This window comes from Oncorhynchus masou, unplaced genomic scaffold (genome assembly GCF_036934945.1).
Source record: "Oncorhynchus masou masou isolate Uvic2021 unplaced genomic scaffold, UVic_Omas_1.1 unplaced_scaffold_6___fragment_2___debris, whole genome shotgun sequence".
Classification (NCBI taxonomy): domain Eukaryota; kingdom Metazoa; phylum Chordata; class Actinopteri; order Salmoniformes; family Salmonidae; genus Oncorhynchus; species Oncorhynchus masou.
In genome coordinates, this window is record NW_027016658.1 from 1 (window position 1) to 125,000 (window position 125,000).

The following is a 125,000-nucleotide window of genomic DNA, read 5'->3' on the forward strand; positions in this document are numbered from 1 at the left end:
CCCGTCTTGTGAGGTCGGAGACTTGGACGGCCAGGGTCTCAACGGCATGTCGAGCAGCAGACAATTCCTCCTCGTGTCTGCCTAGCATCGCTCCCTGGATCTCGACGGCGGAGTGAAAAGGGTCCGGAGCCGCTGGGTCCATTCTTGGTCTGATTCTTCTGTTATGTACTTGAGTGAAGACCCAAAAGCGGTTTTAACAGAAAACAGAGTTCTTTAATGAAAAACAGGAATGGCATAAATCCTCTTCCAACGTTGTCAACGGAACAAAAAGAACGTTAGTATAATGCAGGATGCACCTGCCAGGCAGACTCCGACAGGATAGGACAAGGTGGAAGCAAACGAGACGACAGCTTGCTTCTGGCATGAAAAACACAAACAAGAATCAGACACTGAAAGTAGCAGGAACAGAGAGAGAAATAGAGACCTAATCAGAGGGGAAGAGAAACAGGTGAGAAAGAGTGAATGAGCTAGTTAGGGAGATGTAGAACAGCTGAAGAATGAGAGACAGAGAAGGTAACCTAAAAAGACCAGCAGAGAGAGACAGAGTGAAGAGAAAGGACAGGAACAGACATAACAAGACATGACAGACACACTCAGTCACTCACGTCTATATATGCACTGTTGCTGTTCCGTCTCCTCTGGTCTGACGCCACACCTCCCTCTTCTCCCCCTCCGTCTCAACCTTGGGTGCAAACAAACAGCATCATAACACAGTAAATGGCTGGGAATGTATGAATTCTGCTACCAAGTAAGTGACCTTTACTTGAGCTTGGGGTAAAACATTTTGACTTCAGCGGGTGCGGGTCACTGGCCTGTAGGGCTCCTTGCCTTTGTTGAAGTCTGGTTTGATGGTAACCACTCCATTTCCATCTGCTCTTATCGTGCAGACAAGCATTCCTTCTCCTTTTGGCCAAGTCTGAGAAATACAATAATAAAATGCCACTTTTCAATGCCTGAATTGGAATCTACTTCAAAGTTATTACATACAAAGCAGTGTAATAAGTGTATAGGCTACATAGTGGTTTTTCCCCTTGTGCTACTCACTTGCACACTCGTCCCAGGTTCCCCATGATGTGCAGGCTGGTCTTCACAAAGTCCTCTGAGGGGTCCCTGGTAATCAGCCTGGACTTGGGGATGGTGCGGTCACTGCAGACCAACAGAATACCACAAACACATTTTGCATACAAGGGTATGGTGTAATGTGAACATACCGGCACTCTGTTTGTCTTCAAAGCAGTACGATGCATCAATGCTGCTTCAATTACATTCACTTTAATAATAATTCACTTGTGAGTAACAGGGACCTACACTGGGCGTCTGTCCTGTCGTCTGTGTCTGACATTGGCCATCCTATGTGCCAGTAAGGTAGGATTGGACTTGACCTGCGTCACCATACTCTGGGAATGCTGTCGTGAGTATATCAAAAACAGCTTTAAAACACTAACATTTCTTTTGGACAGAAAATAGGTAAATGCTTTGTTTTGAATAATGAAATTGTCATGTCTGCTCCAGCTCCCTCTCTCTGGCGCTCGAGGTCGCCAGGCTGCTCATCATTACGCACACCCGTCACCATTTTTACGTGCACCAGCGCTTCATCGGACTCACCAGGACTCCATCACGTCATTGATTACCTCCCCTATATCTGTCACTTCCTCAGTTTCATTCCCGTGTCTGCATCATGGTGCTTGCCTACGGAGCTGTGAGGGGAACGGCACCGCAGTACCTCCAGGCTCTGATCAGGCCCTACACCCAAGCAAGGGCACTGCGTTCATCCACCTCTGGCCTGCTCGCCTCCCTACCATTGAGGAAGTACAGTTCCCGCTCAGCCCAGTCAAAACTGTTCGCTGCTCTGGCCCCCAATGGTGGAACAAACTCCCTCACGACGCCAGGACAGCGGAGTCAATCACCACCTTCCGGAGACACCTGAAACCCCACCTCTTCAAGGAATACCTAGGATAGGATAAGTAATCCTTCTCACCACCCCCCCTTAATGATTTAGATGCACTATTGTAAAGTGGCTGTTCCACTGGATGTCAGAAGGTGAATTCACCAATTTGTAAGTCGCTCTGGATAAGAGCGTCTGCTAAATGACTTAAATGTAAATGTAAATGCATCGATGTTGTTTTGTTTCTCTTGTCCAGACACTGTTCGTCTTTAGTTTCATGTCTATTTATTAATAAATCCTCCCCCTATACTTGCTTCCCGTCTCCCAGCGTCTTTGGTTACAGAACCGTTACAGAAATGGAGATTCTGTTGAAAACCACCCCTTCCAAATTGGTGTCGCAGTCAGAATCGGTGTAGGTGAAAATCCTGCAGTTCCATCTGCCCCTGGTCCACTCCTGAGCCATGATCTATGTGTGGTATTGTCTCTCCAGCGGAGTCTGGCATACTGACTCACTCTGGAACAAAACCACTTCATATTGTGCACACACACACACCTTACTATGCAACAAACTATCCTGAACAGTAAATTCTTATTTGTTATAAGGGCACTGACTGAACAGCTTCTCCTGACCGCCTACCACTAACTCTCCGGATGAAAACAAAACCAAGATGTTGTGGTCCATATCTAGCCGCCACGAAAATAACATCTACTCAACTAAGAAGCATCTAACATCTTTTTGTTTCAAAACAGTGTTAACACCTGATTGAGACGGAGTTGAGGGTGTCCAGCTCAATGCCTCCCCTCTCCTGTTGAGTCAAAACCTGCAGCTGAAGGTGTTGGGAGAGGGCTGCTGTAGAGGTGACTCTCTGAATACGAATCCTGTAAACACCATTGTAAATATAATCAAAGTAAACAGGATTCTAGCGAGCTAAATGCCATGTTTTCATGGCAAACTCAGGGATCAGGTCAAGAAATATACTGGGTGTTTATCATCGTCTGCTTTGAGAGCTAACGTTAGCTAACGACAGTGTATTGCTTGAAATGGCAATGCAAGGACTAAAAGCCACACAAACGCCAACTGCAACTTACTTAATTGTAAGGTTTATGACAGCATCCCGGGAACGATAGACAGCTTCTCCCGTGTCGGTGCTCCAGCTGTCTGCCATGTTGTAACATTGGGAACTTTATTGATGGCGAGCTAACTAGCTAGGTTAGCAACATACACACACACGCGAGCTATGTATACAGCAGCAGGCAATTTTGCCAATTTTGCAGCTAGTATTTTCGCAAGCGTCTGCTCGTTGCATGGTAACAACTGTCTGCCAGCCTGGTTGGGTTTCTGGCGAGCAATACAACTATTTATTGGTTCACTACCGCCACCTACCGTGGGATACAGTCCAGAGCAACAGAACAAACCCCCCCCCACTGATAACAGGTAAAATAATATCAGTATAATAATATTCCCTGACAGTATAATAATCTGTCTGACACAAATAACTGCAATTTAGAAATCTTTATTGGAAACGCACGTTTCAAACAGCACAATTCAAGTACAGATGAGTGGAGCTAAATCAGATACAAGCTAATTTAGTTTAAATGTGATGTATTCCTCCAGTCCCAGTTCATTTCTACTCTTTTGACATGCTTCAGACCAGATGCATGCTTCACTTCAGTGTACAATGGTCCTACATTTGCATATCACAGTGTTTGAAGCTTTTACGTTCTGCATCTCTCTGCTGTCTTTCATCTGAAGCCATATCCTCCAAGGTCTTAACAGGTGTAGATTTCCATCTCTGTGTGGGAGACCAGATATTGCAAGGAGACCAGTAAGGGGCCCTCAACTCTTCACTTTGGCCAAAGGAGACCGAAGACCCCAATACCAGTGACACTGCCCTAAGGTTGGTGCTGTCCTTTGCATGAGACTGTGGAGACAGAGGTCTTATCTCTCTGTGGTTACTAAAGATGTCAAGGCACTTATGGCATGAGTAGAGGTGTTGACCCTGCTTCTCCTGGCTATATTTCCAAGCCTAAGCATGTAAATCCAACTCATTATCATAGGCTGTATAGGGATCAATATCATAAAAAAATAAAAAAAATAATGCTGCATGTCTCAAAATATAAGAATGAGACCAAAATATGTATTTAGCTAATCATAGTTCCTGTCTCTGAAATTACGTTTGTGTGTGTTGTAGGAATAACCAATACTCAAAATCTATGTGTGTGTGTGTGTGTGTGTGTGTGTGTGTGTGTGTGTGTGTGTGTGTGTGTGTGTGTGTGTGTGTGTGTGTGTGTGTGTGTGTGTGTGTGTGTGTGTGTGTGTGTGTGTGTGTGTGTGTGTGTGTGTGCGTGTGTGTGTGTGGTAGAAGTAATAGTTGGCCATTATGTCTTTGAACATCTCAGTTTGGGCAGCAGCCACTGAAGAAACCTGTCAATCAAAAACCACAGGAGAATAAATAGTATTATAAACTGGGTGGTTCGATCCCTGAATGCTGATTGGCTGAAAGCCGTGGTATGTTTAAGCAATAAGGCACGAGAGGGTGTGGTATATGGCCAATATACCACAGCTAAGGACTGTTCTTACGCACAACACAACACGGAGTGCCTGGATACAGCCCTTAGCCGTGGTATATTGACCATATACCACACACCCCCAAGGTTTCTTATTGCTATTATGAATTGGTTAACAATGTAATGAGAGCAGTAAAATTAAATAATTTGTCATACCTGTGGTATACGGTCTGATATACCACGGCTGTCAGCCAATCAGCATTCAGGGCTCGAACCACCCAGTTTATAACAGACCGTATACCACGGGTTTGACAAAATATTTATTTTTACTGCTCTAATTAAGTTGGTAACCAGTCAATAATAGCAATAAGGCACCTCGGGGGTTTGTGGTATATGGCCAATATACCACGGCTAAGGGCTGTATCCAGGCACTCCGTGTTGCGTCGTGCTTAAGAACAGCCCTTTGCCGTGATATATTGTCCATATATTACACCTCCTCGTGCCTTATTGCTTAAGTTTGCACTTACACATCAGATAGCTGCTCTTTCTCTGCTACCTCATTCTATTTCTCTAATTCTCTAGTCTAGTATTCCCTGGTTATGTTCCACTTCTCCCTCCTCTATTTCCTCACCTCTTCCTCAGACTCTTCTTTTCCTCTTTCTTGTCCTCCTTACTTTCTCCAACATTTCTCATCTGTTGCGTCTTACTGGCCTTCTCTTGCTTCAATTCCTTTTTGGCCTTGCACTTCTTTTCTTATTGACCTTCCCTTCCTGAATATTTTGGACAAGCAGATAAAGTAATGTACGTTTATGGGTTCTCTCTTCTCTTGACCTACTATACCTAGAGCTATACTATACCATAGAAGGACTTATGCTATACTATAGAAGCACTTACGGCCAATATTCCCTTCTTGTATTTCCTCTCACCTGTGGGGCCACTCCAGCCATTTCCTGGAGCAGCTTCCTGCCGGTCTCGCTCACATTGGTGATGGGAGCCAGGCGAGGGCTGTGGCGGTATGGGAAGTTCTCTGTTTGGAGCGGAGCGATAATGACAGGGTTGAGAGGCCGAGGCCTTGGAACATTTACTGGGTAGGGAGAGCCTACAGCAGAGGGCAGGGCCTGTAGGGCTTCAGCCAGTGTCCGGTGTGCTGAGGTTACAAGAGGAGAGAGGCCATTCTTGACAGAAACAGGACCTGAGACCTCCCCTGGGCTCTGTAGGACCAGAAAGTAAAGTAACATATCAGGGAAGTGCTATGTTCAACACAATCTGTAGAAATACTTTATAACTACTCTATACACATTGCAGATACATGACTACACTCAATAAGTCATTGTCTGCATAATTTCCAATCCCCCATGTATATATATATAAAATATTTAATATGCAGAACTTACCAGGAAGTCTGACTCATCGAAGGAGTGGAGAGACAGATCATCATCCTCGTCCATATCCCTCACATCAAGCTTTGTCATCTTTCCATTCTCAACTTTCAGCTTTGGTGTCCTCCTTTCATGATCCTCATCATCACACTGTGTATCAGAGTCAACTAGTCAGAGACCATCCTCCTCCCAGTGATGGCACTCAACAAAGACATGGACGGTAGGGTACAACTCTTTTACCTCAGATTCACAGTCAGTGAAGGAGTAGATTGAAAAGTCATCAGAACTGGAGGATGAGATCACGTCATGATATTCTCTCTCTATCAGCCGAGTCACCCTTCCAGACTGAGGAGACAGAGAAAGGCATGTACTCATGGCAGCCATAGAATACATAGAATATGTAGGCAATCCAACATGGTTGTACAAGTAGTGAGTAATACATGGGTAACTGAAAATGCAATTAAATGCAACTCCCATAACATTAGGGGTGGGGCAAAAGATCTTCCATAGTACAGGATTCTTTAGCATCTCAAGTGAATAATTGTCAATTCAACCAAGCCAACCAAAATGGCCATATGAATCAACAGATTGGTCTATCTGGTGTATGGGAACAGCAGAGATGACCTGGCTGAGAGGCTCTGGATAGATGCTCCATCCATCCCCAGATGTCTGGTCCTGCCCATAGCTCACAATGATTGGCTGTTAACAGTAAAGAATGAATTCAACACTGCTTTGCTCATATTGGCCTTGAATTGTGTATCAATAAATAATATAAGGACTGTTATGTGGTTGAATTTGAATGTGACTTACAGGCCTTGTGTGGATCTGAGGGTCTGCACTGAATTAGACTGTCAAGACAGCATTCAATGAAGTTAGATAGGGATATCTGCATTTGCTTTAATTCTGAGAACTGCAGTTTGTACATGCAGAATGCATAACTAATGTGTATGTGTTTTTGTTTCAGGTCAGATATGACTTACAGGCTTTGGCCTTCTGTGCACCTTGCCGGTTGGCCACAACACGGAATCAGGGGTGTTCACCCTAACTGGTTTCAACTGTCAACACAACACTCAATTTAAAATGTGATAATATAACAAAAACAGGACAAAACAAAGAAATATTTGATATTTACCACATAAGGGCGGCGTCTTAAAGCTCTTTTGATTCTCTCATCATTACGATCCATCTTTCTTTCTGAGGGAAACATTTCCATCAATTAATAGACACAAAACACATCCTGACTCACACACAGACACACACACACAAAGATGGCATCCCAAATGGAACCTTATTCCTATATATGTATATATATGTTAGGAAGGAGGTGCCCCAAACGGCCAAAGATTACCTGCAACAACCTGAGTGAAGAAAACTATTGAACAGATTAAATCAAATCTGAACACCGTTTATGTAGTGAATTAATGCATGGTTACGTCATTTTGGGTCACAGCTTTATGACTGCGCTTAATACGTCACAAGAAAAACGCTTGTTTGGAGCCGGACTGGTGGTATCATCTTTTCACTGGTTGTAGCTCAATAACGAACGTGATGTGCTTTTTATATCTTACTGACTGAGTAATGGTTGTATCGCTGGTTGGTTGGACGTTTTACATAGATAGACCGACATGATATCAATAGGAAGAAACCATTCCTTGACAAATAGTTTGTTGTATTATTGTTTTACTTTGAGTAACATTAAGGGACCACAATAGAAACCGTTTACTTTATTGTGTTGTCCCTGGCATGACACGTTTTATTTAATTAAACGGGTTTTATTATTTTATTAAACTGTCCAATCAAATATATCTAACTTTCTATCTAACTCACATGAGCTGTTGAGGACTCCTTGGTCATCACATTTCAGGCACAAGCCAGCAGGTGGAAGGAAGTGTCTTTAAATGCAGCACTGCCTTTAACGCACTTCATGGTCTGCGCAACAGTATCTTTGTGGTTGTGAAAGTGATTAATCCAAATGCAGAAGTTCAGTACATTTGTTTTGGTTTAGCAAGCTAGCTTCTCAAGTCTTGGCAAAAGTGTTGTGCAATATTGGAGGGAAAGTGTCGTTACTGACATTTTGTATTGTGCTTGATTATCCTCTAGTAGTTTGACAAGTTTGTACTGAGCATCAACATGATCACCCGAATAGTTTAGAAAGATGTGGTTCAGAGGTTCAAGAGTTTGACTCCCGAGTTCAGGCTAACAAGTGGCATTGTTGCTGTCATTATAGTATTGTAATGAAACAGACAGGGAGCAGGTCTCGAACCGTGGAACCTTCTAGCCCGAGGTCCGGCGCGCTATCGACTGTGCCGCAAAAGCATGCTCGTGCGACAGAGTCCATTTCCGCGCTTATAAACCCAGGTTCGTTACAGTATCATCAGTTTTGTTCAGTCACTACATATTTCGGTTTATCAGAAGATGTCTAAAGTCTTGGAACTACAGTTTTTGCCAATGGGCATGGTACCTTAGCAAGGATGGGTTGAGTGACTCAAGAATCATGCTCAGTAGCTTGCTAGCCACTTTGGGTCTGTTGTAACGTTATCTAGCGTGCTACAACGTGTAGCTAACGTTAAATGACGTAACAGATTGTGCCAGTAGGCTACAGCAGCAAGCTAGAGCACAACACATCAATGCCGCTGATGTCTGTCAACCCGATAATATCCGTTTAATCCTCTCCTCTTCCAAGCTCATCACATACTCCTTCCACCACCACTGATGGCTGAGCATCTGAATAGGCAGCCATGTTGAATTTTGTAAATACATTTACAGACAGCAAAAATAGAATGCTTTCAATACCTTACATTTGAAATGAGTTCATATACAAGAAGGATCTTCACAGCATGATAGATGTCCTGACGCAATATTTTATATCATAATCACCTCTGTTTTTGCCTAGTTTCACTTTCAAATAATATCAAAGTGTATTTGTCACGTATGCGGACTACAACAGGTGTAGACCCAGTGAAATGCGTACTTACAGGCTCTAACCAACAATGCAATTTTTAAGTTAAAAAAGGTAGATTAGTAAAGAAATAAAAACAACAGTAAAAAGACAGTGAAAAATAACAGCAGCAAGGCTATATACAGGCACTGGTTAGTCGGGCTGATTGAGGTAGTATGTACATGAAGGTATGGTTAAAGTGACTATGCATATATGATAAACAGAGAGTAGCAGCAGCATAAAAGAGGGGTTGGGGGGGGGCACACAATGCAAATAGTCAGGGTAGCCATTTGATTAGCTGTTCAGGAGTCTTATGGTTTGGGGGAAAAACTGTTGAGAAGCCTTTTGGTCCAAGACTTGGCGCTCAGGTACCGCTTGCCATGTGGTAGTAGAGCGAACAGTCTATGACTGGGGTGGCTGGGGTCTCTGACAATTTTTATGGCCTTCCTCTGACACCGCCTGGTGTAGTGGTCCTGGATGGCTGGCAGCTTAACCCCAGTGATGTACTGGGCCGTGTGCACTACCCTCTGTAGTGCCTTGCGGTTTGAGGCCGAGCAGTTGCCGTACCAGGCAGTGATGCAACGCTCTCGATGTTGCAACTGTAGAACCTTTTGAGGATCTGAGGACCCATGCCAAATCTTTTAGTTTCCTGAGGGGGAATAGGCTTTGTCATGCCCTCTTCACAACTGTCTTGGTGTGTTTGGACCATTCTAGTTTGTTGGTGATGTGGATACCAAGGAAGTTGATGCTCTCAACCTGCTCCACTACACTGCAAATTGGAGTGGGTCTACAAAAACAATGTGTAACATTTAATGTATATTATCTCCAACTTTTCTAATCTGATGGGAAACAACAAAGGTCTGGCTGCACTCTTAATATTTTTTTTTTTTTAAAGCTATCGGTTTATTCCAAAATAGAGAATCATTTTTTTCCCATAATAACCCCTCACCCAAATGAAATAGGTTAACATCTAGGGCAGTGGTTCCCAAACTTTTTATAGTCCCGTACCCCTTCAAATATTCAACCTCCAGCTACGTACCCCCTCTAGCATCAGGGTCAGCGCACTCTCAAATGTTGTTTTTTGCCATCACTTTTTGCCATCACTTTTTGCATATCAATGTGTTTGAAGCTGTGAGCCTGCCACACACACACTATACAATGCATGCTCCACTTCAGAGTACAATGGTCCTGAATTTGCATATCAATGTGTTTGAAGCTGTGAGCCTGCCACACACACACTATACAATACATTTCTAAACATAAGAACGAGTGTGAGTTTGTCACAACTCGGCTCGTGGAAAGTGACAATGAGCTCTTATAGGACCAGGGCACAAATAAGAATATATTAATTATCAATAATTTTGCTCTTTATTTAGCTATCTTACATATAAAACTTTATTTGTTCATCGAAAATTGTGAATAACTCACCACAGGTTAATGAGAAGGGTGTGCTTGAAAGGATGCACATATCTCTGCAATGTTGGGTTGTATTGGAGAGAAAAAACATCACCCAGATAGGCCAGTCGTGTGAGAAACTCATCATCATGCAAGCGGTCAGACAAGTGAAAATGGTCAGTAAAGAAAACTTTAAGCTCGTCTCTCAATTCTAAAAAATGTGTCAATACTTTGCCCCTTGATAACCAGCGCACTTCTGTTTGTTGTATAAACGTTACATGGTCGCTGCCCATGTCATTGCACAGTGCAGAAAATACACAAGTGCTTTAACAAAGTAAACCATTTGCCCTGTAGTGTCCAAAATGTCTTTCAAGCTGTCAGGCATTCCTTTGGCAGCAAGAGCCTCTCGGTGGATGCTGCAGAATACCGAAGTGGCATCGGGAGCAACTGCTTGCATGCGCATTACCACTGCACTAGGTCTCCATGTCATGGCTTTTGCACCATCAGTACAGTAGATACCAACACAGTACAGATACCAGCAACATACACACACGCACACTATGTATACAGCAGCCAATTCTGGAACTAGTACTTTTCACAATATCACTTATCTCCTCGTTGCATGGTAACAAAAGTCTCCACCTGCCTTCTTGGGTTTCTGGTGAAAAATCCAACTATTTTCTTGGTGCTCTACCGCCACCTACTTTGGGATATAGTCCTAGAACAGCAGATTAAACCCCCCCACCCCTCTAACATTTAGGTAATGTCAGTATGTAATTAATTAAGACAAATCTGTCTGACACAAATAATTGGAATTTAAAAATCTTTATTGGAAATGCACGTTTCAAACAAAAAAGTACAGATGAGTGTAGCTAAATTAGATACATGCTAATGTAGTTTAAATGTGATGTATTCCTCCAGTCCCAGTTCATTTCTACTATTTTGACATGCTTCAGACCAGATGCATGCTCCACTTCAGAGTACAATGGTCCTGAATTTGCATATCAATGTGTTTGAAGCTTTTCCGTTCTGCATCTCTCTGCTCTTTCATCTGAAGCCATATCCTCCAAGGTCTAAACAGGTGTAGGTTTCCATCTCTGTGTGGGAGACCAGATATTGCAAGGAGACCAGTAAAGGGCCTCTTCTCTTCCCTTTGTCCAAATGAGACCTAAGACCCCAATACCAGTGACACTGCCCTAAGGTTGGTGCTGCCCTTTGGATGAGACTGTGGAGACAGAGGTCTTATCACTCTGTGGTTACTAAAGATGTCATGGCACTTATGGCATGAGTAGAGGTGTTGACCCTGCTTATCCTGGCTATATTTCCAAGCCTAAGAATGTGAAAGCGCTTCTAAGCACTATGTAAATCCAACTCATCATAAGCCACCTGGGTAGGCAGTATGGGGACCAATATCTTTTTTTTTTAAAGAATGATGCATGTCTCAAAATATAAGAACGAGACCAATATAAGTATTTGCTAATCATAGTTCCTGTCTCTGAAATTACATTTGTGTGTGTTGTAGGAGTAACCAATACTCAAAATCTGTGTGTGTGTTTACAACAGACCATTTTCCACGGGTATGACAAAACATTATTTTTACTGCTCTAATTGCGTTGGTAACCAGTTAATAATAGTATTAAGGCACCTCAGATAGCTGCTCTTTCTCTGCTAACTCATTCTATTTCTATAATTTTCTCGTCTCATATTCTCCTGGTTATGTTCCACTTCTCCCTGTATTTCCTCAGACTCTTCTTTTCCTCTTTCTTGTCCTCCTCCTTACTTCCTCCAACATTTTCCATCTGTTGCATCTTACCGGCCTTCTTTTGCTTCACTACTTTTTTGGCCTTGCACTTCTTTTTCTTATTGACCTTCCCTTCCTGAATATTTTTGACAAGGAGATAAAGTAATGTAGGCTTATGGGTTCTCTTCTCTTGAGCTACTATACCTAGAGCTATACTATACTAGAGAAGGACTTACGGGACTTTTACCACTTGATTACCACAGTGGTAATGACTTTCACCACTTGATCAAGTTGTTTATGCAAAATAGCTATTTGTAAATAAACAGTATAACTTGAAGACATGTAATTGTAAATAAATAATAATTGTTGATTTGCTATACTTAGACTAGGGAGTAATAATTTATGGCTTCTCTTTACTGTGCACAACGACCAATTAATTATAAAAATGTTTTGGTGCTTTTAAATATTTTTTGTGACATCCAATTGGTAGTTACAGTTTCTCCCATCGCTGCAACTCCTCTACAGACTTGGGAAAGGCAAAGGTCGAGAGCAATGCGTCCTCCGAAACACAACCCTGCCAAGCCACACTGCTTCTATACACAGAAGCCAGCCGCAGCAATGTGTTGGGAGGAAACTGGCGCTGCAGAGTGCATCAGTTATTTGGAGTAAGGATACAGATCCTGCCCTGTGATGATGACGTTGCAGAGTAAGACAGTGTGTGGGACCAAAAATGTTATGAGCAGAAACAGCCAGGGCAGGGCAAACATGGGTACGCTGACCCCAAAAAGAAAGCCCTTAACCATAAGTGAGTACACTGTGGCCATACCCATAAGGGAGGGGGATACAGGGACTAACCCCTCCACTTGATTCTGGGCAGATGCACCAAACACTACCAGCCCCAGAATTGTGTACAACACCCCTGTGTTGATAGAGAGCAGCTGAAACATGAGGAGGAACCAAACAGTGCCCACACTCTTCTCAATCCCACCACAGAGGAGCACCAGAAGCCCGATGCTGAGGAGTATCTGGGTCACTGTCTTGTGGTGGAAGGGGTATGTGATGAGCTTGTGTCACTCAGCCCCTCCTTACTAACTTACCATGCCCATTGTCAGAAACTGTAGTTCCAATACTGAAGGCATCCTTTGATAACCTGAGACATGTATTGACAATAAACAAAACAAATGACATGATAATAACAGGATCAATGCCACTCGTTAGCCTCAACTCAGGAGTAAAAGTCTTGAACCTCTGAACTACAGTTGTGGAAAATTCTATTCAAAGACTAAGGCAGGGTTTACTTACTGACTTTACTGTCCCCATGGGGAAATTTTGTTGCAGTGTCATGTACACGTTTAAAGTGGCGTTTAAATACAAAACAAAATTTACAATACAACTTTCATAACAGTTACATACCAATAAAACATTTAAAAAATGTCTAGCCTGCTGGCCTTACTGATTCGATAGGAACATCAGCCCGAGCTATTTAGGAGGGATATCACACCTGGCACAAATTATTGTCTAGTTCTGTTTTTCTGGCTGAGGGTGCCCTATACCTGTGCCCAGTGGGGAGTAGTTCAAAGCCCGGGTAAAAGGGGTGGCTTGGGTCTAAAATGATTTTGTGAGACTTGCGGAGGGCCCTGAGCTTAAAGATCTCATCCAGGCCTCTCTGTTTGACTCCAAGTACTTTGTTTGCTGTGGTGATAATTCTATATTTAACAATGTAATAAACATATTTAATACAAGCAGCTGCAGAGGAGAGCCACCTCTAATTTCACAGCAAGGATGAAATGGTTACATGTCCCTTATATAGTGGGAGGTGATAATACTATCATATTGTATTCACACAACAGTGTTTTCTATAAATCAATAGTTCCGGAACACAACGGCCTTGTGTTAGGACGCAGACATACCAGTAGTCTATGAAACGCATAACACCACAGTCCAACACAGAACATATTCCTTGAGAAGTTACAACAGCTCACCCCACATTCTTCCACCACATCTTTCAAAACTGATTTTTGATGCTCAGTACCTATGTCAAACTAATACCAGTGGATAATCAAGCACAATACAAAAATGTCAGTTACGACACCTGTCCCCCAATATTGCACAACACTTTAACTAAGACAGGGTAGATAGATTGCTAAACCAAAGCAAATGTGTTATGAACCCTGTAGACCCTGTAGATGGGTGCGCCCTCGACAAGGATGGGGGGGGGGAGGGACGAGCGGGGGCGCGAAGAACGGGCTTAACACAGGAGACATGGAAGACCGGGTGAACGCGACGAAGATAGCGCGGGAGAAGAAGTCGCACTGCGACAGGATTAATGACCTGAGAGATACGGAACGGACCAATGAACCGCGGGGCCAAGTTGCGAGAAGCTGTCTTAAGGGGAAGGTTCTGAGTGGAGAGCCATACTCTCTGACCGCAACAATATCTAGGACTCTTGGTCCTACGCTTATTAGCGGCCCTCACAGTCTGCGCCCTATTACGGCAAAGTGCCGACCTGACCCCCTTCCAGGTGCGCTCGCAACGCTGGACAAAAGCCTGAGCGGAGGGACGCAGGACTCGGCGAGCTGAGATGAGAACAGCGGAGGCTGGTACCCGAGGCTACTCTGAAAAGGGGATAGACCGGTAGCAGACGAGGAAGCGAGTTGTGGGCGTACTCTGCCCAGGGGAGCTGTTCTGACCAAGACGCAGGGTTACGAAAAGAAAGACTGCGTAAAATGCGACCAACAGTCTGATTGGCCCGTTCGGCTTGACCGTTAGACTGGGGATGAAAGCCGGACGAGAGACTGACGGAAGCCCCAATCAAACGGCAAAACTCCCTCCAAAATTGAGACGTGAACTGCGGGCCTCTGTCGGAAACGACGTCAGACGGAAGGCCATGAATTTGGAAAACATTCTCGATAATGATCTGAGCCGTCTCCTTAGCAGAATAGAGCTTATCGAGAGGAATGAAATGAGCCGCCTTAGAGAATCTATCGACAACCGTAAGAATAACTGTCTTCCCCGCTGATGAAGGCAGTCCGGTGATAAAATCTAAAGCGATGTGAGACCACGGTCGAGAGGGAATGGGAAGCGGTCTGAGACGGCCGGCAGGAGGAGAGTTCCCAGATTTAGTCTGCGCGCAGACCGAACAAGCGGCGACAAATCGACGCGCGTCACGTTCCCGAGTGGGCCACCAGAAACGCTGGCGAATGGAAGCGAGCGTACCCCGAACGCGGGGTGGCCGGCTAACTTGGCAGAGTGGGCCCACTGAAGAACGGCCGGACGAGTAGGAACGGAACGAACAGAAGGTTCCTAGGACAAGCTCGCGGCGACGGAGTGTGAGCGAGTGCTTGCTTTACCTGCCTCTCAATTCCCCAGACAGTCAACCCGACAACACGCCCCTCAGGAGAATCCCTCGGGGTCGGTGGAGACCTCAGAAGAACTGAAGAGACGAGATAAAGCATCAGGCTTGGTGTTTTTGAGCCCGGACGATAAGAAATAACAAACTCGAAACGAGCGAAAAACAGAGCCCAACGAGCCTGACGCGCATTAAGTCGTTTGGCTGAACGGATGTACTCAAGGTTCCTATGGTCAGTCCAAACGACAAAAGGAACGGTCGCCCCTCCAACCACTGTCGCCATTCGCCTAGGGCTAAGCGGATGGCGAGCAGTTCGCGATTACCAACATCATAGTTACGTTCTGGACGGCGATAAGCGATGAGAGAAAAACGCGCAAGGATGGACCTTGCTGTCAGAGAGAGCGCTGAGAAAGAATGGCTCCCACGCCCACCTCTGACGCGTCAACCTCAACAACAAACTGACTAGAGATGTCAGGTGTAACAAGAATAGGTGCGGATGTAAAACGATTCTTAAGAAGATCAAAAGCTCCCTGGGCGGAAACGGACCACTTAAAGCACGTCTTAACAGAAGTAAGGGCTGTGAGGGGAGCTGCCACCTGACCGAAATTACGGATGAAACGACGATAGAAATTAGCGAAGCCCAGAAAGCGCTGCAGCTCGACGCGTGACTTAGGAACGGGCCAATCAATGACAGCCTGGACCTTAGCGGGATCCATCTTAATGCCCTCAGCGGAAATAACGGAACCGAGAAAAGGGACAGAGGCGGCATGAAAAGTGCACTTCTCAGCCTTCACATAAAGACAGTTCTCCAAAAGGCGCTGGAGGACGCGTCGCACGTGCTGAACATGAATCGAGAGACGGTGAAAAAATCAGGATATCGTCCATGTAAACGAAAACAAAATGTTCAGCATGTCTCTCAGGACGTCGTTAACTAGTGCCTGAAAGACAGCTGGAGCGTTAACGAGGCCGAAAGGAAGAACCCGGTATTCAAAGTGCCCTAACGGAGTGTTAAATGCCGTCTTCCACTCGTCCCCCTCCCTGATGCGCACGAGATGGTAAGCGTTACGAAGGTCCAATTTGGTGAAAAACCTGGCTCCCTGCAGGATCTCGAAGGCTGAAGACATAAGAGGAAGCGGATAACGATTCTTAACTGTTATGTCATTCAGCCCTCGATAATCCACGCATGGGCGCAGGGACCCGTCCTTCTTCTGAACAAAAAAAACCCCGCTCCGGCGGGAGAGGAGGAGGAGACTATGGTACCGGCGTCGAGCGAAACCGACAAATAATCCTCGAGAGCCTTACGTTCGGGAGCCGACAGAGAGTATAATCTACCCCGGGGGGGAGTAGTTCCCGGAAGGAGATCAATACTACAGTCATACGACCGGTGTGGAGGGAGAGAAGTGGCCTTGGAACGACTGAACACCGTGCGCAGATCGTGATACTCCTCCGGCACCCCTGTCAAATCGCCAGGCTCCTCCTGTGAAGAAGAGACAGAGGAAACAGGAGGGATAGCAGACATTAAACAGGTCACATGACAAGAAACATTCCAGGATAGGATAGTATTACTAGACCAATTAATAGAAGGGTTATGGCGCACTAGCCAGGGATGACCCAAAACAACAGGTGTAAAAGGTGAACGAAAAAGCAGATGAACCGGGCCAGCGGAGATGGACCGGAAAGGTAGTGCGTGATCCAGAAGGAGAGGCCTGAGTAGTTGCGCTCACCAGTAGCCCTCCTCTTACTGATGAGCTCTGGCTTTTACTGGACATGAGGTGACAAAATGACCAGCGGAGCCGCAGTAGAGACAGAGGCGATTGGTGATTCTCCGTTCCTTCTCCTTGGCCGAGATGCGGATACCCCCCAGCTGCATAGGCTCAGCATCCGAGCCGGCGGAGGAGGGTGGCAGTGATGCGGCAGGTGGCAGTGATGTGGAGAGGGGAGCAACGGAGAACGCGAGCTCCTTTCCACGAGCTCGGCGACGAAGATCAAACCGTCGCTCTATGCGAATAGCGAGAGCTATTAAGGAGTCAGACTGGAAGGAACCTCCCGGGAGAGGATCTCATCCTTAACCTCGACGAGGAGACCCTCCAGAAAACGAGCGAGCAAAGCCGGCTCGTTCCAGTCACTAGAGGCAGCGAGAGTGCGAAACTCAATAGAATAATCCGTTATGGATCGATTCCCCTGACATAGGGAAGACAGGGCCCTGGAAGCCTCCTCCCCAAAAACAGAACGGTCAAAAACCCGTATCATCTCCTCCTTAAAGTCCTGATACTGGTTAATACACTCAGCCCTCGCCTCCCAGATTGCCGTGCCCCACTCGCGCGCCCGTCCGGTAAGGAGAGAAATGACGTAGGCGATGCGGGCTGCGCTCCTGGAGTAAGTGTTGGGCTGGAGAGAGAACACCACATCACACTGAGTGAGGAATGAGCGGCACTCAGTGGGCTCCCCAGAGTAACACGGCGGGTTGTTGATCCTGGGCTCCGGAGACTCGGAAACCCTGGAAGTGGGCGGTGGATCGAGGTGGAGTTGGTGAACCTGTCTTGTGAGGTCGGAGACTTGGACGGCCAGGGTTTCAACGGCATGTCGAGCAGCAGACAATTCCTCCTCGTGTCTGCCTAGCATCGCTCCCTGGATCTCGACGGCGGAGTGAAAAGGGTCCGGAGCCGCTGGGTCCATTCTTGGTCTGATTCTTCTGTTATGTACTTGAGTGAAGACCCAAAAGCGGTTTTAACAGAAAAACAGAGTTCTTTAATGAAAAACAGGAATGGCATAAATCCTCTTCCAACGTAGTCAATGGAACAAAAGAACGTTAGTATAATGCAGGATGCACCTGCCAGGCGGACTCCGACAGGATAGGACAAGGTGGAAGCAAACGGGACGACAGCTTGCTTCTGGCATCAAAAACACAAACAAGAATCAGACACTGAAAGTAGCAGGAACAGAGAGAGAAATAGAGACCTAATCAGAGGGGGAAGAGAGAACAGGTGGGAAGGAGTGAATGAGCTAGTTAGGGGAGATGTAGAACAGCTGAAGAATGAGAGACAGAGAAGGTAACCTAAAAAGACCAGCAGAGAGAGACAGAGTGAAGAGAAAGGACAGGAACAGACATAACAAGACATGACAAAATGTAATGGATTTCCGCATTTTTATTAAATCACGTTCACAACCAAAGTTATTTGATGCTCAGATTATGAAGTGCACTAAGGCAGTGCTGCATTTAAAGACACTGCCACCTGTTGGCTTGTGCCTGAAATGTGATGATCAGAGTTCTCAACAGCCCATTTGAGTTAGATAAGATATATTTGACAGTTTAGTAAAAAAAAGTAAAACTGTTTAATAAAATAAAACGTGTCAGGGACAATGCAATAAAATCAACGAATTCCATTGTGGTCCCTTAGTGCTTGTTACTCAAAGTGTAAAATAGTTTTTTTGGTGGCAAGGAATGGTTTCTTTCTATTTTTTCTATCTAACATCTCCAATCGAAAATCAAATCAAGAGTCGGCTTTCTATTTCGCAACAAAGCCTCCTTCACTCACGCCGCCAAACTTACCCTAGTAAAACTGACTATCCTACCGATCCTCGACTTCGGCGATGTCATCTACAAAATTGCCTCCAACACTCTACTCAGCAAACTGGATGCAGTTTATCACAGTGCCATCCGTTTTGTCACTAAAGCACCTTATACCACCCACCACTGCGACTTGTATGCTCTAGTCGGCTGGCCCTCGCTACATATTCGTCGCCAGACCCACTGGCTCCAGGTCATCTACAAGTCCATGCTAGGTAAAGCTCCGCCTTATCTCAGTTCACTGGTCACGATGGCAACACCCATCCGTAGCACGCGCTCCAGCAGGTGTATCTCACTGATCATCCCTAAAGCTAACACCTCATTTGGCCGCCTTTCGTTCCAGTACTCTGCTGCCTGTGACTGGAACGAATTGCAAAAATCCCTGAAGTTGGAGACTTTTATCTCCCTCACCAACTTCAAACATGTGCTATCTGAGCAGCTAACCTATCGCTGCAGCTGTACATAGTCTATTGGTAAATAACCCACCCATTTTCACCTACCTCATCCCCACACTGTTTTTATTTATTTACTTTTCTGCTCTTTTGCACACCAGTATCTCTACCTGTACATGACCATCTGATCATTTATCACTCCAGTGCTAATCTGCAAGTTTGTTATTATTCGCCTACCTCCTCATGCCTTTTGCACACAATGTATATAGACTCCCTTTTTTCTACTGTGTTATTGACTTGTTAATTGTTTACTCCATGTGTAACTCTGTGTTGTCTGCTCACACTGCTAAGCTTTATCTTGGCCAGGTCGCAGTTGCAAATGAGAACTTGTTCTCAACTAGCCTACCTGGTTAAATAAAGGTGAAAAAAATAAAATAATTTGATATCCTGTTAGCCTATCTATGTATAAAAAAACATCCAACCAACCATCGATACAACCATTACTCAGTCAGTAGGAAATATGCACATCACTTTCGTTATTCAGCTAGCTACAACCAGTGAGAAGACAATACCACTAGTTAGGCTCCAAACAAGCCTTTCTCTTGCGATGTATTATGTGCAGTCATAAAGCTGTGACGTATTATGACGAAACCAAGCATTAATTCCCTGCATACACTGTGTTCAGATTTGATTTCATCTGTATAATCTCTTTCTTCACTCAGGTTGTTGCAGGTAACCTTTGGCCTTTTGGTGCACAGCCTTCCCAACCTGTATACAGGGTACCACATACACTCAGAGCTCTGGAAAGAATTAACAAATGTTTTTGTAATCAGCATCTCTACATGTATGGCAGAAATTCCATTCCAGTGTATGTTGATTTCCAACACAGGCACACCTCATTCTACTGAATGGGGTACTGATTAGGTGATCACCTGAACCAAATCTTATTTAACGAGGAAAAGTATAAAAACGTATTAAAGTATAAGTATAAAAGTATAAAAACCACTGCTGTGGTCATCACTATCCTCTTGCAATAGGACCACCTCTTCAAGGAATACCTAGGATAGGATAAGTAATCCTTCTCACCCCCCCTTAATGATTTAGATGCACTATTGTAAAGTGGCTGTTCCACTGGATGTCAGAAGGTGAATTCACCAATTTGTAAGTCGCTCTGGATAAGAGCGTCTGCTAAATGACTTAAATGTAATGTAAATGTCTGGATGTTTAAATCAGTGCTAGTAGTACCTCAAAAGTAATTGGGAATCAAAAAATAACCATTAACCATGCCAGAAGACTTGAAAAGGAAAATTTTGAGTGAGGAAAAGAAGGGCTTTACTGGGAGAGGGATACAGGATGCTTCCATCCTTAAAATGTCAAAGACAGCAGTTCATTGGGGTGGCAGGTAGCCTTGTGGTTAAGAGCGTTGGACGAGTAACCAAAAGGTTTCAAGATCGAATCCCAGAGTTCATAAGGTAAAAATCTGTTATACATTAGTTATACATTCTGCAATGAGCAAAGCAGTGTATAATTAATTCTTTACTGTTTATAGCCAATCATTGTGAGCTGTGGGCAGGACCAGATATCTAGGGATGGATGGAACATCAATCCAGAGCCTCTCAGCCAGGTCATCTCTGCTGTTCCCATACAACAGTTTGATCAATCTGTTGATTCATATGGCCATTTTGGTTGGCTTGGTTGAATTGACAATCATCCATTCAAGATACTAAAGAATCCTATTCTATGGAAGGTCTTTAGACCCACCCCTAATGTTATGGGAGTTGCATTTATTGCATTTTCAGTTACCCATGTATTACTCACTACTTGTAAACCATGTTGGATTGCCTACATATTCTACATTTCCTTAAGGGTCAATGCCAGTGTATTCTATGGCTGCTATGAGTACATGCCTTTCTCTGTCTCCTCAGTCTGGAAGGGTGAATCGGCTGATAGAGAGAAAATATCATGACGTGATCTCATCCTCCATTTCTGATGACTTTTCTATCTACTCCTTCACTAACTGTGAATCTGAGGTAAAAGAGTTGTACCCTACCGTCCATGTCTTTGTTGAGTGACATCACTGTGAGGAGGATGGTCTCTGACATGTTGACTCTGATACACAGTGTGATGAGGTTCATGAAAAGAGGACACCACCGCTGAAAGTTGAGGATGGAAAAGTGACAAAGTTTGAAGTGAGGGAAATGGACGAGGATGATGACCTGTTTATCTCCTCCCCCCCACTTACACACGCACATTTTTGAGTAACTCTTTCACTGAATGTGGAGAATGGACTATGACCAGCTAGCTCTCTGACACACAGCTTGATGATGGCAATGACGCCTCTACCGAGGACAGTCCAGAGCCTCCAAAGGAACCACAAGGACTACTGAAGGACCATCGACTGGTAGGCATCTCTTAAATTTGTGTGTGTGTGTCACATCTCAGTGTTTTGACCCTATATCTGTTGAGATTATTGTGGCCAAGCCCAACATCCTCCTCTCTGCCTCTGTGAGTGACCTGAAGAAGGTGTCACGCAAGATGGAGGTGGTCCCCACTGTCCGGCCCTGCAGGCAGCAGCTGGACACAATTCCGGCGCCGACAGAGATGGCCGCCTCGCTTCGCGTTCCTAGGAAACTATGCAGTTTTTTGTTTTTTTTACGTGTTATTTCTTACATTAGTACCCCAGGTCATCTTAGGTTTCATTACATTCAGTCGAGAAGAACTACTGTATATAAGATCAGCGTCAACTCACCATCAGTACGACCAAGAATATGTTTTTCGCGACGCGGATCCTGTGTTCTGCCTTACTAACAGGACAACGGAATGGATCGCATGCAGCGACCCAAAAAAACGACTCCGAAAAAGAGGGAAACGAGGCGGTCTTCTGGTCAGACTATGGAGACGGGCACATCGTGCCCCACTTCCTAGCATTCTTCTTGCCAATGTCCAGTCTCTTGACAACAAGGTTGATGAAATCCGAGCAAGGGTAGCATTCCAAAGGGACATCAGAGACTAACGTTCTGTGCTTCACGGAAACATGGCTCACTGGAGAGACGCTATCCGAAGCGGTGCAGCCAACGGGTTTCTCCACGCATCGCGCCGACAGAAACAAACACCTTTCTGGTAAGAAGAGGGGTGGGGGCATATGCCTTATGGCTAACGAGGCATGGTGCGATGAAAGAAACATACAGGAACTCAAATCCTTCTGTTCACCTGATTTAGAATTCCTCACAATCAAATGTAGACCGCATTATCTACCAAGAGAATTCTCTTCTATTATAATCACAGCCGTATATATCCCCCCAAGCAGACACATCGATGGCTCTGAACGAACTTTATTTAACTCTTTGCAAACTGGAAACCATTTATCCGGAGGCTGCATTCATTGTTGCTGGGGATTTTAACAAGGCTAATCTGAAAACAAGACTCCCTAAATTTTATCAGCATATCGATTGCGCAACCAGGGGTGGAAAAACCTTGGATCACTGTTACTCTAACTTCCGCAACGCATATAAGGCCCTGCCCCGCCCCCCTTTCGGAAAAGCTGACCACGACTCCATTTTGCTGATACCTGCCTACAGACAAAAACTAAAACAAGAAGCTCCCACCCTGAGGTCTGTCCAACGCTGGTCCGACCAAGCTGACTCCACACTCCAAGACTGCTTCCATCACGTGGGCTGGGACATGTTTCGTATTGCGTCAGATAACAACATTGACGAATACGCTGATTCGGTGTGCGAGTTCATTAGAACGTGCGTTGAAGATGTCGTTCCCATAGCAACGATTAAAACATTCCCTAACCAGAAACCGTGGATTGATGGCAGCATTCGCGTGAAACTGAAAGCGCAAACCACTGCTTTTAATCAGGGCAAGGTGTCTGGTAACATGACTGAATACAAATAGTGCAGCTATTCCCTCCGTAAGGCTATCAAACAAGCTAAGCGTCAGTACAGAGACAAAGTAGAATCTCAATTCAACGGCTCAGACACAAGAGGCATGTGGCAGGGTCTACAGTCAATCACAGACTACAGGAAGAAATCCAGCCCAGTCACGGACCAGGATGTCTTGCTCCCAGGCAGACTAAATAACTTTTTGCCCGCTTTGAGGACAATACAGTGCCACTGACACGGCCTGCAACGGAAACATGCGGTCTCTCCTTCACTGCAGCCCAGGTGAGTAAAACATTTAAACGTGTTAACCCTCGCAAGGCTGCAGGCCCAGACGGCATCCCCAGCCGCGCCCTCAGAGCATGCGCAGACCAGCTGGCTGGTGTGTTTACGGACATATTCAATCAATCCCTATACCAGTCTGCTGTTCCCACATGCTTCAAGAGGGCCACCATTGTTCCTGTTCCCAAGAAAGCTAAGGTAACTGAGCTAAACGACTACCGCCCCGTAGCACTCACTTCCGTCATCATGAAGTGCTTTGAGAGACTAGTCAAGGACCATATCACCTTCACCCTACCTGACACCCTAGACCCACTCCAATTTGCTTACCGCCCAAATAGGTCCACAGACGATGCAATCTCAACCACACTGCACACTGCCCTAACCCATCTGGACAAGAGGAATACCTATGTGAGAATGCTGTTCATCGACTACAGCTCGGCATTCAACACCATAGTACCCTTCAAGCTCGTCATCAAGCTCGAGACCCTGGGTCTCGACCCCGCCCTGTGCAACTGGGTACTGGACTTCCTGACGGGCCGCCCCCAGGTGGTGAGGGTAGGTAACAACATCTCCTCCCCGCTGATCCTCAACACTGGGGCCCCACAAGGGTGCGTTCTGAGCCCTCTCCTGTACTCCCTGTTCACCCACGACTGCGTGGCCACGCACGCCTCCAACTCAATCATCAAGTTTGCGGACGACACAACAGTGGTAGGCTTGATTACCAACAACGACGAGACGGCCTACAGGGAGGAGGTGAGGGGCCTCGGAGTGTGGTGTCAGGAAAATAACCTCACACTCAACGTCAACAAAACTAAGGAGATGATTGTGGACTTCAGGAAACAGCAGAGGGAACACCCCCCTATCCACATCGATGGAACAGTAGTGGAGAGAGTAGCAAGTTTTAAGTTCCTCGGCATACACATCACAGACAAACTGAATTGGTCCACTCACACAGACAGCATCGTGAAGAAGGCGCAGCAGCGCCTCTTCAACCTCAGGAGGCTGAAGAAATTCGGCTTGTCACCAAAAGCACTCACAAACTTCTACAGATGCACAATCGAGAGCATCCTGGCGGGCTGTATCACCGCCTGGTACGGCAACTGCTCCGCCCTCAACCGTAAGGCTCTCCAGAGGGTAGAAAGGTCTGCACAACGCATCACCGGGGGCAAACTACCTGTCCTCCAGGACACCTACACCACCCGATGTTACAGGAAGGCCATAAAGATCATCAAGGACATCAACCACCCGAGCCACTGCCTGTTCACCACGCTATCATCCAGAAGGCGAGGTCAGTACAGGTGCATCAAAGCTCGGACCGAGAGACTGAAAAACAGCTTCTATCTCAAGGCCATCAGACTATTAAACAGCCACCACTAACATTGAGTGGCTGCTGCCAACACACTGACACTGACTCAACTCCAGCCACTTTAATAATGGGAATTGATGGGAAATGATGTAAATATATCACTAGCCACTTTAAACAATGCTACCTTATATATAATGTTACTTACCCTACATTATTCATCTCATATGCATACGTATATACTGTACTCTAGATCATCGACTGCATCCTTATGTAATACATGTATCACTAGCCACTTTAACTATGCCACTTTGTTTACATACTCATCTCATATGTATATACTGTACTCGATACCATCTACTGTATCTTGCCTATGCTGCTCTGTACCATCACTCATTCATATATCCTTATGTACATATTCTTTATCCCCTTACACTGTGTATAAGACAGTAGTTTAGGAATTGTTAGTTAGATTACTTGTTGGTTATTACTGCATTGTCGGAACTAGAAGCACAAGCATTTCGCTACACTCGCATTAACATCTGCTAACCATGTGTATGTGACAAATAAAATTTGATTTGATTTGACAAGAAGACACAGTGGACCAACACCAATGAGGAGAGTCTGAGGAAGATCAAAGAGAACCTGACCTCAATAGAACTCAACCTGGACGAAGGTCTGAAGACGCACAATGATGGTCAGGACATCAACCAAGAGACAGAAGAAGAATGAGGGATGCTGTAGAGGATGGATTGCAAAGTGGATGGGGAGGAGGAAGGAGAGACTGAGGGATGAAGACGTGGCTAGGGAGGTCAAGAGGATGGGCGAGCAGGTGAGGGCACTGATGCAAGAGATGAAGAGAAACTGCAGTGATGGTGATCTTAAGGCAGTATACCTGGACAGTTGGCTGAATGACTTGGAGGTTGAAAGTGGCATTCAAGAAATGCACAGGAGAGATGGCTGAAATTATAGACAGCATGGCAGAAATGCAGACCAGTATAGTCGAGAACTGGCTCCTCAAGTCATAAAAAAATAACAATGTCCAGAGCTTTGTAAGTTACTCCTACTTATTGAGTGTAGTCAAGGTCCGAAACGATCTTAACCGCCATTGATAAGAAACATTACTGTGCAGCCATATTCATTGATCTGGCCAAGTCTTTCGACTCTGTCAATCACCACATCCTCATCGGGAGACTCGACAGCCTTGGATTCTCAAATGATTACCTCGCCTGGATCACCAACTACTTCTCTGATAGAGTTCAATGTGTCAAATCGGAGGGTCTGCTGTCCGGACCTCTGGCAGTCTCTATGGGGGTGCCACAGGGTTCAATTCTTCGACCAACTCTCATCAATGATGTCGCTCTTGCTGCCGGTGAGTCTCTGATCCACCTCTACGCAGATGACACCATTCTGTATATTTCTGGCCCTACTGTGGACATTTAACAACCCTCCAGGCAAGCTTCAATGCCATGCAACTCTCCTTCCGTGGCCTCCAATTGCTCTTAAATACAAGTAAAACTAAATGCATGCTCTTCAACCGATTGCTGCCTGCACCTGCCCGCCTGTCCAACATCACTACTCTGGACGGCTCTGACTTAGAATACGTGGACAACTACAAATACCTAGGTGTCTGGTTAGAATGTAAACTCTCCTTCCAGACCCACATCAAACATCTCCAATCCAAATTTAAATCTAGAATTGGCTTCCTATTTCGCAACAAAGCATCCTTCACTCATGCTGCCAAACATACTCTTGTAAAACTGACCATCCTACCAATCCTCGACTTCGGCGATGTCATTTACAAAATAGCCTCCAATACCCTACTCAACAATGTGGATGCAGTCTTATCACAGTGCCATCCGTTTTGTCACCAAAGCCCCATATACTACCCAACATTGCAACCTGTACGCTCCTCTCGTTGGCTGGCCCTCGCTTCATACTCGTCACCAAACCCACTGGCTCCATGTCATCTACAAGACCCTGCTAGGTAAAGTCCCCCCTTATCTCAGCTCGCTGGTCACCATAGCATCACCCACCTGTAGCACGCGCTCCAGCAGGAAAATCTCTCTCAATTCTTTCTTTGGTCACCTCTCCTTCCAGTTCTCTGCTGCCAATGACTGGAACGAACTACAAAAATCTCTGAAACTGGAAACACACATCTCCCTCACTAGCTTTAAGCACCAACTGTCAGAGCAGCTCACAGATTACTGCACCTGTACATAGCCCACCTATAATTTAGCCCAAACAACTACCTCTTTCCCTACTGTATTTATTTGATTTATTTAGCTCCTTTGCACCCCATTATTTTTATTTCTACTTTGCACATTCTTCCACTGCAAATCTACCATTCCAGGGTTTTACTTGCTATATTGTATTTACTTCACCACCATGGCCTTTTTTGACTTTACCTCCCTTATCTCACCTCATTTGCTCACATTGTATATAGACTTGTTTATACTGTATTATTGACTATATGTTTGTTTTACTCCATGTGTAACTCTGTCGTTGTATGTGTCGAACTGCTTTGCTTTATCTTGGCCAGGTCGCAATTGTAAATGAGAACTTGTTTTCAACTTGCCTACCTGGTTAAATAAAGGTGAAATAAATAAATAAATATAAAAATATAAAACGGTTACCCATCTCAAGAGATTAAACAAAAAATTGACTACAATATGTGCCTATTAAGTAAAGACTGACCAAAACAGGGTTTCATATTATATTTTTTTGTTATTTTCTTTTCTTTTAACCCCTTTATCTCTCCAATTTTCGTGGTATCCAATTGGTAGTTACAGTCTTGTCTCATTGCTACAACTCCCTACGGACTCGGGAGAGGCGAAGGTAGAGAGCCATGCGTCCCTCTGAAACACGACCCTGCCAAGCTGCACTGCTTCCTGACAAAATGCCCGCTTAACCCGGAAGCCAGCCACACCAATGTCACCAATGTCGGAGGAAACACCGTACACCTGGCGACCGTGTCAGCATGCATGCGCCCGGCCCGCCACAGGAGTCGCTAGAGCGCAATGGGACAAGGACATCCCTGCCAGACAAACCCTCCCCTAACCAGGACAGCGCTGGGACAATTGTGCGTCAACTGATGGGTCTCCGGGTCGCAGCCAGCTGCGACAGAGCCTGGACTCGAACCAGGACCTATACCGGCACAGCTAGCAACTGCGATGCAGTGCCTAAGACCACTGCGCCACTCGGGAGGCTAAATCATGCATAAATTCCTTGTGACTCGGGGAATGGAAGCTTTTGAATTGGATGTTTCAGGCAAAAAATAAAATTGCTAAAAAATGTCTAGCCCCTTTGTCTATTGGTAACAGGGTTGACGTATTATGCTCGACACACTAAGTTTTCCACCACAAAACAAAAAATGAAAAAAGAGCAGATCTAGCTCACGAGCTCAACTTGCACCTGCATTTTGGAGCTATGTCTAAAAAGCGTTTTGTCTTTTACAACTCTCCCATTCACCTGTGTGAACTTCATCTTCGTTGCATGCTAGCCTTTTACCGGCTGCGGAGAGCCTTTTCTGTTTGCATTTTGTTGTGCACCAGGTTTTCATGTCTTTTCATGTTCTGTTTTTGAGAGCTGGCTCTGACCCATAACAGTCAATCCTCTTTGCTGGGAACCTTCTTTAGCACTTTACATTTTCCCAAATGCTTCCAAACTGATGCTTTCTCACAGCTGCTCTTAGTCTTGGGTTGAGAAGTCATTCTCCAAACCTAATCGCAAACAAAGAAAAGATTAAAACACATGACGGTCCAACACAATAGGGGAGGGGGCATAGGGAAGGTATAGGAGAGGAGATAAAAAGAAAAGACTTCCTCCGTGTCAGGTAAGCAGTCTCGAAGTGTACCCTCACCAACTTACCGGACTGAGTGAGTTCTGAACATCCCTCGCTGTCCTCTGTTCCTGCGTCCAAGTCTTCTTGGGCCTCTTTCTGGTGTCTGTCTTGACTCTTTAGTACGTTTTCTCAGTTCTTTCCCAGGCTTGCCTGAAAAACACAAAAGGATGGAACATACATAAGAGTAACAACAAATCCACATATTAGCAAGCAACGACATTACATTTTTGCTCAGCCTGATAAGTTTGACGGTAGACTGCGGATGTTCCCTTGCTTACGAAAGCAGCCGGTGTGTACCGTCACAGAATTACCAGGCTGTGTGAGTTCTGAACACCTGTCACTCAAGCTTTCGCTGTCAGGTTCATACTCACCGATGCAGCCGGTGTCACTCAGCTGGTGTTTTGTATCATATTTGTACAATAGCTGATGAAACTATGAAAAAAGGTTTATCAGTGTAACTTCCTGATAGTTGCTGATTGTATTTTCAATCTACATAAGACATTCTAAATCAGCAGGTTTTGTATTGGTGGAGTTTTGGCTTGCTTGGTGACATCACCAGGTGGTCTAAGTTAATAGACCAATTACAAAGAGTTTGAAATCTCTCTGCCAATAAGAGCTCATTTTGAGGCTACATTTCCCTTCCATTAGTGGACTGATCCATGTTTAACCATGTTTTGAGGCTTTAGAGTGTTTGTTTACAATTACTTTGTTTACCCACATTGAAGTAAAACAAGCTTATATGCTGAGTTCTGATGGGGTACAACTGTTGAACTAATAACCTCATGAGGAATTTACAAGTTATATTCTTCAAGAATCAATGGGTATATATCATTCAATTGCAGGTTCAAAAATGGATTTTGCAACTGCCGATAGCAACTTTAAAATGCAGGAAATGAGGTGGTGGTTGACGGTTGGCTACATACCTTGGCAAAAGAGATTCCTGCTTTAATCCGTGTTCTGACGAGTACAATTTTAAAATAGACATGCCATTAATACATGTATAGTATGACATATTACCTATGACAGCAACAACTGTCTCTCCAAATCAAACCTTCTCATCTCGCACCGCACTGTCTCTGCCAGTCCTGCAGCAAATAAAACATGTTTTCACAAACAAAAAATGTCATTGGACCATCCGGATATCAATATTGAATAGTGAAATATTCCAAATGTCTTTCCCTAGCTGCCATTTCAAAATACAATCACCTCGAAACAAAATGTCTCACATTGTGACTTGCGCAAATAACTCGGCATGCCACAGGAAAGCAACCGAGCTCGGACCACATTTGCATTACAATGCAGCTAGCTACCAGTAGCTAGTTTAACATTAGTCCTATAGAGTTATTTAACATTATGCACAACACAACATTCTTCCATTTGAGAACATCTAAGACATCATTGCAAAGATAAATAATGCAATAATAATCCATTCTGAAATGTATTAATGTCTACTCCAGCAACCTTTAGCAGCTAGCTGGCTAATTAACCTATCAGTATAGCCAGGAAAAATGGCTCGCTAGCTACCTGCTAGCAAGCTAACATAATGCTACAACATAGCTAATACTTTTCCACGCATCGACGAAATGTAGCCCGCTACAGCTACATTGGCCGAGTTATTGTTGAATAATAACGAAGCTAGGTAAATTCATTTAAAATAATATCGCTAGTAACTGCAAAATACTTACAGCTGAAATACACTGCTGTTTTCTTTATGAGCATGGTGAACTGAGGAAGCCGCATCCACGTGTCGTGTTGTGGGGGAGGGGACAAGTTCCCCAAATAGACCCTGGCTTTGGATCAGGTTTGAATTCCCCCCCGCTAATGGTCCTTGTTAGGTTTGGGGAGGGGAAGCTGATCCTAGATCTGTATCTCGGGGAAACTTCGCCCCAGCACATGCAAAGAAAGAGAGTTGAGGAGAAGGGGAGGAGAGAGAGCGTCGCTCTCAGGATGGACAGATCATGTTCAAAATGTACCAGTAAGAAATTGGTTTCAGAATATAATATATTGCCTTTAGCAGTTCTAATGTCTTCATTTTCCCCATTTCATTAGTCTTGTTGATTGATTGCTGATATCTAGTTTCACAGAATAGATGGTGTTGATGAAGAGCATCCATCCATGTTTTTAATACATTCATAGACATATAGTTCATACTGGTGGTCCTACCCATTACCCACTTCACTCCATTAACCTTAAACTTGCTGCTCACATGGTGGTTTGTCTAAATGTATTTGACTTTAGGTTAGTTAAGGTTAAGAAGGTAAAGATTGTGTTGGGAGCACGAGTGGCAATGCTGCCTCACCCAGATCACACATTGCCCTATATATGTATATATTGTAGTAAGCTTAACCCAACACTTACCACCTGCTGATCTTTGGTGTAATGGATAAGGTTGGCTTGCTAGTCACTGGACCGGGGTTCGAGTCCCAGTTGGAGCTACCCCCAAATTTGTTACATTGGTATCAGAAGTGGGAAAGTGCCTGTGAAGCCATCAAAGATGTATGTACACGTGAGAGACTTGCTATAAAGAAGTGTGGGGGCATGCTCTCCCAAAGGAAGGAGGTCTCAGCTGACTCACGTTCTGTAGCAACTTTAATCCAACACAGAGCGACAACATCGAGAGGTTTGGACATCTTGGCGTAGCACTTACGGTGTTGGCTTGACAGTTGATGGACCCAGGTCCAAAACCTGTTTGGGGCGACTGCCTGAATTCACTAAAATATATTTGTTTGCCTACGGGCAGGGAGACCCGGGTTTGAGACAAAAAGGGGCATTACACCATTGCTGTTTGCAAAAAAACACTACATTGGTGGAAGCAGTGGAATTGTGCTTTGGGAGAGGTGTGCACATTTCATGGTCAGGATCTGTACCTGGGCCTCCCATGGGAAAAACCAGTGTCTTGACCATTAGACCAAGAGGTAATGCCCTCTTGAGCTGAGGGTGACACTGATTTTAAAGTTGCACGCAGGACTACCTCATTAACAGGTCATAAGACAGACTCATGTTTGCTACGCACATGGGATAGTGTAAAGGGAACTTTGCCTAGGAAGCCCATGCTAGAAGTGTTAGAAGCTGGAAGATAGAGAATTCGTCCAGTAACTGAAAGGTCACTGTTTTGAGTCCTAAGTCAGGCAACAAAATGTGTGATTTGATCTGAACTGGCAGATCTGTGACCAACCCCTTCAGAAAAACAAATTCCCTTTGTTCCCCGTAACATGGACTAGTTAAGTTAAGTTGTACTGGCGCCAGAGAGGATGGCTGCCGTTTTATTGGCTCTTAACCAACCATGCTATTTTGTTTGTTTTTTCGCTTTGATTGAAACTTATTTTGTACATAATGATGCTGCTACCGTCTCTTATGACCGAAAAGAGCTTCTGGACATCAGAACAGTGATTACCCACCTTGAATTTGACAAAGAATTTTTGTTTAATGAGTCAGACGAGAGGGATTTACTCCAGACACACTGTACAGGCCCTCATCCCCGTCATTTGAAGGAAAAAAATATGTAGATTTCGCAGAAGGAGATCGGGGTGGCATGTGAGGATTTATCGACGAGTGGCTAATCTGCCTTGCCATCCGTACTGTTAGCCAACGTACAATAGCTGGAAAATAAATGGGACAAACTAAAAGCACATATATCCTACCAACGGGACATTAAGAACTGTAATATCTTATGTTTCACAGAGTCGTGGCTGAACGACATCATAACATACAGCTGGCGGGTTTTACACTATCGGCAGGATAGAAAAGCATCCTCTGGTAAGACAAGGGGTTGCGGTCTATGTATATTTGTAAACAACAGCTGGTGCCCGATATCTAAGGAAGTCTCAAGGTTTTGCTCGCCTGAGCGAGAGTATCTCATGATAAGCTGCAGACCACACTATCTACCTAGAGAGTTTTCATCTGTATTTTAGGTAGCTGTCTACACATCACTACAGACCGATGCTGGCACTAAGATCGTACTCAATGAGCTGTATACCGCCATAAGCAAACAGGAAAACGCTCATCCAGAGGCGGCACTCCTAGTGGCCGGGGACATTAATGGAGGAAACTTAAATCAGTTTGACCTCATTTCTACCAGCATGTTTAAATGTCCATCCAGAGGGGGAAAAAACTTGGTGACTCGGTCAATAAAAAGTGCTCAAATGAAGCAGATGCGAAACGACAGGATTGTTTTGCTTGCACAGACTGGAATATGTTCCTGGGATTCTTCCGATGGCACCACATCAGTCACCGGCCTCATCAATAAGTGCATCGATGACGTCGTCCCCACAATGACTGTACGTACATACCCCAACCAGAAGCCATGAATTACGGCCTTGTTTCAAGGACCAGATACTGAGCGGGCTCACTGGGGTCCAATGTTACCTCGATGATCTACTCATCACCGGCATAGACGAGGAGGCAGGAGCAACAGAGAAACCTGAACGCTACACTACAGAGATTGGAGGAGTACAGTCTGAGGGTCCGGAAGGACAAATGCAAGTTTTTCCGGCCCTCTGTTGAGTACCTGGGCCACGTCATCGACAGTTCGGGGCTCCACAAGGCGCCATCGAGGGTGAAGGCCGTTGCGGAAGCTCCATCCCCAAAGAACGTGAGTCAGCTGAGATCATTCTTAGGACTACTGACATACTACGCAAAGTTTGTGCCAAACCTAGCTAACATGTTAAAGCCACTGCATGAACTTTTGAACAAAACCAAACAGTGGAAGTGGACAGACAGATGTGAGGAGGCCTTCAAGAAAGTGAAAACAGCCTTAGCTCAGTCAGAGGCCCTAACCCACTTCAACCCCAACTTGCCATTACGGTTGGCATGTGATGCATCGCCTTATGGCGTTGGTGCGGTTGTCTCACACATCATGCCATCAGGTGAAGAAAGGCCAATTGCTTTCGCATCACGGACCTTAAGTAAAGCCGAGAGCAATTATGCACAGAGAGAGCGTGAAGCACTCGACATTGTGTTTGGAGTTAAGAAATAGATTCAGTTTCTGTTTTGCCAACGACTCACACTGCTGACAGACCATAGACCCCTCACCTCCATCTTTGGTCCCCACACCGACATTCCGTCGCTTGCAACCAGCCACATGCAGCGATGGCCGTTATTGTGATCTGCTCACCAGTACGATATCAAGTACAGAAGGTCTGAGCAGCACTGCAATGCAGACGGCCTCTCAAGGCTTCCCTTACCTGTCGCACACACTGAGCACTCCCAGGCTGAAATCTTCTACTTCAAGGAAGTGACGAGCGCCCCAGTTACATCTGTCCAAGTGAAAAAGTTCACCTACACTGATCCAGCGATGTCTGAGGTCGTGGACATTGTCACTCGTGGAAAAGAAGGAGAGATGTCAGACAGCCTACAACCTTACCTCGTGAGGAGAAACAAGTTCACAGTTCAGTGTGGATGCTTGCTATGGGGTTTTCGAGTCATCATACCGCCGCCACTGAGAAGGCAGGTGCTTGAAGAACTCCATTCAGGGCACTGTGGCATGGTGCGAATGAAGGAGATTGTATGCAGCTACTTTTGGTGGCCAGGTCTGGACGCAGCTATCGAAGACAAGGTCAAGTCATGTTCTGCATGTCAAAAGATGAGGAAAATGCCTCAGCTAGCACCACTACACCCATGGGATTTCCCAGAGGAGCCTTGGCAGCGAGTCCACAGACTATACAGGCCCACTGGAGGATCGTATGTTCTTAGTCGCAGTTGACGCACACAGCAAATGGCCTGAGGTCACAGTGATGAAGAGCACCTCAGCGGAGAGAACAATCGAAGAGCTACGGTCAATCTTCAGTCACTTCGGCTTGCCAACGCAACTCGTTAGTGTTAATGGCCCCCAACTGGTGTCTGAAGAGTTCCGGTCATTCATGGAAGCAAATGGAATTCAGCACGTCAAGTCAGCGCCGTATCACCCGCGTCAGCCATGAAGAAAAGACAGCTTCGCACGCGACTCGACCTCTTGAGACCTCCAAAGACGAGACAGGTTGTACAGACACAACAGAGAGCACAGGTGGAGAGACGGAGCAAAGCGAAAGACATAAGCTTCATAGCTGGAGAGAGAGTTCTTGCTCGGAACTACTGCAAAGGTCCAAATACCAGCCACAGTGGTTGCACAAACAGGACCTGTGTCCTACACAGTTCCCACACCGGAAAACATCATCTGGAGGATACAAGTGGATCAACTGTTGCCAGGAACCAACCTCAAGAGATGACTCCTGTCAAGTGACAAACCAAGATCAGCTACTGGAGACGTAACATGACTACGAGCTCTCACCTGAACATCCACTGCAGCAACCTACAAATGTGGAAAGTGCTCCAGACTCACCTGAACCAGCCAGAGTGCCTACTCAGGGTACTGTTGCACCCCAGTCTGGGAATACACCATCACCACTCAGACTCAGAGATAATGTGACTGTAGACTCAACTGTACATCGTCATTACCCTGCAAGAGAAAGAATACCCCCTGACAGGTTGAGTTCAGACTAACCTCCAACATCAGGGAAGAATACACCCCAGGGTTAAGTCTGGGGACTAAGGCAGTCTACCCTCTATCCCTAGTTTAGAAAAGGTTATTCTGAAAAGTTCATTTATTTACATGAAGAGAACTTATATTAAAAAGAAAACAATAGGCAAAACAGTGAATATTTACTTTTTCCTAATGGGTCACCAGAGGTAGAGGGGGAGGAATATGTTGTGTATTGATATTCTAGTTTTGTCCCTTTAGGGCACCTGTAACCCCCCCTTGCTTACCTACATTGAAATGCTTGGAATGTTCTCCCTGTGAAATGCATTAAACAATTCCCACGTTCATTTCTACTCCCGTCTCATGTCCTGTACTTATATTAGTTGTATAATAATACAGTGTGCTATACAACAGGACGCTTATAAGAAATCCCAATATGCCCTCAGACGAACCATCAAATAGGCAAAATGTCAATACAGGACTAAGATCGAACCGTACTACACCGGCTCTGACGCTCGTCAGATGTGGCAGGGCTTGCAAACAATTAGACTACAAAGGGAAGCACAGCCGAGAGCTGCCCAGTGACACGAGCCTACCAGATGAGCTAAATAATATGCTCGCTTCGAGGCAAGTAACAATGAAACATGCATGAGAGAATCAGCTGTTCCGGATGACTGTGTGATCACGCTCTCCGCAGCCGATGTAAGACCTTTAAATAGGTCAACATTCACAAGGCCGCAGGGCCAGACGGATTACCAGACCGTATACTCCGAGCATACCCTGACCAACTGGCAAGTGTCTTCAATGACATTTTCAACCTCTCCCTGTCTGAGTCTGTACTACCAACATGTTTCAAGCAGACCACCATAGTCCCTGTGCCCAAGAACACTAAGGAAACCTGCCTAAATGACAACCAACCCGTAGCACTCACGTCTGTGGCCATGAAGTGCTTTGAAAGGCTGGCCATGGCTCACATCAACAACATTATCCCAGAAACCCTAGATCCAATCCAATGTGCATACCGGCCCAACAGATCCACAGATGATGCAATCTCTATTGCACTCCACACTGCCGTTCACACATGGACAAAAGGAGCAACTATGTGAGAATGCTATTTATTGACTACATCTCAGTGTTTAACACCATAGTGCCCTCAAAGCTCATCACTAAGCTAAGGACCCTGGGACTAAACACCTCCCTCTTCAACTAGATCCTGGATTTCCTGACGGGCGCGCCACGCTGATCCTCAACCAGGGGGCACCTCGAGGGTGCATGCTCAGTCCCCTCCTGTACTCCCTGTTCACTCATGACTGCACGGCCAGGCACGACTCCAACACCATCATTAAGTTTGCCGATGACAACAGTGATTCTGATCACCGACAACGATGAGAAAGCCTATAAAGGTGGTCAGAGACCTGACAATGTGGTGCAAGGTGTTACGTTCCCCAGTTTATGTGTTGTAGTTTGTGTATTTGCATGTGTTTATTTTAGGAAATGGCTTCCTGAAATCCCTCAAGCAGCTGATTGGTCGACTCCATGGCTAATTTGAGAGCTGACCCCGCCCCCTCGTCAAGACGCAGCTGTCTCCAATTACCCATTCATTCTGAAGCTATATAAATGCCAGTGTTCTGTTCAGGAGAGAGATTTGCTGGGAGGTCATTGCAGAGATTTTGCTAGATTTTGCTGGGCTGAGAGTTGGTATGTTTTGTGAGTTTGTTGCTCAGATAGAGCCTATTTGATGTCCTTTGTTTCTTAGTTTGTTTGTGAAATTGTTTAATATTCTGTTTCATTTGTTCCCAGGGGGGAAGGGGAAGGCACCTAGGGAGTGCTTAGGCAAGAGGCCCGCGGGCATACATATAACCGTAGCATATTCGCTGTCTAGGCACACTAGGTAAGACCTGGGCGGACCACCCCCTTGTATTTTGGTTAGGGCACCAGGTGGTGCTAAATTAGGTAAGATAGGAGAGGGGGGGCTTTGAGATTTACTTTCTTTGCTTTGGTTCCGTCCAGCCCCTTTTCCCCATATTACTGTGTGAAGGAATAAAGTCCTGGTAAACGGTACCACATTCTGACTGTTGTCATTCTTTCTTGCACCTACAGTCCATACCTTTTTCACTTCACGGAGAGTTTAGTTGTAGCAGGGTGTTGCGTTCCCTCTTCATAGAGGCGTGCGTAACACAAGGACAACTATCTCTCCCTCAATGTGATCAAGACAAAGGAGATGATTGTGGACTACAGGAAAAGGAGGACAAACCACACCCCTATTCTCATTGATGGGGCTGTAGTGGAGCAGGTTGAGAGCTTCAAGTTCCTTGGTGTCCACATCACCAAACTATCATGGTCCAAACACACCAAGAGTCGTGAAGAGGGCACAACCTAAAAAAAAAGCCTATTCCCCCACAAGAGACTGAAAAGATTTGTCATGGGTCCTCAGATCCCCCAAAAATTCTACAGCTGCACCATCAAGAGCATCCTGACTGGTTGAATCACTGCCTGGTATGGAAACTGGTCGGACTTTGACCGCAAGGCACTACAGAGGGTCGTGCATACGGCCCAGTACATCACTGGAGCCAAGCTTCCTGGAATCCAGGACCTCTATACCAGGCGGTGTCAGAAGAAGGCCCTAAAAACTATCAAAGACTCCAGCCACCCTAGTCATAGATTGTTCTCTCTGCTACCAAATGGCAAGCGGTACCGGAGCGCCAAGTCTCGGTCCAAAAGACTTAAAAGCTTCTACCCCCAAGCCATAAGACTCCTGAACAGCTAATCAAATGGCTACCCAGACTTTTTGCACCCCCCCACTGTTTTAAGCTGCTGCTACTCTCTGCATAGTCAATTTACCTCTATTACCTCGACTAACTGTGCCCTCCGCACATTGACTCTGTACCGGTACACCCTGTATATAGCCTCGCAATTGTTATTTTACTGCTGCTCTCTAATTATTTGTTACTTTTATTAAAATGATCTAAATTCGGTGCATGTGACAAATAAAATTGGATTTGAGATGACCTTTGCTGATGAAACAACTTGTTAAGGATCTGTCACAAACTTACATGCATACCATTTCAGTCCTGGCCAACCAAGCTGTTGAGGTAGTCTTTATGACGTACATAACGCTGAAAGGAGGAAAAGAGAGGAGAGGTCATCGTCATAGAAAATACTCTAACCTGCCTGAAAGGCTATAATAATATTTCATCAGTGTACTGTATGTACATGCATAAGGACAAATCTGACATGAGGCCACTTTGGGATACAAAAACATCTGCCAAGTTTTGATTTTGGGATGAACTATAATACAAGTATTATTACAGTGCACCAACAGTGAATAACACTACACACTCAGTCACTCACGTCTATATATGCACTGTTGCTGTTCCGTCTCCTCTGGTCTGACGCCACACCTCCCTCTTCTCCCCCTCCGTCTCAACCTTGGGTGCAAACAAACAACATCATAACACAGTAAATGGCTGGGAATGTATGAATTCTGCTACCAAGTAAGTGACCCTTACTTGAGCTAGGGGTAAAACATTTTGACTTCAGCGGGTGCGGGTCACTGGCCTGAAGGGCTCCTTGCCTTTGTTGAAGTCTGGTTTGATGGTAACCACTCCATTTCCATCTGCTCTTATCATGCAGACAAGCATTCCTTCTCCTTTTGGCCAAGTCTGAGAAATACAATAATAAAATGCCACTTTTCAATGCCTGAATTGGAATCTACTTCAAAGTTATTACATACAAAGCAGTGTAATAAGTGTATAGGCTACATAGTGGTTTTTCCCCTTGTGCTACTCACTTGCCCGCTGGTCCCAGGTCCCCCATGATGTGCATGGTCTGTACAGGTGTGTTGACCATGTGGCTGGTCTTCACAAAGTCCTCCGAGGGCTCCCAGGTAATCAGCCTGGACTTGGGGATGGTGCGGTCACTGCAGACCAACAGAATACCACAAACACATTTTGCATACAAGGGTATGGTGTAATGTGAACATACCGGTACACTGTTTGTCTTCAAAGCAGCACGAAGCATCAATGCTGCTTCAATTACATTCACTTTAATAATAATTAACTTTGGTGAGTAACAGGGACTTACACTAGGCGTCTGTCCTGTCGTCTGTGTCTGACATTGACCATCCTATGTGCCAGTAAGGTAGGATTGGACTTGACCTGCGTCACCATACTCTGGGAATGCTGTAGTGAGTATATCAAAAACAGCTTTAAAACACTAATGTTTCTTTTGGACAGAAAATAGGTAAATGCTTTGTTTTGAATAATGAAATTGTCACGTCTGCTCCAGCTCCCTCTCTCTGGCGCTCGAGGTCGCCAGGCTGCTCACCATTACGCACACCTGTCACAATTTTTACGCGCACCAGCGCTTCATCGGACTCACCTGGACGCCATCAGGTCATTGATTACCTCCCCTATATCTGTCACTTCCTCAGTTTCATTCCCATGTCTGCATCGATGTTGTTTTGTTTCTCTTGTCCAGACACTGTCCCGTCTCCCAGCGTCTTTGGTTACAGAACCGTTACAGAAATAGAGATTCTGTTGAAAACCACCCCTTCCCAATTGGTGTAGCAGTCAGAATCGGTGTAGGTGAAAATCCTGCAGTTCCATCTGTCTCTGGTCCGCTCCTGAGCCATGATCTCTGTGTGGTATTGTCTCTCCAGAGGAGTCTGGCATACTGACTCACTCTGGAACAAAACCACTTCATATTGCGCGCACACACACACACACACACACACACACACACACACACACACACACACACACACACACACACACACACACACACACACACACACACACACACACACACACACACACACACACACTACTATGCAACTATCCTAAACAGTAAATTCTTATTTGTTATAAGGACACTGACTGAACAGCTTCTCCTGCCAGCCTACCACAAACTCCTCCTCATCATTTCTGGCTGAAAACAAAACCAAGATGTTGTGGTCCATATCTAGCTACCACGAAAATGACATCTACTCAACGAAGAGGCATCTGACATCTTTCTGTTTCAAAACATCTAACATCATCTTGCTGTTTCAAAACAGTGTTAACACCCGATTGAGCCTGAGTTGAGGGTGTCCAGCTCAATGCCTCCCATCTCCTGTTGAGTCCAAACCTGCAGCTGAAGGTGTTGGGAGAGGGCTGCTGTGGAGGTGACTCTCTGAATACGGATCCTGTAAACACCATTGTAAATGTAAATATAAACAAAGTAATCCCCGGAAACTCAGGGATCAGGTCAAGCAATCTACTGGGTGTTTATCATCATCTGCTTTGAGAGCTAACGTTAGCTAACGACAGTATCTTGCTTGTATGGCAATGCAAGGACTAAAAGCCACACAAACGCCAACTGCAACTTACTTAATTGTATGGTTTTTGACAGCATCCCGGGAACGATAGGCAGCCTCTCCGGTGTCGGTGCTCCAGCCGTCTGCCATGTTGTAACATTCTGAACTTTATTGATGGCAAGCCAACTAGCTAGGTTAGCAACATACACACACGCGCGCTATGTATACAGCAGCAGGCAATTTTGCCAATTTTGTAGTTTTCGCAAGCTTCTGCTCGTTGCATGGCAACAACAGTCTGCAAACCTGGTTGGGTTTCTGGCGAGCAATACAACTATTTATTGGTTCACTACCGCCGCCTACCGTGGGATACAGTCCAGAGCAGGAGAATAAACCCTCCCACTGATAACAGGTAAGATAATATCAGTATAATAATATTCCCTTGATGTAAAAAGTTTAAGAACCCCTGATGTAATCAATTAAGACACAAATCTGTCTGACACAAATAAATGCAATTTAAAAAGCTTTATTGGAAATGCACGTTTCAAACAGCACAATTCAAGTACAGATGAGTGTAGCTGAAATACATACATGCTAATTTAGTTTAAATGTGATGTATTCCTCCAGTCCCAGTTCATTTCTACTCTTTTGACATGCTTCAGAACAGATGCATGCTTCACTTCAGTGTACAATGGTCCTACATTTGCATATCACAGTGTTTGAAGCTTTTACGTTCTGCATCTCTCTGCTCTTTCATCTGAAGCCAAAACCTCCACGGTTTAAACAGGTGTAGATTTCCATCTCTGTGTGGGAGACCAAATATTGCAAGGAGACCAGTAAGGGGCCCTCAACTCTTCACTTTGGCCAACTGAAACCTAAGACCCCAATACCAGTGACACTGCCCTAAGGTTGGTGCTGTCCATTGGATGAGACTGTGGAGACAGAGGTCTTATCTCTCTGTGGTTACTAAAGATGTCATGGCACTTATGACATGAGTAGAGGTGTTGACCCTGCTTCTCCTGGCTATATTTCCAAGCCTAAGCATGTAAATCCAACTCATTATCATAGGCTGTATGGGGATCAATATTTTTTTTATTTATAACGCTGCATGTCTGAAAATATAAGAATGAGACCAATATATGTATTTGGTAATCATAGTTCTTGTCTATGAAATTACGTTTGTGTGTGTTGTAGGAATAACCAATACTCAAAATCTGTGTGTGTGTGTGTGTGTGTGTGTGTGTGTGTGTGTGTGTGTGGGTGGTAGAAGTAATAGTTGGCCATTATGTCTTTGAACATCTCAGTTTGGGCAGCAGCCACTGAAGAAACCTGTCAATCAAAAACCACAGGAGAATAAATAGTATTATAAACTGGGTGGTTCGATCCCTGAATGCTGATTGGCTGAAAGCCGTGGTATATTTAAGCAATAAGGCACGAGAGGGTGTGGTATATGGCCAATATACCACAGCTAAGGACTGTTCTTACGCACAACACAACACGGAGTGCCTGGATACAGCCCTTAGCCGTGGTATATTGACCATATACCACAAACCCCCAAGGTTTCTTATTGCTATTATGAATTGGTTAACAACGTAATTAGAGCAGTAAAATTAAATAATTTGTCATACCTGTGGTATACGGTCTGATATACCACGGCTGTCAGCCAATCAGCATTCAGGGCTCGAACCACCCAGTTTATAACAGATCGTATACCACGGGTTTGACAAAATATCTATTTTTACTGCTCTAATTAAGTTGGTAACCAGTTAATAATAGCAATAAGGCACCTCGGGGGTTTGTGGTATATGGCCAATATACCACGGCTAAGGGCTGTATCCAGGCACTCCGTGTTGCGTCGTGCTTAAGAACAGCCCTTTGCCGTGATATATTGGCCATATATCACACCTCCTCGTGCCTGATTGCTTAAGTTTGCACTTACACATCAGCTCTTTCTCTGCTACCTCATTCTATTTCTCTAATTCTCTAGTCTAGTAGTCCCTGGTTATGTTCCACTTCTCCCTCCTCTATTTCCTCACCTCTTCCTCAGACTCTTCTTTTCCTCTTTCTTGTCCTCCTCCTTACTTTCTCCAACATTTCCCATCTGTTGCGTCTTACTGGCCTTCTCTTGCTTCAATTCATTTTTGGCCTTGCACTTCTTTTTCTTATTGACCTTCCCTTCCTGAATATTTTGGACAAGCAGATAAAGTAATGTACGTTTATGGGTTCTCTCTTCTCTTGAGCTACTATACCTAGAGCTATACTATACTAGAGAAGGACTTATGCTATACTATAGAAGGACTTACGGCCAATATTCCCTTCTTGTATTTCCTCTCACCTGTGGGGCCACTCCAGCCATTTCCTGGAGCAGCTTCCTGCCAGTCTCGCTCAGATTGACGATGGGAGCCAGGCGAGGGCTGTGGCGGTATGGGAAGTTCTCTGTTTGGGGCGGAGCGATAATGACAGGGTTGAGAGGAGTCCGAGGCCTTGGAACATTTACTGGGTAGGGAGAGCCTACAGCAGAGGACAGGGCCTGTAGGGCTTCAGCCAGTGTCCGGTGTGCTGAGGTTACAAGAGGAGAGAGGCCATTCTTGACAGATACAGGACCTGAGACCTCCCCTGGGCTCTGTAGGACCAGAAAGTAAAGTAACATATCAGGAAAGTGCTATGTTCAACACAATCTGTAGAAATACTTTATAACTACTCTATACACATTGCAGATACATGACTACACTCAATAAGTAATTGTCTGCATAATTTCCAATCCCCCATGTATATATATAAAATATTTAATATGCAGAACTTACCAGGAAGTCTGACTCATCAAAGGAGTGGAGAGACAGATCATCATCCTCGTCCATATCCCTCACATCAAGCTTTGTCACCTTTCCATTCTCAACTTTCAGCTTTGGTGTCCTCCTTTCATGATCCTCATCATCACACTGTGTATCAGAGTCAACTAGTCAGAGACCATCCTCCTCCCAGTGATGTCACTCAACAAAGACATGGACGGTAGGGTACAACTCTTTTACCTCAGATTCACAGTCAGTGAAGGAGTAGATGGAAAAGTCATCAGAACTGGAGGATGAGATCACGTCACGATATTTTCTCTCTATCAGCTGAGTCACCCTTCCAGACTGAGGAGACAGAGAAAGGCATGTACTCATGGCAGCCATAGAATACATAGAATATGTAGGCAATCCAACATGGTTGTACAAGTAGTGAGTAATACATGGGTAACTGAAAATGCAATAAATGCAACTCCCATAACATTAGGGGTGGGGCAAAAGATCTTCCATAGTACAGGATTCTTTAGCATCTCAAATGGAAATTGTCAATTCAACCAAGCCAACCAAAATGGCCATATGAATCAACAGATTGATCTATCTGTTGTATGGGAACAGCAGAGATGACCTGGCTAAGAGGCTCTGGATTGATGCTCCATCCATCCCCAGATGTCTGGTCCTGCCCATAGCTCACAATGATTGGCTGTTAACAGTAAAGAATGAATTCAACACTGCTTTGCTCATATTGGCCTTGAATTGTGTATCAATAAATAATATAAGGACTGTTATGTGGTTGAATTTGAATGTGACTTACAGGCTTTTTGTGGATCTGAGGGGTCTGCACTGAATTAGACTGTCAAGACAGCATTCAATGAAGTTAGATAGGGATATCTGCATTTGCTTTAATTCTGAGAACTGCAGTTTGTACATGCAGAATGCATAACTAATGTGTATGTGTTTTTGTTTCAGGTCAGATATGACTTACAGGCTTTGGCCTTCTGTGCACCTTGCCGGTTGGCCACAACACGGAATCAGGGGTGTTCACCCGAACTGGTTTCAACTGTCAACACAACACTCAATTTAAAATGTGATAATATAACAAAAACAGGACAAAAACAAATAAATATTTGATATTTACCACATAAGGGCGGCGTCTTAAAGCTCTTTTGATTCTCTCATCATTACGATCCATCATTCTTTCTGAGGGAAACATTTCCATCAATTAACAGACACAAAACACATCCCGACTCACACACAGACACACACACACACACACACAAAGATGGCATCCCAAATGGCACCCTATTCCCTATATATGTATATATATGTTGGGAAGGAAGTGCCCCAAAAGGCCAAAGATTGCCTGCAACAACCTGAGTGAAGAAAACTATTGAACAGATTAAATCAAATCTGAACACCGTTTAGGTTGTGAATTAATGCATGGTTACGTCATTTTGGGTCACAGCATTATGACTGCGCTTAATACGTCCAAAGAAAAACGTTTGTTTGGAGCCGGACTGGTGGTATCATATTTTCACTGGTTGTAGCTCAATAACGAACGTGATGTGCTTTTTATATCTTACTGACTGAGTAATGGTTGTATCGCTGGTTGGTTGGACGTTATACATAGATAGACCAACATGATATCAATAGGAAGAAACCATTCCTTGACAAATATTTTGTTGTATTATTGTTTTACTTCGAGTAACATTAAGGGACCACAATAGAAACCGTTTACTTTATTGTGTTGTCCCTGCCATGACACGTTTTATTTAATTAAACGGGTTTTATTATTTTATTAAACTGTCCAATCAAATACATCTAACTTTCTATCTAACTCACATGAGCTGTTGAGGACTCCTTGGTCATCACATTTCAGGCACAAGCCAGCAGGTGGAAGGAAGTGTCTTTAAATGCAGCACTGCCTTTAACGCACTTCATGATCTGCGCAACAGTATCTTTGTGGTTGTGAAAGTGATTAATCCAAATGCGGAAGTTCAGTACATTTGTTTTGGTTTAGCAAGCTAGCTTCTCAAGTCTTGGCTAAAGTGTTGTGCAATATTGGAGGAAAAGTGTCGTTACTGACATTTTGTATTGTGCTTGATTATCCTCTAGTAGTTTGAGAAGTTTGTACTGAGCATCAACATGATCACCCGAATAGTTTAGAAAGATGTGGTTCAGAGGTTCAAGAGTTTGACTCCTGAGTTCAGGCTAACACGTGGCATTGTTGCTGTCATTATAGTATTGTAATGAAACAGACAGGGAGCAGGTCTCGAACCCTCGGACCTTCTAGCCCGAGGTCCGGCGCGCTATCGACTGTGCCGCAAAAGCATGCTCGTGCGGCACAGTCCATTTCCGCGCTTAAAAATCCAGGTTCGTTACAGTATCATCAGTTTTGTTCAGTCACTACATATTTCGGTTTATCAGAAGATGTCTAAAGTCTTGGAACTACAGTTTTTGCCAATGGGCATGGTACCTTAGCAAGGAGGGGTTGAGGTACTCAAGAATCATGCTCAGTAGCTAGCTAGCCACTTTGAATGGGTCTTTTGTAACGTTATCTCGCGTGCTACAACGTGTAGCTAACGTTAATGACGTAACAGATTGTGCCAGTAGGCTACAGCAGCAAGCTAGAGCACAACACATCAATGCCGCTGATGTCTGTCAACCCGATAATATCCGTTTAATCCTCTCCTCTTCCAAGCTCATCACATACTCCTTCCACCACCAGACAGAGACCCAGATACTCCTCAGAATTGGGGTTCTGGTGCTCCTCTGTGGTGGGATTGAGAAGAGTGTGGGCACTGTTTGGTTCCTCCTCATGTTTCAGCTGCTCTCTATCAACACAGGGGTGTTGTACACAACCGTGGAGCTGGTGCTGTTTGGTGCATCTGCACAGAATCAAGTGGAGGGGTTTGTTCCTGTATCCCCCTCCCTTATGGGTATGGCCACAGTGTACTCACTCATGGTTACGGGCTTTCTTTTTGATGAATGAAATGAAATAGCATCCACTCACCAGTAAATTAGATCCATTACATGCAGTTTGTTGGGCAATGCATCATTCAACATTGTAAATTCTGGAGCAGGGAGCAGTGGTTGAGGTTATCAAGAGTGTGGGCTACAAGGGCAGATTATGATGTCATTTTTAGAAACTACATGCATACCATTTCAGTCCTGGCCAACCAAGCTGTTGAGGTAGTCTTTATGACGTACATAACGCTGAAAGGAGGAAAAGAGAGGAGAGGTCATCGTCATAGAAAATACTTTAACCTGCCTGAAAGGCTATAATAATATTTCATCAGTGTACTGTATGTACATGCATAAGGACAAATCTGACATGAGGCCACATTGGGATACAAAAACATCTTCCAAGTTTTGATTTTGGGATGAACTATAATACAAGTATTATTACAGTGCACCAACAGTGAATAACACTACACACTCAGTCACTCACGTCTATATATGCACTGTTGCTGTTCCGTCTCCTCTGGTCTGACGCCACACCTCCCTCTTCTCCCCCCCCCGTCTCAACCTTGGGTGCAAACAAACAGCATCATAACACAGTAAATGGCTGGGAATGTATGAATTCTGCTACCAAGTAAGTGACCCTTACTTGAGCTAGGGGTAAAACATTTTGACTTCAGCGGGTGCGGGTCACTTGCCTGAAGGGTTCCTTGCCTTTGTTGAAGTCTGGTTTGATGGTAACCACTCCATTTCCATCTGCTCTTATCATGCAGACAAGCATTCCTTCTCCTTTTGGCCAAGTCTGAGAAATACAATAATAAAGTGCCACTTTTCAATGCCTGAATTGGAATCTACTTCAATGTTATTACATACAAAGCAGTGTAATAAGTACATAGCCTACATATTGGTTTTTCCCCTTGTGCTACTCACTTGCCCGGTGGTCCCAGGTCCCCATGATGTGCATGGTCTGCACAGGTGTGTTGACCATGTGGCTGGTCTTCACAAAGTCCTCCGACGGCTCCCAGGTAATCAGCCTGGACTTGGGGATGGTGCTGCCACTGCAGACCAACAGAATACCACAAACACATTCTGCATACAAGGGTATGGTGTAATGTGAACATACCGGTACACTGTTTGTCTTCAAAGCAGCAGGACGCATCAATGCTGCTTCAATTACATTCACTTTATTAATAATTCACTTTGGTGAGTATCAGGGAACTACACTGGGCGACTGTCCTCTGACATTGGCCATCCTATGTACCAGTAAGATAGGATTGGACTTGACCTGTGTTCACCATACTCTGGGAATGCTGTAGTGAGTATATCAAAAACAGCTTTAAAACACTAACGTTTCTTTTGGACAGAAATTAGGTAAATGCTTTGTTTTGAATAATGAAATTGTCACGTCTGCTCCAGCTCCCTCTCTCTGGCGCTCGAGGTCGCCAGGCTGCTCATCATTACGCACACCTGTCACCATTTTTACGTGGACCAGCGCGTCATCGGACTCACCCGGACTCCGTTTCTCTTGTCCAGACACTGTTCTTCTTTAGTTTCATGTCTATTTATTAATAAATCCTCCCCCTATACTTGCTTCCCGTCTCGAAGCGTCTTTGGTTACAGAACCGTTACAGAAATGGAGATCCTGTTGAAAACCACCCCTTCCCAATTGGTGTCGCAGTCAGAATCGGTGTAGGTGAAAATCCTGCAGTTCCATCTGCCCCTGGTCCGCTCCTGAGCCATGATCTCTGTGTGGTATTGTCTCTCCAGCGGAGTCTGGCATACTGACTCACTCTGGAACAAGACCACTTCATATTGCGCACACACACACACACACACACACACACACACACACACACACACACACACACACACACATTACTATGCAACATCAAACTATCCTAAACAGTAAATTCTTATTTGTTATAAGGACACTGACTGAACAGCTTCTCCTGCCAGCCTACCACTAACTCTCCGGATGAAAACAAAACCAAGATGTTGTGGTCCATATCTAGCCACCACTAAAATAACATCTACTCAACTAAGAAGAATCTAACACCTTTCTGTTTCAAAACAGTGTTAACAACTGATTGAGCCTGTGAGTTGAGGGTGTCCAGCTCAATGCCTCCCCTCTCCTGTTGATTCCAAACCTGCTGCTGAAGGTGTTGGGAGAGGGCTGCTGTGGAGGTGACTCTCTGAATACGAATCCTGTAAACACCATTGTAAATAGAAACAAAGTAAACAGGATTCTAGCGAGCTAAATGCCATGTTTTCATGGCAAACTCAGGGATCAGGTCAAGAAATATACTGGGTGTTTATCATCATCTGCTTTGAGAGCTAACGTTATCTAACGATAGCATCTTGCTTGTAAGGCAATGCAAGGACTAAAAGCCACACAAAGGCCAACTGCAACTTACTTTTTTGACAGAATCCCGGGAACGATAGGCAGCTTCTCCCGTGTCGGGGCTCCGGCCGTCTGCCATGTTGTAACATTGGGAACTTTATTGATGGCTGGCTAGCTAGCTAGGTTAGCAACATACACACACACGCGAGCTATGTATACATCAGCAGGCAATTTAGCCAATTTTGGAACAAATACGTTTCACAAGCGTCTGCTCGTTGCATGGTAACAAATGTCTGCCAGCATGGTTGGGTTTCTGGCGAGCAATACAACTATTTATTGGTTCACTACCGCCACCTACCGTGGGATACAGTCCAGAGCAGCAGAATAAACCCCCCCACTGATAACAGGTAGGATAATATAAGTACAACAATATTCCCTTGATGTAAAAAGTTTAAGAACCCCTGATGTAATTAATTAAGAGAAGAATCTGTCTGACACAAATAATTGATATTTAAAAAGCTTTATTGGAAATGCACGTTTCAAACAGCAGAATTCAAGTACAGATAAGTGTAGCTACATCAGATACATGCTAATTTAGTTTAAATGTGATGCAGTCCTCCAGTCCCAGTTCATTTCTACTCTTTTGACATGATTCAGACCAGATGCATGCCCCACTTCAGTGTACAATGGTCCTGAATTTGCATATCAATGTGTTTGAAGCTTTTACATTCTGCATCTCTCTGCTGTCTTTCATCTGAAGCCATATCCTCCAGGGTCTAAACAGGTGTAGATTTCCATCTCTGTTTGGGAGACCACATATTGCAAGGAGACCAGTAAGGGGCCCTCAACTCTTCACTTTGGCCAAAGGAGACCTAAGACCCCAATACCAGTGACACTGCCCTAAGGTTGGTGATGTCCTTTGCATGAGACTGTGGAGTCAGAGGTCTTATCTCTCTATGGTTACTAAAGATGTCAAGGCACTTATGGCATGAGTAGAGGTGTTGACCCTGCTTCTCCTGGCTATATTTCCAAGCCTAAGCATGTAAATCCAACTCATTATCATGGGCTGTATGGGGATCAATATCATTTAAAAAAAATAATGCTGCATGTCTCAAAATATAAGAATGACACTATATGTATTTTGCTAATCGTAGTTCCTGTCTCTAAAATTATGTTTGTGTGTGTTGTAGGAATAACCAATACTCAAAATCTCTGTGTGTGTGTGTGTGTGTGTGTGTGTGTGTGTGTGTGTGTGTGTGTGTGTGTGTGTGTGTGTGTGGGGTGGTAGAAGTAATAGTTGGCCATTATGTCTTTGAACATCTCAGTTTGGGCAGCAGCCACTGAAGAAACCTGTCAATCAAAAACCACAGGAGAATAAACAGTATTATAAACTGGGTGGTTCAATCCCTGAATGCTGATTGGCTGAAAGGCGTGGTATATTTAAGCAATAACGCACAAGGGCGTGTGGTATATGGCCAATATACCACTGCTAAGGGCTGTTCTTATGCACAACACAACACGGAGTGCCTGGATACAGCCCTTAACCGTGGTGTATTGACCATATACCACAACATTGGAAGGTTTCTTATTGCTATTATGAACTGATTAACAACGTAATTGGAGCAGTAAAATTAAATACTTTGTCATACCTGTGATATACGGTCTGATATACCACGGCTGTCAGCCAATCAGCATTCAGGGCTCGAACCACCCAGTTTATAACAGACTGTATACCACGGGTATGACAAAACATTTATTTTTACTGCTCTAATTACGTTGGTAACCAGTTAATAATAGCAATAAGGTACGGGGGTTTGTGGTATATGGCCAATATACCACGGCTAAGGGCTGTATCCAGGCACTCCGTGTTGCGTCGTGCTTAAGAACAGCCCTTAGCCGTGAAATATTGGCCATATACCACACCTCCTCGTGCCTTATTGCTTAAGTTTGCACTTACACATCAGATAGCTGCTCTTTCTCTGCTACCTCATTCTATTTCTCTAATTCTCTAGTCTAGTAGTCCCTGGTTATGTTCCACTTCTCCCTCCTCTATTTCCTCACCTCTTCCTCAGACTCTTCTTTTCCTCTTTCTTGTCCTCCTCCTTACTTTCTCCAACATTTCCCATCTGTTGCGTCTTACTGGTCTTCTCCTGCTTTACTACTTTTTTGGCCTTGCCCTTCTTTTTCTTATTGACCTTCCCTTCCTGAATATTTTGGACAAGGAGATAAAGAAACATAAGCTTATGGGTTTTCTCTTCTCTTGAGCTACTATACCTTGAGCTATACTACACTAGATAAGGACTTATGCTATACTATAGAAGGACTTACGGCCAATATTCCCTTCTTGTATTTCCTCTCACCTGTGGGGGCACTCCAGCCATTTCCTGGAGCAACGTCCTGCCTGTCTCGCTCAGGTTGGTGATGGGAGCCAGGCGAGGGCTGTGGCGGTATGGAAAGTTCTCTGTTCGGGGTGGAGCGATAATGACAGGGTTGAGAGGAGTCCGGGGCCTTGGGACATTTACTGGGTATGGAGAGCCAACAGCAGAGGGCAGGGCCCGTAGGGCTTCAGCCAGTGTCCGGTGTGCTGAGGTTACAAGAGGAGAGAGGCCATTCTTGACAGATACAGGACCTGAGACCTCCCCTGGGCTCTGTAGGACCAGAAAGTAAAGTAACATATCAGGAAAGTGCTTATGTTCAACACAATCTGTAGAAATACTTTATAACTACTCTATACACATTGCAGATACATGACTACACTCAATAAGTAATTGTCTGCATCATTTACAATCCCCCATGGATATATATATATATAAAATATTTAATATGCAGAACTTACCAGGAAGTCTGACTCATCGAAGGAGTGGAGAGACAGATCGTCATCCTCGTCCATATCCCTCACATCAAGCTTTGTCACCTTTCCATTCTCAACTTTCAGCTTTGGTGTCCTCCTTTCATGATCCTCATCATCACACTGTGTATCAGAGTCAACTAGTCAGAGACCATCCTCCTCCCAGTGATGTCACTCAACAAAGACATGGACGGTAGGGTACAACTCTTTTACCTCAGATTCACAGTCAGTGAAGGAGTAGATGGAAAAGTCATCAGAACTGGAGGATGAGATCACGTCATGATATTTTCTCTCTATCAGCCGAGTCACCCTTCCAGACTGAGGAGACAGAGAAAGGCATGCACTCATGGCAGCCATAGAATACATAGAATATGTAGGCAATCCAACATGGTTGTACAAGTAGTGAGTAATACATGGGTAACTGAAAATGCAATAAATGCAACTCCCATAACATTAGAGGTGGGGCAAAAGATCTTCCATAGTACAGGATTCTTTAGCATCTTGAATGGATAATTGTCAATTCAACCAAGCCAACCAAAATGGCCATATGAATCAACAGATTGATCTATCTGTTGTGTCTCTATGGGAACAGCAGAGATGACCTGGCTGAGAGGCTCTGGATTGATGCTCCATCCATCCCCAGATGTCTGGTCCTGCCCATAGCTCACAATGATTGGCTGTTAACAGTAAAGAATGAATTCAACACTGCTTTGCTCATTTTGGCCTTGAATTGTGTATCAATAAATAATATAAGGACTGTTATGTGGTTGAATTTGAATGTGACTTACAGGTTTTTTGTGGATCTGAGTGGTCTGCACTGTATTAGACTGTCCAGACAGCATTCAATTAAGTTAGATAGGGATATCTGCATTTGCTTTAATTCTGATAACTGCAGTTTGTACATGCAGAATGCATAACTAAGGTGTATGTGTTTTTGTTTCAGTCAGATATGACTTACAGGCTTTGGCCTTCTGTGCACCTTGCCGGTTGGCCACAACACGGATTCAGGGGTGTTCACCCTCACTGGTTTCAACTGTCAACACAAAACTCAATTTAAAATGTGATAATATAACATAAACAGGACAAAACAAACAAATATTTGATATTTACCACATAAGGGCGGCGTCTTAAAGCTCTTTTTATTCTCTCATCATTACGATCCATCTTTCTTTCTGAGGGTAACACAGACACACACACAAAGATGGCATCCCAAATGGCACCCTATTCACTATATATGTATGTTGGGGAGGAGGTGCCCCAAAAGGCCAAAGATTACCTGCAACAACCTGAGTGAAGAAAACTATTGTACAGATTAAATCAAATCTGAACACAGTTTATGTTGTGAATGAATGCATGGTTACGTCATTATGGGGCACAGCTTTATGACTGCGCTTAATGCGTCACAAGAAAAACGCTTCTTTGGAGCCGGACTGGTGGTATCATCTTTTCACTGGTTGTAGCTGAATAACGAACGTGATGTGCTTATTATATCTTACTGACTGAGTAATGGTTGTATCGATGGTTGGTTGGACGTTTTACATATATAGGCCAACACGATATCAATAGGAAGAAACCATTCCTTGACAAATATTTTGTTGTATTATTGTTTTACTTTGAGTAACATTAAGGGACCACAATAGAAGCCGTTTACTTTATTGTGTTGTCCCTGGCCTGACACGTTTTATTTAATTAAACGGGTTTTATTATTTTATTAAACTGCCAATCAAATATATATATATAGCTTTCGATCTAACTCATATGAGCTGTTGAGGACTCCTTGGTCGTCACATTTCAGGCACAAGCCAGCAGGTGGAAGGAAGTGTCTTTAAATGCAGCACTGCCTTTAACGCACTTCATGATCTGCGCAACAGTATCTTTGTGGTTGTGAAAGTGATTCATCCAAATGCGGAAGTCCAGTACATTTGTTTTGGTTTTGCAAGCTCGCAACACAAGTCTTGGCTAATGTGTTGTGCAATATTGGAGGAAAAGTGTCGTAACTGACATTTTGTATTGTGCTTGATTATCCTCTAGTAGTTTGACAAGTTTGTACTGAGCATCAACATGATCACCCGAATAGTTTAGAAAGATGTGGTTCAGAGGTTCAAGAGTTTGACTCCTGAGTTCAGGCTAACACGTGGCATTGTTGCTGTCATTATGCTGTCATCTGTTTTGTGTACTATCACTACATATTTCGGTTTATCAGAGGGATGTCTACAGTCTTGGAACTACAGTTTTGCCAATGGGCATGGTACGTTAGCAAGGATTGATTGAGTGATTTAAGAATCATATGCTCTGTAGCTACTGTAGCTAGCTACTTTGAATGGGACTGTTGTAACGTTATCTAGCTTGCTACAACGTGTAGCTAACGTTAATGACGTAACAGATGGTGCCAGCAGGCTACAGCAGCAAGCTAGAGCACAACACATCAATACCGTTGATGTCTGTCAACTCGATAATTTCCGTTTTAATCCTCTCCTCTTCCAAGCTCATCACATACTCCTTCCACCACCAGACAGAGACTCAGATACTCCTCAGCATTGGGGTTCTGGTGCTCCTCTGTGGTAGGATTGAGAAGAGTGTGGGCACTGTTTGATTCCTCCTCATGTTTCAGCTGCTCTCTATCAACACAGGGGTGTTGTACACAACCGTGGGGCTGGTACTGTTTGGTGCATCTGCCCAGAATCAAGTGGAGGGGTTAGTTCCTGTATCCCCCTCCCTTATGGGTATGGCCACAGTGTACTCACTCATGGTTACGGGCTTTCTTTTTGGGGTCAGTGTTCCCATGTTAGCCCTGGCCTGGCTGTTTCTGGTCATAGTAACACTTTTGGTCCCACACTCTCTTCCTCTGCAACCCCATTGGCAGTTTCAATAGATGATCCCCAACTGTAATTGAATACTGTACAATAGGCACCCTAGTGGTCCCCCATGATTAGATAGAGAATCACTGTTTAGTTAGAGAAGCTCTCTGTAATCTCTCCACATTCTCATTGGTTGCAGAATCATACCCAGTCCAAGCCTACGCTCCAGTTTCCTCCAACCTACAGGTTACCAAGACCACACCAAAGACATTTGAAGGCTTGGCCCAGTCCTACTATACACAGGGGAGCCCTGTTCAGTTCTCAGGTTATTATGTTCACAACCATGGATATGCCCTGAAGCATAGCTCTGCCTCTCAAACCAGCAGTCACTGGGCTCCAATGGCTCACCCACGAAGCATTGTTACCCATCGCTCCACAAAAGCCGCAGCCCTTGCAGAGCAAGGGGAACTACTACTTCAAGGTCTCAGAGCAAGTGACGTCACAGATTGAAACGCTATTTAGCACGTACCACCGCTAACTAAGCTAGCCGTTTCACATCCGTTACACTAGGGTCTATTATGGTTTACCCAGGGGCACCAGTGTCTTCATTGACATATTGCTGATATAGAAAAGTCATTCAATGACAGCTCTCTCATTTGTTATACGTTGAAATGTAATATACTTGGACATGGGGTTTGAGGTAGTACTTAAAAAGGTACATGGTCTCTTCACGGATGACTTCGGTTTGAAGAGTCAATCAAACTCTGAATGTTCAGGGTTAAATCAATGCAAGAAGGTTTTGATTGTCATTTGAATGTAAGCAATCTCTTGGCACTCTTGATTTATATTACACCGATGTATTTCGTTTGTCTTTCCTTAACTACTCACAGCAATGAAATTAATTAGCATCCACTCCCCAGTAAATTAGATCCATTACATGCAGTATGTTTGGCAATGCATCATTCAACATTGTAAATTCTGGAGCAGGGAGCAGTGGTTGAGGTTATCAAGAGTGTGGGCTTCAAGGGCAGATTATGATGTAATCTTTAGAAAAGTAGGTAGTTGGGCCTCCCAAGTGGCGCAGCGGTCGAAGGCACTCCATTGCAGTGCTTGGGGCGTCACTACAGACCCGGGTTTGATCTCAGGCTGATTCACAGCCGGCCGTGACTCCCATGAGGCGGCGCACAATTGGCCCCACTGACTTCGGTCACCAGCCAACACATTGGTGCAGCTTCCGGGTTAAGCAAGCAGTGTGTCAAGAAGCAGTGCCAATTTGTTCGGAGGACTCATGGCTCTCGACATTTGCCTCTCCCGAGTCCATAGGGGAGTTGCAGCGATGGGACAAGACTAACTACCAATTGAATAACACGAAAATTTGATTAAAGTAGAGAAAAAAGAAAAAAAAGGTCGTTGTGCACAGTAAAGAGAAGCCATAAATGACAACCAAAGACTAAGTATAGCAAATCAATGATTATTATTTCTTTACAAATGCATGTTTTCAAGTTACACTGTTTATATACAAATAGCTATTTTGCATAAACAACTGGATCAAGTGGTAAAAGTCATGTAATAGGTCATGATGGAACACGTTATTCAATATCAGTAATGCAAGAGAAAAAGTTCAAAGGCACACAAATGAAAACATGAACCCTGCCATATCACTACAATAGTTTAGGGGTTTCTCTATTAAAATAAACACCAAAAGGACTGCTGAACATCACCCTTATATCATCCACTTCATGCAGTTAATGTTCAGCAGAACCTCACGTTTAAGTAAATATTTTGTATTAGACCTCCAACCATCAGCATAGAAAGGCACGAGATAAAATACTTACTGAGTGTACAAAACATTCGGAACATGTGCTCTTTCCATGACATAGTTTTCATCTGGATTCACCAGGTCTGTCTCTGATCCCTTATTGATGCCACTTGTTAAATCCACTTCAAAATCAGTGTAGATGAAGGGGAGGAGACACGTTAAAGAAGGATTTTTTAAGTCTTGCTACAATTGAGACACGTATTGTTTGTGTGCCATTTAAAGGGTAAATGGGGAAGTTACAAGACTTGTGCCTTTACATGGGATATGGTAGTATGTGCCAAGTGTACCAGTTTGACTGTCAAGAACTGCAACGTTTCTGGGGTTTTCACACTCAGTTTCCCCATTTGTATCAAGAATTATCCACCACCCAAAAGACATCCAGACAACTTGACAACTGTGGGAAGCATTGGAGTCAACATGGGCCAGCATCCCTGTGTGGAATGCTTTTGATACCTTGTTGAGTCCATGCCCCAACAAATTGAGGCTGTTCTGAAGGCAAAAGGGCAGGGGAAACTCAATATTAGGAAGGTGTTCCTAATGTTTTGTACAATCAGTGTATACTGTACACATCCCAGAATTAGTGATATCAGAACACACATAAATGACAGTTAGTAGACGGATTCATTTTGTACTGCAAGTGCACATATAACCAACACATATTGCATTGCCTAAATGCTGTGGTAGTTTCCATCTAAACGTAACTCGTTGGCACTAAGCCTTAAAGTCAGAGAGCGTAAGAAGAAAAAAAACACCTGGACATTTTTACAGTTGACCACCACTTAATCTAAGACCTATTCTTGAATGAACCGATGAAGAACAAGGCTCAATTACTAAATAGTTACTGAAATTTAAAATGTACAAATTTAACAGTACATGGTACAACATGAATACGCTACAAGTTTACACAAATTTCCTAGAGCATCTGAATTTGTAAATACATTTACAGATGGAAAATATAGAATGCTTTACATTTGAAATTAGTTAATATACAATAAAAAAAAAATGCTTGTGGGGATCTTCACAGCATGACAAACGTCCTGACACAATATTTAATTTCATAATCACCTCTGTTTGTTTTCACCTAGTTTCACTTACCAAAAACAACGTGTACAAAAGTTGGAGATAATTTACAGTACCAGTCAAAAGTTTGAACACACCTCCTCATTCAAGGGTTTTTCTTTATTTTAAATATTTTCTACATTGTAGAAGAATAGTGAAGACATCAAAACTATGAAATAACACATACGGAAACATGTAGTAACCAAAAAAAGTGTTAAACAAATAAAAATAGTTTAGATTCTTCTTTAACACTGTTTTGGTTACTACATGATTCCATATATGTTATTTCATAGTTTTGATGTCTTCACTATTATTCAACAATGTAGAGGTGTGTTCAAACTTTTGACTGGTACTGTAAATTATCATCTCCAACTTTTCTAATCTGATGTGAAACAATGAAGGTCTGCCTGCACTCTTAATAAAAAAAATATATTGATTTATTCCACAATAGAGATGTTTTTTCCCCCATAACCTTAAAAGGAGAATGTAGACCAAATCTACATGACAGACCTGGGGGTTAGGGGTCAAGTTAGAGTATGAGCCAATTCCCAAACAATCCTAAATTAACAGCAATACTTCTCAGTACGAGTCCCCACAAAAGGCTTTCAGTAAGATTACAAACAAATCCAATAATAAGGACAACAAAAATTCAGACATACGTCTTTCCATTTAGAGATTAGGTGCTGACGTGTTACCTCCAAAAACTGTTTAAAAAGGTGTTTACCGTTAACCTATTTCATTTGGGTGAGGGGTAACATCTAGGGGGTTGTGAGGGTGTCCTGCAAGTAAGCTTCATCTTCTTTAGCTCCACACATCCAGAGAGTAGCGGCCCTTGGTCATCAGCTTCTTGATGTAGGCCACAGCCTGAGTGTGTGTGAGGCCTCCGACCTCTTCAGCGATGTCATAGAAGGTGTTCTGCACATCCCGTGCCATGTTCCGAGCATCCCTAGGCAAGGACAAGTAGCAGCCATATTTACAGAGGGCACGCGATGATGGATTTGCCTTTTCAGAAAACCCTCTAAAAGCATGTACATATGCAGGTGGTCTGAATTGGTTCTTACCCGCAAATGTAGAGGTGAGCATTGTCAGTATGGATCAGCTTCCACAGATGTTCTTTGTTCTTCTTCAGGAGATGCTGCACATACACCTGAGCATGAAAAATCTAACAATTATGAACAATTCATTTGAATAATTTAACTGATACAAAATACGTTCTCTTGAAGTCTGCAGGTTCTCAATGCAATACAAATTATAGGCACTGGCAGTATCAAATATTGGACCTTACCAAAGTCATAGATACACTTCTCTACGTATTTATTTGGACAGGGAAGCTAAAACTTTTAATTTGGCTCTATACTCAAGCATTTTGGATTTGAGATCAAATGTTTCATACGAGGTGACAGTACAGAATGTCACCTTTTATTTTAGGGTATTTTCATACATATCTGTTTTACTGTTTAGAAATGAAAGCACTTTATGCATCTCGTCCCCCCAGTTCAAGGTGTCATAAGTATTTGGGCAAATTCACTTGTGTATTAAAAGTAATTAAAAGTTTAGTATTTGGTCCCATATTCCTAGCATGCAATGACTACATCAAGCTTGTGACTACAAACTTGTTGGATGCATTTGCAGTTTGTTTTGGTTGTGTTTCAGATTATGATGTGCCCAATAGAAAATATTGGTAAATAATGTTTTGTCATTTTGGAGTCACTTTTATTGTAAATAAGAATAGAATATGTTTCTGAACACTTCGAAATGAATGTATACTGAAGAAAAATATGAAATGCAACAATTTCAAAGATTTGACTTAGTTACAGTTCATATAAGGAAATCAGTCAATTTAAATAAATTCATTAGGCCCTAACCTAAGTTGTGAGGCTTGTTTGACGTACTGCGATATTCTCTAAAATGGACGGGCAGTTTATGGTAGAGAAATTAACATTTAACTTTCTGGCAACAGCTCTGGTTGACATTCGTGCAATCAGCCAAGCAGATGCATCGCGAAAGTCAGAAATAACGATAAAATAAATCCCTTACTTTTGAAGATCTTCATCTGGTTGCAATCACAAGGGTCCCAGCTACATAACAAATGGTCCTTTTGGTCGATAAAGTAATTCTTTATATCCCAAAAAAGTATGTTTATTTGGTGCGCTTCATTCAATAATCCACCTGTTTACCTTCGTTCAAAATGCATACAAAATGAATCCCAAACGTTACCAATAAACTTGGTCCAAACATGTCAAACAACATTCCTAATCAATTCTCAGGTACCCTAATATGTAAATAAACAATACAATTTAAGACGGAAAATAGTATTTTCAATACCGGAGATAAATAACCAAGTGCGCACCCTGCCCTCACCGGAGAGCGTCAAACATTTTCCAATCAAGCAGATGCATCACGAAAGTCAGAAATAGTGATAAAATAAATTGCTTACCTTTGAAGATCATCTTTCTTGCAATCCCGAGGTTCCCAGTTACACAATGAATGGTGGTTTTGTTCGATAAAGTCCTTCTTTATATCCCAAAAATGTTGGTTTATTTGGCACATTTGATTCAGAAATACACCTGTTCCAACTCGCCCAACATGCCTTCAAAGGAATCTAAAAAGTTACCTGTAAACTTTGTCCAAACAATGTTTATAATCCAACCTCAGGTACCCTAATATGTAAATAATTGATCAAATTTAAGACGGAATAAACTGTTTTCAATATCGGAGAAAAACACCAAGGAGCGCACACTCATTCACGCGCACCAAAAGACTAGAGTCCTTCTGAGTGACACTTAGAAAGAATACGAATACTTCTTCCTTTAAAAAAATGTAAAAAACATTGAACAATTTCTAAAAAGATTGGACTGTTGATATTAGTGGAAGCCATAGGAACTGCAATATGGGTCCTAATAATTAGGCTTTCCCATAGAAAAACATTGAGAAGTCCAATGACCTAAAAAAAAAAAGATTTCCTGGATGGATTGCCAAAATCAAATCAAATTTTATTTGTCACATACACATGGTTAGCAGATGTTAATGCGAGTGTAGCGAAATGCTTGTGCTTCTAGTTCCAACAATGCAGTAATAACCAACAAGTAATCTAACTAACAATTCCTAAACTACTGTCTTATACACAGTGTAAGGGGATAAAGAATATGTACATAAGGATATATGAATGAGTGATGGTACAGAGCAGCATAGGCAAGATACAGTAGATGGTATCGAGTACAGTATATACATATGAGATGAGTATGTAAACAAAGTGGCATAGTTAAAGTGGCTAGTGATACATGTATTACATAAGGATGCAGTCGAGGATATAGAGTACAGTATATACGTATGCATATGAGATGAATAATGTAGGGTAAGTAACATTATATAAGGTAGCATTGTTTAAAGTGGCTAGTGATATATTTACATCATTTCCCATCAATTCCCATTATTAAAGTGGCTGGAGTTGAGTCAGTGTCAGTGTGTTGGCAGCAGCCACTCAATGTTAGTGGTGGCTGTTTAACAGTCTGATGGCCTTGAGATAGAAGCTGTTTTTTAGTCTCTCGGTCCCAGCTTTGATGCACCTGTACTGACCACGCCTTCTGGATGATAGCGGGGTGAACAGGCAGTGGCTCGGGTGGTTGATGTCCTTGATGATCTTTATGGCCTTCCTGTAACATCGGGTGGTGTAGGTGTCCTGGAGGGCAGGTAGTTTGCCCCCGGTGATGCGTTGTGCAGACCTCACTACCCTCTGGAGAGCCTTACGGTTGAGGGCGGAGCAGTTGCCGTACCAGGCGGTGATACAGCCCGCCAGGATGCTCTCGATTGTGCATCTGTAGAAGTTTGTGAGTGCTTTTGGTGACAAGCCGAATTTCTTCAGCCTCCTGAGGTTGAAGAGGCGCTGCTGCGCCTTCTTCACGATGCTGTCTGTGTGAGTGGACCAATTCAGTTTGTCTGTGATGTGTATGCCGAGGAACTTAAAACTTGCTACTCTCTCCACTACTGTTCCATCGATGTGGATAGGGGGGTGTTCCCTCTGCTGTTTCCTGAAGTCCACAATCATATCCTTAATTTTGTTGACGTTGAGTGTGAGGTTATTTTCCTGACACCACACTCCGAGGGCCCTCACCTCCTCCCTGTAGGCCGTCTCGTCGTTGTTGGTAATCAAGTCTACCACTGTTGTGTCGTCCGCAAACTTGATGATTGAGTTGGAGGCGTGCGTGGCCACGCAGTCGTGGGTGAACAGGGAGTACAGGAGAGGGCTCAGAACGCACCCTTGTGGTGCCCCAGTGTTGAGGATCAGCGGGGAGGAGATGTTGTTACCTACCCTCACCACCTGGGGGCGGCCCGTCAGGAAGTCCAGTACCCAGTTGCACAGGGCGGGGTCGAGACCCAGGGTCTCGAGCTTGATGACGAGCTTGGAGGGTACTATGGTGTTGAATGCCGAGCTGTAGTCGATGAACAGCATTCTCACATAGGTATTCCTCTTGTCCAGATGGGTTAGGGCAGTGTGCAGTGTGGTTGAGATTGCATCGTCTGTGGACCTATTTGGGCGGTAAGCAAATTGGAGTGGGTCTAGGGTGTCAGGTAGGGTGGAGGTGATATGGTCCTTGACTAGTCTCTCAAAGCACTTCATGATGACGGAAGTGAGTGCTACGGGGCGGTAGTCGTTTAGCTCAGTTACCTTAGCTTTCTTGGGAACAGGAACAATGGTGGCCCTCTTGAAGCATGTGGGAACAGCAGACTGGTATAGGGATTGATTGAATATGTCCGGAAACACACCAGCCAGCTGGTCTGTGCATGCTCTGAGGGCGCGGCTGGGGATGCCGTCTGGGCCTGCAGCCTTGCGAGGGTTAACACGTTTAAATGTTTTACTCACCTCGGCTGCAGTGAAGGAGAGACCGCATGTTTCCGTTGCAGGCCATGTCAGTGGCACTGTATTGTCCTCAAAGCGGGCAAAAAAGTTATTTAGTCTGCCTGGGAGCAAGACATCCTGGTCCGTGACTGGGCTGGATTTCTTCCTGTAGTCCGTGATTGACTGTAGACCCTGCCACATGCCTCTTGTGTCTGAGCCGTTGAATTGAGATTCTACTTTGTCTCTGTACTGACGCTTAGCTTGTTTGATAGCCTTACGGAGGGAATAGCTGCACTGTTTGTATTCAGTCATGTTACCAGACACCTTGCCCTGATTGAAAGCAGTGGTTCGCGCTTTCAGTTTCACGCGAATGCTGCCATCAATCCACGGTTTCTGGTTAGGGAATGTTTTAATCGTTGCTATGGGAACGACATCTTCAACACACGTTCTAATGAACTCGCACACCGAATCAGCGTATTCGTGAATGTTGTTATCTGACGCAATACGAAACATGTCCCAGTCCACGTGATGGAAGCAGTCTTGGAGTGTGTAGTCAGCTTGGTCGGACCAGCGTTGGACAGACCTCAGCGTGGGAGCTTCTTTTTTTAGTTTTTGTCTGTAGGCAGATATCAGCAAAATGGAGTCGTGGTCAGCTTTTCCGAAAGGGGGGCGGGGCAGGGCCTTATATGCGTCGCGGAAGTTAGAGTAACAGTGATCCAAGGTTTTTCCACCCCTGGTTGCGCAATCGATATGCTGATAAAATTTAGGGAGTCTTGTTTTCAGATTAGCCTTGTTAAAATCCCCAGCAACAATGAATGCAGCCTCCGGATAAATGGTTTCCAGTTTGCAAAGAGTTAAATAAAGTTCGTTCAGAGCCATCGATGTGTCTGCTTGGGGGGATATATACGGCTGTGATTATAATCGAAGAGAATTCTCTTGGTAGATAATGCGGTCTACATTTGATTGTGAGGAATTCTAAATCAGGTGAACAGAAGGATTTGAGTTCCTGTATGTTTCTTTCATCGCACCATGCCTCGTTAGCCATAAGGCATACACCCCCACCCCTCTTCTTACCAGAAAGGTGTTTGTTTCTGTCGGCGCGATGCGTGGAGAAACCCGTTGGCTGCACCGCTTCGGATAGCGTCTCTCCAGTGAGCCATGTTTCCGTGAAGCACAGACCGTTACAGTCTCTGATGTCCCTCTGGAATGCTACCCTTGCTCGGATTTCATCAACCTTGTTGTCAAGAGACTGGACATTGGCAAGAAGAATGCTAGGAAGTGGGGCACGATGTGCCCGTCTCCGTAGTCAGACCAGAAGACCGCCTCGTTTCCCTCTTTTTCGGAGTCATTTTTTTGGGGTCGCTGCATGCGATCCATTCCGTTGTCCTGTTTGTAAGGCAGAACACAGGATCCGCGTCGCGAAAAACATATTCTTGGTCGTACTGATGGTGAGTTGACGCTGATCTTATATACAGTAGTTCTTCTCGACTGTATGTAATGAAACCTAAGATGACCTGGGGTACTAATGTAAGAAATAACGCGTAAAAAAACAAAAAACTGCATAGTTTCCTAGGAACGCGAAGCGAGGCGGCCATCTCTGTCGGCGCCGGAAGTCCTCGGGGTTTCGCCTGCCAAATCAGTTCTGTTATACTCACAGACATTATTTTAACAGTTCTAGAAGCTTTAGAGTGTTTTCTATCCAATACTACCATGCATATGCATATCCTAGCTTCTGGGCCTGAGTAACAAGAAGTTTACTTTGGGCACCGCAGTCATCCAAACTTCCGAATACTGCCCCTAGCCTTAAAACGTTAATCAGCTTCTTGATATGCCACACCTGTCAGGTGTATGGATTATCTTGGCAAAGGAGGAATTCTCACTATCAGGGATGTAAACAAATTTGTTCAAACTTTGGAGAGAAATATGTTTTTTGTGCGTACGGAAAATGTCTGGGATTTTTTATTTCAGCTCGTGAAACACTTTACATGATGCGTTTATATTTTTGTTCAGTGTAGACACCATGATTACGGATAATCATGAATTAATTGTGAATAATGATGACTGAGAAAGTTAGAGGCACAAAGGTCATACCCCCAAAACATCTCACCATTACCAATAACAGGGTAGGTTAGCATTTTCTGGGGGGTTATGATACTTATGCCTCTAACTTTCTCACTCATCATTATTCATTCATGATTATCCATAGTGTTCAGAAACATATAATCTTCTTAAATTTTCAATAAAAGAGACTCCAAAATGGCAATACATTATTTATAATTAATTTATATTGGGCACAACATGATCTGAAACAAAACCAAAACAAACTGCAAATGTATCCAACACGTTTGTAGAGTCACAAGCTTGATGTAGTCATTGCATGCTAGGAATATGGGACCAAATACTACACAAGTGAATTTGTCCAAATACCTATGACACCTTGAAATGGGGGGACGTTCATTTCTAAATGGTAAAACAGATATATATATATATAAAATTAACCTCAAATAAAAGGTGAAATCTTGTACTGTCGCCTCACATGAAACATTTGATCTCAAATCCAAAATGCTTGAGTACAGATCCAATTTAAAAAATGTAGCTTCATTGTCCAAATAAATACGTATGGGAGTGTTAAAGCTTATTGAATCTTATCACAAATTTCAAAATGTACGTCACACCCAGTATGTCACTTGGACCGTGCTCCCACCCATCCAGGACATCTACATGAAACGATGCCTGAGGAAGGCCCACAGCATCATCAAGGACACCACATACCTCAGGCACGAGCTGTTCACTCTCTTACTGTCGGGCAGACAGTATCGTAGCATGAGGTCTGATACCAACAGGCTCAGAGACAGTTTCTATCTACAAGCCATCAGACTACAGAAGACTTGAACTGGACGGATCACCTGCACCGACTCTCCACACCTTAGCAAACATGCACTCACTCATGAACACACACACACACACACATACACACATACACACATACATGATCTGTTTTTCGTACAGATCGTAAATCTAAGGGTGGTGGTGTTGCTGTATATGTAAAAGACAAGTTCTCGGTGGTCGTTTTGACTTCTGTTACTAAACCTAAGAAATTTGAATATTTGTCTTTGAACCTAAACCTTGGCTCATCTTTAAATATTGTTGTAAACTTGCTATTATAGACCTCCATCTGCTACTGTTGGCTCTCTGGATTGTATTTTCAAATTGTTATCACAGAATGTCAATTCTGAGTTTGTCCTGATGGGTTATCTGAATCAGGACTGGTTAACATCTAGCTCTGATCAACTTAAAATTCTGTGCAATACCTATAATCTCACTCAGATTGTCAACAGTGTAACGAGGTTGAATATAAAATATCCTCTGAAATCCTCTTTGATTGATGTGATCTTAACCAATACTCCTCATTGTTTTAATGCTTCTGGTATTTTTGCAAATTACATAAGTGATCACTGTACTATTGCCTGTGTGAGAGATGGTAAAATTCCTAAGAAATCTCCACGTGTCATTACGAAAAGAAACTGGAAGCGATTTGATGTTCAAGGTTTTTTACATGATGTATAGCAATGAATGGAATAGAATGGAATTAATCACTGATGTTGAACTAGCCTTTGCTTACTTCCACAACACATTCCAGGATGTATGCAATAGGCATGCCCCCTTTTTAAAAATTCAGAATTAAGGGCAGAGAGAACCCTTGGTTTACTAAGGAACTTACAAAAACCATAAGGGAACGAAATGCTATGTGGGCTAAAGCAAGAGGGACTGGTTTGGCAGATGTTTGGATTGCTTTTAAACGTCTTCAAAATATGGTTGTGGATATGATCCGTAAATTGAAAGCAGACCACAACCTGAAATCTACTTCACAAAATTTGAATAACACATCCAAATTTTGGTAACTAGTGAAAGGTTTGGAGTGCAGAAAATATACACAGCTTCCTAAACAATTGTTGGTCGACACAGATTGTAACTGAGAGAACCTTCATTCTGAAAGCCTTGAACCAGCATTTTATAGATGCAGGCAGTTTATTTGAAGAAGGTATACTTGAGCCCCCTATAAATTTACCTGACTCCCCTGTGCACTCCTTCACCAGGTTCTCCTTTTCATCCTTCTCTCTTTCAGAAGTGTGTAAAGCCCTGAAAGAAATTGATTTTAAAAAATCCCCTGGCCCTGATGAACTAGACCCCCACCTCCTACACATCATTGCTCCCCCCTTAACATGTATTTTTAACCTCAAAGGTACTGGAGTCCTTAGTTAGTAGGCAGCTAAAGACCTACTTCCAAGTAAACAACATCTTAAATGGAATGCGATCAGGTTTTAGGTCTGGCCACAGCACTGTTTCAGCAACATTGAAGGTTTAAAATGACATCCACTGTGAAGTTACATTGTGTGTCTGTTTTTATTAATTTGTCGAAGGCTTTTGACACCGTGGACCATGCTGTGTTAATGCAAAGGTTAAAATGTTGTGGAATTACTGGTCATGCTCTAGATTGGTTTATAAATTATCTATCAAATCGTACACAATGTTTAATGGCGGATGGTTGTAAATCTGAGTCCATAGAGGTGTGCTCAGGTGTTCTGCAAGGTTCTATTTTGGGCCCACTGTTGTTCATTTTGTATATCAACAACATTGGAGATCATATTGAAACAGCGGATGTTCATTTTTATGCAGATGATACTGTTCTTTATTCAAGTGGTAGTAGTTTAGCTTTAGAAAATGCCCAGAGAGCATTTAACATCATACAACAGAATCTGTATGATTTAAAGCTGATTATACATTCGGGTAAAACAAAATGCATGGTATTTTCAAATGCCAAGCATGTTACAAGTTATGTCATTGCTACATTGGCTGGACATACTATAGAGCAAGGTAAAGTGTACAAATATTTGGGTGTGTGGGATGATGATAAGCTGAGCTTCACTGTGCATGTAGAGAACTTGATAAGGAAGCTCAAGCTGAAAATAGTATTTTATTACCGGCAGAAGGCTTGTTTTTCTTTTGAGGTCAGGAAGGAGCTGGTACGATGGACATTACTGTCGGTTTTAGATTTTAGTGATGCTTCTAACAGTACCAAAAATTAGAACAGGTCATGGTTGAAATAGTTTTAGTTACTTAGCACCGTGGTCCTGGAATTCTCTCCTGAACATTTTAAAATGTGATGATCTAGTTTCGTTGGTGGAGTTTAAAACACTTGATTGATGTACAGTGGGGCAAAAAAGTATTTAGTCAGCCACCAATTGTGCAAGCTCTCCCACTTAAAAAGATGAGAGAGGCCTGTAATTTCCATCATACATCGTACACTTCAACTACGTCAGACTAAATGAGAAAAAAAAATCCAGAAAAATCACATTGTAGGATTTTTAATGAATCCATTTGCAAATTGTGGTGGAAAATAAGTATTTGGTCAATAACAAAAGTTTATCTCAATACTTTGTTATATACCCTTTGTTGGCAATAACAGAGGTCAAACGTTTTCTGTAAGTCTTCACAAGGTTTTCACACACTGTTTCTGGTATTTTGGCCCATTCCTTAATGCAGAACTCCTCTAGAGCAGTGACGTTTTGGGGCTGTTGCTGGGCAACACGGACTTTCAACTCCCTCCAAAGATTTTCTATGGGGTTGAGATCTGGAGACTGGCAAGGCCACCTCCAGCTCTCTGCAGGTCATTCACTAGGTCCCCCCATGTGATTCTGGGATTTTTGCTCACCGTTCTTGTGATCATTTTGACCCCACGGGGTGAGATCTTGCGTGGAGCCCCAGATCGAGGGAGATTATCAGTGGTCTTGTATGTCTTCCATTTCCTAATAATTGCTCCCACAGTTGATTTCTTCAAACCAAGCTGCTTACCTATTGCATATTCAGTCTTCCCAGCCTGGTGCAGGTCTACAATTTTGTTTCTGGTATACTTTTGACAGCTCTTTGGTCTTGGCCATAGTGGAGTTTGGAATGTGACTGTTTGAGGTTGTGGACAGTTGTCTTTTATACTGATAACAAGTTCAAACAGGTGCCATTAATACAGGTAACGAGTGGAGGACAGAGGAGCCTCTTAAAGAAGAAGTTGCAGGTCTGTGAGAGCCTGATTAGAGGAGTCCAATAAGATTTCTATCTTGCTTGTTTGTAGGTGACCAAATACATATTTTCCACCATAATTTGCACATAAATTCATTAAAAATCCTACAATGTGATTTTCTGGATTTTCTTTCTCAAGTTGTCTGTCATAGTTGAAGTGTACCTATGATGAAAATTACAGGCCTCTCTCATCTTTTTAAGTGGGAGAACTTGCACAATTGGTGGCTGACTAAATACTTTTCTGCCCCACTCTATATATCATAGAAGAGTGTAATTGTTTTTAGGCCAGCTGTTTTTAGTCAAGATGTTTGTGTTTTTAATGTAATATGTAATTGTTGTACTGTATGTGTGTTTATAGTTTTGTTTAATATTGTGTTAGTGTATGTAAGTTATTTTGTCTGAAACGTTGATCCCGCTGCCGCTATTGGAACTGGTCTCTCTTGGAAAAGAGAAAAAACCTGTATAAATAAAGGTAAAATAAACACACACACACACACACACACACACACTCATGCCACATCACAACTGCTGCTAACAGACTCGTATTATGATTGCTAAATACTGCACAATTGAAACACTTGCCCCCCAATCCCCCCTTCCACAAAACACGTGTACATATTGAACTATAAATTGTGCCTTCCTGTATTGTACTAACGCTAAAATGTTTTTTTTCTATTCTACTGAGCCATTGACTTGACAGTGCCTTGCGAAAGTATTCGGCCCCCTTGAACTTTGCGACCTTTTGCCACATTTCAGGCTTCAAACATAAAGATATAAAACTGTATTTTTTTGTGAAGAATCAACAACAAGTGGAACACAATCATGAAGTGGAACGTCATTTATTGGATATTTCAAACTTTTTTAACAAATCATAAACTGAAAAATTGGGCGTGCAAAATTATTCAGCCCCCTTAAGTTAATACTTTGTAGCGCCACCTTTTGCTGCGATTACAGCTGTAATTCGCTTGGGGTATGTCTCTATCAGTTTTGCACATCGAGAGACTGAAATTTTTTCCCATTTCTCCTTGCAAAACAGCTCGAGCTCAGTGAGGTTGGATGGAGAGCATTTGTGAACAGCAGTTTTCAGTTCTTTCCACAGATTCTCGATTGGATTCAGGTCTGGACTTTGACTTGGCCATTCTAACACCTGGATATGTTTATTTTTGAACCATTCCATTGTAGATTTTGCTTTATGTTTTGGATCATTGTCTTGTTGGAAGACAAATCTCGGGTCCCAGTCTCAGGTCTTTTGCAGACTCCATCAGGTTTACTTCCAGAATGGTCCTGTATTTGGCTCCATCTTCCCATCAATTTTAACCATCTTCCCTGTCCCTGCTGAAGAAAAGCAGGCCCAAACCATGATGCTGCCACCACCATGTTTGACAGTGGGGATGGTGTGTTCAGCGTGATGAGCTGTGTTGCTTTTACGCCAAACATAACATTTTGCATTGTTGCCAAAAAGTTCAATTTTGGTTTCATCTGACCAGAGCACCTTCTTCCACATGTTTGGTGTGTCTCCCAGGTGGCTTGTGGCAAACTTTAAACAACACTTTTTATGGATATCTTTAAGAAATGGCTTACTTCTTGCCACTCTTCCATAAAGGCCAGATTTGTGCAATATACGACTGATTGTTGTCCTATGGACAGAGTCTCCCACCTCAGCTGTAGATCTCTGCAGTTCATCCAGAGTGATCATGGGCCTCTTGGCTGCATCTCTGATCAGTCTTCTCCTTGTATGAGCTGAAAGTTTAGAGGGACGGCCAGGTCTTGGTAGATTTGCAGTGGTCTGATACTCCTTCCATTTCAATATTATCGCTTGCACAGTGCTCCTTGGGATGTTTAAAGCTTGGGAAATCTTTTTGTATCCAAATCCGGCTTTAAACTTCTTCACAACAGTATCTCGGACCTGCCTGGTGTGTTCCTTGTTCTTCATGATGCTCTCTGCGCTTTTAACTGACCTCTGAGACGATCACAGTGCAGGTGCATTTATACGGAGACTTGATTACACACAGGTGGATTGTATTTATCATCATTAGTCATTTAGGTCAACATTGGATCATTCAGAGATCCTCACTGAACTTCTGGAGAGAGTTTGCTGCACTGAAAGTAAAGGGGCTGAACAATTTTGCACGCCCAATTTTTCAGTTTTTGATTTGTTAAAAAAGTTTGAAATATCCAATAAATGTCGTTCCACTTCATGATTGTGTCCCACTTGTTGTTGATTCTTCACAAAAAAATACAGTTTTATATCTTCATGTTTGAAGCCTGAAATGTGGCAAAAGGTCGCAAAGTTCAAGGGGGCCGAATACTTTCGCAAGGCACTGTATGTTCGTATTCTCATTTTTTATTATTTCAAATTGTTGTTGCATTGTCGAGAAAGAACCTACAAGTAAGCATTTCATTGGATGCTGTATACCATGTGTATCCTGTACATACGAACATGGTAGTAGTGCTAGACACATGAACTCTCACATAGTGAGGAGCTGACAGAGAGGTTTGGTGTGATGTGTTACCTTCCCTTCCTGGTCTCTGGAGAAGGCAACGTTGAGCTGAGTCAGCACGCCCGCCTTCTCAAACTCCTCCAGTTCCTGCTGGTACAGGAAGTCCTCGTTTCTGCGGCGACAGCCGAAGTACAGTATCGTCTCGCCGACATCCTTCCCTGAAAGCGAAACACATACTGGATGTGAAGCTGTGTCACACTCGCCCTATTTTTCCTTTCCCTCCCTTATGCTAAAAAATACAAACATACTTGTGGAAACAAACTCAGGTGAACCTAATTTATTGTAGAGTAATGGAGACTGCTTGCTGTGAACTCCATCTATGCACTAGGCAAACACTGTTCGGTTTTAATAATCAGCAAAACCAGACTTAGATGCTAGATGAGGACCAGGCCTTCTTGCTCCGTACCCTGCTCCTTCATCCAGCCTCTCTCCTGGAGGAAGCCCATGAAGGGGGCGATGCCCGTGCCGGGCCCGATCATCACCACCGGGTTGCTGGCCTTGAAGGGAAGCCGGAACTGGGACTTGCGGACATACATGGGCACAGTGGCCTTGTGGCCGTTGTCCGTCACCACAACCTTGTTCTTCAGCCAGTTGGTGGCCACACCCTTGAAGGTCCGCCCTGTGCTGGTCTGGAACTCCACCACCACCGCACATATGCTCACCATGTCGGGATACACCTGACAAGACAATACACAGTTATAAAGTAATCAAATAAAAAACTAAATAAAAGAAACTGAAAAAGTGGGAACTGAACTGGCAACCAGAGGTCTGCTGGTCTCTGATCCCAGGTACATGTCTTTAACCTTTAAAATGCTCTCCATCCAGGGGTGCTGCTGTTTCTCACAAGATGGACAAAGTATTTTTACTATTCTAATAGTGGGTCTCACCTTGCCAGAGGAGGCGATGGAGTAGTAGCGAGCCTGTAGGCGGGGCAGCAGCTCACACAGGTGGTCTATGGTAGGGTGGAGGGACGGCATGTCCTCCAACACAGCCAGGATGTTCCTCTGAGCATCCAGCACCCAGCTCTGGTACAGACCCTGGCAAAGAGACACAGACAGACTAAGACTCACTCTCCACTGATACGGATAATTTACAGCCATTCAAACGCATTGACAGCATGCATTTCTGGGTGGGCAGTAGAATGTCAGTCAGTCAGCTAGTGGTGAAGGGTCAGAAATTCGAGGTCCGTCAGGGATGCCAACCTTGCCCTCGGGGGAGGCGGAGGCCATCTTGCGCAGGGTGTCCTGGTCCTTGGGGTCGGTGGCGTACTGGGCCAGCTCAAACAGTACGTTGGTGCGAGGGGGGTTGGTGATGTCCAGGTAGTGGGTCAGAGCTGTACGGTATGTGGTCGGACACGGGAACGGGTGCTTCTTATTGGACTCCTCTAAAAGACACAGAGGAAAAATCTTATCAGCATCATCATTTAATGTTCAAGTTACATTTATTTAGAGGCCACGTAAACATTTTCGATGTTAACGGTAGACTATATGATTTAGTTGATTACTGTTTATATTTATTTACTTTTCTGCTCTTTTGCACACCAATATCTCTACCAATATCTCGACTTGTTAATTGTTTACTCCATGTGTAACTCTGTGTTGTTGTCTGTTCACACTGCTATGCTTTATCTTGGCCAGGTCGCAGTTGCAAATGAGAACTTGTTCTCAACTAGCCTACCTGGTTAAATAAAGGTGACAAAAAAATATAAAAAAATAAAATGTGTGCAGTAATATCTTCTCAACCTCTAGATTACTGTACAGTGAGTGAATAGCCATGAGGATGACATCATGAGCATTTCATTGCAACCAAATAGTACAGAAAAAGCCAATGGAAAACTGCTCAGACACAAAGCAGCTGAAATCATATATCCCTGAGCCATGATTTACAACTGACCGTCGAGGTTGTTGAGAGAGATAACAGTGTCCAGGTCGGCATCCAGGATTTGGCCTATTCTGTTCACTATTGACACGTCATTAACGGGGTAAACAGCAACGTGGTCTCCAGAGTCATATCTACAGGGGGGGAGACGGGGGGAGGTGGATGAACAAGACTTCCCAATGTCTTTATCTAGCACGCTAATGTCATTACATATAGAACATATTTACATGCTTGTTGCCAGTGTGTGAAAATGGGGAAAATAAATAAATAAATGATTATCCAACTCGACACTTATTGGCAGACAGAAGAAATGCAGCAGACATTGGAAGGCAGAAGGGTATGACTGTATGATATTCTAAGGCACAGTACTTTTAATATTATATATTAGAGCAGAGCAGCTACCTGATTTTGGAACCTGAGATGTCCAGCTCTAGATGCATCAAATGGCGGTCGCCGGATTGGTTCAGCTGGCGGTTGACAGCCACTGTGGCCAAGTAGGGGTTCTTAGCATCAAAAGGCCTGCAATGACAGATATACTGGAGTTATCACAAAGCCATTTCAGTCAATTGGTGCCAATGTTGTAAAATGGGTTTGTTGAAAGTTCCAATAAATAATTGACATCCCAATACATTTGAAAGAAGATTTCTAATATTAAGAACTTTTCTTTTTACTGATCTGAGAAGACCGGTGAAAGCGCTAAGGCCGAGGCCTACACAGGGATTTAGTTTACACCGGTCTAGTTCTATCAAGGAAAAGAGATGATGAGAGGCCACTTTGGACTATTGAGATGCACCCTAACAGCACCCAGACTTTGCTGTTGGACTTCTGACATTGGGGAGTAGGTGAGAATCAGGTCAGCGTCATGACAACAGTCATCCCTTTGTTGCCCTGAAAAACAACCATAATCTATTCATTCCATTAGCGATGACAACACATCTCGGTCATTACGCCTGATAGCTGAGCTGCCTATACCACTTCCTATGTGTGTGTGAAGCTGTCAACTCACGGTTTCTGGGTCTCAAAGCTCTTGAGGCGACCCATCTCCCCAGTGTACACCTTATTCATGTTGATGTCAGTTGGAACCACCAACTCGTACTGCCGGATGCTAAAGAAGAGGAAGAAACGGACAGGTGATTACTTCCTGCTCTGCATCCCGACCACTCATGAAGTCTAAAAATAACCCTTGTCAGTGCAGCTAAGGGCCGACATGGACAGCCATACATACTTCTAGTGGAGTTTGCTCTCTGTGATGCAAATGTGATGATGCATGGTAAAAATTGTCAGATGCCATAGTGAGTGAAAGGTCTAAAGCACATGTAAAATTATTTTACTTGTTGATGGTCATTTAGGTTTGTTATTTGCAGATGAAGCTTTAGTGTTTTTTCTGAGAACATGCAAACAATGCCAGGTGGTATCAATTATTTGATACATCCAGTATTTATAGCTGCTGAAAATAACCCTTGTTCTGCATTGAATTGAAATACAAAGTAAAACATTTTGGGTCGGTTTCCCAGACACAGATTAAGTTTAGTCCTGGACTAAAAAGCGGTTTCAATGGACAAGGCTTAATCTGTGTCTGGGAAACCAGCTCTCTGTGTCTTTAAAAAGAAATATATATATAAAACACCATCTCTATACAGGAAGTACATCTGCTCCTGAATCTCCATACTAAATATCTCTAGTTGACAACTAGTCTGACCAGGAGAGCGAGTGGTGGTAGCCAACTAGCTATTACCTGGTGTCATCTCCTGTGGCCTCCACCCCAAAGTGCTCACACACAGCAGGCCAAAACTGCTCCTTCCATGATACAAAGTCTTCCTCAAGGCTGGGGAAGAGGGTAAGACATACATAGAACAGTCATCGCATGATAGTTTAATAAGAGAAATACATACATATTTCTGAATATAGATTAATTTATGGACATTGTGGCAATGTTTGCACTGTATTGAGTTGAGTACTCACTTGCCATCGTCGTCTCCCATTCCCAGGTCATAGATCCTCTTGCCACCCAGCTCTTCTAGTCTCTTGTCAGTATACTTTCCCATTGCATTGAAGTGCTCATATGTTTTATTCCCCAAGCCAAACACCTGCAGAGTTCAAAGACAGATGCTATCAGCTATCACAGTAGATAAAAGTTAATGACCTACTTCTAGGGCCTATATCATGATGCAAACCTGAGTGCCTTCAGAAAGTATTCACACCCCTAGACTTGATAATTTTGTTGTGTTACAGCCTGAATTTAAAATGGATTAAATAGAGGATTGTTTTGTCACTGGCCTACACAGAATTCCATGTAATGTCAAAGTGGAATTATGTTTAGATTTTCTTTACATAAATTAATGAAAAATGAACAGTTGAAATGTCTCGAGTCAATAAGTATTCAACCCCTTTGTTATGGCAAGCATAAATAAGTTCAGAAGTACACATTTGCTTAACAAGTCAAATATAAGTTGGGTGCAATAACAGTGTTTAACATTTTTTTATGACTACCTCATCTCTGCACCCCACACACACAATTAATTATATGTAAGGTTCTTTAGTCAAGCAGTGAATTTCAAACACAGATTCAACCACAATGACCAGGGAGGTATTCCAGTGCCTAGCAAAAAAAGGGCACCTATTGGTAGATGGGTAAAAAGAAAAGAAAAGCAGACATTGAATATCCCTTTGAGCATGTAGAAGTTAATAATTACACTTTGGATGGGCTATCAATACAGCCAGTCACTACAACAGGCGTCGTTCCTAACTCAGTTGCCGGAGAAGAAGAAAACCGCTCAGGGATTTCACCATGACGCCAATGGTGACTTTAAAACAGTTACAGAGTTTAATGGCTGTGATCGGAGAATACTGAGGATGGATCAACAACATTATAGTTGTCAAAAGAAGGAAGCCGGTACAGAATAAAAATATTCCAAAACAATCAGGTTTGCAATAAGGCACTAAAGTTAAACTGCAAAAAATGTGGCAAAGAAATTAACTTAAGAAATGTCCTGAGTACAAAGCATTATATTTGGGCAAATCCAACACACCCCTGAGTACCACTTCATATTTTCAAGCATGGTTGTGGCTGCATCATGTTACGGGTATGCTTGTCATCAGCAAGGAATAGGGAGTTAATGATTAAAAAAAATGGAATAGAGCTAAGCACAGGCAAAATCCTAGAGGAAAACCTAGTTCTGTCTGCTTTCCAACAGAAACTGGGAGACAAATTCACCTTTCAGCAGGACAATAACCTAAAATACAAGGTCAAATATACACTGAAGTTGCATACCAAGACAATATTGAATGTTCCCGAGTGACCTAGTTACAATTTTAACTTAAAACCGTCCTCTAAATCTATGGCAAGACTTGATAAAGGCTCTGGCAATGATCAACAACCAACTTGACAGAGCTTGAACAATTTTTAAAGAATAATGTGCAAATATTGTACAATCCAGGTGTGGAAAGCTTTTAGAGACTTACCCAGAAACACTCACAGCTGTCCTCACTGCCAAATGTTATTCTAACATGTATTGATTCAGGGGGTTGAATACTTACCTAATCAACATATGACTGTTATATTTTTCATGATTTTTGAAATAAAATGTTAGAATTATTTTCCCAAATAGAGTACTTTGTGTAGATTGTTAACCAAAAAAATTAAATCAATTAAATCCATATTAATAACAACAAAATGTGGAAAAGTTGTGTGAATATTTTCTGAAGACACTGTAAATGCAGCAATACACTATATCCTTACATATGTCTAAGCTGTACATTTACTCAATTACACCATTTGGATCAGATTTGTAATTTCAGTGGCTTTATATGGCTGAATGCACTACAGATGTTGAGAACAAGAAAACATGGATTTCCCAGATAAAAAGCCACAACCACATCACATTGCTGTCTCAGGAGAGTCGCACAGCGAGACCCGGAGGAAGCCATGGTTAACATTGTTCAGTAGTGATGTCAATGAGAAAACATTTCAAAATTGAGACTCCCGACATCTCCAAGCCACAAACTGCCAGTGCTCTCCAGCTTCAGCCTTGAGGTTGGCCAGGCCTGGAGCTTTGTTTGGCAGGACCACATGTTTCCACTTGGTGAGTGAGTTTGGAGGGAAGTGGGGCAATGTAGCAAAGTGTGCATTCCACCAGTGCCTTTCGCATGGGAAAGCCTCACATACGGACATCTCAATCCCTACCTCTCCTTCAATGGGGAATGGAGATGCAATATGAGTCATTCTGTGTGGATTCTGTCAAAGCTAAAGGTGCTGCGCTGCACACCAATGTTGACTCTCAACCACCATGATGCACCTACTACAGACCTATCTTGCTGAGCAAAATACCAACCGCGAAGTTGACTCCTTTCAGGTCCTCGTCGTTCTCCTGCATCCAGTCGTAAAAGTCCTGAGCGTTGTCTGTGGGATCCCCCTCCCCATAGGTGGCCATACAGAACACAGCCAGGGAGTTGTCGATCTCCGCAAGACGAGGCAGCTCCGACTGAGGAGAGGAAGGAAGAAAAAGACATTGGAAATACACTAATAGCAAACGGGATTCGTTCACCAAACAGCTCTCAGGACACAACAATGCAGTCATTAGCTCTCTTAATGTTATACATTTAATAAATATCCAAACAAATATAAATATTCATCACCACAAAGCTGCTGGAGGTTACATGTGGTATGTAGAAGACTGAGACAATGTACATAGTGTACACAGATAAAATCAGCCGGATTAAGACCAGTACCATGTCATATTCCTCGGGGTCAGCTGACATGCCTCTCATTCCGTAGCGCTGTGCGTCTTTGGACAGTCGGCCGCAGAACTCCTCAGCCGTGCCCGTCTGAGAGCCGTAGAAAACCACCATGTTCCTGTTCTGGAGAGGCAGACGCATCATCAGTAATAATCCTAAATTAGAGGACTTTTTAAAGTTCCTTAGCTAGTCACCCAAACAAGTTAAGTGGCATATAGCCTACATATCCATTTACTAAATAAAGATAATTTTGTATAAAATAATTAGTTTCTACTTATGACACAGAATTTAGCATGAAGCTACTGACCGTTTTCTTCATTTTTTCAATAAAGCTGGTTTCTCGCTGCGGAGTGACTCTGGAGAAAAAGACACAAAGCAGATGTTACAAGGTAAACATTAGCATACCATGGTAACTTAATTAGTCTTCTAAATGGCTATTACACTGCCTTCGAAAAGGAGAGACCATTTGAGAAGGCAGAAAATGTTCTTTACTCTGGCATTCTCATCCCCTTCTGACCCCCATGGGAGAGATTTGCGTATGGGTCACACCCAATCCCTTTACAAGTCATGGAAACGCAGCACAGAAATAGCTCAGTTGATCATTGGTAAAAACCCTGAACAAACACAGTAAATGCATGTGAAACTCACTAATGAAAATAACATGTCAATTGTCAATGAAACATGTGCTCCTTAGCAAAGAACATAGGAGGTATCAAGAGGAAGTAAAGAAGTGACAAACATTGCATGTGGTGACAGTATCTTAAATCAATTGTTAGGCTACATGTACTGCACACAGCCACAATTCAGACTACAGCCTTTTTGATGACAAGCTATCATAATCATAACAATCTGCAACGTTGATTCTTATCTTTTAAATGATTTCCATTCCTTTTGTTTAACATTGCTGGTTAAAAACGCTGGTAAGCAGCCTGGGAAGCTGAAAAGCAAATCAAGTCCAATCATTTGCCTTCCCCAACAGTAACACACATTTCCCTGAAGAGCATCAACATGATAGGCTGTGGATGGAGCACAGTAGAACAAGCTGTCTCAGACACACACACAGTGAGACCAAGAGAGAGAAGAAATAGAAAGAGACAGAGAAACAGAGGGAGAGAGAGACTGACCTGGCTGCCGCTGCCTGTCTCTCTTTGGGCAGAGAGAACACACATCCCATGGTTACAGGCAGTGTTCTCCAGCACCCCACAACACACTTGTCTGATCCACAATTGGACACAATCTGAAAAAGCACGTGACACCCCACCCGAGCGCTTTCTCTCTCTCTCTGTGGTGGAATCAAAACACGCAGGCAGCCATGGCTGTTATTCAGCCGCAGCAGCCTCTCACTGGTTGGCCAGGCAACTCCAGGGCTTGTGTTCTGCTCAGAGCAGCAGTCAGAGACGCGGATGGACGTGCTGCTGTTACCTGCTCTCACCACCACTCAACAGAGACACCACCGACATCTGGCAGCAAGGCTGGGAAGACAACGACAATATAGCATGACATTTCCCTTAAAAGCCTTTCAAGCAGAGCAGCCGGCGACATACGCATAAACGAAAAAAGAAAAACTAAAAACGGACATGCCCCTGCGCACGCACACACATCAACACTGACATACACATCCACTCACTACATCCCTCCTCTTTTCCTATACAATCTGTAGGGACGACACTACCCGAGTCACCCTGGCAACTATTAACAGCGTTAAATGTGTATTTTTTTCTTTTTAAAAGAGACGAGGCAAGGCAGAGCTGAATAAAGCACATTTCAAACCCCCGAGCCGAGGGAGTGTGTCACAATGGTTACCTAATCTATCATAAAAGGTTGCCATTTGTGACACGGCTCTGCTCCATTCATGCTCCCTCAAAGGCAAATTAGGGACGGCTTCCGCAGAAGAGAGGCTGAACAGAGAATACTGCTGGACTTTGGCCTCAACTTTCCACCTCGGAGAGCATTCAAAGAGAAAAAGCATCCACTGGGTCTTCTGGTGCGCTGAAGAAGTGTCCAAAATTGGCTGTGTAGAAGACTAAACACAAAAAAGAGTGCACAAAGACAGGGGAGTCTTCAACAAAAAAGGATCACAGTGAAATGCAAGCCAGCCAAACACAAGGAAACTCCAAGGTAGTTCTCTCTTTTCCTGCACACCCCAAACCTCTTCCTGGAATTTTCATAGCTTCAGTTGTGGGCCATTTCCTCCTCCTGCATATTTCTTTCAATGAGGTTTGGTGGTGCAGAGGGGAGCCAGGGGATCTCGCAGGGAGCGAGAGAGGTCCAGTAATTAATCACCAGTATGTTTGAGGTCCTTCTCTTTACAGTGTTCCCATTCAGAAAGAGAGAGCGATGTTTATGGTTAACATTTCCAGAAATTAAAACCTCTTTCACTTCCATTGTTTGGGGAGGGGGGGGGGGGGGCAGAGCTGGCATTTTCCCTGTGGGGGGAATTGATCCAAGTGACGCCAACAAAGGAACATAGGCAACTGTTACTGATTAAGCCCCATGCCAAGTTCCTGCCAGCAGCCAAGTGGATACATTGAAACAACAAGGTTCTCAGTAACATTGGTGTGAGATGTTTCAAGCATCTATTCAACAGATGATCGCATGTATAGGCCTAATCCAGGAAGTTACAGGAAATTAAAGGTGAGAAAACAATTAAAACCACTACAATTGCTACAGTAGCTTTCTGCATGTGGCCTGGGCGATGCAGCCTAGTCTCTAGGGTATGTTAAATTAAGCTACAGAGTCACCCAAACCACTTCCAATTATTATCCTTTTGAATAAACAACAAATGTAAACTAATGTGACCATACACATTCCCCCAGTTAGGTCTACATGAAGTTAACACATTCAAATGCTAGAACCCCTGCCCAGACCAACCACAGTGTGGTCTGAAGCAACACATGCACAAACACACTGCCAATCCCTGCTTCCCACTCAACTCCAAGTTCCAGAGCAAGAAAATAAAAATGACTTTTGATCACCAAGGGATGACAAAATGGGAGTGTTCTGATTAATCTTCCTGGGCTAATAAGGTGAAAACCTGAGCAAATACACACTAATGTTGAATCATTCCTGATGAAATAAATGAACAGCTAAGCACACAACAATCTTTAAAGATCGGCAGCACTATCCCACTTCTGACACCAATATAGAGGATACCGACAATGCAACGTCCCCTGCTGGTCCTGAACATGGTGTCTCCCAGGCCGTAAGCAAACGTACTACCACTGTTCCAATAGGATAAACTCCCTTGGGATTTTACAAATGAGAATGTAATGAGTGTACCTAGGCAAGGGCCGTATCAAAACATCAAATGATAGAATTTTGGTGGGAAAACACTTACACAGGGGTGAGCCTCTTGAACTCTGGGATGGTCTCCTCAGTCTTCTTGCGAGAAAGGAACCAGTAGATGAGTAGGCCAACAATGAGTGAAAAAAGGAATATGTCCAAGTTAGTGAAGAGAGGTTCCTCCTCCACAGGTGCCACGTCAGGGCCTTCCGGGGCTACATGCTCTACCTCCATGTCCTCGATGGGGCCACTCGCTGTCTGACAGGTCAACACCGGCTGCAGCCGGGGCAGAGAGAGGACCTGAAGAAATTACATTTAGTTTTTTTAATATATATTTTTTTTCCCACGAAAATACATACATACATACGTTACATACACAGTACCAGTGAAAAATTCACACCTGCTCATTCTAGTTTATTTTTTATTCTTTACATTGTAGAATAATAGTGAAGACATCAAAACTATGAAATAACACACATGGAATCATGTAGTAACCAACAAAAAAAAGTGTTAAACAAATTAAAATGTGTTATATATTTGAAATTCTTCAAAGTAGCCACCTTTTGCCTTGATGACAGCTTTGCAAACTTGGCATTCTCTCAACCAGCTTCCTGAAGTAGTCACCTGGAATGCATTTCAATTAACAGGTGTGCCTTGTTAAAAGCTCATTTGTGGAATTTCTTTCCTTCTTAATGTGTTTGAGCCAATCAGTTGTGTTGTGACAAGGTAGGGGTGGTATACAGAAGACAGCCCTATTTGGTAAAAGACCAAGTCTATATTATGGCAAGAACAGCTCAAATAAGCAAAGAGAAACGACAGTCCATCATTTCTTTAAGACACGAAGGTCAGCCAATCCAGAACTTTGAAAGTTTCTTCAAGTGCAGTCGCAAAAACCATCAGGCGCTATGAAACTGACTCTCATGAGGACCGCCACAGGAAAGGAAGACACAGAGTTACCGCTGCTGCAGAGGATAAGTTCATTAGAGTTACCAGCCCAAATAAATGCTTCACAGAGTTCCAGTAACAGACACATCTCAACATCAACTGTTCAGAGACTGTGTGAATTAGGCCTTCATGGCCAAATTGCTACAAAGAAACCACTAGTAAAAGGACACCAATAATAAGAAGAGACTTGCTTGGGCCAAGAAATATGAGCAATGGACATTAGACCAGTGGAAATATGTCCTTTGGTCTGATGAGTTCAAATTTGTGATTTTTGGTTCCAACTGCCGTGTCTTTGAGACACCGAGTTGGTGGACGGATGATCTCCGCATATGTGGTTCCCACCGTGAAGCATGGAGGAGGTGCGATGGTGCTTGCTGGTGACACATTTGGTGACTTATTTAGAATTCAAGGCACACTTAACCAGCATGGCTACAACAGCATTCTACAGTGATAGGCCATCCCATCTGGTTTGCGCTTAGTGGGACTATCATTTGTTCTTCAATGGAAGAATGACATAAAAACACACCTCCACGCTGTGTAAGGGCTTTTTGGCCAAGGAGAGTGATGGAGTGCTGCATCAGATTACATGGCCTTCACAATCACCAGACCTCAACCCAATTGAGATGGTTTGGGATGAGTTGGACCACAGATTGAAAGACAAGTAACAAACAAGTGCTCAGCATATGTGGGAACTCCTTCAAGACTGTTGGAACAGCATTTATCATGCAGCTGGTTGAGAGAATGCCAAGAGTGTGCAAAGCTGTCATCAAGGCAAAGGGTGGCTACATTGAAGAATCTCAAAAATATTTAGATGTGTTTAAACTCTTTTGGCTGCATCCCTTGTTCTCAATTTCCACCTGAAGATATACCCTAATTGAACTGCCTGTAGCTCAGCCCCAGAGGCAAGGATATGCATATTCTTGGTATCATTTGAATGGAAACATTCTGAAGTTTGTGGAAATGTTAATTGAATGTAGGAGAATACAACACAGTAGATCTGGTGGAAGAAAATCGTTTGTAGCATCATCTTTCACATGTACTAGAATAGCCACACAGTCAGATAGGATGTTGGAGATAATTTTGATGGATAACACAAGAGGGCAACTGTAGGTGTGCAAAGTTTCAAACTGTTAACTTCAGGAATGGGTGAGCTACATGACATTTAGCATGAAGTCACCCAGGTGTCCCACACAAATTGCCCAAATGTACCCAAGTGGCCGAATTGGTGAAATGACCTATAACTATATACAACAGTGCAAATAACTATATACAACATATCAAAAAGCAATTCTAACACACACAAAAACAAATGTTTAAAAAAATATTCGAAAAAAAATATTTTTTAAAAACAGTACACCCTTTGGAAGTCCTCTACACAATATTTTGCTGCCTGTGCCACGTCCCATAGCAGTCTATTTCTGATGTAAAGCAAAGGCAAACTGAACAAGTGGTGCAGTTCATGTGACACAGAACACAACGACGCCTCCATGCTGTGCCCTTTTGGCCCTAAGGCACAGTCATGCCTGCAGTAATGAACTGTGGCATATGAACACCACTGGGGGCAGAGGTAGAGCGGGCAGCTTGGCACCGGGGGCTCCCAGTCGGAGTCGCTATCACTCTGAAAGAAACAATACAAATATTTTTTTATGTTATGAGCCTTTTATCATCACATAAAATAAACAGATATGTATTGTAATAGAGCAGAGGGAACAGTCACTAAGGTGAAGTGCTGTTCCATTCAACTCCGGCCATTGTTGTGGGCCTGCTCTCCCCTGAACAGCACCCAATGGCTATTTCATATGGAAATGGTGAGGAGTGGCAGGCGCAGTGGCCATGTGTGTGTTTGCTGTTCTACTCCATTCCATTTGAATAAAAAAAATGGAAAATATATATATATATCTGACATGGAAAATATATATACACTGCTCAAAAAAATAAAGGGAACACTGAAACAACACAATGTAACTCCAAGTCAATCACACTTCTGTGAAATCAAACTGTCCACTTAGGAAGCAACACTGATTGACAATACATTTCATATGCTGTTGTGAAAATGGAATAGGCAACAGGTGGAAATTATAGGCAATTAGCAAGACACCCCCAATAAAGGAGTGGTTCTACAGGTGGTAACCACAGACCACTTCTCAGTTCCTATGCTTCCTGGCTGATGTTTTGGTCACTTTTGAATGCTGGCGGTGCTTTCACTCTAGTGGTAGCATGAGACGGAGTCTACAACCCACACAAGTGGCTCAGGTAGTGCAGCTCATCCAGGATGGCACATCAATGCGAGCTGTGGCAAGAAGGTTTGCTGTGTCTGTCAGCGTAGTGTCCAGAGCATGGAGGCCCTACCAGGAGACAGGCCAGTACATCAGGAGACGTGGAGGAGGCCGTAGGAGGGCAACAACCCAGCAGCAGGACCGCTACCTCCGCCTTTGTGCAAGGAGGAGCAGGAGGAGCCCTGCCAGAGCCCTGCAAAATGACCTCCAGCAGGCCACAAATGTGCACGTGTCTGCTTAAAAGGTTAGAAACAGACTCCATGAGGGTGGTATGAGGGCCCGACGTCCACAGGTGGGGGTTGTGCTTACAGCCCAACACCGTGCAGGACGTTTGGCATTTGCCAGAGAACACCAAGATTGGCAAATTCGCCACTGGCGCCCTGTGCTCTTCACAGATGAAAGCAGGTTCACACTGAGCACGTGACAGACGTGACAGAGTCTGGAGACGCCGTGGAGAACGTTCGGCTGCCTGCAACATCCTCCAGCATGCCCGGTTAGGCGGTGGGTCAGTCATGGTGTGGGGTGGCATTTCTTTGGGGGGCCGCACAGCCCTCCATGTGCTCGCCAGAGGTAGCCTGACTGCCATTAGGTACCGAGATGAGATCCTCAGACCCCTTGTGAGACCATATGCTGGTGCAGTTGGCCCTGGGTTCCTCCTAATGCAAGACAATGCTAGACCTCATGTGACTGGAGTGTGTCAGCAGTTCCTGCAAGAGGAAGGCATTGGTGCTATGGACTGGCCCGCCCGTTCCCCAGACCTGAATCCAATTGAGCACATCTGGGACATCATGTCTCGCTCCATCCACCAACACCACGTTGCACCACAGACTGTCCAGGAGTTGGCGGATACTTTAGTCCAGGTCTGGGAGGAGATCCCTCAGGAGACCATCCGCCAGCTCATCAGGAGCATGCCCAGGCGTTGTAAGGAGGTCATACAGGCACGTGGAGGCCACACACACTACTGAGCCTCATTTTGACTTGTTTTAAGGACATCAAAGTTGGATCAGCCTGTAGTGTGGTTTTCCACTTTAATTTTGAGTGTCACTCCAAATCCAGACCTCCATGGGTTGATAAATTTGATTTCCATTGATAATTTTGTGTGATTTTGTTGTCAGCACATTCAACTATGTAAAGAAAAAATGAATATTTCATTCATTCAGATCTAGGATGTTATTTTAGTGTTCCCTTTATTTTTTTGAGCAGTGTATATGTATATATACATATATATACACTTTTTTTCTTCATAAAACGACATTAGCACTTACCCGTCCAGAAGTACGTCCTGTCCTTGCAGAAACAGCTCCTCAGTTCCTGTTTGAATCATAACACTCAAAGATTCCTCAAACAAAAAATCTGTCTCAATCTCACTTTTTCACTTTCACTTTAGACTTTGCTTTTCCTGATTTATTCGCCATGATATCTTCAATGAAATCTTTGAAAATACAACTTTCTGAAATACTGCTGCGTGTAACAAGCCTCACAGCAACTCCTCTGATAGTCAAGGTGAGAATGGAGTTCCATGCGCGTGCATTTACAAGCAAGGAATGGTGGTCCAACCCAAAGCCATTACATACTGGCATTTACCTCAGCTCATTGGCTATCTACCCAGCTAGATTTCAAGAAGATCAGTGGTCATTGGGCAGAAATACAGTCAATCAATGAAGCGTCGCTAAAATTATTGGTGCGCAAGGAAGTAATTGCTTGTTGTCTTCAAATCAGTTCACTTCGGTTAATACTCCCCGCAAAAAAAACAATGACATTTGGCTGTGTTGCAAACATCCAGAGGAATGCACTGAAACCAACCATGACTAGATAAAACGATTGTTTACCGTGTGTAATTACGTCGAATGCTCCGTAAAAAAATGATAGAGATGGAATTCACGGCACAAACTGGTTACAAAATGTTTAGATTTAGGCTATAAAAATGGATTTTATCAAAGAAAACGGCACTTCATTTGATCACTGGGACCCTCAGGAAGAGAAATAAGAGCAAGATATCAGAATGTAAGTCATAATTTTACCTTAAGATGTGAATGTGTAAAAACTGTCATGCGGAAAATGTTTCTGTTGTTGATTGCTCTTCTCAAACAAAAGCATGGTATTTGTTCTCTGTAATAGCTATTTTAAATCTGAAAACGTAGTTTGATTACCAAGATTCTCTTCTTTTGAAGGATGTAAGACATTTGCATTTTCAAGAATGTTTACGACATTGTATTTTTATTTGTCACTCTGAAATTTCCCCTGATGTTGATCCCTGTACAGGGATCGCAGCCATAAGTCACTTTTTTTGGTTACTACATGATTCCATATGTTATTTCATAGTTTTGATGTGTCACTATTATTCTACAATGTAGAAAATAGTAAATATTTTTTTTAAACTTTGAATGAGTAACTGTGTCCAAACGTTTGACTGGTACTGTATATAAAACACACAAACATCCTGTTTTTCACTGCACTGGGCCTTTAACAGGTGACTTGACCTGGGCTATGTCGGGCACTTTTAATCAGCAGGAGCATAGTTAGTGAACTTAACATTTCATAGCTGAGGTTCTGTTATGCAGAGATGAGTGACGACTGGGATTTTGCCAGCATTTCTCTCCATGGGTATGACAAATCGAATGGCAGAATGTTGTGCTCCAGACTCATGTAGTTCTGAAAACCATTTTTGTATTTTAAAATGTCTTTACTTATCCTGTCACATACACCTAAAAAGCATTGAAAGCCTGAGGCTAAATTCTCAATTTTACCACAAGAGAGCATTCTAGCATAAAGACAAATGTGAGCAAAATGTACACATTGTTCTTTTGAACTACAGTCCATACATTTACATTTACATTTAAGTCATTTAGCAGACGCTCTTATCCAGAGCGACTTACAAATTGGACATGCAGCATGCCATGAATAAAGAAAACAATAAAGCTTGTCTCATAAACCTGGTACTTCCATTAAGTTCTGTCAGTTTTCATAGATGACTTATGCTGCATGAATCACATTTACCGTATTACAGCGTACAAGTATGGTGTTGTCTGGTGTCAATTCAATGAAAACAAATGCAAACTGACATAACTTTAAAAAAAAGTTAATTATTATTTTATTCATAGTTTCAACTAATAGAAAATAATTAGTGCACACTTCACTACTATACTGATCAAATACATTGGATTCCTACACTTCCACAAATATCTGTGGTTGGTTGGAACCTCAATGGATATTAAATTAGTCGGCAAGATTGCGGCTACTTCAATGCACTTTATTAAGTGTGGCAGATACAATTTATATTGCCAAAAATTAGTCAGATAAGCAAAAAGACATGCTGCTATAATGTTCAATTTATCAATAAGACAGTTGACAAGTTTGAGTTTACTAATTCTGGCTTTGTCTTCCCCCATTTAGGTAACCCAAAAACCTTACAAAAGAGTGGAGCACAGTTGTGTAATCTGTTCAAAGCAGCTAACGTTAGCTAAATTTAGCCTAAAGTATCTTGTTATATCTTGGCTATCTGTTGTCTGCTTGGAAGGCGACGTCAAATTCACAACGTTTAACCATATTTCAACATAGCATAACACTGCAGTACAATTCAATACTAATTTAAGTCTTAACAAAATTATTACTTACTTCAAACTGCTCCTGACTGTATCCAGCACAATATCGGAGTCAAATTTCTACCACGTCATTATTGTGCGACCACGCGCCACGCCTCTCACGTGTTCGTGGTTTATGTACATTATGCTATATATAATAGAATCAGTTCAATGTGATACCACCATGTCCCTGAAAACTCCTAGAGCTCATTTTGATATCCGCCGCCATATCAAATCATCATGAAGAACAATATCCATCCACAAAATAGTATCATTCAAGAAAAATAAAGTAATGCTGCCAACATATCCCTAACATACCAGTAATAATGCACGTTGCGGTCTCATAATGAGACATTTAAACAAAATGAACAAAGCACAGACTCAGCTAGTGTCTTATTATTGCAGAGTGAGCTTTCTTGACACAGCTGAATATGTACACACAGTTTAGTGATTGTCAGTGCATGGCCTGTAATTTCTCCGACCCATTCTCCTAATCTCACACACCATTAAATCTTCAAAAATCAAATCAAATTTTATTTGTCACATACACATGGTTAGCAGATGTTAATGCGAGTGTAGCGAAATGCTTGTAAATGCTTGGGTGATGCTGAAAGTGACAATCTGCTTTTCTCTGAAGAACGAAGAACAAAGTGTTTCAGAAATTAAACAAGAAACGAAACATGTTTGATAAGAAGGTGCAACAGAAAAATGTACATGGTTTACAAGACAACTGTATAAAATAGACAAAAAGTACATTAGTATAAAACACCTTTGGCACATATTATTTTGAATAAATAGTTGGGTTCGTAACAATGTCCAGTTATCTTTCTCTTCCAGTCTTACAGGCTCTTGGAAGTGTCTTGGTTGTGGATGTACTTATGGTAGACCACACCAAGTGTGGTGGAAAAGTTCCCATGAAAAACACGAGGTAGGAGCAGCCACACATGAAAACCTGGAGGGTAGGGAGGACAGGTTAGGAATAAAGTAACAAATGTTTACTTTCAATTTGGCTGGCAACAAAATACATGAGACACATAAGGAGCTTGACACAATATTGGCATTGTCAATAAAGGAAGTTGTCAAGTTTCATTGATTTTATCTGTGAAATGAAAAGAGCATCTGTGAAATGCACTGACATGTCACTCTCTACACTCTAGGAGCTGGGCCATCCTGAACAGTGTTAGGCCATTGTAGAGCTGCCAGAAGTACAAACACAGAAAACAGTGGTGTCGCCCTCCCTCTTGCGCAAGGCAAACAAGTGCAGTGACATCAATATCCAGAAATAACTTTTGTACTTTCAATACCCTAAATTGCTGAGAGGAGGATGGACCATGACCCCCCCCCCCCCCTGTTGAACCAACATTTTTTCCACGTCATTTCAACACCAAAAAAATCTAAAAAATGTGATGACGTTGAATCAATGTGGAAAACTGATTGGATTTCAAAAAAAGTAATCACAGTAAGGGAATTTTCACCACTTTTTTTCACCCCTTTTACTTAAATCCAATGACATTGTGAAATGATTTGTTGATTTCATGTTGAATTAAAACTAAAACTAAATTATAACTAGACGTTGAACTGACGTCGGTGCCCAGCAAGACTACACATTTACGGTAGACAAAAGGTGTTCACTAAGTACCTCCAGTGGGATGATGTGCCCGATACTCATATGACCAAAGAACAGGAAGGGCAGAAGGAAGGTCAGGCCTCGCCACATCCACGACAGGAAACCCTCTGAGGTGGAGGAATGTTTGTTAACATCAATAAATATATGTAATACATATAGAATAAACATGTACTATACTATACCAGTAAATATGTACGATGTATACAGCTGCAATCTATGTGTTGATGACGCCCCTCATATCAGGTCAATGAGGAGTGATGGAGGAGGACGCGTTTTTTGTCATTTTGGTCATGTTCCTCTTAAACACGTGATCAGTGAGTAGTCATGATGACACACAAAGATGTGTGACTTCTCTCTCACCAACTGTCAAATCCATGTTGTGACTCTCTCCCAGGGCTCAACGTCTGTACCTACAGCCACTCTGGTAATAGTACTGGAGAAACTGGACAAAACCTATTTTGCACAGAAAACACAATAGAATGGTAGTGTATTAATAGTGACACTATTCTACTTCTCCCCAGGTTTCAGGTCAATCCCATTTTTACATTTCTATTAAAAAGTTGAATAGTGTCATTTGTTTTGAATAATGATAGCCTCATTAAGACAAACCTTCAACAGACAAACAGATAACACCGGTATAAATACACAGGGGATAATTGGGAAGATGGCGACACATGGAGGGGGGTGGAGACAATCACAAAGACAAGTGAAACAGATCAGGGTGTGACAAGGACAGGAAAATGCTCTAATTCACACACTTATCAAGAGAACATCCCTGGTCATCCCTACTGCCCTTGATCTGGTGGACTCACCAAGCACATGTTTAGTTTGTAAATGATATCTGAGTGTTGGAGCGTGCCCCTGGCTATCCGGAAAAAAATAAAAAATGAAAATGGTGCCGTTTGGTTTGCATAATATAAGGAATTTGAAATTATTTATACTTTTACTTTTGATACTTAAGTATATTTAAAACTAGGGATGCACGATATAATCGATGAACATATCGGGATCGGCCGATATTAGCTAAAAATGTCAGCATTGGTATGGGCCGAAGTCTTCCTGTCACACTCTGACCATTATTTGCGTTGTTTGTTTCTTTGTTTTGTTTGGTCAGGGTATGATATGAGTGGGCATTCTATGTTGCATGTCTAGTTTGTCTGTTTCATGTGTTTTGGTCTGATATGGTTCTCAATCAGGGGCAGGTGTTTGTCGTTGTCTCTGATTGTGAACCATATTTAGGTAGTCTGTTTTGTATTGTGGTTCGTGGGTTATTGTCTATGTGAAGTTGCCTGTGTCTGCACTCGTTGGTCATAGCGTCATGTTCGTTTTGTTTAACTGTTCTTCGTGGTCTTCCTTCAATAAAAGAAGAATGTATTCTAATCACGCTGTGCTTTGGTCTCCCCTTTACGACGATCGTGACACTTCCATGCACACCTATATAACATACAGTTGAAGTTTACATACACTTAGGTGTGAGTCATTAAAACTTGTTTTTCAACCACTCCACAATTTCTTGTTAACAAACTATAGTTTTGGCAAGTTGGTTAGGACATCTACTTTTTCCTGCAATTGTTTACAGATTTAACTTATAATTCACTGTATCACAATTCCAGTGGGTCAGACGTTTACATACACTAAGTTGACTGTGCTTTTAAACAACTTGGAAAATTCCAGAAAATTATGTCATGGCTTTAGAAGCTTCTGAAAGGCTAATTAACCATTTTTTAGTCCGTTGGAGGTGTACATGTGGAGGAATTTCAAGGCCTACCTTCAAACTCAGTGTCTCTTGCTTGACATCATGGGAAAAACAAAAGAAATCAGCCAAGACCTCAGAAAAAAATTGTAGACCTCCACAAGTCTGGTTCATCCAAGGGAGCTATTTCCAAATGCCTGAAGGTACCACATTCGTTTGTACAAGCAATAGTACGCAAGTAAACAGCATGGGACCACGCAGCCATCATACCGCTCAGGAAGAAGACAAGTTCTGTCTTCTAGAGGTGAGCAGCAGGGTAGCTGGGAAGCCTAGTAGTTAGAGCATTGGACTAGTAACTGGAAGGTCACAAGTTCAAATTCCAGAGTTGACAAGGTACAAATCTGTCATTCTGCCCCTGAACAGGCAGTTAACCCACTGTTCCTAGGCTGTCATTGAAAATAAGAATTTGTTCTTAACTGACTTGCCTAGTTAAATAAAGGTGTCATTATTAAAAATGAACATACAAATGTATCTATATCCACAGTGAAACAAGTCATATATCAACATAACCTGAAAGGCCACTCAGCAGCAAGAGAGAAGCCACTGCCATAAAAAAGCCAGACTACTGTTTGCAACTGCCCATGGGGACAAATATCTTACTTTTTGGAGAATGTCCTCTGGTCTGATGAAACAAAAATAAACTGTTTGGCCATAACGATCATCATTATGGTTGGAGGAAAAAGGGGATGTTTGCAAGCAGAAGAACACCATCCCAATCGTGAATCACTGGGGTGTCAGCATCATGTTGTGGGGGTGCTTTGCTGCAGGAGAGACTGGTGCACTTCACAAAATAGATGGCTCTTGAGGAAGGAAAATTATGTGGATATATTGAAGCAACATCTCAAGACATCAGTCAGGAAGTTAATGCTTGGTTGTAAATGGGTCTTCCAAATGGACAATGACCCCAAGTATAATTCCAAAGTTGTGGCAAAATGGCTTAAGGACAACAAAGTCAAGATATTGGAGTGGCCATCACAACGCCCTGACCTCGATCCTATAGAAAACTTGTGGGCAGAACTGAAAAAGCGTTTGCGAGCAAGGAGGACTACAAACCTGACTCAGTTACGCCAGCTCTGTCAGGAGGAATGGGCCAAAATTCACCCAACATTTTGTGGGAAGCTTGTGGAAGGCTACCCAAAACGTTTGACCCAAGTTAAACGATTTAAAGGCAATGCTACCAAATACTAATTATGTGTATGTAAACTTTTTACTAGGATTAAATGTCAGGAATTGTGAAAAACTTAGTGTAAATGTATTTGGCTAAGGTGTATGTAAACTTCCGACTTCAACTGTAGTTACATGACGTAATGACGCCACGTAAAACTTTGCGCTCCACAATGTATGCTGTGTGGATCAAGCTGTCAACAAGTGGAGCAATCATTTGAAAGGGTAATGACATTTCAGCAAGACAACTCAAAGGCAAAATCCAAGCCAAGATAATGGAATTCATTGCTCCTGACAATCAACTGTTCTCTGTCGTGGGTGATGTTAGCACCAATACAACCAGCTTGAAAACAATGACCAGTAGAAACTGCAGTCATTTTCATTATTCTTAGCAATGATTTCGGAATCCTTGTTAGTAAGTGTTAGCAAATGTTTTTCCTGCCCTGCTAGACCTGCCCCAGTCAACTGTAAGTGCTGTTATGGCGAAGTGAAAACTTTGTGGTAGACCACACAAGCTCACAGAACGGGACCGCTGATTTGTTGGAAAGGTGGCATCCTATGACTGTGCCACTTTGAAAGTCACTGAGCTTTTCAGTAAGGCCATTCTCCTGCCAATGTTTGTTTATGGAGATTGCATGGCTGTGTGCTCAATTATATACACCTGTCAACAACATTTGAAGGGGTGTCCACATGCTTTTGTATATATATAGTGTATGTATTTTTAGAGCAAGATCATGGTGTGTCCCGTTCTTTTCATTACGTTAATTGCATAATCCTGAAAAATTGACACTTGCAAGAAGAAACATTGTCCTTCTATCATTCATTATTCCAATAAAATTCTCAGGACCTATCATTCCAGAATATCAGCAGGGCAAACGTATCAATGTGTATGTGTTTTTAGATGATCCCTGAATCTTCAGAAAGTATGGTATTACAATACATACGGTAAGTGAATATCTGACAATGAAATTGTGATCAGTAAGCCTCACCAGCAATGGCCTGACAAGCGATGCTTGCATGCTGGTTCTTAGTACCACATAAGTGTGTGTGTGTGTATGTGTGTATGAGCATACTTCAAATATTTGTCAGAAGAAGTTGGTGCTCAGTGCATACAAATGTAATCAACCACCCAAGAAGGCCCATATAAAGAAGGTAGACAACTTCATGACAAAAATATCCATGTATTTTTTTTATTTGGATTGGGTAGTTATGGTCCCAGTGAATTACAGGGCTCTTCTAGACTCATTGAAATGAACTATTATCCATCATCTCAATAGCGGGGCTCTGCAATATCAGTGATTCTTCTACCCAGTGTGTGCAGCTCCCAGTCGGACAGCTGTTGTACAAACCCTCGGTTTGGCCTCATGTTCGTTTTACATTGCAGGACATGCTCCCAGACCTCCTTCAGTGAAAAAAAGTGCCATCGATATCATAATGGAGTGGGAGGAATAACAGAAATTAGCAGCTCACCAAATTCAGCAACAAAATCTTATACAGTAAACACGCAGTATTTTCATTTGCCAAACATTTTTTCATATTCCAAAAACAGGAACTGGAACAGCCTGAACTTCTATTTCTAAAACTCATTCCAAAGAAGACCGTAAAGTACATAAACATAACTTGCCCCCAGTGTATATTTCAAGTGGTGCAAAAGAAAAGCCATGGCCGCAGCACTACAGCGGCTTATTCCATGACTTGAAAAGATCAAAACTGCAGATCCAGTGTTGAGACGAGAGGCTAAAAGGGAAACATTTGCAACACGATAATAAACATAATATTAATAAACAAATAGTAATAACAAGTAACATCTAAAAAAAAGTGGAAAAAAACACATTCAGCTCACCAATAAAAACACAAATCCTCTCAAAACTGGAGTACAGATCAGCCTCCACTGAATCTGACACATTGATGTGAAGGATGGTGTGGTTTCCTTTTTCAAACCTAATTTCAAAAAGAAAAAAGTTGTATTCAAACATAATATTTTTTTTATGAACAATCATCCATAGTACCTGCTACTTTGACATGTAAATATGAGTCCTCACGCACATGTGACAACTGTCTTCAGAGACATTGACAAGGGCGCTCAGTTTCAGATCTTTAAGGACATGGGGATTGATGGCCTGCTTGTAATTGCCCATGTAGAGTTGACCTGGCAAGAGCTCCACTGGATAAGGCCTCAAGCTCTCCAATTCCTACAAAGTCACAATAATGAAACGGACAGCAGCACAATCTATGTAAATCAGCCCATTGAAATACTCTTATCACCTGAGTATGTTTTTCTTTTTCTCAACAGGCTCTCACAATATTTAGCAAAGGTTTGACGCAATGGAGGCGTTACCTTTATGGTGTAAAGGATTTTCTGTGTCCTGAAGAAAGGATAAAAGGCTGAGAACCTCTGATAGCCTCCTTTCAGAATCTGGACAGGATAGTGACTTGATTTTGTCAGGGCCTCAGCGCACTCAATAGCCTCAGCTACAAACACACACACACAGAATAACTACAAACCATTCTTACCCCACTCAGGCTCCTGAGTGGCGCAGCGGTCTAAGGCACTGCATCTCAGTGCAAGAGACATCACTACAGACCCTGGTTTGATTCCACAACTGGCCTTGATTGGGAGTTCCATAGGGCAGCGCACAATTGGCCCAGTGTCGTTAGGGTTTGGCCAGGGTAGGCCGTCATTGTAAATAAGAATTTGTTTTTAACTGACCTGCCTAGTTAAATACATTTTTTTAAATTAAATCGCCCTAATTTAATAATTTTACTAGGCAAGTCAATTAAGAACAAATTCTTATTTTCAATGACGGCCTAGGAACAGTGGGTTAACTGCCTGTTCAGGGGTAGAACAACAGATTTGTACATTGTCAGCTCGGGGATTTGAACTTGCAACCTTCTGTTTACTAGTCCAACACTCTAACCACTAGGCTACCCTGCCGCCCCTAATGGGATGTCATGGATCGAATATTATTGACTGGTTCATTCAATCATTGACAATTCAATCAAAAACAGTTGTCCGGGTTAGGGTTTGGCCAGGGTAGGCCTTCAATATAAATAAGAATTTGTTTTTAACTGACTTTCCTAGTTATATAAAGGTTAATTAAAAAATTGTGATGTTCAGCTCACCTGAACCTTGTAAAGAACTGGTGCTGCTGTCATAAACCACAATATACCTCATACTCTCCACCTCCACGCCTACAGGCATAATGAGTTTGCCTTTAGAGTCCTGTAGAGTAAAACAATGACATCTTACTTATTACACTGCCAAACATTGCAACGTGTATTTCAAAATGGAAAAATAATTGAAGCACAGTATTGTCATCCTAAGGTGGGATGAGCTAGTGTTGTAATGTGTTAATAACTGATTTGACACGCATAGGCATACCCATTTTGCATTTCTGGCAGTAATGATATGGCTGGCATTGTACTGTCCTTTAGCACGGGCATCTGAGGAAACAGCATAACCATTTGTCCACTTTTCATAATAATCAACTTTGAGTGTATTATATTGGACTGAATCTTAGAAATAAATAACGTTTATCAACACAATAGATTTGTTTTAATCGTGTTGAACTGATATGACTGTCTGCCCCTACCTGGCTCTTACCAATCAAACAGAGGAAGTTGAACTCTGCCAGTCTGGACAGCCGAGTGTACTGGTTGAGAATGTTGTAAAGCTCAGACGCCTCACAAAAGGTTATTCCAGCCATTGTAGGAAACCTGACAACCTGAAAATAACAAGTCAGTGTTTTGAAAACCCTGCATTGGACTACATAGTTACTAGCTAGTTAGCTAACATTAGCTCGTACACCTCATGCTTCAAATACTAACTTGTGAAGAATACACATATTTGTTTTCGCCGAACATCAACATGTTTCTGCAGCTTGTTAGTCGAGTTTGCAAACGAACATCAGAAATCGTAGAGAACCCTAGTTAGCACAAAAAAATACTGAGCCTAATGTTTGTCTCTGCCATATATGAGTTAGGAATTAGAATACTAGAATGGCCATGAACAATTTTATGACAGGATAAAGGTCATCCATTTTGGTCAGGGAGTTGGTCAGCTTGTGCTGTGATAAGATATTGTGTAAAATAATGAATTTGAATGATTGATCTGCACTGCATGTTTGTTAGCTAGCTAGCCAGACAGTTTTAGAGGGATTAATGATTCAATACATTTTTCAAATTAACTGCCAATATGCCAACATTCCAATCAAACAATGCAGCCACACAGCCATTCACTGGCTGTAATCAGTTGACGATAGGACTTAGATACAAGTTTTATATGCAACAAGTACTGATATTGTATCATATAAAAGCACTCACAGCTTTCCAATACATATTTTTTCAAAATGAACGTTCGAAACAATATTGTGACTACACATACAACCGATGACAATGAACTCACAGATTTCCAAGAAAACAAAAATGTAGACATTTATGGTATGTTTACATATATTTTAGATGCTATTTATAAATAAAATTGGTATAAAACCCCTATAAACTGTATTTATAGTTATAAGACAATATTTTAGATTGACAATTTATGATGCATCACATGCCTTACTTTTATTTTCCTGTATAAATATAATCCGGATTATGTATCTACTGCCAATCATTCCAATTAGACTACTTTGGGATTTTCCCTGACCATCGCAATATGACTCCCATTTGTACCCCATTCTGGAACTTTGAGGGTTTATGACATAGCCCATCTAGTAATTTAATCAGATATCGTATGGTTTCTGCTAACAACACATGCTTGACTAACTAATTCACTGATGTTGCTAGTAAAAACCTGCATGTAGTTAGGGTTAGGGCAAAATATTACCTGGTTAAAATGAAAATGACAAAATGACTTTTTCCACTCAAGGTAACGAACCAAAGGCGCTTAGCTACAACATTACTGAAACATATCTGAGCAAAACACACGGAATATGAAGGAAATGTTTGTTTAGGTTTTGTTGCTCGGTAACACAATAACGGGCATTGCGGTTGGCTGTACAGTACTAATCTGTGATTGGACATTATATCTACGTTGTTGGGATGTGTTCGGGTGCGTTCGTAAATTCACTCTGCCTATCTTTACAATTTCAGAAAAATCGACCATTTTACTCGCCCTAGCAGAGCTGGTTAGAGTGTTTTCATGTTATCCAGAGCGTTGGTGGCTGTAACCATGCTGTTGGCAACAATTTAATTACCCCTTTTGCCGACGTTTACTGAAACCGGCCGTATTCAACGGATGTTGAGCGTTCGTAAATTCATCAGTTATTATATTCTGCGCTCTCACACACTCAGACGAGAGCGCTCAGAAATCGGAGCAGGATGTCAGAGGGAATTTACGAACGCATCCGTATTCAGTAGCCTATCCACGTACGTCTTCATCCAGCTGTTTGTCATACGTTTCCGGAATGTTTTTTTTGGGGGTGAAAATCTTTGCTTGTTGTTTATGAGCAAAGATTGTACACATATATTTTGTATTCTCTAGTTTGAATACGGTTTTATGGCTGGATCATGGGTATGTAACGTCAGATATAAATGTCATTAACGTTCATTTGCGTGAATAGGCAAAAAATGAGACATCTGGATTAAACTACCGCCACGAATAACGTTAGCTAGCTAGCATTATGTGCAGCAAAACTAATTTGTATAGCTATGCATTCGTTTGGCTGATGAAGCAGAATGTGTTGACAGCTTATATTGATTATTTAAAACAGTTTTGTAGATGTAGGTATAAAAAAAAGCAGTTAGTCCAGCCTGCTTGTAACAGACTAAACTCCACGATTTACAATGGAGTTGAGCTGTGACTAGTGTGGGCGCACTAGAGCGCCGACGTCACATAAAATCAACAATGTTGTGTGTAATTGCGGGCTATTCTTTGCGTGCTGAACCATGTCGTTTTTAATAAAAACGGAATTGTATGTGACGTCGGAGCTATTGTCTGTCCACACTAGTCGCCAATCAACTGCATCGCAAATCGTGAAGTTGAGTTTAATCGGCTAGCCTGTTTAAAAAATAAATAAAAACATTTTATTTATATATATATATATATAACTATTTTATATAACTAGACACGTCTGTTTGTTGTTGTTAGGTTAGCGAGTTGTGGTTACAATTAAGATACTCAATTATTGGACCTAGGTTATAGGCTGCCTAAAGAAAACATGACTGGCTAACGTTAGTTTGAAAAATTAGATCTTGCCCAAATACCATGGCAGCCAAAACATTAAAAGTGTGTGTGTTGCACCCACAACATTACAAGTGTGTGTAAATTTAAGTTTGGTGTGTAAAATATACTGAACAAAAATATAAATGCAACAATTAACAATTTACCGAGTTACAGTTCATATAAGGAAATCTGTCAATTTAAATTAATTAATTAGGCCCTAATCTATAGATTTCACATGACTGGGCAGGGGCATAGCCAAGGGTAGACCTGGGAGGGCATAGGCCCACCCACTTGGGAGCCAGGCCCAGCCAATCAGAATTCGTTTTTTCCCCCACAAAAGAGCTTTATTACAGACATAAATACTCCTCAGTTTCATCAGCTGTCCGGGTGGTTGGTCTTAGATGATACCGTTGGTCCTGAAGAAGTCGGATATGGAGGTCCTGGGTTGGCATGGTTACACGTGGTCTGCAGTTGTGAGGCCGGTTGGACGTCCTGCCAAATTCTCTAAAACGATGTTGGTGGCTTATGGTAGAGAAATTAACTTTAAATTCTCTGGCAACAGCTCTGGTGGACATTCCTGCAGTCAGCCATGCTATTTGCCCACTCCTTCAAAACTTCAGACATCTGTCGCATTGTGTTTTGACAAAACTGCACATTTTGAGTGGCCTTTTATTGTCCCCAGAACAAAGTGCACATGTGTAAGTGTAACCGGTGTGAAATGGTTAGCTAGTTAGCGGGGTGGTCACTAATAGCGTTTCAAGTTGGTGATGTCACTCGCTCTGAGACCTTGTAGTAGTTGTTTCCCTTGTTCTGCAAGGGCCATGTTACATAATGCTATTTTTTTTCAGCTCATGAAACACTTACATTGTTGCATTTATATTTATGTTCAGTATGAATAAGAAACTTGTGCACGAACCCATACATATTTTGAAATGTAACTGAATCCGACTCTCTTCACTGTGCCTTTAGGGACCAAGCAAAGCCTTCCTGCGACAAAGAAAGAAGAGGGCCAGCAGCAGACGCTGGGCTGTTATGAGTAAAAGGCTTCAGGAAACACAAGAGCCCATCATCACACCTGCAACGACACAGTGAGTCAATCTATGGCTGTCATCACTGCAACATTTTAGTTCATACATACATACATACATACATACATACATACATACAGTTGAAGTCGGAAGTTTACATACACTTAGGTTGAAGTAATTTAAAACTCGTTTTTCAACCACTCCACAAATTTCTTGTTAACAAACTATCGTTTTAGCAAGTTGGTTAGGACATGTACTTTATGCATGACACAAGTTATTTTTCCAACAATTGTTTACAGACAGATTATTTCACTTATAATTCACTGTATTACAATTCCAGTGGGTCAGAAGTTTACATACACTAAGTTGACTGCCTTTAAACAGCTTGGAAAATTCCAGAAAATTGTCATAGCTTTAGAGGCTACTAATTTACATAATTTGAGTCAATTTGAGGTGAACCTGTGGATGTATTTCAAGACCTACCTTCAAACTCGGTGCCTCCTTGCTTGACATCATGGGAAAAAATAAAGAAATTAGCCAAGACCTCAGAATTTGTTTTTGTATACCTCCAGAAGTCTGGTTCATCCTTGGGAGCAATTTCCAAGGTACCACGTTCATCTGTACAAACAATAGTACGCAAGTATAAACACCATGGGACCACGCAGCCACCATACCGCTCAGGAAGGAGACACATTCTGTCTCCTAGAGGTGAACGTACTTTTGGTGCAGTAAAATAAGTCCTATATCGTCATAACCTGAAAGGCCGCTCAGCAAGGAAGAAGCCACTGCTCCAAAACCACCATAAAAAAAGCCAGACTACGATTTGCAACTGCACATGGGTACAAAGATTGTACTTTTTTGAGAAATGTCTGGTCTGATGAAAGAAAAATAGAACTGTTTGGCCATGATGACTATCGTTATGTTTTGGAGGGAAAAGGGGGAGGCTTACAAGCCGAAGAACACCATCCCAACCGTGAATCACGGGGGTTGCAGCATCATGTTGTGGGGGTGCTTTGCTGTAGGAGGGACTGGTGCACTTCACAAAATAGATGGCATCATGAGGTAGGAAAATTATGTGGATATATTGAAGCAACATCTCAAGACATCAGTCAGGAAGTTAAAGCTTGGTCCCAATGGGTCTTCCAAATAGACAGTGACCCCAAACATACTTCCAGAGTTGTGTTTCAAAATGGCTTAAGGACATCAAAGTCAAGGTATTGGAGTAGCCACCACAAAGCCCTGACCTCAATCCTATAGAACATTTGTGGGCAGACCTGAAAAAGCGTGTGCGAGCAAGGAGGCCTACAAACCTGACTCGGTTACACCAGCTCTGTCAGGAGGAATGGGCCAAAATTCACCCAACTTATTGTGGGAACCTTGTGGAAGGCTACCTGAAATGTTTGACCCAAATTAAACAATTTAAAGGCAATGCTACCAAATTCTAATTGAGTGTATGTAAGCTTCTGACCCAATGGGAATGTGATGAAAGAAATAAAAGCTGAAATAAATAATTATCTCTACTATTATTCTGACATTTCACGTTCTTAAAATAAAGTGGTGATCCTAACTGACCTAAGACAGGTAATTTTTACGAGGATTAAATGTCAGGAATTGTGAAAAACTGACTTTAAATGTATTTGGCTAAGGTATATGTAAACTTCCGACCTCAACTGGACCTACTCATTTCAGGGTTTTTCTTTATTTGTACTATTTTCTACATTGCACAATAATAGTGAAGAAAATTATTAAATAACACATGGAATCATATATTAACCAAAAAAGCGTTAGACAAATCCAAATATATTTGGGATTCTTCAAAGTAGCCACCCTTTGCCTTGATGACAGCTTTGTACACTCTTGGTGTTCTCTCAACCAGCTTCATCTGGAATGCTTTTCGAACAGTCTTGAAGGAGTTCCCGCATATGCTGAGCACTTGTTGGCTGCTTTTCCTTCACTCTGCGGTCCAACTCATCCCAAACAATCTCAATTGAGTTGAGGTCTGGTGATTGTGGAAGCCAGGTCATCACTCTCCTTCTTGGTCAAATAGCGCTTACACAGCCTGGAAGTGTGTTGGGTCATTGTCCTGTTGAAAAACAAATGATAATGACACTAAGCGCAAACCAGATGGGATGGCGTATTGCTGCAGAATTCTGTGGTAGCTATGCTGGTTGCGTGCCTTGAATTCTAAATAAATCACAGACAGTGTCACCAGCAGAGCACCATCACACCACCTCTATGCTTCACGGTGGGAACCACACATGCAGAAATCATCCGTTCACCTACTCTGCGTCTCACAAAGACACAGCGGTTGGAACCAAAAATCTCAAATTTGGAGTCAAGACGAAAAGACAGATTTCCACCTGTCTAATGTCCATTACTCGTGTTTAACTTTTAACAAGGCACACATGTTAATTGAAATGCATTCCAGAGAATGCTAAGAGTATGCAAAGCTGTCATCAAGGAAAAGGGTGACTACTTCAAAGAATTTGCTTAACACTTTTTGGGGGGGTGGTTACTACATGACACCATATGTGTTATTTCATAGTTTTGATGTCTTCACTAATATTGTACAATGTAGAAAATAGTAAAAATAAAGAAAAACCCTTCATGAGTAGGTGTGACCAAACGTTTGACTGGTACTGTATATATACAGTGCCTTGCGAAAGTATTCGGCCCCCTTGAACTTTGCGACCTTTTGCCACATTTCAGGCTTCAAACATAAAGATATAAAATTGTATTTTTTTCTGAAGAATCAACAACAAGTGGGACACAATCATGAAGTGGAACGACATTTATTGGATATTTCAAAAAAAATTAACAAATCAAAAACTGAAAAATTGGGCGTGCAAAATTATTCAGCCCCCTTAATACTTAATACTTTGTAGCGCCACCTTTTGCTGCGATTACAGCTGTAAGTCGCTTGGGGTATGTCTCTATCAGTTTTGCACATCGAGAGACTGACATTTTTTCCCATTCCTCCTTGCAAAACAGCTCGAGCTCAGTGAGGTTGGATGGAGAGCATTTGTGAACAGCAGTTTTCAGTTCTTTCCACAGATTCTCGATTGGATTCAGGTCTTGACTTTGACTTGGCCATTCTAACACCTGGATATGTTTATTTTTGAACCATTCCATTGTAGATTTTGCTTTATGTTTTGGATCATTGTCTTGTTGGAAGACAAATCTCTGTCCCAGTCTCAGGTCTTTTGCAGACTCCATCAGGTTTTCTTCCATAATGGTCCTGTATTTGGCTCCATCTTCCCATCAATTTTAACCATCTTCCCTGTCCCTGCTGAAGAAAAGCAGGCCCAAACCATGATGCTGCCACCACCATGTTTGACAGTGGGGATGGTGTGGTCAGGGTGATGAGCTGTGTTGCTTTTACGCCAAACATAACGTTTTGCATTGTTGCCAAAAAGTTCAATTTTGGTTTCATCTGACCAGAGCACCTTCTTCCACATGTTTGGTGTGTCTCCCAGGTGGCTTGTGGCAAACTTTAAACAACACTTTTTATGGATATCTTTTAGAAATGGCTTTCTTCTTGCCACTCTTCCATAAAGGCCAGATTTGTGCAATATACGACTGATTGTTTTCCTATGGACAGAGTCTCCCACCTCAGCTGTAGATCTCTGCAGTTCATCCAGAGTGATCATGGGCCTCTTGGCTGCATCTCTGATCAGTCTTCTCCTTGTATGAGCTGAAAGTTTAGAGGGATGGCCAGGTCTTGGTAGATTTGCAGTGGTCTGATACTCCTTCCATTTCAATATTATCGCTTGCACAGTGCTCATTGGGATGTTTAAAGCTTGGGAAATCTTTTTGTATCCAAATCCGGCTTTAAACTTCTTCACAACAGTATCTCGGACCTGCCTGGTGTGTTCCTTGTTCTTCATGATGCTCTCTGCGCTTTTAACGGACCTCTGAGACTATCACAGTGCAGGTGCATTTATACGGAGACTTGATTACACACAGGTGGATTGTATTTATCATCATTAGTCATTTAGGTCAACATTGGATCATTCAGAGATCCTCACTGAACTTCTGGAGAGAGTTTGCTGCACTGAAAGTAAAGGGGCTGAATCATTTTGCATGCCCAATTTTTCAGTTTTTAATTTGTTAAAAAAGTTTGAAATATCCAATAAATGTCGTTCCACTTCATGATTGTGTCCCACTTGTTGTTGATTCTTCAGAAAAAAATACAGTTTTATATCTATGTTTGAAGCCTGAAATGTGGCAAAAGGTCGCAAAATTCAATGTGGCCGAATACTTTCGCAAGGCACTGTATATAATGTATTCCTGCAAACACATGCTTTTAAATATAGTTGTTAACTCAATGACTGGAAGTCTGTGGGAACAGCTAGCATGTCATTGTGCTAACACTAGTAGCAATGCACCCCCACTACCCCACCACTGCTGGAAAAAAATCCTAGGGGAAACACTGGTTGTCTACAATGTCAACATGAATCTATGGCTGGCTGAATGATCATGCACAAGAGGGTGGACAATCCTATCAACTCATAACCCTTATCATTCTGTGTGTATTTTCTTTAGACTTGGAAATTGTGACCCAATCACCCAAACCAGTCCAGCGCAACTAGAAGACCCCCCTGTAAAGAATGTGAAGAAATGGGTTCCTTTACTGGGTGTCAGATTGCTGCTGCTGGCATTTGGCAGGATATTCCAAATCTGGAGGAACAACCTGAGCCAGGTAAGTTTCTACAGCAAGGCTATGTTTCTAACAGGGCTGTTTTGGTTGAGGGAAAATGTTATGTTAGATTTCATTCCCAAACATTTGCCTCTATGTCAGTTACACTGACCCAATTTCTACTTTCATCTATCTATTGCAGTCATTTGCTGGATTTTTGAAAAAAAATATATTCTGGTGGGGGTATGCCAAACAAAGAGACCCTCCAGAATCAAATGGCTGAGATGCAGAGGGAGATGGGTGCCTTGCATTCTGCTCTTCAGGTGAGACACCAACCATTACACTCATCTGAACCTACCTCATGGTATGATCATGTGACAAAAAGCCACATGCAGTACTACATCACCAAAGCCTATCTTGTTTCAGCAGGGTGGCAAGACTGGATGCCACTGCCATGGGACTGTTGCTGGTAGTTCAGTCTGTCCAATGTTTCCTCCTACCCTTCTTCCATTAGGCTGTGGCTCCAGTGTGGACCCTCACCCTGCTCTCACACCACCACCACCACCTCCTCTTCCTCCTACATCCAACACTTTCCTGCAACCCTACATCCCTAAAAAAAAGAGTGGCTTCCAATACTCAAAAGGTAAGAATTTAATAACTCATCTTTCATTTTTTTATTTTATTTGGTGGTCATAGATTTCTGTCCCATGTGGTTCAGTTGGTAGAGCATGGTGCTTGCATCGCCAGGGTTGTGGGATCAATTCCACACTGTGGACGAGTACAAAAATGTACTGTATGCACTCACTACCGTAAGTCATTCTGTATAAGAGTGTCTCATAAATTACTCAAATGTAAAATGTATTCTCTCCTATGATCTGACCTCTCTATCACTAAGGAGAAGCAGGACATACTGGTGGCTGTGACCCTCAGGGATTTACAGGCTGTTAAACTGAGAAAGGTTATTGTCAGCAGTGAAATCAAAGGTAAGCAATGCATATACCTTAGCATACTCAAAGTAATTTCTGCTTCCACCTGTACAAAATGGAAGCTCCACAGGACACTCCCACATAGTATGCAGTAATGTGCCTGACTCTTTCTTGCATTTCCAGCATAAGAATGTACAACAAGGCCATTGTCTGAAAAAGGGGTCTGTCTTTTATTTTAGAGAACTCCAGAGAAGATGCATGCCCCGCTGGTCACTGTGGCAGACCTGCAGAATGTCCGTCTGAAACAATCCCACTGCCAACTGCCCCCTAAACTTCTCAAACGCCTTCGCTTTGGCAGGTAAACCTATCTCATATTTCTTAATTGGCTGCCATTTGTTTTCCATCCTGGGGACCCACCACATGTTGTCCAGGCTTTTTCCCCCAGGCCAGTTATGATAATTTAATAAGGTTTATCAGGCCTGGAACAAAAGCCTGCACACCAGGATTGAAGAACAGTTTTTGAAACATTTGTTTTCTCTGATTGGATTTATGTTGTGTTATTGTGGAGATTATCAAATGTTATTTCCCACTCTAGAACACCTACCAAAAGCCCTATGAATCTGCGTACACAGCAGAAAAGGTTTCAAATCAATAGGTAATGCATTTCAACACTCAAGTGCTTTATTCTGGGGTTCTTGTGTTACCTGAACAGGAAGTCAAAGGACTATCATCAAGTGAGAGCTGAGTCTGACTAGAAGTATTTCTCTACTCTTTAGGAGTCCTGGTGGCACTCCTCTGTTTGATAAGGAGAATATGGAGACGGGCACTGGCCTCACCCCCATCATGACTCAGGCCCTGCGATGCAAGTTCCAGGTAGATCAATCTTTACAGAGCCTGTGTGTCTTATGCATGTGTGGTTTAAAGGTGTGTCCCCTTTGTCACCACTTATATTGTTCTTTATCCCCTCAGAGTGCCTTACCACGAGGACTGTCTCCAAAGGCAAAGAATCTCAACGAAAGCTTTGATCAAAACTGAGACATTTGTTGATGTATACACAGATGTCGACCGAGACTAGTTCAAATGTAACGGAAAGGCAGCTGCCATGATGAAAAGTTCCAGTGTTGTAATGAGGATGGTATGCAAGCTATAGATGTAACTATTGGCACAATGCACATTCCCTAGCACTTTCTGGTTTCCACTGCTGAATGGATTATTTCATACTTTTTCCATTGCTGAATGAGTTACTAAATGCTAGGTAGATTGAGGATGAAAAGAGGAAACACTTGTCTTGGACCACAATTTTAAAACGGACATAAAAGTTCTAAAGGCAAGCAGTTTCTGTAAAAACTTTGACCGCCACACTGTATCAAACAGGTTTGGTCAATCCCAACACGCCTCAACTGCATGCTTCTTGGAACCGTGAAACCAAGGAGGGTGTTAAGTGAGCAATACTTAGATTTAAAAGGCAGTAGTTGAGATAATCTGAACACGTAGTTGAAACAATCTGTTACTTGGAATGAGTGAGAAGCATCACTTGGTTTGAATGTGGTTTCAGTTTAATATTTTCTATGAGGAAGTTGATTTTAACCGTTATAAATGTATCTGAGGGTCTATGTTTGGAAATTTTTACATTGACTGGGGACTCTGTTTGAGCTATTTCACGTTATGTTACTTTTTCCAAAAAGCTTCTTGCATTATCTTTTGATTTTCTTTTTTTCTTTCACATTGAGCACATTGTTTTTTAAAGTATTTGAACCAATATTGTGTTTATAAGAATTTATTTTATTTTAGACATGTTTAGGAAACAGCAAATAAATTAACAAAATAAATAAATGTACCTGTTCTGGTTGCTGGAAGGGTAAAAAGTGACACAGAAAATGTATCTTGTTTCTACCACAGAAGTATAGTTTCTATACGGAACATTTTACTTGTGTTCACGGAAAGTGGCCTTGTGCGCAGCTGTTTATCTTCCCCATGATATGAGCGGAAAAAATGGCGTTGCCCGTGAGTGTGGGAGCGCTTCTAGAATCAGAAGTAATAGAGGATCCATTATACAAAGATGAAGGTCTCTGTGTACTTGGTATATTCGGTAAGACTGCAATGCTACCCGGATCACCGAAAGAGTTTCTAATCAACACGCTCGCGGACAAGCACATCTATCCACTATTTGGACTGGATGAGACAGACAATCACAACAGTGGAAGCTTGATTCAGGCGTACTACAGCCAAGAAAACCGCGTATTGTATCTGGTGCTAACTTCAGTTTGTGACAACCGACAGCTTTTGTGGGCGTGTGAGTCTTTGAGTACGGGCGTCGGACACTCGGAGGCGCACGAATTCTGGAAAGGAGCAGATAAACAGCATTGCTTAGCATTGCTTTACCTATTCTCGTTGTGCCATGTCCTGCTACTGGTCCATCCGACATGCTGTTTTGATGTCACCTATGACCGATTGTTCCGTGCTCTGGATGCACTTCGCCAGAAAGTTCTGCCACTACTACGTGCTGCAATCAAGGATTCCACCATATCCAAAGAATGGAAGGTGAACTGCCGGCCCTGTCCTCCTCGCCTGCTATTCGTATTCCAGATGAATGGAGCCCTGCGAAGCTATGCTGGAAATGGTTCAGACCCTTCTGGGGGAAATCCTGATAAGCCCAAGAAACACTCGCCAAGGAGACGCCTCCAGCATGCATTGGAAGACCAGATATATCGCATTTTCCGGAAAAGTCGGGTCCTCACCAACCAGAGCAGTAATTGCTTATTCACTGTCCCTGCTAACCAAGCGTTTGTTTACGTGGTGCCTGGGCCAGAGGAGGACCCAGTGGCAGGCGTGCTAGGGCAGCTGCGCTCCAACTGTGCCCTGAGGGAAAATGACACCAGCACCTCGGTGTCTGGACCCAGGCGCTACCAACAAATGCGTCACTCTGCAAGACAACCATCCTTCAATGTAGAAAGCAGCAGCCTCTCAGGGGGGCAACTAGTAGACTGTAATCTGAAGGAGTTCCTTTGGCAGCATGTCGAACTGGTGTTGACCAAGAAAGGCTTTGATGACAGCGTTGGTCGCAATCCGCAGCCTTCTCATTTTGAGCTGCCAACCTACTCCAAATGGGCACAAGTGGCCTACAGGCTGCATCAGGTCATGATAGCCAACACAGAGGAGGAAACTGCAGAGCTGGCTGTCAAAGTGCAGAGTCAGCTTAAGTTTTTGGAAGGTTTCCTGGACGCAGATGCCAAGTTCTCTGAGAACCGCTGCCAGAAAGCCCTGCCACTTGCACATAGCGCCTACCAGTCTAACCTTCCCCATAACTATACCACCACTGTGCATAAAAACCAACTGACACAAGCACTTCGGGTCTACAGCCAGCATGCACGCGGTGTAGCTTTTCAGCGCTATGCCTTGCAGTTGCATGAGGACTGCTACAAGTTCTGGAGTAATGGGCATCAGTTATGTGAAGAGCGCAGTCTGACAGACCAACACTGTGTGCACAAGTTTCACCTGCTGCCTCAGCCAGGTAAAGCCTCAATCACTGTACAGAACATACTACTGTTACTATAATTTCTAAAATATTTATTACACAAATGAAAGGTATCATAACAGGTATCAACAGAGTTGGCGGTCAGTGTACCTCAGAATATCAATGTTGAATTGTGGTGTTTATTATGGCAAACTGTCTTCTATGGGGTTTTCTCATTTGGGCAAAAGGCTGTCCTCTGTGACACAAACTGATAAGTGGTCGAGGAGTGTGTCAATTTGTTAGTAGGCAAACGGAAGTGTCCGCCTCTCCTCGATATCCACCTTTCATCGGGGATAGTCATATATCTTACCGCGGAAGGTTTTAAAATCTGCCACACCCCCTTTGAATCAGCGTTTGTTTTGTCAGAGGAGAAAAACATGCACACATTTAAAAAAAAAATATATATATATATATATAAAAAACAATATGCTACTTATTGTTATCTATATAATAATTGCACAACTTAATTTGTTTTGATGACGTTACACATTTATTTTGGGTTGTGAGAGGATGCATGAGGTGACCAAATCAGTTGATAAAAGGCCATTGTCATCTGCAGATGAGAAGCCAGAGATGGACCGCAACCCGCCCATCCTCAACCACAACAGCAGGGGGCGTTCCACTAGCTCGTGTAACTGTGGCCGGAAGCAAGCCCCTCGTGAGGACCCCTTTGACATCCAAGCTGCCAACTACGACTTCTACCAAGTTAGTATCCGCTTTAACCGATCTCTACAGAGGACACCAGTATAACCCCATGATCTCTTTTAAAATCTATTCAATTGTACTTCAGTCTTGTTTAAACTTTGTCTCACTCTGTTGCCTTTTAGATGTTTGAGGAGAAATGCTGCGGGAAGCTGGAGAGGATCGACTTTCCTGTTTTCCAGCCAAGCACCCCAGACCCAGCCCCGGCCTGTGAAGAAGCACCCAGACCCACTGAGGTGGCTGCCCCAGTCCCAGTCCCACCGTCAGAGCCTGGGTCAGGGCCATCAGAGGGGGAGAGGCTAAAGGAGAGCATCCCAGCGTCCCACCCAGTGTCCCACACCCCCGGAGAGAGCACCAGCCTCAGCCTGGCCCTCAGCCTGGGCCAGTCCACTGACAGCCTAGGGCCTTATGGAGATGGAGGGGGCGGTGAGGGCCAGGAGAAGAGGCCCAGCCTGGTGGATCGCCAGGCCTCCACTGTGGAGTACCTTCCAGGCATGCTCCACTCAGGCTGCTCCAAAGGTCTGCTGCCTAAGTTCTCCAGCTGGTCGCTGGTCAAGCTTGGCCCTGCTAAGACCTACAACCCCCACACTGGCCTGGAGCAGCCAGGCTTCCTGCCTGGCTCCTCCTTCCTCCTGCCCTGGGACGTGGTGATTCGCTCCCGCTCTGAAGAGGAGGTGGGCTTAACTGAGCCCTTGGATGGGGGACCCTCCTCCTGGCCGGCCCCCAACAAAACCGTGGCGGGGAAGCGAGGGAGTGCAGGGGGCCTTGGTCGGGGACGCAGGCGGGATGACGTGGCCCGGGCCTTTGTGGGCTTTGAGTACGAGGACAGTAGGGGCCGGCGTTTCCTCAGCTCAGGACCTGATAAAGTGGTGAAAGTGCTGGGGCCTGGAGGGGCCAAAGAGCCGGCCACCAGGGCCCTGAACACAGACATGCCCCTGTACATTCCCTCTCCAGCCCAGGGGCGTGGCCTAAAGACCCACTACGCCCAGCTGGCGCGCCTCTACATTGTGGTCCCTGACGCCCCCTTGGAGATAACACTCAACCCACAGGTACACTTACCTGGCATACATTTCCCTGACATACATTTCCCTATCAACTGGTGTTTGTCACCAGGAATATTTGAGAGGAATTGACTTACCTATCTTGATAGACAAGCTGTTATGCTAAACTGTCATTACAATTTCAACTGAACTCATTGTGAGTCCTTAGTGTAGCAATATGCTGTGTAGAGATGCATTTTGTGTTGGCAAATAGTCCCTTTGTTGATTAATGAGAGATGTAATGCTTGATTAATGTTAACTGTAAAACGCTGCCCCTCTTCTTTTTGTTCTTAGGTCCAACCCGGCCCCCCTCCATGTCCAGTGTTCCACCCCGAGCGGACAGAGCTGGTGCTGCCCTCCGATGGCCTGTGGGTCCTACGTTTCCCCTATTCCTATGTCACAGACCGTGGCCCATGCTACCCACCTAAAGAGAACCAGCCCCTGGCCAGCTACAAGGTCCTCAGAGGCATCCTGCGTGCCAGCCCTCTTCCTCCACAGTAATCCCAGCTCACACCATAGCACCGCAATGTGACTCTCGTACTTATTTGCAAGGTTAGTTTTTAAAATGACTTTGAGTCAGTTGGACCGTGTTCTCTTGCCTAGTGTTGTTTCATCCCCTAAAATACTATTTTGAGTTCAATGGAATTGTGCTGGGTTAGTTGATTATGAATGGCAATCTCAAAAGGAGAAAGGTGTTGATCTGCATAGAACTGCGTCTCCACTTGGAAATATTTCAAATGAAAATCTTGTTCTCTGATCTTAGGTTATTCATGGTATCTTTTTAACAGGGTTGTCAGGCTGTATTTTCAGCTCTTACACTTAAAGGGCCATCTATATAAAACACTGGAAAATCACGTTTGTGGCTGCACTGGGCCTTTAAGGAGAGAATAAATGACATTTTATTGATCCTTGTTTGTTGGCTTTATTCACTGTTATTGTGCTAGGATCATTGTTCAGACCACCATATAAGGGTGATATCACACATTACAGTTAGTCATCAATAAATTAAATGGCATGCAACGTTTATGTGAAGCCTAGCCACAGAATTCTTAGATGAATGCACAGCACTAGATGTCGCTATTAACCAAGTTATTGAGTGTGGCATCATGAGAAAGTTCTCTAACAAAACATTTGTTATTTACCTTGCAGAAAGATGAATAATCCTGTCATTTAAAATGCTTGGCATGTGTATCTTTTTTAATATCCTTTTGTCCTTCAGGCCTGGTATGTATGGGTGGCATGATCATGCATGCCTCCAACTTGTATTACACACAATGCTTAAATAAATATATTGTTCTGCAGGTACAACGTTTGCTGTTGAGCTGTCTACCCGTCATGTATGTAGCCTATTTGTCCATCATGACATTAAAAAAAAACAATCTTGCAATTTGTCCGTGTTGTCTGGTAAATTTAATTGGTAGGCTTACTGAGACACAAAGTGTGCAAAGCGTTTCTGTTTATGAACTCTGCTATTGCGGACCCCCACACGTATGCGAAATGGACAGTAGGCACTTATTTTTCTCCGCGCAACGATTGGTCAGCCATTACCATCTGTAGCCAATCGGCACAATGTTGCTATGCTGTAATGTTACATTGATTGGTTCCATTGACTGTCAGTCTGCCTCAGACGGGTACTGTCTTTGCGCAATAACATCAACTCAAGCGGTGCGCTCAGTATCGGATGGACCTCCTTCGTTACTTATTGAGCATTGAAGTTTACTCGTAGAAGCAAACCTTAACCCTCTAAACTGAATGAGAAGGATTTGCCACATAAAGATGTGATCGGCAAAGCACTAGAGGCGACGATTGAATTTTCTCTATCCAAAGGTAAAGTCAATGCTTATTGTTATTGCGCAACTGTAACGGTACATGTTTAAAACGGACTGCATCTTGTCCGAAAGTTCATAATGGGGCCTGAGACTAGATTATAACTATTTGATAACAATTAAACGATAATACGATTCTGACCGACTGTGCTTAGTGTATAACCTACAGGTATAGTATATGATGCGAGTAGGATTGATGTAAAATATACGCGGTGGCACTACATGCGCTGGTTTTAGATTACACAAAGTTGGCAGTGTCGTATTCTGCACCATCGAATCCAAACATTGCTTTTGGTGCATGCGGACGATGGAAATAGAAGTTGCAAAGAGGAATCCGTTATGAAATTGTTTCGGTTCTGACATGTTTTTGTTGACAATCATTTGTCATTACTTATGCCATATTAATATAATTGACAATCTTGTATTGGTTGTTTTAACAGTCATTCAAAATGTTACCATCGTTTAGTGGTTGTAACAATATGCTGTAATAAATGTAACATCTGTTGTTGTCATCAATATTTTGAACCTTTAACAATCTTTCCTAAATTACTCACTATCTTGCTATAGTTTTTGCTAAAAGACCATAACAAAAATAGTGAATACAGTTAAGGTCGGGCCACATAAACGGATGACAGCTGGTTCTACTCTAAATCTCGACTAAGTTGGCAGAGAGCAAAAGGGTAGCTATTTTTACCCACAGTAACATCTCTGTTCATTTTGACATTTTCATTGATATCTAACTTAGTTTCCTATTTAGCCATGAGGACCTTAACTGGCATATAAATAATTCAACCACTTAACAGGTAGTTTTAAAAACCACCCAAAGGAAGCTACCTATGGAACACATCATAGCAGATGCATCACGTGATATGGTCAAGAGCTCAATGTTTGCCACCTCTTTCTTAGCCACTCAGTACCATGACCAAAACAACCTTTTAAATCGTTGTAAGCGTAAGCACAAAATTCCAGCATAAGCATGAAATCAGTGCCAATATGTCAATCAGTGCAACAGAGATATAGCTGTGTGGGCCAGTAACTGAAGGGCCGCTGGTTCGAATCACCGAGCCGACGAGGTGAAATATCTGATGTGCCTTTGAGCAAGGCACTTAACCCTAATTGCTCCTCTGGATAGGAGCATCTGCTAAATGACTGAAATGTAATTTTTTTAAATTTAAAAAAGGTTGTGAGCCCCAGGGCCGTCTGAGTAGGAGGCTTTCTCTCTGTCAGTCGGCATACAAATTGCTGTGTATGGCTAGACTGAGGTTAGTATGGTAGCACACTTTGGAATCAATTGCCATCACAGATGCTGGGGGGAAAAATCTGGGCATAGCCAGGACAGGCACAATACAATGTATAATAAACCTGGTGATAGTCAGGAATGTCTTACAATTCAACTTTCATTTCCCCTGAAGAATGTACGGTTTAAATTATTCAATGTTTACTCCATTGTTTCTGCACCTTGTGAGGTAACTATGGTATACGTTCCCTAATGCACATCAGATAATGCAACACTACAAGACAGTCCCCGAAATGGATCAAGTATTAGCGTGTGTTCACTGCTTCCTATCATCTTGTGTGTGTGCAAAAAGAGTGCTATTCAAAGGTCATTGCTGGGTGCTCATTTGGCACCAATTCAGAGACCAGCCCTTGCATTCATCCAATGCTAATAAACAGAGGGAGGGAGCATGGCAGGGATGTTTACACCTCTATCCAACTGGTCACACCTATTTCCTGCCAGTCATTCACACCATCTGGGACGTTAGCAGAACGTTCTACACCCCTGGCCTCTTCGCATCCAGGAGACTGCCCTGTGTTGTGAAGGATGTGGCACATTCCATGTCTATGTTTTAAGCAGGATCTGATTGAGATGAAAAGCCCAGAGACAGTGCATGCATGTGACTGAGTGTTTCCATGTGTGTGTATGTTTTCTCAATGATTCTGGTGGCTTTGATGCTCAATATATACACTCATGGCCAAAAGTTTTGAGAATGACACAAATATTAATTTCCACAAAGGTTGCTGCTTCAGTGTCTTTAGATATTTTTGTCAAATGTTACTATGGAATACTGAAGTATAATTACCAGCATTTCATAAGTGTCAAAGGCTTTTATTGACAATTGCATGAAGTTGATGCAAAGAGACAATATTTGCAGTGTTGACCCTTCTTTTTCAAGACCTCTGCAATCTGCCCTGGCATGCTGTCAATGAACTTGTGGGCCACATCTTGACTGCTGGCAGCCCATTCTTGCATAATCAATGCTTGGAGTTTGTCAGAATTTGTGGGTTTTTGTTTGTCCATCCGCCTCTTGAGGATTTACCACAAGTTCTCAATGGGATTAAGTTATGGGGAGTTTCCTGGCCATGACACAAAATATTGATGTTATGTTCCCCGACCAACTTAGTTATCACTTTTACCTTATGGCAAGGTGCTCTATCATGCTGGAAAAGGCATTGTTCATCACCAAACTGTTCCTGGATGGTTGGGAGAAGTTGCTCTCGGAGGATGTGTTGGTACCATTCTTTATTCACGGCTGTGTTTTTAGGCAAATTGTGAGTGAACACACTCCCTTGGCTGAGAAGCAACCCCACATATGAATGGTCTCAGGATGCTTTACTGTTGTCATGACACAGGACTGATGGTAGTGCTCACCTCGTCTTTTCCAGACAAGCTTTTTTCCGGATGCCCCAAACAATCGGAAAGGGGATTCATCAGAGAAAATTATTTTACCCCAGTCCTCAGCAGTCCCCTGTTTACCCCTGTACCTTTTGCAGAATATCAGTCTGTCCCTGATGTTTTTCCTGGAGAGAATTGGCTTCTTTGCTGCCCTTCTTGACACCAGGCCATCCTCCAAAAGTCTTCGCCTCACTGTGCGTGCAGATGCACTCACACCTGCCTGCTGCCATTCTTGAGCAAGCTCTGTACTGGTGGTACCCCGATCCCGCAGCTGAATCAACTTTAGGAGACGGTCCTGGAGCTTGCTGGACTTTCTTGGGCGCCCTGAAGCCTTCTTCACAACAATTGAACCGCTCTCCTTGAAGTTCTTAATGATCCGATAAATGGTTGATGTAGGTGCAATCTTACTGGCAGCAGTATCCCTGACTGTGAAGCCATTTTTGTGCAAAGCAATGATGACGGCACTTGTTTCTTTGCAGGTAACCATGGTTGACGGAGGAAGAATAATGATTCCAAGCACCACCCTCCTTTTGAAGCTTCCAGTCTGTCATTCGAACTCGATCAGCATGACAGAGTGATCTCCAGCCTTGCCGTTGTCAACACTCAAATCAAATTGTATTTGTCACATACACATGGTTAGCAGATGTTAATGCGAGTGTAGCGAAATGCTTGTGCTTCTAGTTCCGACAATGCAGTAATAACCAACGAGTAATCTTGCTAACAATTCCAAAACTACTACCTTATACACACAAGTGTAAAGGGATAATGAATATGTACATAAAGATATATGAATGAGTGATGGTACAGAGCGGCATAGGCAAGATGCAGTAGATGGTATCGAGTACAGTATATACATATGAGATGAGTATGTAAACAAAGTGGCAGAGTAAAAGTGGCTAGTGATACATGTATTACATAAAGATGCAGTAGATGATATAGAGTACAGTATATATGTATACATATGAGATAAATAATGTAGGGTATGTAAACATTATATTAAGTAGCATTGTTTAAAGTGGCTAGTGATATATTTTTACATCAATTCCCATCAATTCCCATTATTAAAGTGGCTAATGATTCGAGTCTGTATGTAGGCAGCAGCCTCTGTGTTAGTGATGGCTGTTTAACAGTCTGATGGCCTTGAGATAGAAGCTGTTTTTCAGTCTCTCGGTCCCAGCTTTGATGCCTTCCTGTGACATTGGGTGGTGTAGGTGTCCTGGAGGGCAGGTAGTTTGCCCCCAGTGATGCGTTGTGCAGATCTCACTACCCTCTGGAGAGCCTTACGGTTGTGGGCGGAGCAGTTGCCATACCAGGCGGTGATAAACCCAACAGGATGCTCTCGATTGTGCATCTGTAGAAGTTTGAGTGCTTTTGGTGACAAGCCAAATTTCTTCAGCCTCCTGAGCTTGAAGAGGCGCTGCTGCGCCTTCTTCACGATGCTGTCTGTGTGGGTGGACCAATTCAGTTTGTCTGTGATGTGTACACCGAGGAACTTAAAACTACCCTCCATTACTGTTCCACACCTGTGTTAACGAGAGAATCACTGACATGATGTCAGCTGGTCCTTTTGTGGCAGGGCTGAAATGCAGTGGAAAGGTTTATTTGGGGATCCAGTTAATTTGCATGGCAAATATGGACTTTGCAATTAATTGCAATTCATCTGATCACTCATCATAACATTCTGGAGTGTATGCAAATTGCCGACATAAAAACTGAGGCAGCAGACTGTGAAAATTAATATTTATGTCATTCTCAAAACCTTTGGCCACAACTGTACATTTGCTAAAAGTGCATCACAACCTCAGAAAAGGTGCCAGGGTATTCGTGCCTTTCTTTCCATCCATTCAATGCCATTAAAATCCTTAGAGTGCAGCATTTCATGACTCCAGTCACTGTTAATGGACAGGGTCACTATATTGGCATTGCTGCCTTGCCTAGCTTGAAGTAGCTTTATTTGTTGTATTGAACCGATTTTCATATTTTGTTTTGCGCATGCGTATTGCCTAAACATGTTGTGTGGGTATTGCCTGGAGTAAGCTGTGCACATTTGTGCGTGTCTATATAATTTGGCTTTCAGATCTCTTGAAATTAACAAAGCTAGCTCGCCAAAAACAACCTGACAAAAGGACACTAACATTACTATACTGTACAAACAATTTTCGAAGTTGGAATAATGTACATTTTGGAGGGTTCGAAGAGTGGAAGTCAACAATAATGAAAGTTAAGATGAGGCAAAGGCAGCATAAAGCATACAAGATGTGACTTTATTCATGACAGGCATGGCAACCACCATCTCCCTCACTGCTAGCTGTTGGGCAGGCGAAGAGAACTGGACTGTCCACCACCGGCGGCGCCATTCCAGCCATAATAATGGCCGAAACAGAGCAAACAGAATGGCATCAAACACCTGGAAACCATGTATTTGATACCATTCCGCTCCACTCATTAACACAAGCCTGTTCTCCCCAATTAAGGTGCCACCAACCTCCTGTGCTGTCCACTTGTCTGAAACATCATTACCAATTAATACCTTTTAGCTGGGTTTTACACCTCTTGGACATTTACTTTTGCTTTGTGGACGTATTGGGAATGGAGCTTCTCCCGCCACTTAATGTGGGCCAGAGCCTTGGCTTCTACAAGATAGATGCAACTCACTACACTACAACCATTCTACATGTGTGGCTGCATGGCAACGCACACGCATGGGAGGATTCAGCCCGTCAGAGATCATGATCCCCTAATGGATGAAGCTGCCTGTGTGCTGCGTGGGAGAAGAACTGTGCTACCAGCTACTGTTTGTGTGTGACTTTTTGTGTCAGTGTGAAAATAAAACCGAATGAGGCCTTGCGGATGCGTCTCCAATCCCTCATGACTGTGGGGCCTGCTGTGTGCATGCAGAATAAAATTCTGCTGAGACTTCTACAACACTGTCACACAGAGGTTCACCAGACGAATGGACTTAATTTACAAGAAAAGGTAGGCCTTAATGCACTTTCCTTTGAAATCTGCAGGTTAGGCTACTGTTTAATCATGAGAATAGACAACGACCCTTTGAATGCATTTGATTTATCAAGCTACAATTTCATGAGACACTTTTTGATGTTTGAACAGCATTTTTCAGTCATTTCGATTGTTGATGTGGACATTTTGTTAGAATCTTTTTTTTAAATTATTACAAAAAATGTTTACCCCTTTTTCATGATATCCAATTGGTAGTTACAGTCTTGTCCCATCGCTGCAACTCATGTACGGACCCTGGAGAGGAGAAGGTCAAGAGCCATGCGTCCTCCGAAACATGACCCTGCCAAGCTGTACTGCTTCTTGACACACTGCTCGCTTAATCAGGAAGCCAGTGGCATCAATGTGTCAGAGGAAACGCTGTACAACTGGCGACCGAAGTCAGTGTTCATGCGCCCGGCCGACCACAAGAAGTCTCTAGAGCGTGATGGGACAAGGACATCCCACCGGCCAAACTCTCCCCTGGGCAACGCTGGGCCATTTGTGCTCCGCCTCATGGGTCTCCCAGTCACGGCCAGCTGGGACACAGCCTGGGCTCGAACCCGGGTCTGTAGTAACGTCTCTAGCACTGTGATGCAGTACCTTAGACCGCTGTACCACTCGGGAAGCCCAGAACCTTTTTTATTATATACAGGTAACTGCCAAAATAAAGGAAACAGTGTGTGGCGCTACAGAGGGTGGTGCAGGCAGCCCAATGTATCACTGGGGCCGAGCTCCCTGCCATCCAGGACCTCTTTATCAGACGGCATGAAAGGAAGGCCCAGAAAATCATTAAAGACTCCAACCACATACTGTTCTCTCTGCTTCCGCATGGCAAGCGGTACCGGTGCTTCAAAACAGACACCAACAGGCTCCTATCCTCATGTCATAAGGCTGCTAAATAGTATGTGTAGCCATTTTGTTAGATATCTGAGTTGACCCTTGTATTTTAGTCTTCTCCATGCACACTCACTGACACTCCAACATACACTCACGCTGATGCTACTCTGTTAATCATATATCCTGATGCCTAGTCACCTTACCCCTACACATTTTTATTTAACCTTTCATTTCACTAGGCAAGTCAGTTAACAACAAATTATTATTTACAATGACAGCCTACACCGGCCAAACCCGGACGACGCTGGGCCAATTGTGCGCCGCCCTATGGGACTGCCAATCAAGGCCGGTTCTGATACAGCCTGGAATCGAACCAGGGTGTCTGTAGTGACATCTCCAGCACTGAAATGCAGTGCCTTAGACCGCTGCGCCACTCGGGAGTCTGTACATACGCACCTCTATCGATCCAGTATTCCTGCACATTGTAAACATGGTACTGGAACTGACCCTGTATATAGTATGCTCTTTTACTTTATCGTGTTTTTATTTTTATTTCTATTTTTATTGGTTTGTTTTACCTTGTTATTTTTTGTATTACATTGTTATTAATTACTGCATTGTTGGGATTAGAGTTTGCAAAAACTCAATTTCATTGTGCTGACTGAATGAATTACATTTTATTTTCGTGTCAAATCACCAGTTGGCAACGCATCCCTTATGGGATTAATTGACACATTAACAAACATTACAATAATTCACTGTGATAATTCAGTGATAATTCTTCTTCCGATGTTCTCTACAGTGCGCATCGCATAAAGAGTGAAAACACAGTAAATCAATACATAATGGTAAATAAAGTTATCCAAACAATAACTATATCCCTAGAGCAGTAAAAAAATATACATACATACATACATACATATACAGTTGAAGTCGAAAGTTTACACACACCTTAGCCAAATACATTTAAACTCAGTTTTTCACAATTCCTGACATTTAATCCTAGTAAAAATTCCCTGTCTTAGGTCAGTCAGGATCACCACATTATTTTAAGAATGTGAAATGTCAGAATAATAGTAGAGAGTGATTTATTTCAGCTTTTATTTCTTTCATCACATTCCTAGTGGGTCAGAAGTTTACATACACTCAATTAGTATTTGGTAGCACTGCCTTTAAATTGTTTAACTTGGGTCAAACGTTTTGTGTAGCCTTCCACAAGCTTCCCACAATAAGTTGGGTGAATTTTGGCCCATTCCTCCTGACAGAGCTGGTGTAACTGAGTCAGGTTTGTAAGGCCTCCTTGCTCGCACACATTTTTCAGTTCTGCCCACAAGTTTTCTATAGGATCGAGGTCAGGGCTTTGTGATGGCCACTCCAATATCTTGACTTTGTTGTCCTTAAGCCATTTTGCCACAACTTTGGAAGTATGCTTGGGGTCATTGTCCATTTGGAAGAGCCATTTGCTACCAAGCTTTCACTTCCTGACTGATGTCTTGAGATGTGGATATATTGAAGCAACATAATTGTCCTGCCTCATGATGTCATCTATTTTGTGAAGTGCACCAGTCCCTTCTGCAGCAAAGCACCCCCACAACATTATGCTTCCCCCCCTGTACTTCAAGGTTGGGATGGTGTTCTTCTGCTTGCAAGCCTCCCCATTTTTCCTCCAAACATAAAGATGGTCATCCAAACATAACAATGGTCATTATGGCCAAACAGTTCTATTTTTGTTTCATCAGACTAGAGGAAATTTCTCCAAAAAGTACGATATTTGTCCCCATGTACAGTTGCAAACCGTAGTCTGGCTTTTTTATGGCGGTTTTAGAGTAGTGGCTTCTTCCTTGCTGAGTGGCCTTTTAGGTTATGTCGATATTAGACTCGTTTGACTGTGGATATAGATACTTTTGTACCTGTTTCCTCCAGCATCTTCACAAGGTTCTTTGCTGTTGTTCTGGGATTGATTTGCACTTTTCGCACCAAAGTACGCTCATCTCTAGGAGACAGAACGCATCTCCTTCCTGAGCAGTATGATGGCTGAGTGGTCCCATGGTGTTTATACTTGCGTACTATTGTTTGTACAGATGAATGTGGAACCTTCTTACATTTGGAAATTGCTCCCAAGGATGAACCAGACATGTGGAGGTCTACAATGTTTTTGTCTGAGGTCTTGGCTGATTTTTTTAGATTTTCCCATGATGTCAAGCAAAGAAGCACTGAGTTTGAAGGTAGGCCTTGAAATACATCCACAGGTACACCTCCAATTGACTCAAATTATGTCATTTGGCCTATCAGAAGCTTCTAAAGCCATGACAATTTTCTGGAATTTTCCAATCTGTTTAAAGGCACAGTCAACTTAGTGTATGTTGTGATACAGTGAAAGTAAGTGAAATAATCTGTCTGTAAACAATTGTTGGAAAAATTACTTGTGTCATGCACAAAATAGGTGTCCTAAACGACTTGCCAAAACTATAGTTTGTTCACAAGAAATTTGTGGAGTGGTTGAAAAGCGAGTTTTAATGTCTCCAGCCTATGTGTATGTAAACTTCCGACTTCAACTGTGTCTACACACGTGCCATTTACCACTTAGAAGCTAAATATTTTTAGGTAGCCCTTTTTCTTCTATTCCAGGCTTTATCTAAATATTCCGCAAACTGAAATACACAATGGACAAAAAAACATTTAAGTTTCTCCTCATCGCTCATCCATATAATCCCAGAGTATATATTGTGTGCTTTCTGGAATAAGAGCAAGCGTATATCATGGTAGGGCAATAAAGGATAAAAATGAGTTTCATTCTCTATTTCTTTGAGGTCACAATAGTTACATAGTCTTTCCTCTTCCATTTCACCACAATACCGACCTGTTTCAATACTCAGAGTCAATATCGCTGATCTTACCTGTTTGAATACCCAGAGTCAATATCACTGATCTTACCTGTTTGAATACCCAGAGTCAATATCCCTGATCTTAACTGTGCACATAGCAATCTCTTGCTTTTAAGTAAGTTATACATAATATATCTCTCGCACATGAATTCACCCTTAAAAGGTTCTCAATTTGGGATTATGATTTATAATTTTTTTCATATTGCATCAACTGTTGTTTTTTAATAATATCTATGTCTCCTTTAATTTCAAATCAAATCAAAACAATGCAGTTCAAGAAATATAATTAAGAAAATATTTACTAAATAAACTAAAGTAACACAATAAAATAACAATAACGAGGCTATATACAGGAGGTACCGGTACTGAGTCAGTGTGTGTGGGTACAGGTTAGTCGAGGTAATTTGTACATGTAGGTAAAGGTAAAGTGACTATGCATCGATAATAAACAGTGAGTAGCATCAGTGTAAAAACAAACAGGGGCGGTGTCAATGTAAGTAGTCCGAGTGGCCATTTGATTAATTGTTTGGGCCTTCCTCTGACACGCCTAGTATATAGGTCCTGGATTTCAGGAAGCTTGGCCCCAGAGATGTAATGGGCCGTACGCACTACCGACAGTAGCGGCTTATGATCGGATGCCAAGCAGTTGCCATACCAGGTGGTGATGCAACCGGTCAGGATGCTCTAAATGGTGCAGCTGTATAACTTTTTGAGGATCCGGGGACCCATGCCAAATCTTTTCAGTCTCTTGAGGGGCAAAAGGTGTTGTTGCCCTGGCAACACACCGCAAGGTCTCTGACCTCCTCCGCGTAAGCTGTCTCATTGTTGTCGGTGATCAGGCCTACCACTGTTGTGTCGTCAGCAAACTTAATGATGGTGTTGGAGGCATGCTTGGCCATGCAATACAGGACAGGAGGAGACTAAGCTCGCACCCTTGAGGGGCCCCCATGTTGAGGATCAGCATGGCATATGTGTTGTTTTCTTACCCTTACCACCTGGGGGCGGCCCGTCAGGAAGCTATGTGGGCACTATGGTGTTGAATGCTGAGCTGTAGTCAATGAACAGCATTCTCACATAGGTGTTCCTTTTGTCCAGGTGGGAAAGGGCAGTGTGAAATGTGATTGAGATTGCGTCATCCGTGGATCTGTTGGGGCGGTATGTGAATTGGAGTAAGTCTAGGGTTTCCGGTATGATGGTGTTGATGTGAGCCATGACCAGCCTTTCAAAGCACTTCATGGCTACCGACGTCAGTGCTGCGAGGCTGTATTCATTTAGGCAGGTTACTTTTGCGCTTGAAACATGTAGGTATTACAGGGAGAGGTTGAAAATGTCAGTGAAAACACCTGCCAGTTGGTCCACGCATGCTTTGAGTACACGTCCTGGTAATCCGTCTGACCTCGCGGCTTTGTGAATGTTGACCTGTTTAAAGGTCTTGTTCACATCGGCTACAGAGAGCATGATCACACAGTCGTCCGGAACAGCTGGTGCTCTCATGCATGCTTCAGTGTTGCTTGCCTCAAAGCGAGCATAAAAGGCATTTAGCTCATCTGCTTGTGTCACTGGGCAGCTCGCAGTTGGGTTTCTGTTTGTAGTCTGTAATAGTTTTCAAGCCCTGCCACATCCAACGAGAGTCAGAGCCGGTGTAGTAGGATTCAATCTTAGTCCTGTATTGACGCTTTTCCTGTTTGATGGTTCGTCTGAGGGCATAGCAGGATTTCTTATAAGTGCCCGGATTAGTGTCCTGCTTTTTGAAAGCGGCAGCTCTAGCCTTTAGCTCGGTGTGCATGTTGTCTGTGATCCATGGCTTCTGGTTGGGAAATGTACACATGGTCACTGTGGGGACGACGTCGTAGATGCACTTATTGATGAAGCCGGTGACAGAGGTGTTATACTCCTTATTGCCATTGGATGAATCCCAGAACATATTCCAGTCTGTGCTAGCAAAACAGTTCTGTAGCGTAGCATCCGCATCACAGTTCTGTATCATAGCATCCGCGTCATCTGACCACTTCCGTATTGAGCGAGTCACTGCTACATCCTGCTTTAGTTTTTGCTTGTAAGCAGGAATCAGGAGGATAGAATTATGGTCAGATTTGCAAAATGGAGGGCGATGGAGAGCTTTGTATGCATCTCTGTGTGTGGAGTAAAGGTAGTCTAGAGATTTTTTCCCCTCTCGTTGAACATGTGACATGCTGGTAGAAATGAGGTAAACCGGATTTAAGTTTGCCTTTCATTAAAGACCCCAGCCACTAGGAGCGCCGCTTCTGGGTGAGCATTTTGTTGATTGCTTATGGCCTTATACAAGTTGTCAGGTAGCCTTGTGGTTAGAGCGTTGAGCCAGTAACTGAAAGGTTGCTGGATCGAATTCCCGAGCAGACAAGGTAAAAATCTGTTGTTCTGCCCCTGAACAAGGCAATTAACCCACTTTTCCCCAGTAGGCAGTCATTGTAAATAAGTATTTGTACTTAACTCACTTGCCTAGTTAAATATTATTATTTTTTAAATTATACAGCTCGTTGAGTGCTGTTTTAGTGGCAGCATCGGTTTGTGGTGTTAAATAGATGGCTACGAATAATATAGTATAATATAATATATCTTGGTAGATAGTGTGGTCTACAGTTTATTATGAGGTATTCTACCTCAGGTGAGAAATACGATGAAACTTCTTTAATATTAGACATTGCGCACCGGCAGTTATTGACAAATAGACACCCCTTCTCATCTTACCAGACATAGCTGCTCTGTCCTGACGAAACACGGAGAAGCCTGCCATCTCTATATTATTAGTGTCATCGTTCAGCCAAGTCTCTGTAAAACACAAGATATTAATCAATCAAATGTATTTATAAAGTCCTTACATCAGCTGATGTCACAAAGTTCTGTACAGAAACCCAGCCTAAAACCCCAAACAGCAAGCAATGCAGGTGTAGAAGCACTGTTTGTAATGTCCTGTTGGTAGGATAGTCTTAATCGTTGATTCAGTTTGTTTGCACGTTAGCCAATTATACTGAGGGTAGTGGTGATTTACTCATTTGCCGACAAATTCTCACAAGGCACCCAGACCTCCGCCTCCTGTATTTCGGTCTTTTCTCTCGTGAATGACAGGGATTTGGTCCTGGTCTCCAGGGAAGCAATATATCCTTTGTGTCGGACTCATTCAAGAAAAAATCTTTATTGAGTTCGAGGTGAGTATTCTGATATCCAGAAGCTATTTTCGGTCATAAGAGACGGTAGCAGCAACATTATGTACAAAATGAGTTCCAAACAATGCGAAAAAATTAACAAAATATCACAGTTGGTTAGGAGCCCGAAAAACGGCAGCCATCTCCTCCGACCAATTTATTTTCGGTCATAAGAGACGGTAGCAGCTATCCCTTCCGGTGCCATTATGCAGCTTTTCACAGTCAGACTGTTGAAAAAGGTCAGACATTTCAGATGCCCAGGCTCCCCCTTTGGATAGATCCCATTGAAAAACGCTACTAGCTATTCTGGCAGTTGGCATATCCAACAGTGTATTCCAAAGTCTCACCATACACAGCTTCCATCTCACCTCACAGGGTTCCCAGCCCATGTCCCCAGTTATTGCAAGTATAGGTGCAAACTTGTGGACACCTAAAAAATAGTGTAATGCTCTGTTATGGACATTTTGAGATACTTCTTAGCACCCCACACTCCTGCTGAATAGTCCAGAACAGGACACACGTCTGATGCAGTTTGGAATAAGTAGAATAACCAATATCTTTGAGTGTTTTTGTTTTTCCTATAACTGTTTTTCTAAAATGCATTATCTGTGTTTTTGTCTGGTTGATTATACTTGTGCATGTGACATTTATAAACTTTAAATGAGGGTTACATTGTATGTTGATAGCAGGTGCTTCCACACAGGTGGGATTTCTGAGTTAAGCAATTAACATCCCATCATGCTTAGGGTAATGTGTAAAAATGCCCAGTTGCCCATTATTTGGTCTACCTTTGCTAGAAGACAAGATCTCAGTGCCTTTGAACGAGGGGTCTCAAAGGAGTATGGGGGTTTAAAGGATGTGTATATCTGTCTCCTCAGTCACCACATCTCAACCCAATTGAACATGTATGGAAGATTCTGGTGCTGTGCCTGAAACAGTGTTTTCCACCACCATCAACAAAACACCAAATTATGGAATTTCTTGTGGATGAATGGTGTCGCATCCCTCCAGTAGAGTTCCAGATACTTGTAGAATCTATGCAAAAGTGCATTGAAGCTGTTCCAACGCCTTATTAAGACACTTTGTTTTTTATATTTACATTTT

General features: G+C 43.0%; 6 protein-coding genes, 3 long non-coding RNA genes and 1 pseudogene across 29 annotated transcripts; 3 read left to right on the forward strand and 7 right to left on the reverse strand.

The window, feature by feature from the left end:
- Positions 1-3,398: 3,398 nt before the first annotated feature.
- Positions 3,399-31,089, reverse strand: LOC135538982 (uncharacterized). Of its 2 annotated transcripts, XR_010455524.1 has the most exons (10): positions 30,827-31,089; positions 30,154-30,347; positions 28,495-28,618; positions 21,206-21,308; positions 6,905-6,962; positions 6,753-6,827; positions 6,013-6,117; positions 5,788-5,922; positions 5,320-5,604; positions 3,399-4,310 (listed from the first exon to the last, which is right to left on the reverse strand). It is a non-coding gene; the product is annotated as an uncharacterized LOC135538982 (long non-coding RNA). The 2 variants fall into 2 exon arrangements; XR_010455523.1 differs by lacking the exons at positions 21,206-21,308; positions 28,495-28,618; positions 30,154-30,347; positions 30,827-31,089 and adding an exon at positions 7,600-7,736 and having other exon boundaries at positions 6,905-6,966.
- Positions 31,090-37,568: 6,479 nt separating this feature from the next.
- Positions 37,569-39,646, reverse strand: LOC135538981 (tectonic-like complex member MKS1). Its single transcript, XM_064964860.1, has 6 exons — positions 39,303-39,646; positions 39,006-39,103; positions 38,713-38,841; positions 38,432-38,584; positions 38,274-38,350; positions 37,569-38,038 (listed from the first exon to the last, which is right to left on the reverse strand). The coding sequence occupies exons 2-4, from the start codon at positions 39,089-39,091 to the stop codon at positions 38,548-38,550; spliced, it is 252 nt and encodes an 83-aa protein (XP_064820932.1). The 5' UTR covers positions 39,092-39,103; positions 39,303-39,646; the 3' UTR covers positions 37,569-38,038; positions 38,274-38,350; positions 38,432-38,547.
- Positions 39,647-40,725: 1,079 nt separating this feature from the next.
- Positions 40,726-48,621, reverse strand: LOC135538987 (uncharacterized). 11 transcript variants are annotated; one of them, XM_064964869.1, is made up of 15 exons: positions 48,374-48,621; positions 48,107-48,164; positions 46,890-47,764; positions 46,658-46,761; positions 46,450-46,527; positions 46,160-46,214; positions 44,137-44,198; positions 43,984-44,058; positions 43,813-43,851; positions 43,627-43,701; positions 43,245-43,349; positions 43,020-43,154; positions 42,551-42,838; positions 42,252-42,394; positions 40,726-41,544 (listed from the first exon to the last, which is right to left on the reverse strand). In XM_064964869.1, exons 7-15 carry the CDS (start codon positions 44,191-44,193, stop codon positions 41,499-41,501), a joined length of 963 nt encoding a protein of 320 aa, XP_064820941.1. In that variant the 5' UTR covers positions 44,194-44,198; positions 46,160-46,214; positions 46,450-46,527; positions 46,658-46,761; positions 46,890-47,764; positions 48,107-48,164; positions 48,374-48,621; the 3' UTR covers positions 40,726-41,498. The 11 variants fall into 11 exon arrangements, with proteins under 11 accessions (XP_064820941.1, XP_064820938.1, XP_064820942.1 ...); XM_064964866.1 differs by having other exon boundaries at positions 48,016-48,164; XM_064964870.1 differs by having other exon boundaries at positions 46,890-47,017; positions 47,469-48,164.
- Positions 48,622-48,804: 183 nt separating this feature from the next.
- LOC135538978 (uncharacterized) lies at positions 48,805-55,868 on the reverse strand. Of its 4 annotated transcripts, XM_064964854.1 has the most exons (10): positions 55,782-55,868; positions 52,259-52,320; positions 52,107-52,181; positions 51,937-51,975; positions 51,751-51,825; positions 51,362-51,466; positions 51,137-51,271; positions 50,661-50,948; positions 50,362-50,504; positions 48,805-49,650 (listed from the first exon to the last, which is right to left on the reverse strand). In XM_064964854.1, exons 1-10 carry the CDS (start codon positions 55,831-55,833, stop codon positions 49,605-49,607), a joined length of 1,020 nt encoding a protein of 339 aa, XP_064820926.1. In that variant the 5' UTR covers positions 55,834-55,868; the 3' UTR covers positions 48,805-49,604. The 4 variants fall into 4 exon arrangements, with proteins under 4 accessions (XP_064820926.1, XP_064820928.1, XP_064820929.1 ...); XM_064964856.1 differs by lacking the exon at positions 51,937-51,975; XM_064964857.1 differs by lacking the exon at positions 50,362-50,504.
- Positions 55,782-87,049, reverse strand: LOC135538977 (NADPH--cytochrome P450 reductase-like). 3 transcript variants are annotated; one of them, XM_064964851.1, is made up of 17 exons: positions 84,618-84,895; positions 80,692-82,694; positions 80,187-80,431; positions 77,157-77,205; positions 76,844-76,972; positions 76,447-76,596; positions 74,078-74,202; positions 73,851-73,940; positions 73,122-73,220; positions 72,518-72,634; positions 72,131-72,249; positions 71,440-71,621; positions 71,125-71,274; positions 70,644-70,914; positions 70,250-70,395; positions 57,886-57,971; positions 55,782-57,770 (listed from the first exon to the last, which is right to left on the reverse strand). In XM_064964851.1, the coding sequence occupies exons 3-17, from the start codon at positions 80,363-80,365 to the stop codon at positions 57,626-57,628; spliced, it is 2,037 nt and encodes a 678-aa protein (XP_064820923.1). In that variant the 5' UTR covers positions 80,366-80,431; positions 80,692-82,694; positions 84,618-84,895; the 3' UTR covers positions 55,782-57,625. The 3 variants fall into 3 exon arrangements, with proteins under 3 accessions (XP_064820923.1, XP_064820924.1, XP_064820925.1); XM_064964852.1 differs by lacking the exons at positions 80,692-82,694; positions 84,618-84,895 and adding an exon at positions 86,968-87,049; XM_064964853.1 differs by lacking the exons at positions 80,187-80,431; positions 80,692-82,694; positions 84,618-84,895 and adding an exon at positions 77,974-78,292.
- A 390-nt stretch (positions 87,050-87,439) lies between these two features.
- LOC135538980 (uncharacterized) lies at positions 87,440-90,969 on the reverse strand. 4 transcript variants are annotated; one of them, XR_010455522.1, is made up of 4 exons: positions 90,914-90,969; positions 88,921-89,013; positions 88,573-88,667; positions 87,440-87,885 (listed from the first exon to the last, which is right to left on the reverse strand). It is a non-coding gene; the product is annotated as an uncharacterized LOC135538980 (long non-coding RNA). The 4 variants fall into 4 exon arrangements; XR_010455521.1 differs by lacking the exon at positions 90,914-90,969 and adding an exon at positions 90,329-90,861; XR_010455520.1 differs by lacking the exons at positions 88,921-89,013; positions 90,914-90,969 and adding an exon at positions 88,743-88,892.
- A 1,697-nt stretch (positions 90,970-92,666) lies between these two features.
- On the reverse strand, positions 92,667-96,407 carry LOC135538985 (serine/threonine/tyrosine-interacting-like protein 1). Of its 2 annotated transcripts, none has more exons than XM_064964863.1 (9): positions 96,306-96,407; positions 95,082-95,202; positions 94,860-94,921; positions 94,601-94,700; positions 93,816-93,949; positions 93,524-93,669; positions 93,321-93,418; positions 93,102-93,214; positions 92,667-92,879 (listed from the first exon to the last, which is right to left on the reverse strand). In XM_064964863.1, exons 2-9 carry the CDS (start codon positions 95,182-95,184, stop codon positions 92,748-92,750), a joined length of 888 nt encoding a protein of 295 aa, XP_064820935.1. In that variant the 5' UTR covers positions 95,185-95,202; positions 96,306-96,407; the 3' UTR covers positions 92,667-92,747. The 2 variants fall into 2 exon arrangements, with proteins under 2 accessions (XP_064820935.1, XP_064820934.1); XM_064964862.1 differs by lacking the exon at positions 96,306-96,407 and adding an exon at positions 95,306-95,487.
- A 443-nt stretch (positions 96,408-96,850) lies between these two features.
- LOC135538984 (proline-rich protein 11-like) lies at positions 96,851-106,105 on the forward strand (annotated as a pseudogene).
- Positions 106,106-106,153: 48 nt separating this feature from the next.
- Positions 106,154-110,399, forward strand: LOC135538983 (nonsense-mediated mRNA decay factor SMG8-like). The gene is made up of 4 exons (XM_064964861.1): positions 106,154-107,747; positions 108,310-108,455; positions 108,578-109,501; positions 109,787-110,399. Exons 1-4 carry the CDS (start codon positions 106,229-106,231, stop codon positions 109,991-109,993), a joined length of 2,796 nt encoding a protein of 931 aa, XP_064820933.1. The 5' UTR covers positions 106,154-106,228; the 3' UTR covers positions 109,994-110,399.
- A 746-nt stretch (positions 110,400-111,145) lies between these two features.
- Positions 111,146-115,864, forward strand: LOC135538979 (uncharacterized). Its single transcript, XR_010455518.1, has 2 exons — positions 111,146-111,319; positions 114,472-115,864. It is a non-coding gene; the product is annotated as an uncharacterized LOC135538979 (long non-coding RNA).
- The last annotated feature ends 9,136 nt before the right edge of the window (positions 115,865-125,000 follow it).

What these genes read in the sequence shown, in the direction of transcription:
- LOC135538981 (XM_064964860.1), bottom strand. Translation starts at nt 39,091, where the DNA reads ATGGTGACGCAGGTCAAGTCCAATCCTACCTTACTGGCACATAGGATG. An exon ending in CGACAGGACAGACGCCTAGT is followed by an intron (nt 38,842 to 39,005) that starts GTAAGTCCCTGT and finishes GTTGGTCTGCAG; the next exon opens with TGACCGCACCATCCCCAAGT. An exon ending in GACCTGGGACCAGCGGGCAA is followed by an intron (nt 38,585 to 38,712) that starts GTGAGTAGCACA and finishes TGTATTTCTCAG; the next exon opens with ACTTGGCCAAAAGGAGAAGG.
- LOC135538985 (XM_064964862.1), bottom strand. Translation starts at nt 95,347, where the DNA reads ATGTTGATGTTCGGCGAAAACAAATATGTGTATTCTTCACAA. An exon ending in CTGCCAGAAATGCAAAATGG is followed by an intron (nt 94,701 to 94,859) that starts GTATGCCTATGC and finishes TTTACTCTACAG; the next exon opens with GACTCTAAAGGCAAACTCAT. An exon ending in TCTGAAGACAGTTGTCACAT is followed by an intron (nt 93,419 to 93,523) that starts GTGCGTGAGGAC and finishes TTTTGAAATTAG; the next exon opens with GTTTGAAAAAGGAAACCACA.
- LOC135538987 (XM_064964864.1), bottom strand. Translation starts at nt 44,217, where the DNA reads ATGGAAATGTTTCCCTCAGAAAGAATGATGGATCGTAATGATGAGAGA. An exon ending in CTCAGATCCACAAAAAGCCT is followed by an intron (nt 43,702 to 43,812) that starts GTAAGTCACATT and finishes TACTGTTAACAG; the next exon opens with CCAATCATTGTGAGCTATGG. An exon ending in TCACTGACTGTGAATCTGAG is followed by an intron (nt 43,155 to 43,244) that starts GTAAAAGAGTTG and finishes TCTGATACACAG; the next exon opens with TGTGATGATGAGGATCATGA.
- LOC135538983 (XM_064964861.1), top strand. Translation starts at nt 106,229, where the DNA reads ATGGCGTTGCCCGTGAGTGTGGGAGCGCTTCTAGAATCAGAAGTAATA. An exon ending in CCAACTACGACTTCTACCAA is followed by an intron (nt 108,456 to 108,577) that starts GTTAGTATCCGC and finishes GTTGCCTTTTAG; the next exon opens with ATGTTTGAGGAGAAATGCTG. An exon ending in AGATAACACTCAACCCACAG is followed by an intron (nt 109,502 to 109,786) that starts GTACACTTACCT and finishes TTTTGTTCTTAG; the next exon opens with GTCCAACCCGGCCCCCCTCC.
- LOC135538977 (XM_064964852.1), bottom strand. Translation starts at nt 80,365, where the DNA reads ATGGAGGTAGAGCATGTAGCCCCGGAAGGCCCTGACGTGGCACCTGTG. An exon ending in CCATCGCCTCCTCTGGCAAG is followed by an intron (nt 70,915 to 71,124) that starts GTGAGACCCACT and finishes TTGTCTTGTCAG; the next exon opens with GTGTATCCCGACATGGTGAG. An exon ending in CCAGAGACCAGGAAGGGAAG is followed by an intron (nt 57,972 to 70,249) that starts GTAACACATCAC and finishes TTTCATGCTCAG; the next exon opens with GTGTATGTGCAGCATCTCCT.
- LOC135538978 (XM_064964854.1), bottom strand. Translation starts at nt 55,833, where the DNA reads ATGAAAACTATGTCATGGAAAGAGCACATGTTCCGAATGTTTTGTACA. An exon ending in TGGCTGGAGTGCCCCCACAG is followed by an intron (nt 50,505 to 50,660) that starts GTGAGAGGAAAT and finishes CAAAATATTCAG; the next exon opens with GAAGGGAAGGTCAATAAGAA. An exon ending in AAGAAGAGTCTGAGGAAGAG is followed by an intron (nt 49,651 to 50,361) that starts GTGAGGAAATAG and finishes TTTGATTGACAG; the next exon opens with GTTTCTTCAGTGGCTGCTGC.